The sequence below is a fragment of the Cimex lectularius genome, unplaced genomic scaffold (assembly GCF_000648675.2).
Source record: "Cimex lectularius strain Harlan isolate CLEC.00 unplaced genomic scaffold, Clec_2.1 scaffold321, whole genome shotgun sequence".
Lineage (NCBI taxonomy): Eukaryota > Metazoa > Arthropoda > Insecta > Hemiptera > Cimicidae > Cimex > Cimex lectularius.
Genome location: NW_019392921.1, coordinates 126,451 through 270,629, shown reverse-complemented (window position 1 = coordinate 270,629; position 144,179 = coordinate 126,451). Strand labels below are relative to the sequence as shown.

The following is a 144,179-nucleotide window of genomic DNA, read 5'->3' as shown; positions in this document are numbered from 1 at the left end:
GGCACGATAAAGAAAATGTTTTTCTGAAACCTACATCACACCAGACCGCATACCCTGTATATAAAGAAGAAATAAGATATAATAAATAAGAATTGCCTTCCGGTCTACAAGTTGAGCGGAAGAGATACAACGGTTGTTACTGGATCAAGTCACACAAAAAAAAATTATTAACCGTACATTCTAAATAAATGTCAGATGAATCGATACGACAGTTTTTTTTTACAGGAGAAACGCAGTCAGCACACTTTTCAAATTTCTAACAATAATTCTCTGTCAAAATAAATAAAGTATTTCCTCTATGTACATCTCCATATATAATAACTTGAATATTATATAAGTCAAGTGTATCTATGAAATTAAAGTAAGGGATTATGGTAATTAAGTTCAAACGAAAACATACCGTCGACAAGGCGTCGTGCAATACGTATTAGGATTAGCATAATAACATTTCCTTATTTCCACTACTTACACCATTCAGAATATCTTTTATCATTTTATGAACGTTAATTAATTATTGTTTAAGATTTATTTAATTATTATGCCTTTAAATCTTATGGATTTTACCATAAAAAAAGATATATCAATCAATATATTATATTGTATTATTTTCTCTCGTCGTATATTTTTTTTCTTGTAGATCCAGTAATACAACTATCTATTGAATAAATAAGTATGCCAAAGGAAAATAGTTTGCTCGTAAATTCCGAAAATGTGGACGCACAACTCAAGGACTTTAGAAGAATTTTTCTTTAAACTCAAATAAACACCATGTAATATTTAATATATCATTATATTTCATTTTGACAGGACCTTGGGAAGTTCCTTATCAATCGTTTTTATCCAGAGGGACGGACGGTGGTGAAGGAGTTGATGATGATAAAAAAAGCCGAGATTTGGTTTTTTATTGTACTTTTCCTAGGTCCAACTGACTCGGTTCTTCTTTCAAAAGAAGAAGTTATTGCTGAAATTCTTTTATCTGTGTCACATCAGTGCTGTAGGTTCTATTCGAAGATAATATGCGTTGCAGTTGATTCCTCCTCATGAGTTCATCGTGGAATATATCCATGTTGTGTAGGTGTTTGAGTTTGTAAACCCTGAGTTTATTCATTTAGGTTACATTAAACATGAGGGGACCGTGGTAGGATAGCATGAATGACTCTCGGCTCGTAGACCCCGCGGTCGTGGGTTCGATTCCCACCGTCGCCTTGGAATTTTCTAGCTAATATATAAATGCCTAAGGCATGTTAGGAATAATGGATGGAAGATACTGTCAATTTCCTTTGTCACCACTCTGACCTGGATCGTCCTTTTGGCTAGGATCAAGTCTTTTGTTGAGCCTTTACTCGGCACAAGAAGCTCCAATTAAACTGTTATGTCCAGCGTGATTATGAACTAATTGTGACATTTGTCTTTGTGTCTGAGTTCAATCATTGTGAATATATTGTGTAAATGAAGAATTTATTTTGTGAAAATGTGTGCATTTATTTATTTATTTATTTTTTTTTTTGGCCTTATGATTTATGCATATTAACCATGGTGACGAATGTGTGTTCATATTGGGGGGGGGGGGTTTCGTATCGTGAAAAAAGGGCCAGAGGCGACGATGGGAATCGAACCCACGACCACGGCGTCTATGAGCCGAGAGTCTCTCACGCTAACCACCCGGCTGCCGCGGTCCCCATTTATTGGTTTACAACCAACAAATATTAACAAAGCAATTAATTATGATAAAAATTGTCTGGGACTGGAACATATAGTTCGTCGTTCATTTCTCCTTTCGATTTGTACACCAATTTTGAGATAGAGATTATATGTTATCTTTTCAGCTCAAATCGTCACTTCTTTACTGAATTTTGCATCAGGGATAGAAAATCCTTGATAATAGTTATAAATATTTGGCTGTAAGGGCGACAAGTAGTTTTCGTCGCTTTACTATCTGTTTATTTCATTGATAGTTGACATAAGAGGATACCAAACAATTTACTACGGCAAGTAATCCTTTGAAAATTTCACATGCAAGATACGGAAAATTGGGCGATATTTCACGGCCGGTTTAAAATGTCCTCCCACTTGAATTTTCACCCTTCGGGGATGCGCTCAAATCCGCCTGTATCTACGGCATCGATCGGAAGGGCTCTCTCTCTTTTCCACTAAATCTGCTAAACAAATCCGCGATAAAACCCTTGATTCCCAGACATCGGCGTGTGTCTGTTTTACATGGAAATATCATTTATAGGGGAGGAAACGTCCTTCGGCTGGGGAAACGACGACGTTTGACTAATGGCCTAACAATGATTGTCGAGATCTCGGCTATCTTTCTCTTTCATACACGTTCGAATTTAGCATGGGATTTATAAGAATACCCATGCAGTTTGATTATTATGGACAGTCCACACATTCTAAGTATTTATGTGTTGAAACGTATTTTTTATTGTTATATTTACTGAAAGTACATATCGCTTGGTAGATTGGTCCCTAAGATAGTCGTCAACTGCGCCTACTTATCCATATAATAATGTGTAATATTCAATATCAAGGCGCAAGATCCTTTTTAATCATCAGGTTAGAGACTATCTTCCCATGAGGGTGGGCTTCTCGGTTAGGATGTTCTTTCAATTTTAGCTTTCCGCTGACACTGGGGATTGCCAATGAATATTGTGAAAGTCTCACGGCTAGTTAACCTTATTTCTTAGAACTATTTTGAAATTTGGAACTTTATAATGTTTTTGGTACTCTCATCTAGTTGTGTAACGTACAACCAGGCAGGTATATATATATTAGGTAGGTTAGTATTTTGTTTTGTATTGGCATTTTGTGCTCTTTGTTTAATTGTGACATTTTCTCCTTGCTAGGTAACTTTGTGGCTTTCTCGATTTTACTGCTAGGAAATTTTACATAAATAGTTTTTTTGTGTGTGTTAATAATGCCATTTTTTATCCTCGTAGTTTCTAACTGTACTAATGATATTCCATGTCATACCAAGAGAGTCGCAAAGGTTGACATTCTGCATGAGTAAATCATTTGTTTATAACGGATAGAAGATGGGACCCAGAATACACCCTTGAGGTACGCCTGATTTTACTTCTTTTAACGTTTAGTAATTAACCCCTTGCACTCTGTATATTATAGATAATCTTTTTGATGACGTTAGCAGTGCTACTTTGATGATACAATGCTAGAGTATTGGCGGGAGTTGTATATTAGCCCATGTCTGGACAAATTGATGGTATTAGGGATAAAAGAGGCGGCTTGCTACAAGGCCTTCTGCCCCTCGACCTGAGAAGATCTATTGTGCTTCCTGTTTTTTATAACTCACTGGTGTCACTGGCCAGCTTCAGGTTGTTAATCAGCTTCCATAGTTTTGCCAGCGGCTCCTTAGTGTAGGATCTTGTTTGTGGTTTTTCTGCGGTCTCCTCCTGACACTATGCAAGCTTGTCTTTTGGTGCCACTTAATAACCTGATTGCTTTGGCCTGCCAAATCTTGGTACATCATCGGCCCATTTGTTAACATTGTTCTTAAGACGAAGGTGTCATTTTGGGGTTTAACCCAGTTTTTGGCGCAGTCTTCTGCACCTCCCCAGGCAATTTTGGTTTTCTGGGTGGTTTTAGTTAAATGTGGATTCCATCTGAGCCAGGTGGCCTAGTGTGGTCCCTGGATATTTCGCCGCTTTGGAAAATATGGTCGAGGTCTTGGTTAGACTTAGATTTTTTATGCTTCTTATTGTCCCTTTCATTAACATACGTAACACGTTTAAGGAAACATTATGGTTTTGTGGGGGAATGAAGATGGTTTACAATTTTTTTATCAATCAGTTTTTATTTTTATTATCGTATAATTTTGATTTAATTAGTTTCAGCTGTTAAACTTCAATTTTTACGAAAAAATTTATTTGTATTTCAGATGTGAAGTTTACTTTAAATTAAAGTTAAAATTTCTTGATATCGGGAATGTTCTGGTGTATCCCAAAGTCCAGTGGAGAATTAGTGCGTAACGGCGGACGTTAACAAAACCGACTATTTATTCTCTATTAACCGCCATTGTGTACAAATAGACACCCGGATGCACAAAGGGGCGTCAAAAATATCGTGAAATAATCGGCAAAATAAGCCTCGTGCTTTAGAGGGTGGCCGCATTTAGCCCAGGCCCTGAAAGACAAAATTAAAGGTTATTGAGCTTTCCGTCCTCACACAATGGACGGTTTCCGATTGTAAACCTATTAACAGACAAACGGAATTCCTCACCCCTCGTAATTTACAACAGACGACTTCCAACGTTATGGAAGGGGGAGGAGCTGGCAGATCGTGCCTCCCTTCATGAACAGACCCGGGGGATAGCCCCGAAGCCGATCCACAACTAATCGTTACAGCCGAATCTAATGCCACTTTTGTTATATGAAGTACGTCATGTATTAATACGTATTAACGTCAAATCTATGGGACAAATTCGCGTGTTGATATATTTTTGACAGCTCTTAACTTTTATAACTGAAATCGAGCTGTAGGGGTGGTTAGGGGAGCCCACCAGTAATATCCGATTTAAAAAACGAAAGATTCCAATTTTTACACTTGTATTATACTAAACTCTGTGACCTTTCTTTTAACGTGTAATTAAGTTGAAGAGAGGAAAAACTTCCTCATTTTTTAATTTTTTTAATCTTTCAGGTCCACAAATTGTACTAATATCCATAGAGATATATAACAATCAGTACATATTTGTAATTGTAAGAAGTTGTAATAATCGTGCTAAATATTTTTTATAAATAGACAACTCCTTAAAATAGTAGTTTTGGAACCCCAAAATTACACAAAATATTAAGGTTTTTAGTTGAGATGAAAAAAAGCTAATGGCACGAGAGGGATTCGAACCCACGACCTTCGGCTAGTTACGCCGCTGCTCTACCACCTGAGCTATCGTGACCTCGATCCACTCAGACATCAACTCCCCATCTCAACCCCACCTTATGAGTTTTCCCTCCTTTTGCCATTTTTCAAATGTCGTGCAAACGGTTTGGGTTCTCGACGACAATTGAAATGGCGACGGAGAGCTTTAGTGAAGTGTACTTCATTTTTAAGTCATCAGATCGAGGCCACGATAGCTCAGGTGGTAGAGCAGCGGCGTATCTAGCCGAAGGTCGTGGGTTCGAATCCCTCTCGTGCCATTAGCTTTTTTCATCTTAACTAAAAACCTTAATTAATTGTCATGTATTAATTGGTCAAGCGGTCCACGAAAATAGTGATCCACAAAATAACCAACTCCGACGCATACGTATCCTTTTATTCTTCCATTTTTTTTCCAACATGATATTTCTTTTGAAATAGCTTAAGGCACGATTAAATCGTATATTTGTCGTGTCATCTAAGCAGTTCTAGCAACGGATCGTTGGACTTGGTCTTAATAACTGGGCCCTTAGGTTATAACAAAATCTATCAAACTTAAGTTAAGGAGATTAAGTTCTCTTTCGCACAGATTATTTTAAAAACTTATTGTTGATTAGATTGATCAATGTCGAATTTCACTTCAGGTAGTTTGCACTTATAGAGCTTTCCTCCTAGGTCTGACACAAGAGAAAACTTTTCCCACTTTTTCCAACCAAGAGAAATACCAAATCCACACGTTCATCTCAACGGTTGAACGTTCCCATTCGTTTCCCACCTGTCAATGAACTATAATTATGATGAAATTTGATATTTGGCTTCTGTTTTTTTTCTTACCTCGTCCAGGACGAAGTTGCTGGAGTGCTCCGCCAAGACTGGGCTCAACATCCAGGAGGTATTCAAAATATTCGTTACCCTGGCTAAACTGCTGACGAGCACAACTGACGATTCGACAACGCTTAAAAGAAGGTAAAGAAAGCCTTCATTAAAAATAAAATAAAACAAACAAATAAAGTTTAATTAAGATGATAATTACGACGGGCGAAGTTACTGACCTAGGCTCATTTTCACATGAAAAATTCAGATTTTCTTTAAAAAGACGCCTCATTTTGAACTCAAATCAATTAATTTATGTCATTTATTGTACTTTTTTATACATAAAATCTACAGAAAAAGTTTAAAAAATCCTTAGATTGCCTAGAAAATCTCCTTTTTTCTTCAAATCAATTGGTTTATATTATTTATCGAACGTTTTAACAATCTTAATATTTAACATTCTTTTTTCAAACATTTTTTTAATATTGTTTCGCTCATTTTCTTGCCAATAAAATCAGATTTGTATTAAAAAAATACCTTTTTTTGGATCAAATATATTGATTTACATTGTTTGTTGTACCAGGTTATCGACGTCCAATCTTATAACTTTCATCCTTTGTCCAACCGAATACGTCATATTCTACCTTGAGCCAGATCTGAAATCAATACGGACGGCATAGAACTTAGGTTTCAACCGAACCACAATCCCAAATTTTTAGATTTTACATCCATAACGACGTATATGTTTTAATGGTCGCTTCATAAATGATCTTCACGTACAACAACCCTCCCAATCCCTTAATAATTCTCCTCGACTTTGAAAAAGACAGTGGCTTAATGACCTGCTCTCAGATAGTACAATTGATGACGATGATGAGGATGCTAGGTGGTTTGCTATTGTCCTAGTTCTGCATCTTTGTGGCTTATTGCAATTTTCCCTCGCTAATTAATCTGTAGCAGCTGATTAATGCTCTGATCTTAACCTCAATGTGAAGTGGTATGGTATTGGTTATGATTTCAAATGCTAGGGTGGGTGTAGTTGAAAATGCTCCTGTCATCATCAAACAACCTAGTCTTGACCTTAATTTAATACTATTCCCTTTTCTCTAGATTCCCCTATTTCTAGACCTTTCCACCACACTAAAGCTGCGAAAAAGAATCTAGGTAGAATAATTGCAGTATATAGCCATTTGGCTACCCATGGTTTGATACCCCATGTTTAACCGACAATTCTCCTACATTGTACCATTGATATGGTGCCTTTCCTGTATATGTTATTGATATGACCTTTCCAATCAAGTTTCCTGTCAAGTGTCACACCAAGGAATTTGATTGAATCCACTAACTTTAATTCTATGCCCTGACATTTAGGGTTTTTAAAATTACCTAATGTTCTTCTCCTGCTAAACATTATCAATTCTAGTTTAGCAGGATTAATTGATAAACCTTTGTCACAACACCACCAATAAATTAATCCCATGGCGTTTTCCATCAGTAGTGAAAGAGTCAGAGGATCCCTACCTATAAGCATTATGGTACCATCATCTGAAAATAATTGACTGTAGAAGCCTGAATTATTCAGAAGTTCTATTAAGCTGTTTACTGTAATTAGCCATAAAAGAGGTGACAAACAGCCTCCCTGTGGACAGCCTCCTTTTACATTAATTCCAAGAGTGCTACCACCTAAGCACATATTGACCATCCTCCCCTCCAAGTAGGTCTTCACCCATCTAGTAAGGTGATGGTTGACATTGTAATTATCTAATGCTGATATAATGCAAGAAGTATCAGCATTATCAAACGCCCCTTGGATATCGAAGAAGCAACCTAGTTTATTCATAATTAAATAATGATTTCTCGATCCTGCCTATTAGTGAGTACAAGGCAGTTTCCACTGATTTTCCTGGTAAGTAGGCATGCTGATTGGGATGTATCATTGTATTAATTCCACAATCATGCCTAATATATCTATCTAAAATTTTCTGTATAATTTTTATGAAAATAGAAGATATACTTATAGGTCTATACGATTTAGGTAATTGATACGAGACCTTACCTGGTTTGGGTAAGAAAATTTTCCTAGTTCCTTTTTTAGTCCAACGGACTTGATTCTCCTTTCAATAATTCACGAAGGTCATTACTGTTCTGTTGTTGCTAAAATTCTCTTCCCTGAATCATGTTTGTACCAGTTCCTTATGTCTCTAAGTTATGTCCCATTGAGCGGTTGCTTCGCATTCGAAGACAATATGATTGGCAGTTTCTTCCTTCGTCAAATTTTTATGTGTTTCTTTCTTTTCAGTGCTTAACTTAACTGCTTAACATTTGATGTCATCGTTCAAAAATACCCATGTTGTGCAAATGTTTTATCAGATGCCAGTGACCTGCATAGAGCCCTATCACCTTCTTAGTTCTTCTTCTTTAAGGCAACAACAACAATCAGGTGCCTTCTGTCCTGAGTGAGGCCTGCGGGGGAAGCAGACGCCCGACCGAGGAGCCAGGCAGCACGGGGGGACACAGGGGGCATATGGGAAGCATTCTCTTGCATTGTCGCCCAGAAGTCCCCACACACACACACACACACACACACACCCCGCCACCACCGCCACCGGCACCACACCCGAGCGCCCGCCACCAGCCACAGGTCCCATCTCTTTATTTCACCTCACAAATCAGATTTTACCGAACAATTCTGTTTCCCTTAAAAATTTAAATAATCTTGTTACTGTTGTTTCTCTGTCATTTAGCAATTCGGGTAGAGAGGCGGGCAACTCACTGTTCATGCGTGCCCTTCTGTACATCTTACATTCTAACAGTATGTGCTTGACTGTGGTTAAAACTCCACATGTCACGCACATAGGTGGAGGTTCGCGTGCCATTAAATACCCGTGTGTTATTCGTGTATGCCCTATCCTGAGTCTCGCAAGTACACATTCTTCTTTTCTAGACAGTCTAGCTGAGTCTTATATCCGTTTTAACGGCTCTAAGTTTGTTTTCCCTAGTATTGAACCATTCTAGTTGCCATTTTTCTTTGGTTTTGGCTTTCACATGTGTAACGAAGTCTTCTTGCGGCACCTCACTTATTTTATGACCTTCTCTCTGGGCACTTCTTGCCGCTTTGGCTGCCTCAACATTCCCGGTTATCCCGCAGTGTCCTGGTATCCACATGACAGTGACTTGTAAATTTTTGCGGTAAAAGTCCTTTATGGCAGAGTGAATTTCATGTACGAGGGGGTTCAGGCTGAAAATATCTTTTGCTACTGCTGAAAGGGAATCAGTACAAAGGATCAGATGATTTCTTGTCAAAGCTATTATGTTTAGACATTTGTTGATCGCTAGGAGTTCTGCACTATAGTTGCTACATAGTGGTGGGAGTGCGTAAGAATGTCTCCTACCGCCTGACACGAATGCGGCACCAACCCCTTCTGTGCTCTTGGATCCGTCCGTGTAAGCGAATGTAGCATTTTTGAAATCGTTTTTGATTTTGAGGAACTCTTGCTTATAAGTGTAAGGACGGGAGTTCGCCTTTAGGGATTTCGAGAGCTTGAGATAAAAGTTTGGGTTCTGTAACGTCCAGGGAGGGAGTGGCGAGACGCATGTGTGTTGTATTTTTGGGACCTGTATGTCCAAAGGTTGCAGAGCTAGTGATACTCGCACAAAATAGTGTTTTCGCTTCTGAGTATGTAGAACATCATTTGACAATATATTATCCAAGGGAAGTAGATCCCTGAGAGGGTGCGATTTATCAGATATGATTTTTGCAAAGAACTTTAGATCCAGGAATGTGCGCCGATGTTTGAGAGGAGGTTCTCCTGCTTCCACGCTTAAGCTATCACCTGGACTGGATCGAAAGGCACCGGTAGCTATGCGAATACAAGTATTCTGTATGCTATTTAAGGAAATTATTTTGTTGTCTGTAGCGGAGCCGTATGCATTGCTGCCATAGTCAATTTTGGATCTAATTAAGCTTCTATACAGCCTCAAAAGGCTGGTCCTGTCGGAGTCCCATTGTGTGGAGCTTATCATTCTAAGCAGGTTAAGGGACTGCAGGCATTTAGTTTTCATTGATTCTTTAAACCATGGCTCTGCTATGCCCGGCACCTCTACAGTTCTTCAATTTCTCCTTTTCCTTTGTGTGTACCCATTCTGAGACGGAAGAATTTAAGTTTGATCTTGTTATCACGATTATAGGTTCTATTGTAGATCTTGGTCTTGCACATTCTCTTGTTTCCAGATTGTCTGCTTCCTTTTTCCTTTTTTCTCATAACACTCAAGATATTGTTAGGTTGAAATTTTGCCGATACTGATGACAGAGACACACTGAAGATGGCGAAATACCGAAACAAGTCGAACAGACCAACCCAGGGGGCATAGGCAGACCAAAATTATCGGCAACGACTAAATCTCAGGTTGAATACTCTGCAGACCACAGTATAATATTGTTAGGTTGTTATTTTTTTCCAGTCTTGGAGATTTTTAGTATATTCGTCGACAATTTTAATGTGACCTGTTTACATCCTAATGCTTTTAAGTGCATTGTATTCTCAACAATTCTAGCTTATATGCCTGCCGGCAATTACTTTAGAATTTATAAATATTATAATTCGACATCTTATAAATCAGGCAAGTGATACGAATCCTGCAGAACAAGGCGATGAAGCCACGGCGATAGAGCAAAATATATTTTTGTATATAAATAAAATTGTCTTTACTCTTCTTAAAATCTTATTTCCAAGTGACCAAAGTAAATTTGCATGAAGCAATAATTTCTACCAAAATAAGTAAGATTGTTTAAATATTCAAAGACGTTGTAAACCTTGCTATTTTTTGGACCGAATGATCGCATTAAAAAATGAATGCATTCTCTGAAGATCCCGGCTTAACAATTACAGACAGTAAAGAAAAGCCCTCAATTTACCTCACCGAGATAATTGGAACCGATCTTACTGTTATAAGGTTTTGTGGCAGGGAAACCTATTAGTCCTAAATATATTTGGAGGGGCGATAAGGAAGATGGCCATTGAAGAGGGCGATAGCAAAACGATAAGAGGATCCTTTGTTAACCTATCAGCTCGATGGTTTCAACCCTCACCCCATGGCTACGAAATTGACTGAAATTTCCTCAAAAGGGATGTTTAAATCTTTGATTATTTGAATTTTTTAAAATTAAATTTTTTACGTCTGACGATCTTGAGGAAACGCGATATGACGTTAGGTTGTGTCTTTTATGCCGATAAGCAACAGCTTAAACTTCTCCCACCGTGGAACGAAACATCCACACATTATAGAAATCAGCAGAGTGTTAGGGGACGTCCGACTCGTATTTACCATGTTAGCGGGTCTGGGTTCGAATCCCGGCATAGTCCGCACAGTTTTAATAGATAATAATGTGAAAATCGTATTGTAAAGGGAACCACTTTTTCTGACCCCTCGTCCGAGACATCTAATGATTAATTAACGGTTAAGTCCTTCTGCATAACAGGAATTACTTCACTTCTATGGAAGGCATATGTGAACAAATTAGTCAATTACTTAATTTCTTAAAATGTTATCCAAACTCCAAAAAATATGAGTTGTACATTGGTTCTTGACGATAAACGTAGACAACTCAATTTCCAGTTTTCTTCAACTTTGGACGACCAATCTTGAAAATTAGGTAGGAGCGTCGTTAACTCGAAGATAATAATAATAATACTTTACAATTAATTAAGGTTTTTAGTTGAGATGAAAAAAAGCTAATGGCACGAGAGGGATTCGAACCCACGACCTTCGGCTAGATACGCCGCTGCTCTACCACCGGAGCTATCGTGACCTCGATCCACTCGGACATCAACTCCCCATCCCAACCCCACCTTATGAGTTTTCCCTCCTTTTGCCATTTTTCAAATGTCGTGTAATCGGTTTGGATTCTCGACGACGATTGAAATGGCGACGGAGAGCCGTAGTGAAGTGTACTTCATTTTAATTCATTAAATTCACTAATTTCGTGGTCCGCTTGACCAATTGACCGCTCTCGTGCCATTAGCTTTTTTTCATCTCAACAAAAAACCTTAATTAATTGTAAAGTATTAATTGGTCAAGCGGACCACGAAATTAGTGAAAATAATAATAATAATAACAAAAATATACCTAAGCAGAATAATTTTATGAATTTTGGAATTGGACAATTCTTTTGTCAAAATGTAGAGTGAACTAACCATACTCTGCCAAACTGTATATATATCTACCTGTGAGCATTATGGTACCATTATCTGAAAATAATTGCCTGTCAGAGACCTGAATTGTTCAGAAGTTCTATTAAGCAGTTTACTGTAATTAACCATAAAAGAGGTGACAAACAGCCTCCTTTGACATTGATTCTAAGAGTGCTACCACCTAAGCATCTGTATTTATCACTTTTTATAAGATGTACGTTTGGGTTTGGCGTTTGCTGATGTCCTAATCCATACCAAACCACGGCCCAGACTCGACTCAGTTATTATATGCTACACAAAAAAAGGTTCTGTTGACCAACACCTATGAATAGTATGTTTCGAATCAATTTATAAGAATTTATGTGTAGTAAGATGTAAGGCAAGTGGATATCGCAGAGGCAGTTGGCGTTTGTCAGAATATTGTCTCCCGGTCCATTTCTAGAGCCTGGAAGTGCCAATAGGAGGCCTGGTAGTGGATCTCAGCGCAATACGACGCTAAGGGTAGACAGGAATATTGTCATCGCTGTAAGACGGAACCCTTACCATAATTATTCAGAAATCGTGAGATGCGGTCTGGTGTGATGTAGGTTTCAGAAAAACATTTTCTTTATCGTGCCAACGTTTCGATCTTTATTGAGATAATCTTCAGGGCCTGGGATTTACAAACATTATTTACATTTAACAAATACATTTAGGATGAGGAAAAGTGAATTTATACAATCCAAAATATATTTTTTATATTCAATCAAAGTATTTCTACTCACCCAAAGTGTTTGTCTTCTGTGTAATTGTGCCATTCTTGCATGTCGTGTTGAGAGTGCCAGTGAAATTTTGCTGTTTTATGTTTATATACGTTGGATTTTGAAGGGGTGGGAAAGGTGATCTCAATAAAGATCGAAACGTTGGCACGATAAAGAAAATGTTTTTCTGAAACCTACATCACACCAGACCGCATCTCACAATTTCTGAATAATTATCGATTAACGGTCACTAATCACCACACACATCTTACCATAGTGACCGCCAGATCCTAAATAAAGTACAAGATGTTTTGGCAAGACCTTTATCAAGTAGTATTTACTACTTGGAAGTTGGCCTCAATCGTATGCTTCTTTGAGACGACTTGCAGCAACAGCCCGTTATCAGCAACTCAGGAGACTATGGTGCATTGCTTTCCCGTATTCTCGGTCGTCCTTAAAAGAACAATAAGGATCTTTAACGTCCGCACCTAGCCTATTCGGCCTTATCGGACGTTTTGATTCTCAAGGTGAGAGCTGACGCACCTCCGCATACGACAGAAGTATGTTACTGACGCAGCGTTGGTGTGGAGGCAGCTCAGCCCCGAGGGGCCAAGACATCCTCGCTCCCCGCTTGCCCAATCCGAGTGGTCGGAATATGGTGAAGAATATGGTGCAGCGAGCACCTAGAAGAGAACACCAATTGGAACGCTATTATGTTTACTGATGACTCCTCTTTCTGTCTGTATCTACAGGCGCCAAAGAGTCTGCCGAGCACAGGGGATGCGTACAATGCCCCAGATCGTGCTCGTTTCAGTGGAGTTTGGAGGAGGCGGTGTAACGGTCTGTATTGGGATTTACACTGGAGGAAAAACTGACTCCATATTGTTGAAGGCAATCTCATCACAGTCCGTTATGTCCAAGAAATTATCGAGAAATACATCCCTCAAACCAGGGATCTCATTGGCAGGGATTTTCGATTTCTGGATGACAATGCCAGACCTCATAGAGGCAGGTTTGTTCATCAAGGTTTAGAAAAAAATGGAAATTTCCCATCAGCCCATTCCTCCACTTTCACCAGACCTCAATCCCATTGAGCACTTGTGCGTTACAGAGAAATATTTTTGATCAACATCCGCAGCCAGTTGACCTACAACAACTGAGTTGTTGTAACATTTATAGAGTGAAATTCCTTATGAAATTCGTGATAACCTTGATAAAGTATGACTAACAGGTGCAAATAGATTTTAGTTAACGGACGACATTGTACACGGTATTAATTGTTTTAAAAAATTATTGTGTCCAATAAACAAAAGTATAGAATTAAAATCGCTTAACTAAATGTTCCTTCAGTAAAATCATAATTTCTAATAAATTTTAATGCAATTTATAATAAAAGCCAAATAAAAATACTAGACAAAATAAATACTTCAAAATTGGCTATATCGCTATGCATTTTTGAGCGGTTTATATTAATCTATTGAGGAACCTCTGTAATCATATCTTGAAAAGTACATTTTTTCCAACAAGACTTTTAGCGCAGGTCTTTAGCTGTGAGAATTGCCTTGCCGTACTGGCTACTGTAACCGGGCTAATGATTTACATTCACAAAGGCTATGTGCCGATGTTTCTGATACCTCCTGACAGAAACGGCATGTTTCTGCTTTGTCAATCTTCTTCAGGTGATAGGTTAGAAGGCCAGTGGAGAGGCTTACAATTTTTCTGACATTAACGTCAATTAAATATACGGCTTTACACTTAATTTTATTTTATTTCCACATTGCTATTGTTATATTATTGATGGTGATTGTAATACACTGTAAAAAACATAAAACAGCCAATTATTTAGCTTGAGAGCGTATTATAGTTTCAACCCTAGATCACGCTTAACGCAGCAACACCCAAATATAAATATATAGTCTAAGAGAAAATAATAGCACGCAAAACATTACGTATTATTATTGTAAAAGTGAGTTTTTCACAGAAACATAATGTAGCGGGCATTTCACCTGTTCCCTTCCATCTCAGCTCCCATCCTCTTATCAAAATCACCAGGTGTCCGCTCTCTCTTTCTCTATCTCTCTTTCTACTCTCTTTTCATACTTCTGACACTGTCGCATTAAGTAATTAGCGTGACGTCAAAGTGAAACATGCGGGCGCTTCTTTATATCTAACGTCAACAGCGAGAGTAGAATATCCCGAAATCTTTTTTATTTCGGCCGTTGTCGGCTCGCAAAAGAATCGGGATAAAACCTGTGTTTGTTTTGTTCAACGTTTTTCACCCTGTTCATCAGCCGGTGACGTGCCCAGTGCAGAGCCGCTACTCCGTTTAAACGTAAATTGTGTATAACGAAATATTATTTGGCAAACGAATTTTCTCTATATGGCTAAAAGCACATTTTGTTCAAGTTATGTTGTTCCCTTTTCTCCCGCACAACCGCTCTGCGAGGCGGGATAGTTTCGACTTTTTTTTTAATATGTAAAACATACTTTATCATTGTAAGTACTACTTGACTATACCTTATTTTATCGGTATTAACTTGTGGTTGGACAGAATGTATCCTCCTACTGATCGGCCTCCAAAATTTGGGGTGTTTAAACTTTTTTAACAAACAAATAATATTCCACTTGTTGATGCCAATCAATCTCGAAATAATTATTAACAGGTACATTATAAAAATCTTGTGGCCACGTTTTACTCTGCCATTAACAGCTAGAACCATCAATGGATTTTTCCTTCCTCCATTACGTATTAGAAAAAATACAACTTTGCTCTTTATGTCCCTTAAAAATTAAAATATGCGTGTAACAAGTTTATAATAACCATTATTAACGTGTGGTGTTGAATGACCGTTACTTGTTGATTATTTGGAGGTCGTGAGATGCGGTCTGATGTCATCTAGGTTTTAGAAAAACATTTTCTATATCGTGCCAACGTTTCGGTCTTTATTGAGATCATCTTCAGGGCTCAAAGTGTTTGTTTTCTGTGTAGTTGTGTCATTATTAAGTGTCGTGTTGTGTGTGCCTCCATAATGACACATCTATACTGGAAACAAACACTTTGACACTACTTCACACCAAACCGCATCTCACGACGTCCAAATAATAATTATTATTAATCTGGAAATAATTATTAACAGGTACGTTATAAAAAAATCATTCATGTAACGAGCTTATTAATAATTATTATCAATTAAATATATTGTTGAATAATTTGTTGATAGCTCAACATGCACTACTATTTAGACATTAAGCCCTCCAGTATATACGGTTTAAACAAATGAACAAAATGCTAACGTGCTCTCCGAGATCCTCCTCGACCCTCTCGGTGTGCCCTTGGTGGAAAGGTACCATGAACTGGAGGGTCTCGGTAAAGTGTTTGGTTAGCCAGACACCGCGCTCCGAACCTCGATAGATATAATAAAAAAAACATGATTAAAAGAAAGTGGCAGTTTCAGTGGTCCAGATCGGTAGAAAAGCTTTCACGTAGGTGGCCTTCGGAAGATCTGAGTCGTAGAAGAGGGATCATCCTCACCCAATTAAGAATAGGCCATGCTAGGTTGACACACGGGCACTTATTTTTGGTCCAAAGCCCGCGTTTGTGCCCGGCATGTAGAGAAAGGTTGCTTCTTATGTTCCATTTAATTGAAGGGTGCCTTTCCTTAGTTCAATATAGAGAGCTTGTAGGAATGACCTACGTAGTGACGAAGAAAATCAAAAAAGTGGTCATTATTTATTTCATCTAAGGAGGCTCACTAGTGGGTTCGCGTTTTTCATGTTCATTTTATTCTTATAGCATTTTTACCAATGTAATTGTTTTACAGATGTATAATTTTATAAAGGAAAAATTTGTAATTAATTGATTAAAAAGCATGGCTTATTTACACTTTCCTTTCTGTTCTACTCGATTTCCTCGATCACTTAAGAGATATCTAAGGCCGTGTAAGAAGGTACGCTTGAGTTGGCTATACACGTGCGCACGCAGGTGCCGGATTCAGGTGCTCCCTTAAAACAACTCATCCCATTATTCTGCCAGCGATGCTCACGTGACAAAACTTCCAAAAATTGGCTAAAAACTATGGAACTCGATGAATGAAGATAAAAGGCCAAGATTGGTAATTTAAAGCAATGAGAGACTACCATCGACCATTTTAGAAGGAGTAGAAGTTTCATGAACGAACTAATTGCTATAATTATTAAGGGGGTTTAAAATTTTCCATATATTAAAATTTGGTATGAATTCCCTTTCATTATTTTTGAACTTAGAAAGCGTTTTGAATGAATCGAGGAAGAAATTATTGAATTCTTGATCTTTTTAATAAAGGTTGATCTTAAGATATAGAGGTGTCTCACAGAAGATGTCCCCTTGTAACTTTCTTAATATTGGTCCCATGTCGATAATTTTTTTAAATTTTTATTATGTCTAGTTTCGAGATGTTTCATGGGTTCCTGAAAACTTTTTTGTTCATTGTTTTTTTACATAAAATGTGCCCTACGTAACTTTTTAAAATGAGATCCCAATTTTTCATTTCGGATTTCAAAACTACATAGATCATTTTTAAGATTTTTTCGGTCCTGGTACGATATCTTAATTTTTATAGAAGTTAACGAAATGAGTGTTTTACTAGGTATTAAAAATTTCACGTCGACCAGTTAAAATAAATATGAGTTACCTATTTAGTGAGAGGGACAATTTTCTGGATGTGGGTAAAAGAGAGCGTAGAAAAAACAGACTGCCAATGTTAAGAAATATTCGAATTGTTTTTCTAATTTTCAACACTTTTTCCTATCTTTTTTAATTTCAATGTTACAGTTATGTTAGAACGGTACTGTCTTAACTAAATATATCAGAATAATGTGAATTTTAGGGATAATTCTCTCAAAGATCATTGTTAAAAGATGATAGGAAAAATGAGTTAAAAGTTATGAAAAACTTCAAATATTTACTTTAACACTGACAGTCTGTTTTTTCTTGTTTTCTTTTATGCACCTCCATGATTTTTTTTTTGTGCAGAAAATTGTCATTTTTCACCAAATAGGTAACTCACTTTTCCTAGAGTGATGTTTATTGTAACTGTCGTAAAAGTTAATACCTAGTAAAACTCTCATTTCGGTAACTTCTATAAAAATTAAGATATCGAACCAGGACCGAAAAATTCTTAAAAATGATCTAATTTGCAAATCCTTTAACAAAAAATAGTAGGAGGTTCTCATTTCAAAAAAGTTACGCAGAGCAAATTTTATGTCTAAAAACAATGAACCAAAAGTTATTTCAGAAATCGAAATCCCAAAATAATACTTCCTAACGAAAAAGATTGATCAAAATCGGGTTAAAATTAAGGAAGTTAGAGGGGAGAACATCTTTCGTGGGACATCCTTTATTTTATTACTACAGTCTGTAGCCTATTTTTGGAACCACTATTAATATCCATTAATATTACTTTGTTTTGTATTTCGAAGTACCAATTCTAATATTTGTTAATCAAGTTTCTAAAATGTGAGGCAATTGATTGTGATTTTTCATCGAAAATATCTTCCCTTGGGCGTACCGCTTACTTTCGATTATTTTTTAATCTTGGCTATGCTTTGGAAATGATTTATAGCTCATGTTTATATAATAAAGATTAACACGTCTACTTTTTTGGAAGCGTTTCTCTTTCGATTATACAAATTTAATCTCCCTTTTACATTAACCCTAATTTTGCAATGGCTTTATGGGTAATTTATTTGATGCGGCGGTTATTGATGAAAGACAACTCAATCTCATGAATTATTTTTCAACACATAAATCAATATATTTATATATATTATATTATAACCAGAGCAGTGAAACATTCGTGAGTTTACAGTAATTAGAAAAGCATTATAGCTTCAAATAAGCTAATGGTATTTTTCTACTTTTTGCAAATATCTCAGAAAACATAAACTTTTTTTAAAGTAAAAGCTTTAGATAAACTTAATTCCCCCATGAAATGAAGGAGGTAAGATTTTGCTGTGGCGTTTGATGTCAGGAGTGGTCATCGCGGCAAGAATCCTTTGGAAGAAAAGAAGAAGAGGCTTAAAAAATAATAATTTATTCATGCTTGTTTCGCACATTTATTTTAAGGTGCTACTCGTCTTCCTTCTTTGTTAGTTGATAGTTTCTCATTCGGGTTTTAAAGAAATAATTAACTGCTTCAACCTTTTAATTTATTAAAAAATAAATGATAACTTAATTAATCTTAAAACAATATATAAAATAAACAAAAGCAGAATAAATAATAATTAAGGCGATACACACCTTCTAGTAGTTATAAATAAAGCCAATGATTTATATATAATAATTGCATATTCATTTTCGTAAGACTTATGATCATGGTATTCAGANAAATACGCGAGAAAGACAGGAAAGAGAAGGAATACATGCGGAGGGCCGGCGATGACCTCAGCTGTTTGTCGGCCCATAAACCTTCCACTTTATATATATAGTTGAGATAAAAAAGACAATGGCACGAGCGGGATTCGAACCAACGACCTTCGGCTAGATACGCCGCTGCTCTACCACTTGAGATATCGTGACCTCGACCCACTCGGACATTAGCTTCCCATCTCAACCACACCTTTTTTGAATTTTCCCTCCTTTTTGCCATTTTTCAAATGTCGTGTAATCGGATTGGATTCTCGGCGACAAATCAAATGGCAACGGGGAGCTTTAGTGAAGGTATACTTCATTTTAAACTTATTAAATTCACTCGAGAGTGCCCTCAACACGACACGCAAGAATGGCACAATTACACAGAAGACAAACACTTTGAGCCCTGAAGATGATCTCAATAAAGATCGAAACGTTGGCACTATAAAGAAAATGTTTTTCTGAAACCTACATCACACCAGACCGCATCTCACGATTTCTGAATAATTATCGATTAACGTCACTAATCACTACACATTGCATACAATCATTATTTTTCAATACAACAAAACACACATCATCGTTACATTTACTTAAAGCCACTCATGTAAAAATAGAAATTGAAGTGATAATATAATAAACAATAAAATTAAAGAAATCTATTAAATAAATTCACTTAAGATTTGAAATTATAGAGGAAAGAAAAGAAAAATTAATGATGACAATATATTTCTAATTTACAATTAGAAAGTAAATAATAATATTATACTTTAGTTATTTTTCAACTTAATAGTTGAACTCTTAAACCAGCATAAGTCTGCATCTCCAAGCATGTTTGCAAAAATTATTTATAGTAAATCCATCTTTTCCGTTTTGGCAATCCAGAATGTGTTAAGGTTTATTTTTTAAACATAAATAGTTCTATCATTCTCCCACAATGATATGGCAATTAAATGAAAAATATTCTCATCTTTTGATTTGCGGCAGATAGACAAAAAGTATTTTTTAATACTTTTTGCAAAATTATATGTGTTAAGATGTGTGAGTTCTCCTCAAGATTGTGATGTCAAGGTGAACTAAATAAAATTTAGTACGTTAAAATAAGCATAACTTAAATCTTCATTTCGTCGTTTTTTAATATAAACGACAAGTGCTATTAGAAGACATAGATACACTTTTTTCACATAAATTTATTTTGATATTATTTATTAAATATTGTATGTCCAGTTCCCTCCTAATTAGACCAGGTAATTTATGAAAATTACAACGATTCACCTAATCTGGTTATCTAAATAGTATCTTATATATCAGCTCATTAATTACCATAAAAGGATGATATGATAATTTTATGCATTTATAAATATGATTTTTTTAGGCTGCGTCATGTACAAATCAGCGGTACAACTTGGTCCCGTCAGAGCGAAGGCCCCGCCAAACCCGCCGCCTCAGAGGTTGGGAAAGGACGAAACCCCACGGATCTCGAACTAAAACGTTTAAGCTTAAAAAAAATTGAAGTTTGTAAAAAAACCTAAATTTGCAGCCTCGTTGGAAAAGTTCATAGTAGAGTTTGGCAAATTTCACTTCTTCACCAAAATGCTGAAATTATATATTAAATGGGGAAAAAGTTGTGACGGTGAGAAAAGAGGGAGTGGGGTTAATCGTTTTGACTTAGGCAAAATTTATTTCCCTGCTTTAACTTAATAAAAAAGCACAAAAAAGCACAAAAAGAAAGAAAAATGAAACAAGATACATAAAAAATAGGCAATGAACATAGCGGACAAGCAGCAGAAAAATTTGACAGAGATCAAATGACCGGGAGAAAAACGTTGTAAAACCATTGCTTCATGTGCCGTGCCAGCCTTTTCACTGTTAGTTAAGCTTTGGGGTCGAATCACCGTCCATGTCCGTAACTGCTTATCAAGCAGAACTTTTGACGAAGTTTAGTACACTGTTAGTAACTTTGTTTAGATTTAGCCATTTAGGAGGGAATGCGATAAACCTCTCCGGATAAATTAAGACGAAGGAAGCTATGGATGACGGGATTTCTCTTTAAACGACTTCATTGCCCACATGGAGTGGAAAACTAGTCACTCGGAGAAATTTACACGAGTAACTGGATCCGGTGGTTGAACAGTTAAGAGGAAGTGATAAAACTCCAGGCCGTTTGATTCAAACGTGAAAAAGCCCGTTAATGAATAGAATTGGAAAGGAGGCTCTCTCACTCACTCACTCTCTCACTCTCTCTCTTTCTCTCTCTCTCTCTATCTTTCTGTCTGTCTGTTTCTCTCTCTTTCTCTCTCTCTCCCTCTCTCGCTCACTCCCTCTCTCTTTCTCACTCTCTCTTTCTCTCCCTTTCTCACTTTCTCACTCTCTCTCTCTCACTCTCTCTTTCTCTCTCTCTCACTCTCTCTGTCTCTCTGTTTCTCTCTCTCCCTCTCTCTTACATAATTTTTTAGCTTAATAATTGAAACGCCTAACAATAAAACGACAAAAAAAATGATATTGCACAAAGTGAAAGTGTATTTGTCCTTCTTTATGCCCGTTTAATTTTTTAAAAATCATTTAGCTTTTGAAACTCGGGTGACAAATTTTAAATCGAAATTGGAATTCATTTGTTATAATTAGTAAACAAATTTTTCCTTTCACTAACTATATGTGATCTACAGAAGTTCAATTTTGATTATTTTTCCTTCTATTAGTTAGGTTGGCTTTTTAAAGTAAGGTGTGAAGTTTTATAGCAAATTCAGCATTTCGGGAGTTCCGCGGTATGGCTACCACATTAATTTTCTCGACAGAGAGCAGAACATAATTTCCAATTTACTTTAAAGAAAATAAAAGGGGAAAATAAAATTGGCAACCAGCAATGAAAAATATAAAAGTTTCCAACAAAATAAAATTATAATAAATAATTTCTTTTCAAACTAAAGCAGTTACTAGCCACTCCTTGCTACAAAATCCTAAAATCCTATCTAACCGACCTCTCTTTCAGAGGGATATGCGGCAACGAGGTTTCCGAATTCAGACCAATCCAGGCCGGCATCCCACAAGGGAACATTCTAGGTCCCATGCTATATCATAATTTATACTGATTTACTGATACATCCCAACACCATTCTTACAACCTATGAGAACGGTACATTATTTTCTTCCCAAAATTTATTTGATATTTTTGACAAATAATAATTGAGATATGCAGTAAAGTACTCGAGTGATAGATGCCATCAGAAAGACAGATGTTTACTGTCCGAAATTTGATAGAAAACAGGCTTCTAATTAAATTTATATGTCTTCAACGTCTAAAACCTTTTCTCTTAAAAATAATAAGGAAATAGTCGAGGTCTGGAGAAGAAATGTGCTAATGTACTCTCCCCCTCTCACACTACACATTCACGCTAATAAACATATTCATTCTCAACACACATTAGGAGACATGAAAATACTATATGCAGAACACTCTCCTTTAAGAATCGGAAAAGGAGACCAGATATTCTAGACACTCGCTGCCATGCTCAAGCATATTCTCATATCGCTCTCTACATGGAGCCAAGGAATTGCACCCTTTAATTGGAATTAATTGTCGGAAACATAGAACAACATCTCTCTTCATGCCGGACACGTATGCGAACTAAGGCTAAAATGTAAGGGGACATATGTCAACCTCACATGGTCTATACTTAATCGGGTGAGGATGACCTTTCTCCTACGAGTTACATCCTCCGAGGACGAGAGGACGACCTATCGACAGTATATGTGAGAGCTTCTCTGCCAATCCGGCGCTTTTATTTTCTGACTCTACCTCTGACCTACCGCAGATATAAATTCTTGCAACACCTTTTTGCTGATGGCCGAAAAGTAAGTATCTTTGTATCAACCTGACATGGCCTATTCTCAATCGGGTGGAAATTAATAAACAATAAATAGAAAAATATTAACTAATGCACACATGATGATCTCCAAATTAGAATGAGTTTTTTTTAAAGATTTATATTTTTCAACTTTTTGTCTGAGTCTTTATAAGTCGATGAAATGTGCTCACAGGTTTCAGATTTCCAATTCTGGAGCAGCTCGGTTTCTACAATGGGAGCCCCCCCCCCTTTTCCCTAAAACGCGAAGTTCCTCCAGTTAGTGCAAACACAAGTTTCGAACTTTGTCCCTTTTCCCTTTTGTAAATATTTTGTACCTAATTAAGCCGAGCGCCTGGCCGGAGTTCCCATCGTTCGGTTCAAAGGGAGCCTAATCAACTTCACAACAACTCTCCCACTATTTTCCCTTTAACAAATCTTGATCAATTCCACAAACATCAGCAGCAAGGCCCCCAACCCACACGTCTATCGGGACAATGCCACCCTCCCGCCTACCGGCTTTGTCATATGTCGCAACAGTCAAATTCCAAAAACAAAAATTTCTGATAGCCACTAGTGCAGGGAATAAAGATAAAATGGTCCGTTATCTAGTAGTTTTTCAAATCAAAACAAATGGTGAAAAACAATCTAATATGGCGGAAAACGGTGGTTTTCATTTATACAAAAAATATTGAAAGTCAATTCAAGAGCCATTACGTTCTCTTTAAAAGCCAATATTAGGGAGATTTTGCATAACGTTAGCGAGAACGGTAACGCTAAATTCATTGAAACGAGCTTACGCAGATTTAACAGGACGCTATCTGAAATAGCGTTCTACGTTATTTCTCTTAAAATAGCGTTCTTCTAATGGGTGACGGCAAGTCAACAAGGTAGATTTTTGTTGGATACATTGTCCAATATATACATATATACAGGGTGAATTGCTACTCGTGCTACAAACTTCTCCAGTAGATTCTTCACCCTAAAATGAACAAAAAACTTCATATTGTCCATGGTCCGATTCTCAACCATTTCAGAGTAATTTCGCTTTTTATCGATTTTGAAAGATATCACGTCCTGGCGTCGGAAAATCGTGATATNTGACTCCTTTTCATTTCGTCTCACATCCGGCTCGTGTCGTATACTACCGTTCGTTCCGAAACTAGCAACACACTTCTCGGGGTATATTTTCGCAATAAAGCGGCCGACGCAGAGGAGTAGAGATCGTCTGTGCTAAAAAAAAAAAACAATACAAAGTTCAATTCGTTAGCTCTTGGTATTAAATTTTGAGAGCAGTGACTAAAAATGAGCTGGCAGGATTGCATGGACAAGCAATTGCTCGCATCGAGGTGTGTAACGAAAGCCGCGATCGCTGGCCATGATGAAAATGTTTGTGCCCGATCAGAAGGATTCGAATTATCTAAAGATGAACTGCAGAAGCTTGTCGAAGGCTTTGAGAAGCAAGACCTCCTGACCTCAGCGGGTGTTACGCTGGCCGGCAACCGATATATTTACCTTTCCGGTACGGATAAAGTTGATAAAGAGCTAAATTAGGCAAAGTTGGTGTCCATTGTATGAAGACCCAACAAGCCGTCGTTGTTTCTCTTTATGAAGATCCTATTCAACCTCAACAGGCGGCGTCTGTAGTCGAAAAGTTAGGAGATTACTTAGTCTCGTGTGGATTGAATATATATATATATACTTCTTATATTTCTACATACTATGTATATATATATATATATATATATATTGGACAATGTACCCAACAAAAATCTACCTTCTTGACTTGCCATCACCGTTAAGAAGAACGCTATTTTAAGATATATATATATAGTATGTAGAAGTATAAGAAATATAATAAATTGTTTATTTTATAGTTAACCTTTCACAATTCGTACTTTTCACGAATCCCGATTCCTAGGAATGTATGTATTTTCAGGGTTTCATTAAAATATTTAGCTGATTTATTTACATACAAGCAGAAATGACAGTTGGCTAGAAATACAGCAACCTTATGCATTTTTCTTTCAATAAAGCCACATCTCTTAGCTGTAAAAGGAGTGTAAAACGGACCCTATGGCTGAACCAACAAAATAAAATTTAAAAAGTAATGTTGTAAAAGACAGGTACATAAAGTGGTTATGTATATATTTAGGTTTACTGTATGTTTAACTAACCAAGGTAATTTTTTTTAACGCTAAGCTAAGCTAAAAGATTTCTTTTCTTAAGTGTTTTGTCACTTTTCGTCCTAAATTTCATTTAAACTGAACTTGCGCCGAATCGCCCGGTAATTAATGTCTGCTTTATACGGTAGTGCTTATGTATGTTAAAGCGTGAACGTTATTTGAAAGACGTTAAATATAACGGTGACCTTGAAATAGCGGAAACCTTTACAAAATCTCTCTAATAAGAAGAATGAGATCTTAAGGTGAGAACCCCTTTGAAATCATAAGTTATGTTTCAGTGTTAGCAATTTTTTTGTACTTTAATTAATTGTTTAAATTTCTGTGAGGAATTCGTGGATGATATAGATTTATCCAATAAAACTTAAAGAATCAAATTTAGGTAATTTGTATGTAAAAACAAAATTGCGCATTATAAGTCAAATTAGCTTTATTATTTTCTATCACTTTCCACATTTTTGCAAAATAGGACTGCAAATAAATAATAATTTTAAATAGAAAGGAAGAAGATGGGATTTGGAGAGAAAGATAGAACTACACTTGACTTAAGTCATAATTTTTCATTCTTTATTTCCTCGATCCACCCTGCAGGTCTGTTCATTCATCTCTTCTTCCCATTCGGTCGAAGGGCGTTCTCAGCATCTCCACTTTATCGGTGTCCAGTCAATAATTCTCTCCGGCCATCTATTTTGCCCTCATCATGTGCCCTGGACCGTTCTATCTCGGTTCTTCTATCATTGTAATAACATAGTTAAATCCCGTTTCTATCTTGATTCAGCCGTTGAAAAATTTAATGATCAGCCGTTTTTTTTTTAGTGAAGGCTTTGTTTGACTAAAGATTTTCATCTAATTAAATTTTCTTGTATGCAGGTAATCGAATTAATTTTCATACTGCCACTCCTAAGTGATTTAATCTGCAGTTCAATTGTCGGGTTGCTAGTATTTATTTTATTTGCAAGGCAAAGATTGCAATATGATTGATTAACATGAGAGTTCAGTTAATCAATGAGTAAGATTGATCAGATTAAAACAAAAACTTTTTTCGAAATAATAAAAGTTCTTACACGTATACACTAACGCACTGACACTTCCTGCTCTCTGAGTTGGTCCTCACGAATCTTCTTACTGACCTTGCATTACCAGACATTTCGTCGGTAGTAACTCTCAGCAAATTGGGCTCCAGCTTATTCAGTGTATTTATTTCCAGGTACTGATGGATAGTATTGTTAAACACAAGCCATCGCATTCACAATGTTCCGCAATATTTGATTGGCACAGCTCTTAGTTTGATGCCATTATACAGGCCCAAGTATTTAGTTAATTAGTGTTTAATTATTATTCTTGTAAAAAAACCCTAGTAATAGCATTACAATTAATTAAGGATTTTAATTGAGGTGAAAAAAAGTTAATGGCACGAGCGGGATTCGAACCCACGATCTTCGGCAAGATACGCCGAATTTTTTGAAAAATGGCAAAAAGGAGGGAAAATTCAAAAGGTGGGGTTGAGATGGGAAGTTGATGTCCGAGTGGATCGAGGTTACGATAGCTCAAGTGGTAGAGCAGCGGCGTTTCTAGCCGAAGATCGTGGGTTCGAATCCCGCTCGCGCCAATGACTTTTTTTCATATAAACTAAAAACCTTAATTAATTGTAATGTATTAATTGGTCAAGTGGACCACGAAATTAGTGAATTGAACCTAGTAATAACGATCTTTAGTGTTGGGTGTGACAAAATGACAGACAAATCGGCGAAGTTAGGCAAACCAATAGTGTCGGTAACGACCAAATTTCAGGTTCAACCCTCCGCAGTCCATAAAGAAAGATCTCTGAGGAAAAGGAGAAATGGTTCTGTATTAGATTTCAAGTTATTCTCTTCAGTTTTTGATATGGGATTTCTAGCGGAGATTAGCTTCAAATATAATACCAAGGTATTTTTAAGAAGGAATTTTGGAACTCCACGTGATGTCATCTGGCTATTAAATATTGAGGGATATTAAAAGAGATACATTGTAATAAGTATACTCAAAGCGAAGATTGTAAAACGAACCTGGGACAATCAAAAAACATATATGTACATTTGCGATGTTTTTAGTTGACCCATTTCCGTTCTATTATCTTCGCTGGTGTTTTTTTTATTAAAGATAGCAACTTTAGCTAGCAGCTATAAGCAACTACATATTTAAATAAATTATTGTAATAAGATTGCGGGGCAGTAAAGTTTCAGCGAATACAATCTTTTAATGAAGGGGGTTTTGGCTTAGAGTAAAGATGAAGCGGACACAAATGTAGAGCAAGCTGAATGCGGGACTTAGGAATAAATTTGATATTAACAGAAAAAGCAGTATTCTAAATTTGAGAATGCTAGAATACTATAGTTTTATAAGAAATATTGATAGAAATGCTTATGGAGTTTGAGTGGAATAGAACCAGGTTAATTATTTTTATTAATATTACTTATTAATATTAATCCATTTATGTTTAGTGTTCCTATTGACCGTATTAATTATTTGAATTAATTATTCTTTTTATGTAAGGTCTTGGTTGAGATGAAAAAGTTAGTATCAGGATTCGAACCCACGACCTTCGGGCTCAATATGCCGCCGCTCTAACCACTTGAGCTATCGTGACTTAGTGGTTGGAACAGCGGCGTATTGAGCCTGGGATCGAATCCCGCTCGTGTCACTAACTTTTTTCATTTCAATCAAAACCTTACATAAAAAGAATAATTAATTGAGATTACTTATTAATTTCACTAACCTCGTGTTCCGCTTGACCAATTAATATATTACGATTAATTAAGGTTTTTTGGTTGAGATAAAAAGTGGATCGAGGTCACGATAGCTCAAGTGGTAGAGCAGCAGCGTATCTAGCCGAAGATCGTGGGTTCGAATCCCGCTCGTGCCATTGATTTTTTTATCTCAACCAAAAAACCTTAATTAATTGTAATTACTTATTAATATTCATTCCATTTATGTATTACTTCCAAGATTTTGAAAATGAAATTTTTGCAGAATTTACTTTTATTTTATTGATCTGCGTAAGATAAATATTATTGAGCTGGTTTTTACTTCCAAGTATGATGGATTTAGTTTTCCTACACAGCGTTTATGCTGCTTGTGATGGAATTTTGTGTTTAAACGGGATGTTGTGCAAAAATATAAGTAGACAACAGGTACCCTTTATTTTGTTTATTACAACAACCCCAATGAATATCCTTATTAATTAATCTATTGTGTTTTCCAATATCGGATTTAGACATTGCAAGATGTTATCAGCAGAGAGGTGTGGTTGCATGAACTTTTGTATGCAGTAGGTTATATTATTGAGTTTGTAAGTAGTTGATTGAGTATTAAGTTGTAAAAGAGCCGGATCGGGAGAGAAGCTCTCAAGTATCAAGAGTACTGTCGATAGGTCGTCCTCGGAGGATCTGACTCGTAGGAGAAAGGTCGTCCTCACCCGATTAAGGTTAGGCCATGTGAGGTTGACTTACGGCCACTTACATTTTGGCCATAGTTCGCATACGTGTCCGTCAAGGAGAGAAAGGTTGCTTACGTTAATTGCAGGGTGCCCTTCCTTGGCTCAATATAGAGAGCATGTAGGAATACTACCCGATATGAGAATGGTGCTTGAGCACTGCAGTAAGTATTTGAGTAGCCCGTTCCGACTTTTGGAGCCACAGGATTGTTTATCGTACATAGGTTCAACTACCATGGGAATAAATCATTAGACAATCAGGTACAAAAATTCTTATACTATTGATTAGCTGTTTGAAGTTAATGAATGAAAATCAAAATATGTGCAAATGCCGCTGTTACTATCGGGTTGTCCGGAAAATAATGCAGGATTTTAAGTTTTCATTAAAAAAAATCTATATAAAATATTCTGTTTACGTTTACAGGATTACTCATTTGTATGAATGTCAACACTTATTAATCCTCTTCCAAATGATATTGTTTGTTTACCTCTGTAGCATTCCGCTACTTGGAAATAATTCAGTCATCCTTATAATGTCAAAGCGAGAATTTCGTACGATTTTCTTTTACGAGTTTAAACTCGGCCGAAGCGGAGCCCAAACGGCTAGAAACATTAACCAAGTCTGGGGCGAGGGTTGTGTTAATGAGTGCACTGTGCAAAGGTGGTTTAAAAAATTTCGGGAGGGAGATTTCAGCCTTGAAGATGAAGAAGGTCGTGGAAGGCCTTCCTCTCTTAATGATGATGTTCTGCGATCAGTGGTGGAAGAAAACCCCAAAACAACTGTTCGAGAACTTGCAGAGCAACTCAAAGTCAGTAAAACGACCGTCGCTGACCACCTCAAGGCGATTGGAAAAGTGAAAAAACTCGAAAATTGGGTTCCACACTCATTAAACGATCGCCAAAAAAATCAGCGCTTTGATGTTTGTGCATCACTTCTTTGTCGAGACAAAAATGACCCATTTCTGGCCAGAATTGTTACATGTGACGAAAAGTGGATTCTCTACGATAACACTAGACGTTCTGGACAGTGGCTCGACAAAGGAGAAGCTCCAATACATTTTCCAAAGCCCCCAACTCATCAAAAAAAGGTAATGGTTACGGTATGGTGGGCTTCATTTGGTTTAATACACTACAGCTTCTTAAATCCTGGCGAAACCATCAATGCTGAATCATACTGTAACCAAATTAATACCATGCATCAGAAATTGGCAGTAATGAAGCCCTCTTTGGTCAATCGGAAAGGGCCCATTTTGTTGCATGACAACGCTCGACCACATGTGTCACGTGTAACGTCACAAAAATTATTGGAGCTTGGCTATGAAACTTTGCCTCACCCACCCTACTCTCCGGACCTCTCGCCTACTGACTACCATTTTTTTAGACACCTGGACCACTACTTACAACACATAATATTCAAAAATCAAACGGAACTGGAAAATGCATTTATTGACTTTATCAATTCTAAAAATTCTGAATTCTACTCAGACGGAATTAATAAGTTACCAACACGTTGGGAGAAATGTATTGAGAGTATGGAAATTATTTTGATTAAAGAACATTGCTTTAAAGTAACTAGTTTCTTTTTTTTTGTTTAATACCAAAATCCTGCATTATTTTCCGGACAACCCAATATCATAATCAAAGTTGAAGGAACCGTTTACAAAAATGCACTAAAAATTGACGTGATGACTACATAGTGACGAAAAAAAGTGGTCGTTATCTATTTATTCTAAGGAGGCCGAAAGATTGCTTGATGTGTTCCACTTTCAATTCCAAGAAGGGTTTAATTTTTTGGCTCCATATAGGGAGCGTGTAGGAATGCCTTGCGATATGACAAATGTGCTTGAGCACTGCAGCGAGTATTTAGGTCCCTGTTCCAATTTTTGGATGAAACAGGGTTGTTTAATATATAAAAGTGATGGTTTTGTGTCCCTTTATGTGTATGTATTTATTTGTGTGAATGTGTGGTGTGTGAGGGCCGATGATGGAATATCTCAACTTCCATCGAGCCTCAATTAGGTTAGTTATGTAATGGATTTAAAGGAAATTAAATATTCCACCACCCTAACTGAATGAACAGTATGTAAACAAGAAAGAATGCATTTAAGATGGTTAGGGATGAGTGTATGTTTGTTCATACATGTACAGATTTGATGTTATACAAATCAGAAATCGGTTGATTTCTATGTTTTGTTGCCCAATACTGATGTCAGTACCTTTTCTACCACTGCTTCGTTATAATTACCAACAGCTAAAATATTAGTTTCATCGGGAAATGTGAAAGATGTATTTTAGATTTGGAATATCACTCGTATAGAGAAGCACCTAATTGAACCAAATAGACTTTGGAATGAGACTGTTTATAGGTCGTGGACTAATTGCTAAACTTGTGGTTTAACAGAAACGATGTTGAGCATGGAAGTCGTTCGGTAGATAATCGACACGGCCACATAATGTCTCTGTTGACAGCCAGCATATTTAAAGGCCTGTTGCCTCTTTAATCCCTTGAACAAATGTCGTCCACATGCCGCGCCCGTGACACACACGATTCGAGCCGGCCCAAGTATTAATTTGATGATTTGCATCGAGACACGGTACATATGACTCCGTGGCGGCAGCTCGTGGCGACATGTGTTTATCTAAATTGTACCAACCGTACCGTGTCGGTTTAAAAGCCACTTCGGGTTCGAGGATGGCTTGGCGTTTGATTGACCGAATACCGTCATATGGCACAGGCGTCGGAGATACAAATCTAAAAACATACGTGAATAATTAAAACCAACAGAATTACCTTCGGCGAGGCGCTAAATTACTATTTGTATTTATCAATGTCTTAAGGCTCCTGGTCTTCAGATACATTTCAGCCGTCGATAACAAACAATGACTGGATCATCGACAAATCAAGGCAAGTTGCTGGCTGGACCGACTGAAAATTCTGCTTTGGACAAATTCAAGTTTTATTCTTGAAAAAGGATAAATTGCATACTATTTTATTAATAAACACAGCACATTATGAGGAGTGGCCTTCATAATTTTGTATATTTAAATAATAAAAAAGTGCCTATTTCTGTTCTAAAGTAAAAAATGTTCATATAGGCATGGTATGGTAATAAACGGGGTTTGAGCTCCACAGGGCTTTTGGCTTATTGTACCTTCCTAGTTCCTTAGTTCAGTTCAATAGACTCAATCCTTCTCCTTAGAAGTATCAGGTCAATGACTGACGCTGCTTCAATTTGAATCCCTAAGTTTTTTCCATCTGTTAGGATAAATATCCATTGAGCTGTTGCTTCACATTCGGAGATGATATGGGTGGCTGTTTCCTCCTCCTCACTACATAAACTGCAGAGGGGTCATTGTATATGATGTTGTGTAGATGTTCCACTCCTCTGCGATTAGCCCTCTCCAATTGCAGCAGTGATTTTGTCAGTCTTGGTTAGGGTTGTTTCCTCATAAGTTTACTGTGTCTAGCACCTCTAAAGTTTACCCACTTCTCCTTTTGTTTTGTTTTATTTGGATCCATTCTGCGATGGAGGATTCTATATTTGTTTTTGTTATCCCAAGTAAAAGTTCGTGCCAAGCTATGTCCCCAGATTTTGGAGATTTTGGATGCGTTCACTGATTAATTTTGATGTGATTCTTTTACATTGTAATGCTTTAATGGCTGCTTGGCTCTCAGATCATATGAGGATTTTTCCTCTTTTAAGATTTTCCAGGGCACAAGTATTGTTGGCGCGTATTTCTGCTTGAAAGACCGAAGTGTACTTCCTTAATGAGTTTGATTGCTCATGTTTTGGGCTTGTACAGAAAACGCCCGATCCGGTTGCTTCGTTTGTTTTGGAGCCGTCTGTATACCATATCATTGTATCTGATGCTCTCCTGTGTTCTTCCTCTCCTTTATATTCCGTTCAGACTTTATAGGATGTTGTAAAGAATGTTTTCGGGATGATATAGTCAGTCCCCATTTCTAAAAGTGGGTGTCTGATTTTGTTAATTATAATTATCTGATTATTGTATGCCCGAATTATTTAGTTCCTATCCAATTTGATTGTTTCTGGAGCGTCAATGAGCTTTTCCTAGGCTTATATAAATATTTCTAATGGATGTAGGTTTAGCACAGTTGCTAATGCATTTGTAGCGGTCGTTCTCATTGTCCCTGTGATACATAGGTTTGCTAGTCTTTGTATGCTGCCTAATTTTTAGGTAGCTACTTTTTGTTGGGCTCCACCAAAGATCCACAGGTTGTTCATATAGGTGGTTAGACTTAAAAGATAATGAAATCATTTTAATTTTATTAACTATTTATAAACTCCGAACAAATTGGTATTCCTAAAGCTGGACGTCAGGAGAATAAGTGGAATTTGCTAGGTTCTCATAGCAAAATACTTTTATCATGTAGTCTGGTGGAGTCCGATCATCATTGAGCATTTAAGACCGAATATCGAGTAACTACAATTTATCAGGAAGAAACATCAACCAACGTGTAAAATTGAAGAGCAAATTGCAATTCGCAAGAGTTAAAAGGGGCGAACTGCAAAGTATTATCATCTTTTATTGTTCCGGAACAAAAACGAGGGTGGCGTTTGTATTTGAATTGCAGGGGGAGGGAGATCTGATAAAGCGGTGTCATCTGCAAGTGGCCACTTAAAACAATGATTCAACAATTAACAGAATGGGGTGGTTATACAGAAATTAAAGAGGGTGGGAGAGTTAATTGGCTCAACATATGGCTCTCTCTTCACGCTCTTACTCACTCAGGGATATGTTGAAAAGGAAAAGTACTCTTATCAAATCCCTAGGGGTAAGTTACAATTTTGTACAACAAAACAAACAAAAAGAACAATTGTTTTACTAATAATTCCGTTAGAGAAATAGCGTCCTTTGATGAAAATAACTAATACCATCCTTCTGACTACCAAGATTAAAACTAAATATTCAATTTTTTATATACAGGGTGTTTGGCTACTCGCGTCACAAACTTTGCCAGTTTATTCTACATTCAAAGTGGAACTAAAACGTCCTAATTAGCTATGGTTCGAATCTCAACAGTTTAGGAATTATTTTACTTTTTCTGATTTTTTAAAATTTCATGGACTTGCTTCAAATAAACAATGATAACTCCAAAATTAAAAGGTTTTGGACAAATCCGCTAAGACCATTGAAAACTACGTTACATTTTCAATAAGATATGAACAGTACTAAACTTGCAAACGTTGGTGAAATAGGCGTTTTAGTAGCCAGAATTTTTTTTTTAAGTTGAAAAATTTATTATGGTGAACTAAACTACTATTTCCAAACCTAGAGACCAGCAAATTTCATAAAACGTACTCATTTAATATCCTTTTTAGCGTTGCAATTGCTTTTTTAAATACTTTTTTCAAAGATGAAGAAATTGATTAAGGAAAAGAAAAACCGTGGGTGAAGGATTGGTAAGATAGAAAGATTAATAATGATAAAAAAATTTTAAAAAACTTAAGGAAAGTTTGAATGAATTTATTAAACTTTTTTTAAAATTTGGGTTCGAAATTTTTCAAGTTCTTGCTACTAAAACTCCTATTTCACGAACGTTTACAAGTTTACTATTGATCACATATTATTAGATATTTAATGTAGTTTTCAATGGTATCAACGGATTTGTCCTAAACCTTTCACTTTCGGAGTTATCACTGTTTATTTGAAGCAAGGTTATGAAATCTTAAAATATCAGAAAAAGTGAAATAACTCCGAAACTGCTGAGATTCGGACCATAGTTAATTAGGACTTTTTGGTTCCATTTGAATACACAATCTACTGGCAAAATTTATAACCATAAATTTATAGCAGAACACCCTATATATACAAGTTTCAAATATTTTTAGACATTGTTAGTTATTTAATAGTTAGTTAATAAACGTATGATCCCCTAAATCATCTTACTGCTTTTTCATACACAGCTACTATCCGGACCCTCGAACTCCACCACAAACGGCTAAATTTGGCTAAAAATTTCCCTTAAAGTTGTTTCCTATGACTGTATTTTCATACAATAGCTTTGTTTCAAACTAAACAACCAACTTCTAGTATCTAGTTCAAACTTGGTAACAGTAAAGAAGCCTTGACGAACATCTCGTCGACGGTTTCGGTTCAGACAGTAAGCCTCTCAAATTCAGCCATTTTCCATGGTAAATTATGGTTTATTTTTACTTTTTTCCCTATTTTAATTTGTTTAAAAGTAAACATTGCGAACCACGTCAGGGTTTATGTTAATGTTTAGTGATTGTTAGTTGATGATTATTTGGAGATTGTGAGATGCAATCTGGTGTGCCGTAGGTTTAGAAAAACATTTTCTTTATCGTGCCAACGTTGTTTTCTGTGTAGATGTGTCATTATTGTGTGTCGTGTTGAGACTGCCTCAATAATGACACATCTACAAAGGAAGCAAAGACTTTGAGCCCTGAAGATGATCTCAAAAAAGATCGAAACGTTGGCCCGATAAAGAAAAAGGTTTTCTAAAACCTATGGCATACCAGACCGCATCTGACGATCTCCAAATAATCGTTTATCTTAATATATATTATACTATTATAGAATTATATCTTGTTTCCGACTCAGAAGTGTTTAATCATCGATCAACTTAAATGGTTTTACTTACTTCTTCCTGTTTGGTCTTGAGAGGAGAGTCGCTTTTTATTGTGTTCTTTGACGATTAATTTATTATATGAACGGTAGTCTTCACTTCATTTTTGATTATTTTGGTTCAAATTTTTTAGTTCACTTTAGATCTAATTTTTATTCTACTAAATTTTATTTAATTAAAACTTAATGATCTTACCGTCTGTTTATTATGCTTTTTCGTAATTTTATCTCTATTATATGGAGATAAAATTATGAGAAAGCGTAATAAAAATACAGCAAGATCTTTAATTTTTAATTAAATAATTTAGTGAAATGATGTGTGAGTAATGTGCAGAGAGGGCCCAAGCAGTAGGGTTAGGGTGGATTGAGAGGTTGTGAAATCGGGAACGATGAGTTCGTTGACAAAATGAATGTTGAGATCTTTTAGCTATTGAGATTAGTGACGTAGTAAGGAGCTTTGACGATTTGTCTGAAGACTGTTGGTTGGGAAGGATTGGATGTTGGATGACATGTTAGAACCCACTCCGTATACCAATGCTCGCAGTAAAGTCTTGTATAAGGTTAGGTTAGTGTTGACGGTCAAGACAGATTTCAGTCCTAGAAGTGTTGTAGTTGTCCGGGTCTTCTGTTAAGTCTATGTCGTTGAACCTTAAGCCTTGTGAGGGTGTTTCACGTCAGTCTGCTAAGTATTTGACTTGAATGGAAGTCGGTATCTCTTTGTAGTTGATATACAGTGGAGGGCAATACTGTATCTGCTGCTGGCAAATACACTGAGTCAGAAAGCAACGAAAAAGCGGACGGCCTTGCAAGAAAAGGGGTGTTATATCGCTGATAGGACCGGTGCCCTTCTGTAGCATAGGAATCCATACCATCAACGAGCACCTCAGACAGAAGTATAAAAAGAAAATAATGGAACAACTCGTTTGACACAAACGATTCAAGAACCTCCTAACAAACTTTGGAAGGATGTTTTCTTATATTTCGACCTCAACAGTTAATCTTATGATTCTTCCTTCTTGAAGGTGGGATAATAGGTCATCTCAAAAAACCACAACCAGTTTTTATCCACAACGTTTCGGATTTATTTTAATCCTTCCTCAGGTGAGTTAACGCAATGGTTAAAAAAGTGGTCGTCAGTCATTAATATTTTATAACAATTTATTTTAAAAAAGAGCCAGTGTGGTACTTATTCAGACTGGCTCTTTTTTAAAATAAATTGTTATAAAATATTAATGACTGACTACCACTTTTTTAACCATTGCGTTAACTCACCTGAGGAAGGATTAAAATAAATCCGAAACGTGTGGATAGAAACTGGTTGTGTTTTTTTGAGATGACCTATTATCCAACCTTCAAGAAGGAAGAATCATAAGATAAACTTTGGAAGAAAATGGGTAACAGACTGGATTAAGGGAAGCAGGAAAAAATGTTAATCCGAAGAGGATTCTTAACAGAACACTTCGAACTAAATGGACATCTGAAGCAGATTGGCATAACCGAACACGGCAAATGCAAATTCTGAAAAAATAGGAAACCAAATTACCTACTAACAAACTTATACTCCCGCAGGAGAAAGTGTAGTGGGACAATGAAACCGAACAAGTGATTCAACCACTGAAACTGGGCTTACTAATCAAGTCCTTTGTTGAACTTGGACTCAACGGTGTGCTATAAGCACAGAACGGGGAATACAACAGCTCTTAAATGGCGCAGTATAGTACATTTACAATGAGTACATTTTTTCTTCATTTTGCAGGCTTCGATAATCTCAAGGTGTTCTTGGATGTTCGATGTAATTTGGTTATATGAAAATATTTTTATATCAGTTGGTCCTTTATGGTTGTAACAGTAGTTTTAAACTCAAAAAACTTGACGAGAGTTAGAAACAAATTAACTTCGAATAGTTATTTGTGTTTAAGTTGGATACCCACTGTGAGGATTGTACCCTGGCAATCTTCTCTCGAAATTATTACATTTCATACTTTCACTTTGAATATATTTTACTGGAGGTAAATGTTATATAGATAATACAGGAACCCGCGGGATATTCATCGAGGCGGTTTTAAAATGTCAACCGGCGCATGACCATCAGAAGCGAATTCAACCCTCGTTTATTAGCATAAAAGAAGTTTTTTTCCTGCGATTTGAGAGGGCGGAAGGGTAGACCGACGGGGTGATCAACGGCCCACAACCCGCGCATTCAAGTCGTCCGAGATTGACCCCATTAATTTCGAGAACAAAGTCAGCATCGCTCCGGGAGGTCTTCTGTCTCCGTCCCACGGTCAGGGATGGGTCCCGGGGTGGCCACGATTCCGGTCAAAGGGTTCTCACTCGTTTATTTTATTAATGGGACGGCGATGTCCTTTAAACATCATCACCTCAAACAAAACTCTTCCTGACCATGTGATATTGGACCAAAACAATTCACACGGGTTGCTAAAAAAAAAGACAAAAGTCAGAAATCGATATGTTAGGAAAATAGGTTAACCATCCTCTTAATTACTGTAGAAGTAAAATGTACACTTGTACCAAGTTGATAATAAATGATGAAAAAGAAAATTCAGGTGCTACCGACAAACTTTGGACCAATTTTAAGATCATCTGATCAAAATAATCAAAAATTATGCCGATTCGAAGACATATCTAGTGATCGAGAGTATTGGGGAGTAGAAAAACGGAAGATATATCTAACACTTAAAACAATAAATTTGATAAATTTCTATCAAAATATTAATTCTTAGTTATGCTATTGCAATCCTTTTACAATCTGCTTTGGTTTTACTTCTGAATTGCGATAATTCGTTTCTTTCACAAACAATAAAATAAGCTGTCAAAAGGTAACTTGATTGAACCTTCTGAGTAGGCAGGCGTTCTTTGGGAAAGCGAGCGGAACCGTCAAATTGCTCGATTTTATAAAAGGAAACTTTGACAATTGCGGACAAAGGAAAAAGGGAGGAAAATCTTTCAGAAGTTTGAAACGTCCCGAGTTTGTCGTTATAGTAAAGAGATGTATAAAGAGATAGTAGGGTTTGAGTGGGTTTGAGATGCGTTTGCCCCTCAAAGGACAATCGTTAGGAAGGCTAATTATCAAAGTACAAAGTGAGAGATGAGATCTGTCCTGGTAATTGATCAAAGTGCTCTGCCTGAGGCAGTTGATGTTCTTATCCGGACCGAATCTACACCAACACCCACGCCCGATTCACGTCCCGTGAAAAAAGTACAATTATCCAGTTAAACGTCGACGGGAGGGTGGCCATTAAGTAAATAAAGTGAATCTGAAATCTAAAGGAGCCTTGTAAAGCTGTATTTGCCCAAGGCCCATTTGCATTCCCTCCGCTGGTTAACAGTCAGTTGTACAAACGTTAGCTCAGGATTAGGGCACATTAGTTATCCAAACTCTATGCTTTTTTTCTTCTACTTCAAATGACAAGGATCAATCGAATAAATAAAAAATATATTATTAACTTTAAAAAACATTAGTACGATCGTGCGTGTGGTGATTAGTGACCGTTAATCGATAATTATTAAGAAATCGTGAGATGCGGTCTGGTGTGATGTAGGTTTCAGTAAAACATTTTCTTTATCGTGCCAACGTTTCGATCTTTATTGAGATCATCTTCAGGGCCTGGGATTTACAAACATTATTTACATTTAACAAATACATTTACGATGAGGAAAAGTGAATTTATACAATCCAAAATATATTTTTTATATTCAATATTATATTCAAAGAAAATGTTTTTCTGAAACCTACATCACACCAGACCGCATCTCACGATTTCTGAATAATTATTAGAACGATCCGTGATGTTACGTATTAGTAGTTCAAGAAATCTATGGGGTTATCTATGGTGGTTATCTTTAATAACATCCAATACCAAAATCAAACAATTTCCTCTTTGCCCCATCCTCTCATAACTAATAGGCCTCTTTTTTTCTTTTATCCAAAAATCTTTGAGCGCCTCTTCCTTAAAAGACTAATTCCAATATTCGACTCTGAAAACTTAATTCGTAATCAATTTGGATTCCGATCTCTCCATTCTACTGTCCAGCAGTGCTCAGAGTAGTCGACACGATCCTCGGCTCTAGAAAACAATATTGCTCAGCCGATTTTCTGGACTTTCTGGATTCGAACGAGTGTCGCACCTCGGCCTCCTTTATTCCCTCACACCAACTATCTCATCTTGAAGCCCTCCTTTCGGATCGATGGTTTAAACCGTAATATTTATACGCCTAGGGAAGGGCATTTGTTTTTACTACTGTTGGGGCGGCTCCGCCGAGCAGGCAATATCGCTTTACGCTGGTAGAAGGCGACACGGAAGTCTAACAAGGGGACGGATTTGGAGCAAACTTTTTTGGGGTGGTTCTATAAACGAAAATATTGGACACATATCCGCCACTTCTTTTTCCTTGTTTCGCCAAAAAATTTTGAAACGTGAAATTTTCCTTGTTTTGAATATTTTAATTTCGCCCTTCTACTACCTCAAATCAACTATGTGAATATATCATTTTATAGGATTTTTTATGTAAATAGCAATCAAAATATAGAAAAAGCTATGAAAGTTTATCAATATGATGTAGCTTTCTAGATATATCAAAATGATTATATTTTGCGGAATTATAAGTAACAAAAATATAATGAAATCAACAAAAACTTCTCATGTCTTTTTGTTATCTCCGGTATAATTTATGTACAATTACTGTGAGTCGGTTAAGACAACAAAATTTGAGGTGTTCCCAAAAATTTGTATTCAGTAGTATTTCAGAGGCAAAATGTTGCCAATGAGCGCTAAGAGCCTAGAAAAAAATGGATAATTAATGACATTTTTTAAAATATGGCCTTTGTTGTGCATGTATAAATATCAATAAGCTTGTGTTTTTATGTAGAATAAGAAAAAAAATTGACATTTATGTAAAAATATATAAAAACGAAAAAAAAGAAACGTTAAACTAAAAAATGAAAAAAAAATTGTGTTTGGAAACACCAATTCAGGTTCTTTTTAAGCACCCCGTAAAACCATTAAATATAAACTTTCATTGCAATAAAAATGTCAGGTATTACACAGAAAAATCCAGAAAAATCGTGGATTTTATTCACATTCGACGTTGTTACAACCTTCAATTAATTAAGGTTTTAAGTTGAGATAAAAAAGTCAGTATCACGAGCGGGATTCGAACCCACGACCTTCGGCTCTTGTTACAACCGTAAAACAACATTAATGCTTTCAGGATATGTCAAAATGTTTATATTTTATGGCATCATAAGTAAGAAAAATATAATGAAATCAACAAAGAATTCATAAGTTTTATTTTTGTTAACTCCGGTTCTAATTTCTGTACAATTCTGTGAATCGGTTAAGACAAAAAAGAATTGAAGTTTTCAAAATCAATGTCCGGGTTCAAATCAGGGTTGATTGCCTCTGTAGTTAGATGGTTCAGGACTTCGAACCAGTTTCGCGCATGAATTATAAAATTTTCTTCCTCCTCTCTTTTTCTTTGGGGATTTCGTCCTATTGATCGAAAGCTGTCGCTGAAGATGCCTTCCAGAGACTTAGCAGAACCTCTCCCATATATATGTTCCTTTTCTTCAGTTCAAACCAAATAGTCAATAGAATGGTCGGCTTAAATCAGATTGAGCACAATCACATCGTCCGTACACGTTGACCGTTCAGGACTGACATGTTACTAAAATTAAGAACTTCATCAAAACTGGCAAACACGTCGCTACTGGACAGGGAGTTATGACGGACCACAACGAGCATAAAGAAGGGACTCATCACTGTAACGATCCCAGGTTCTAATCTCAGCGGCAAACCCAGAATATATACAAATACGTTTTTCTTTTCAAAGACATCGGGGTTGATATGACCTCTACTGATGAGAAGCCTGACCAAAATTAACAAACACATTGATACAGCAACAAGATGACAAAATAGATCCAATATAAACTCTTCCATCACAGAATGCGTCCGCACAAAGCAAAAGGAAAAATGCCTACTTTAGACGTACCAGATGTAGTAAACCAATGATTAAAGAACACTCACCAAAACTTGCAAACACATTGCTAAAGTTAGAGAGGATAAAACACAGGGGTCACTGGAATCTCAGCCTTAAACAACATATACTCAATGATGCCACCGATATTATCTTCGAATGATCGGTCAAGGTAGATGAACCAAGAAGGAGGACCTTCTGCGTCTTAAAAGAAGAATAAAATCAATTGAAAGTATGTACTAAGGAACTAGAAAAACTACAAGTACAATGACAAGCTCAAAGCAAAGTAAAGATCTAAGGGAGCAGAGGTCGAGCGAGAATTCTACCTCATTCACTGGCTAGCCTCAGTGGCGATAAGAACTGCTTTTCTCGGCTAATTCCAAAAGGACAAAAATACGCATCGGATCTGGCGGGTTCCTTTTCCTGTATCCTTAGGCTAGGTATTCTTTAGAGACACCCATTCCCAGCATCGACCTACTCTTTTTTGAACAATTTACAGGCATGGTATTTAATTGCAGTTTTTCCCCAAAAATCTTTCTTAAAGAGAACCCTGACAATACCAAACTGATCTTTCTGGCTGAAATTGGAGAGTACCCCGGCTTCTTACTATTCTCAACATCGTCATCATAGATTCATGATGTACCCATGTAACTGTACCAGTGCAGCATTACCTATAATTAACTTCACTTGAATATAAACGCATTACACTTGAATCCCTGTTTTTTTTCAAATTTTTCAACCGCTTCACTCATCAACTTCTCACTTAACCTCGACTTACTTCCAACTTCCCACCAAACGGACTCTTTCGGACTCTTATTCGCCACTTTCAAAAATTATCTTTATCACTCACCCATCGATAGACTTCATAGATAAGGAAATTATGTTGTAAAAAATTTGGAACAAAGTTTTTTCTCTCCTGGATAGTTTAAACAATATATAGAAAAAAACGTGATATTATCTAATTATCATTTTTCCCTGTATAATTTTACACATTGTATATCATATATAAGTGGGAAGTTCATGGGCCGACAAACAGCCGAGGTCATCGCCAGCCCTCTGCGTGTTTTCCATCTTTTTCTTTTCTTTCGCGCATATTTTGTTTTAAACTGCAGCCATTTGAGCGTCTCGATCTGGTTACTGACACTGATTTCAGACATATACTACGTTGATATTCTAGAATGCTAGTCTCTCGTTTGTACCTCAGGTTGTCAAATACAGAATAAAAACAAGACATATAATACATATATATAAACATCACCATAAACATAGATGTCTGGTCACATTCATTCCCCCAGAGTACTCGATATTCCTCGGGGCGGGGTTATAAGCAACCCCTTCCTTTCACGCTAATAAATTACATTCATTCCGATAAATTAACACAAAACATAACACTCGATAGAAATATAGATATCTTTGAGAGAGGGTTTTACGTTAGTAAATAAATAAAATAAGATTCCAGTTCAATTTTCCCCTTCGAAGAAATTATGGCATTTAATTGCCTGGAGGTCCAGTTTTTAAATAGCTGTTTTAAATTAGTAATAAAATTATTTATTTAAACTTGTTTTTTAAAAATGTATTTAAATAATATTAACTGCAAATAAAGGTATTTTATTCTATACGCGTTTTTGAGGGTGTATTCGAAACATTTGCATATTGGTATATGTAATTGTCTATAAAATCAAACACAATTATGTTATTAAAATTCTAATAATTTTTTAATTATATACACCATTATAATTATAAACTTTCATAATAAGCATGTATGAAAAATGTAGAAGGATGTAAATGTATCGGATTGAAGAGAGGTTTTCAAGCATGCAGGCCCAGACCGCAGTTGCCGGAAATCGTTGTAGAACAGAAGCGGCGAGCGGCCGATTGGAAATTGTGTTAGAAAATATGTTGTAGGCGTACCAGTGCGATGTTGAGAATGACGGATCGTACATCTGAAGAGATTCATACATACCTGAAATGACGCGTGGCATCTGCTCCACTCTGACAGATGACTGATCACATACTGATGAATACATTGTCGAGTTGCGTCACTGGCGTCATGGGAAACGGCTCCCGTACAGTAAACAAATTTAAATACCAGCTACAAATAAACTTTCGCCTGGAGTTATCCAATCTTTAATATTCAGAAATCTTTTGTTTTTCTGAATTATGAAGACAACTGGCTGTTAAAGTCAGACGGCAATTGTTCACGGTTCGTGGCTTACCAAATGTCAGTATCCGAACCAGACAGGAGTCATTTTTCAATTAACCAATTGAGGGTTGAAATGGACAAACTGCTCGTTTGCGGGGTGAATAAAAAATATCTTTACTTCACGGCATAGACGTCTTTTTTAATAGGCAATTAACTCATCGGTGGCCGTATGTGCCGTTAATATTCATAATTGTAGTACTGAGTACATGTTAAGTAAACTTTTATTGGGCTTGCTGCCTCTTCATAATGCGTTATAATCAATTGAGAAGCAACTAAAATATCTATAATAAAAAAATATTAATTAACGATAGATTCATGTATTAAAACTTGTCCATCCATTAATTTCACATTGATTATGTGAACTTAAACTAGATTAATTAAATTCACCCACTGGTGTCCTTATTAGTCTAAAGTTAAGAAACAGGTGGGTTCTCTCGGTCATCTCGTCTGAGTGCTGGAAGTTGTGTTTGATGAAGGCGTGATTTCCGTAAAGATGTCTGATATTCATAGGTCTTGATTAACAAACCAATTCTGTACCAAGGGGCATCAACCATATTCCTTACTTTGTCGAAGTTGTGAGCAGTGGCCAAGAATGAGGTAGTTTTAAAAACCAATATGACACAAGAAAACCACCACACTTTATGCCCTGAAGAAGACTCCAATAAAGGTCGAAACATCGGTCAAAAAATGAAAACAGGGTTTTTTCTAAACTAACTCATTCTTGGCCGTTCCTCACGACTTCAATAAATTATGAAACAACAGGTCACTAAGAAACACACTTATTCCTTACGTTCCAATTACGACATTAATTATTTTATTATCATTTTATTTTATTTTTGAATTATTGTTTTACTATGAGGCAATAATCCAGCTTGTTCTACCGGTTGGAGAACGAGGCTAATATGACAAGACGACAATTGAGAAATCTAATATGACAGAAAGACTTATGGAATTTTGAAAGCGGTTTTCCTGAATGTCATTATCAGAAGGACCTTTCCGTTTAAAAAAGGATATTGAGCTCAAACAAGGGGTATGCGTTTTATTCTTCAAGTCTGCGAAGAAAATTGGTAATTGTTGATTATTTCATCCTGCTGATAACTGCTGGTCTGATCTGCAAGACACGTTTCGGCTTGTTACCATCTTCGGTAGATGGTCAGGGTTGTAAACAGGGTGATGAAACCATCTCTGGCGAAACGCGTCTGACAGGTCAAAGCAGATGCAATGAATAGGTCCACCAACTTACAGGCTCATGTGAATTCTTAATATCGGAACTTTTTAAATTATTTTTTATTATTATAGTATATTCTGTATTGTAACAAAATTACGTTCTAGTTTTGCTGAATTTACAGTAAGTAGGGTGCTTATGTTAAGGCACTAATTCATGTGTGATACGATGTGGCATTATGTCCCGTGACAGGCCCACCTTTCTTTTACACTGTATAGGAGCATGTACATATTAATTTACAAATAATAAATATAATGGAGAAACGAATGTTTACCGTTTAACAAATATTTGGGACTAAAGCCAAAGAAGTGCATACATTATTTACAGCTTTTACATTTTTACGTAATAGCCAGTAGACACCAAGCCCTTTTCAGATGTCGGTTGTTTCGTGGTGGTGGTGAATGAGGAGTAATTTCTTAGCAAAGTGCTCATACTTCTTTTCAATCTTGTGTAGGCAACGTCGGCCATCTGTATTTTAGGTAAGTATGAAGTGTTTTGTTCCTCACATAACATGGGCACCTGTTATTAACCTCATAGCCCGATTTTGAAATGTCTGAACTCGTTTCACTTGAGACTTGCTCGCTGATGCCCATATCTCGCAGCCATACATCTATATTGGTCTTATCACCGACAAGTATATAAAAAGTTTCATGTCGAGAGGTAGTTTAGACTTTTTGTTGAGAAGAAAGTACAACTGCCTGATTCGGTTTCTGAGTTGTACTATCTGGCCAATGCTTGTCAAATATAAGTGTTTAGTCAAGGTTCCCGAGGTATTTGACTGAGGTTTGCAGTTGCATGGCTTACCCTTGGAGATTTATCGATGCAGTTTCTACGCTTCTTTTGTAAGTAAAACATGCAAATTGCGATTTTTTCGGGTTAAGCTTCACTCTCCATTTGTCACACCAATCACTTATTTGTTGAGGGAAGGACTGTAGTCTCTGGAAGGCTCAATCTGAATCATCAGCAGCCAAAAGCATCAGCAAAATGCGTCAACTTTAGCACAGGAGAGTGAGGGGGTAATCTGCAGTATACACAATGTAGAGTAATGGACCCTATCCTGTTCCTTGTCCTGGCTTTTTTTTGGAGAGATCGAATCTTTGTATTTTACAGAAAACAAATGATTGGTAAGATATGAGAGGATCAGTCGTTAGTACGTATCCGGAATATAATTTTTTGTCTTTTAGAGCAAGCCATGATGCACAACGCTGTCGAAAGTCTTTTCAACATCTAGGAACAATCCGAGACATGCTGAGCCTTCCTCATACGTGTCCAGGTTGATGTCGACTCGGTGTAGTTGCTGAATGCTAGAAAACCAAATTGGGTATTTGGGATGCTGTCTTCCAATTTGGAAAGCAGTTCAGGCAACAGTAGTAGTTCCAGCACTTTAGAAATTAACGGTAACAAACTTACTGGACGATAACTGCTAGGATTGACTTTTTACCGTTCAACAATAAGTGGGTCTGTGTTCATTTGTCTTTTTATACGGTTGTAAAATTTGAAAGGAGCAAATTGGCACAGTTTGCTCCATGATACACAAAATGTAAAAACAGAGACAACACATTTGAAACGAACAAACCTTACAAACATAATAATAGGCCTTAGGTAGTTTTTCGTCTCCAGACACAATGAACAAAATATCTGTGAATAAATTCAACTCTTATTTATTCTTGAGTGTTTTCCATAAGATAAAACCTCAAGACGCAGGTACTTCTGATGATCTCTTAAGTGCTGAACTCTTTTTCTTCAGTTTAATTGCATTTGTCCATCAAGATACTCTTACATGGACTTTTGACAATTAGCGCCTTAAAGGACCTATTTTTCCGAATATATATTGAAGCGGAGAAATCAAATTGTCTTATCTGGTCCTCCGGGCCGGATCGTCAATTATTTATACTTTTGCTTATGAGTAATATCGTATGCACTTTCAGAACTTGAAAATTAAAAATTATCAATTTTTTGTAGGAAGGTTCGCAACAGCAGAGGTCATATCAACCCTCGGAGTGTCGGAATTTTTGAAAAAGAAAACCATATGTAAATATGTCGGGTTCGAATGCAAGGTCGCTGGATTCGAACCCGGGATCTTTACCTTACACTGATGAACGCATGTCAACGCCTTACCGTTGCGGCTACCGAGCAATTACAGGTTGTTTCTAATCCCTGCTGGCCTCGGTCAAACGTGTGATGTTTTACTTAGTCGGTTCCTTTTAGTGAGAATTGGTTGAAAAAAACGATAACAACCGACCAAAATATAAGTTCATCACCCAGCATGCCATAAGAAGAAATCTCACAATATTCCTTGTGCTGCAGGATACTATATAACTTAGATAATGACACCTCACTTGCCAAACAATAGTCGATAGTTTGAAAAAAGTACTTGATTACATCATCACCATGCGATTAATCATCTCATGTATGTTTTATGGTAGCTTAATATGTATTTTATCCTGCAATCGGACATGACAGTTAACAAAAAAGGCGTTACGCTCGCAGAAATTTCATGAAATCCAAGACCCGACCCGAGTGACGCAGCCGTTACTCGTATGCACATTATGAAGAACGATCGGGCGGCTGCCTTATCTGAGGAAGACAATTGAGGTAACCGTCAAAATCGTTAAACGCAATCACAACAGCAACTTGTGTCGGTTCGGTTATCGGGAGGGCGGATCACCCCCGGGCAATTCCGCATCGGGAGATGGGCCGAGATAGGCCGCCCTTCCTTTCCCACAGCAGACCCAACAGGGATGATGAATCTGGCAAGTGTGCCGGACGTTTCAGTTTATTATCGTCAACCGCCGGATCGCTATTATAACCCGAACCTCTGGGAAAGGAGTCAATTATGAGCGGAATTGCCGATTGGTGGTTTTCATCTTTAAATTCAATCCCGCATATTTGAGAAATAAAACCCCTTTGTCACATTCAACTACGCTAACTAACCTATTGCATAAATCAGGCCAATTTTAATAAATAGTTTAACAACCGATTGTCATCAATAACCCATATGATTATATATATTATTAATTTGTTCTCTGGTTCTACCTTCTTCAGAAGCATGAAGCACGTAAAGTACCAAGTGTCAAGCATTTTTTAATCATAGATAAAAGGAAGAACAAATGCATTTCTAATAACCAAGTTCAAAATTATGTACATATATTGATTTACATTAAACATGCTTGGATTAATTTTTACAACCGTCCTTCACAACTTAAATCAATTATATCAATAAATATCAATAAATTCAATGCTAACTAATTTCATTTAAGTGAATGTTTAGTTTTAGGATTAGGCTACCAGGACCGGGGTCATTATGATCTTGTGTTCCGTGGCCAATAATGTTCTATCGTGCTTCTCTACCATTGTGTAACACTCTTCTTGAAGTTTCAGGCTTTTAAGCAGATCCCAAGTTTTTCTTAATGGCTCCCGTATGTATCGTTCGGGCCTTGGCTTATCTCCCTGGAGTACGAATCTTGTATAGGCTGCTATTTTTTCTTCTTAGCAATATCTTCACAGGAATGGTCCTGCTGCTTCGTGTATATATGCCACGTAGTTTGCTGTGTTTATAAGGCTACTATACTAGTCCTATATTTAGTAGTTCTGCTGTTCTGAGAATGTTATGTACTTTGCAATGAACCAAGGACTCCTTCCTTGTCTGAAGGATTTGAGTTTTTGGCAAGTAGGTATACCTCAAAATGGTCCTGACTAATGGCCTTGGCTTATTTCTCGGCCTCCTCGATACCCCTTCACCCGGTTTACTCTGGTACCAAGACAAGGGTGATTTTGTTATTTTCCCAATGTCTGACAGGGATTTAATGAAGTCCCAAAAGGACTTGACTACCGATGAGGTCTGCTGTACTTAGAGCAGACAGGTATACTTTTGTTGGCAATTCACAGCATTTTGATCTCCCTACCTGATTGTTCAATAGCTACAGTTTCCTCTGGAATACTTGGCATATTGGCCCAAGGCTTACTCGAATTTTAATCTTGGAACCATCTGTATACCAGTGCCGCATTACTGGGATCCCCTTCTCCCAGTCTGCTGTATTTTCATTTACAATTTCGAGTGAAATCTGAACTTTGGGATCATGACGACGACGGCACCCCCAGAACTCAATCGGCCTGAAGTTCCTCCCGAAGCTTTAGGGCTTTGTTTTGTACGGATAGGTTATTGGAGTTTGTACTTGCAGTATTCTATCACTTGTGGCTATAGATTTTCTTTTCCCACGTTGATGGGATTCGGTGGGACCTTCGGGGAATCAGTTTAGAGTCATTATCTGTACTCTTGAATTTTTAATTTTTATCACCTATGTATTCAATTAAGTTTTAAACTGAATGGTGTTGAGGTTTGATGCTATGTTCCCCCATTGCGTGACGAATAAGCGAAAGTTAGTCGATAGTCGAATTAATTATTTATTTAACAATTATTCAGAAATCGTGAGATGCGGTCTGGTGTGATGTAGGTTTCAGAAAAACATTTTCTTTATCGTGCCAACGTTTCGATCTTTACTGAGATCATCTNACGATAAAGAAAATGTTTTTCTGAAACCTACATCACACCAGACCGCATCTCACGATTTCTGAATAATTATCGATTAACGGTCACTAATCACCACACATATTTATTTAACTTTTAGATAGCCAAAACTTTATAACAAACATTTATACAATGGTCAGAAACGTTGGCCCACTTAAATTTGCAAAGTATGATATTTTAACATGAAGACTGGGGAATACGCGATCAAACATTGATGAAGCTATGAGTATGCCGCCAAAATAAAAGATTAATACTCTCCGAATTTACAATAAAGGGAGTAAATTTTAAATTAAAAGTAGTGAATCATTTAATTTATTATTAATTATTGCAGTCATTGAGCAAAAATGGCTGACTAATACTACTATAATTTGGCAATAAATAATATTAACAGTATAAGTCGGTGTATTTTAAACGTCTATTGTTTTACAATTAAACGGGATCGGTCAAAAGAAGCATCCTTTCTCACATCGATCTTATAATTATCAAACATCAGGCCAAATTAAAAGATTTATACCCTCCAAAGGTACATTAGAGGGAGGGGACTTTAAATTGAACTTAAGTGATATTGAATTAGTATTGTGTTAGGGTGTGCGTCTGAGTCATATCTCAACACTGACAATGTTGGGCTTTACGCCAGTTAATCAGACGACCAGTTGAATCGATCATTGCTTATTGCCAGGCGGAATTTAACCAATTTCCTCCCCGATTAGTCTATTTACAATAATAATCGTCTTTCATTTCAATGATCATCGTTTCTATATGTGCAAAGCTAGGTAGTAAAAACAATTAAACAATATAACTGGGTTTTAAAATTTAAAAACAATTTTCCAGCTAATTTATAAAGATTCATTTACATTACTAATAATAAGCAAACCTCCTCTCACGATATACTACAACGTTCCTATCCCCAAATCCGACTGCGTTCGCTACCTTGGGTTTCACCTAGACTCACGACTAATGTGGAATCAACATACACGACTGACACGACAAAACCTAAACAGACGGTATGGTCTACTGCACAGACTTATAGGAGGACAGTCTAAACTATCGACAAAAAACAAACTTACAATTACTACAACCGATTTGGACGTACAGAATAGAACTGTGGGGAACCGCTAAACATTCCAATATCCAACGTCTCCAATCCTTTCAATCTAAAGTCCTCAGATACATTGTAAATGCTCCTTATTATGTCTCAAATGCTACTCTCCACAACCTTCAAATTCCTTATATCCAAAAATTTATTCCCCAAAAATCTACCAAGTTTCACAGAAAACTCTCCCACCATCCAAATAGTCTTGCCCAAGCCCTGTCCGACAGAACCCATCCCTACAACCCCATAAGGCGTCTTAAGAGGAAATGGCCCCGCGACCTCCTTTCCAAGTAAACTGTAAAAAAAAAAACATAAAGTGAAGAGGGAGGATAACATTGATTATTTTCTCCCCTCAATGTAAATAGTTGTATATAAGTTCATGTATCCGCAAATTACATATTGTAAATAATAATTACAGATTGTAATAAAAATAAATAATAATAATAATAATTTCAACTGCTTATTTATAATAAAGTAAGACTAGTGATGGAAATTTAGTAATGCGCGATGTAATTATTTAAATTACTCTAGTTCCTAATTAAATTTATATAATTGATAAAAAAGTTGATTTATTTTGTTCTTCATAATTCTTCATGACTGATTACTGACTACTGGTTTATATAAGCTCAAATGTGTACATGCGTGTACAGATATAAGCGTATCACTTCTCATAGTCCACTGGCAAGTCGAGCAACTTTAAAATAAATTACCGGGGATATCAACAGCTAGGGCATTTCAGCCCCCAATGTAATCAAGTCAATAACACAATTAAATACGTTAAATGTGTATTTAAATACCATTCACTCACAATCATGTTAGTGGAGAACTCGTCCATCACCCTTTACATTTAATATAAACTGCTCCAAAATGAAGAGGGATATTTGTAATTTATTCTTTTTCTATTAACTTTAATTATTAACCCGTTTATTCTTGTTAGTTGGATAAAACAAAATAGACAATACAAACCAAAAACAATCAAATGTTAATCCTTATTTTAATAAAGGATTTACTTAAGAATAGAAAACATGAAGATTAGTCATTTTGTGTTTTCACAATTGCAATTCAGTTCGACTCGTTGTCTCTAGTTGCTGCTAAGATATTTGATATGATTATTTTTGTACCAAGCCAATTTATTTTTTTGGTCATCGTGCCATGTATAAACAGACCTTCGTTTGAGAGAATTTTCATCCAATCCCTCTCTCTTTTGTTACTCAAGTCCTGTGGAAATATCTAATAATCGCAATAAAAAAATAATAATTTGATCCCATTATAGTGGATCGGGAGGATTAATGCGGCGTGACCTTTTGTCGGGTCTGTTCAGGGGCTGTTGGAGAGAATACGTCGCCTTGTAAAGAGGGGTGAAGAGGGTTGTGATTGGGAGATTGTCGTACCATGTTTACCTACAACCCCTATCCGCAGCCGCCCATCCCCTCTTCATTCTCGCCTTTCTGTCTGTTAATTGAGGGTAGGGTGGCCTTCCAAATAAAAGAAAACCGTTATCGATAATACCACTGCCATGCAGTTATCTCTTATCGTCACCAAAGAGTTGGTTTATATTACTACCGACTTATTCCGTTTCAGGCAGATCTCCTTTTCACTATAGTGGTTGGTTTTTAAACGTTAAACGACTCCTCTGGACTCAATCGGGTATGGTCGTATTACAATATCTTTAAACATATTATTTTGCATCTAAACAAGACCTAAAATGCAGAATCCTGGTTGGTAAAAAATCTGTCAGGCTGCAAATACAGCACTATGCACGGCTTAACCGTGTACGACGAGAGCAATTAGAACATGCCGATTCATGCCATGGAGATCTCCGATGATTTCTCATACAAGGATAGGCTCCTTAATCTATGACGTCACGCAACGAAAACTGATAATAGAAATAAAAGGATGCAATGTTGGGCAAGCACGTAGACCGTTAGGTTTACTTCAGGAAGATAAACATGCTAGAAAAAGTAACATGGGGAAAGCGCAACCGTCAACGCTGACTATTTCGTAAACATCCTGAAGTGGGTCTTTCTGGGAGAAAATTAAAGTTTAAACCGTCCTTTTCTCTGGGAAAATGTACAATTGAACTTTATAATTTAAGTAGGGGTGTACTAAATACAGTAGACGCTCGTTATCCGCTTTTGCTCATCCGCTATTGCCCCATAATTGAGTTTTAGAGGAAGTGGGAATGAGGAATGAGTGGGAACATGGTGAATCACAAACTACAAACATGCAAACTATCTCTACATGTACATAAGTTCATACATAACATTGAAAATAGGCACTCACGGTGCAGAAATGACTGATTGGTACACATATAGAAGAAAGTGCTTCGAAGCCTAAAATTCTAGATGTTTAGTATTATCCGCGCTGATGCTTGGTACATATGCCCCGCGGATAAGGAGAGTCTACTGTAATACTTGAATGAAATTACTTGAGTAAATACAACATTTGACGTGCATCTGTCGAACCTCGACTGTTACCAACATTCATCCCCATTTGGCCGGCCACTAGACGCTAGTCCATGCCAAAACATTCTTTACAGCTCTAAAACGATCAAAAACTGGGCATAGAAAGCAAAAAGATGGTCATCTACTACGACAGCCAATCCCTCAAAGAAGTTCACGAACAGAATGAAGCTGCGTGCACTACAAGCATTGGGAATAGCAAAAATATTGCATCTACAGAAAACCAAGTAGCCAGGACGCGTTGGCAATATCAATCGGAATCCTTCTGCATGATGTAGCTACCATAAAAGAATAGACATTTTGAAATGTATCATATTAAACAAACGAACCAACCACAGGGCTGAAGCAAACAAAGCACTTCATCAAGAAAATCTCGTCTAACCTTGCAACACTTGCTATAGTTAAAGTCAGAACAAAACGAAGATTATTGAAAGATGGTACTGAATTTTATCAAAATGTTACTGATGGTAATTACATATGGTAAAAAATTTAATTAAGTAAATATAATTGAAGAATTACTATCAAGCAAATGGAGGCTACTAAAAAGACTAAAGCTAGATGACCACCCATACGGGGAAAAGCATGACATTTCTACCTGATGGACCAAATGTAAAAGGATCTTTAGCCACCTCGACAAAAACCTCTACAATCTCCAGCACGAGCCGGTTTAGGGAGGCCAAGGTGTAAAAAGGCACAGGTAAAGATGAGCGCGTGCTACAAAATGTTTCCCCATCAAACCGACACCCCTGGCAGATAAACGTTAGAGGGGATGACTCCCTATTAAACATATTTGATTTACTGTCTTTTTCGGGCCCCCTTCCCCACAATATGTTCCATACAAATCCTCTCACGATTGTCAGCGTATGTTCCCCATAAGAGACGGGGTTAATCGGATACTCGAAATGACTCGTCAATTTTCCACATTTGTGTTCAATACCGACTTGCCACCCCCTGCCGGTTATCATTTTATAATTGGGACGCAGGGGTGCATGCTACATCAAAAAATTAACGTTTTTTTCCGTACGGACTGATAAATTTACTATTTTCTCCTGGATTTTAGGACCTAGAAGCCCAAAATAAATAAAGTTATATCTTGCATATCGAATTTATATTTATTTAAAAAATATATGAACCACACGTGAAATTCTTCCTCCATCACCACCAAAATTATTCTACAAACCAATGGAAATACTTAGAAATGATATTCTCAAGTTTTAGTCCATTGTTAAGTACACGGTAAAGGCCATGTGTTGGGGAAAATCAGGGACATTTAAGGCGTTGAAAGAATATGAACTTTTAAATAAACTTCAAGTGGCATTTAATAGTCGGGGGACTGGAATCACGGTCCAAGTGGCACATTGATGTCTGGAACCCCCGGTGGCGGACCCCCGCCGCCTAGAATTCGCCACCCGAGGTGAACCCCAGAACACCAACACCAGATTATATCTAGAGTCTGCCCGGGCCGGCGAAAAACGTTTGTTGTCCTGTTTGCCTCCGTTCTCACGACACTTGACCGGCTAAAGGAGACTCTTATCTGCTCACCCACGCGACAACGACCAAAAAGTCCTGTGGGAATCCAAATCCAGAATTATATTTCATGTTAATAACGGATCGATCGGTTATTCTTTTCACCCGATCCCTCGAATAGAGGGGTTTAGAAAAATCATTTTTCCTTTTTGTTTTTTAAATCCGAAATCATGATCCTTACTATCGCATCGATATAATGCATCCGTTGTATTAAGCAAAAAAAAAAATCATCCCGGACCATAAATTTGGATTCCGAACAAGACATTCAACATTAGACCAAGTTCAGAAAAATCACTCGAGAAAAACAAATTTGTCCTGCTATTTTCCTTGATGTCTCACAAACTATTGCAAGTGATTATTATTATTTTTATGTTATTATTTTTATAGTAATATTAAGTATTTATTATTCTAATATTTATTTGTGTTATAATTTCTGCGTTTCGCACGTTCAAATTGAGCGTCATTAAAAAAAATCAGCTGATAATTGGAACGTCGCGTTGGCGGGGGTATCAGCGGTTCACTTTGGCAATTAATGTCGAGAGACGTGGTTGTAGAAATCTTTCAACCTGATGATGAGCTAAAAGGCTCGAAATCCGGATCGCTGCAAAACAACTTACTGTGAGTAGGAACTATCCTTTTAAAAAGTATTGAACACCACACTCACTCCATCATTTATCATTTCTAACTATTGCAAGGTCTGGCATGATGGATGCATCAGCAAACTAAAAGGGTTGCTACGAAAACAGTGTGTAGATATTATCAGTTCCTACCTAAGGACAGAAATTTTAGAGTCAAACAAGAAGATCAATATTCAAAACAAAGTTTTGACAACAATTTTTTTTACAAACTATCACAACAATCGAATTGTAGAGAAAAACGAAATTTCTTCGATTTGGTTTAACTTTTTGATAGATCGAAACAACATTTCTACACCAGAATTTAAAGCACAAAATTAAATTTTCTCGAGGAATGTGTTTGTAAACAATTATCCAAACTATTGAACAAAAAAAAAGTAGTGTAAATAATTATTCACAGCAGAGTAGAAGCTGAATATCTATTTAAAACATTTTAAGAAGTTAAAAAATACACACGATTTATTGTATGGTTACACTTGAAAATAATTAATTATTAGATATTAATTACATTTTATTTTTTATGAATAATGTTAATTGCTTATTGGGTGACTCATTTTTGGAATGATTTAGCTAAAAGCTTCCTAATGTAGCAACGAGTACCAAAATGGCATCGATTTGGATTATCAATGAGAATGATCAAATCATTTTTTGGTTTAAAATGCGAGAATTGGAAGTGACGTTCATAAACATAAATCCTACAGAATCAAAGAAATCAGGGTTTGAGCTCCAAAGTTCGACAGTTGGAGCCGTTTTTTTATGGAAAAATTAGTCGAAATTTTTGTCTTAATCCAAAAAGACACCAAATCCACGTAGCTGAATTTTTGTCTAATTGTCTGGGGTAAGAATGTGAGTTTGAACAAAATGTGTGGTGTTTAGTGACCGTTAGTTAATGATTATTTGTGGAGATCGTGATTGCGGTCTGGTGTGACGTAGGTTTTAGAAAAACATTTTCTTTATCGCGCCAACGTTTCGATCTTTATTTAGATCATCTTCAGGGCCTGGGATTTATAAACATTGTTCAAATTATACAAATCCATCCTACATGCATTTCTATAATTGAAACAATGTTAATAAATCTCAGGTCTGAAGATGATCTCAATAAAGATCGAAACGTTGGCGCGATAAAGAAGATGTTTTTCTAAAACCTACGACACACCAGACCGCATCTCACGATCTCCAAATTTGATCAAAACGTTATTTGGAATCAAAAAATTTAGTAATTTGTCTAAAGTTTGGTAGAAGCGCTGATTTTTAAAAAAGGAAATTTCCATCAACTCACAATTTCAAGTTCAAGACATAAATGTAGGCCTTTTGTCTTTTTGACTTTAAAATTATCAATTGCTTGTTAAAACATGCGAATGGTATATAAATCACGAATTTGATAAGATGTCATGCAATGCTTAGTTTCTAAACATTATTTAATTAAATCTCGATATATTTTCACTTAAACCATTCGAAATATGAGCATGATGTTAACAGTTACATTTTTAGATATTAGTTTTTAAATTCTGGCACCCAGGTCGTTACACACCCCAAATTGAACATATTATCTATATGTTCAGGATCTTTTTTATTTATTTATTTAATTTGTTTATTCTGTCATGATATTTGGTCCTTTTGTATTTGAAATTCTGATTCTCATTTGAACTTGAAAATCGGTTCTCTTTTTTTTTCTCTGTTCGTACTGCATTCCTGTATTGCATTTGAAGTTTTCCTTCTTCTGAGCAAAACTTCTCTTTTTTTTAATCACCATTAAATATTGCAAAACCTGTCTATTTCAAATTATCTTTCAACAATGTCAAGAATCATCATAGGATCGATAGAAAAAGTAGATATTTCTGCAATTCCAATCAACAAAATCGTACCTGGGACGAACCTATCGTGACTCTTTCTATTATTATATTATTTGCGATCCTAGTGCAATAACAAGACAATTTGTTAACATCGATTGTAAGCGTTTACGCCGTATTTTGCTCCATCCGACTCGACGGCGCCGGAAATGACACGAGTGACACCGGAAGACCCGCATACGACACCAATTAACCTTCCAGCTTTACCAGATAAACCGGATTAGGCTTCCATACACCTGTGCAGTACGGCCAATCATGAAGAATTCAGTGGTTTCACGCAAAATTTTATATCGAAAGAAACTTTACAGTCGACTAAGAAATAGGATATTACTTATAAAATAATAAAACATAGTGATTATTGTCAGTTTTTAAAATGGTGTCATCAAAAATAATAAAAATGCCCAATTTCAAATCCCTTGGCGTGGCCTCAACTGAAGATTATTAAAATCTACATGTGGGCATTTTTGTTTAAATACATGTTGCAGTTTTGATTAAGCTCACCAAATTTCTATGTTAAGTCTGGCGTTAAACAGGGATGCGTACTAGGCCCTTTGTTTTCTTACTCTTCATAAACGCCCTTCCTGATGTCCAAGACTTTTTGGTATTCGCTGCTCTAATTTCTTATTTAAATGTTTTATCTTTGCTAACGATGCTAACGATGTAGTCATCTTGGCTAGTTATCCTGTTCTTTTACAAAGAAAGTTGTCGCATTGGAAAATTATTTCTCTGAATGGAACCTTTCTGCCGATTCAATCAATCAAAAATCATGGTTTTTCGTAAGGGAAGAAGTCTGGTTCTTCCAGGGTAAACGTGTCGAAGTTTTGAGAATTATCTGTGGATCATCTTCACGCCAAAACTTTCTCTGACTTTTCATCTTACAAAAAAAGTTTACACGTCCTAATTCGCGGTTAGTTCGGTTTGATCCAGCCTGCTTTCATAAGCCTCTATCCCACCCGATCCAAATTTCCATGAATTTAAGTTGATCGAAGGTGTGCTGCGCTTCTGAGGTTTGGTGATACCAACGTTTTAATTAGTCGAATCCTTTCAACGTTTCTACATTAGAAAATTATTTCACCCTCCCGACCTTACTACGAACTACATACACGCGATACTTGAAAACATCAAACAGACCCTGTCTTCTTGTATACCCTAAAGTTCACCTCTCCTATTTAGGCAGGTGCCTCTCGTTATCCTGAACACAGATTACTTAAAGTTACTACGGTCGACGTGATTAATGCCAACTTGTGCTGGTTCAAAACGCTCAATTTCAGGACTGTTTTTACTGTTTTTTTTTCTTTAGTATTCGCTGCTCTAATTAGTTAATTAACGTTTTCTCTAGGTTCCCTGGTTAGCTCTCATGTTTCTTTACAGAGGAATATTATTGTTCTCAATGGAACCTTTCTGTCCATTTAATAAATCAAAAATCATGGTTTTTCGTATTGGAAGAATGCTTGTTCTTTCATGGGCAAACGAATCGAAGTTGTGAGAAGTATCTGGGGATCATCTTCACGCCAAAACTTTCTCTGTCTCCTCATCTTATAAAGAAAATGTACACGTTTTTACAGTTAGTAACCATGAAGAATGGTTTTTCAATATTTTTATATTTTTCAATATTCTTTATATATTTCCATATTTTCTTTCTTTCTTTATTATTTTATTATTATTATAATTTTTTTTTAATCTGTTGCTCTTTCTTTCTGACCCCTAAGTTCTTACAGCTTCCGTCTATAATAAAAAAGGAAGATAAAAACAAGAGCCAAAGAAACTGTAAATAGCCGGCGACGGCTTAGGAACAGTACAAGAAGGCCAAGACGGTTTTTCAATATTCTCGGTTTTTGAAACTTTCATTGGTTCCAGACATGCCAAAGGTTGGCTAGATTTCTGACTAGATTTCTGCGATACAAGCAATTTGACTATTCAAAAGCTTTTTTCCATTTAAACTATAAAAATCTAATGATTTATCCTCATTAAGAGATGTTTCTGATCGCTGTTCACTGTGCAACTCCTGCAAGGGAAGACATTTTTCATTTTCTGGCAGACTGTTACATCCTTACTCCTTATTCCCTTTCTGTGTACTAACTCCCTAAACTGTACAGACGTGGTCGGTTTCACTAAGAGTGCACTTGGATACCGCAGAGAGCTCGTGGAACAATTATTAATTTATTTTCATTTTAGTTTTATACTGAGGAGCCCTAAGAGTATTCGGTCTATCGCAGACATCCAAATTTTATTTTCTCTTGCGTTTATTTTTGTTTGATTTTGATTTTTTGTATGTATAAATCATGGTTTTCAAATGAATACCACAGTAACCACTTCCAGTAAACAGTTTTACAATCAATGCTGAATTACATTCTTATATATATATACACACACACACATATATATATAAAGAGAAAAAAAAATTTTTTTACGAGGGTTCGCAACAGCAGAGGTTATATCAACCCTCAGGGTGCCGTGTTTTTGAAAAAAAAAAACATTTGTAAGTATGTCGGGTTCGAACGCAGAGCCGCTGGATTCGAACCCGGGACCTTTACCTTACAGTGATGAGCGCCGTGTCAACGCCTAAACCGTTGCAGCCACCGACGCCCCCTACATTCTTATATTATATATTATTATGTTGTATTTTCTTTAATTGAAGTTCTTTCTTCGTTCTTTCATTCATGTTGAGTAAACGTTTTATAGATTTTATAAAGAAATCAGTGCTATTTAATTTTGCTAAATTTTTTATTCTTGAACAGATTGTTAACAAAAAGTTTTCTTCTTCGCGTTCGAGGCTGGAAAACTAGGTATACCTGAAAAAAGCTACTAGCGATCAGAAACGTTTAAGGCTATTAAAGAAATAAACAGGCAAATTGATTACAATAAATGCAAAATTTATATTGGAATTTGTAGTTTGCAAATTGTCTGACCTTGTAGAGAGATCAGTGGGAAAACCGAGTAGCCACCCGCATCCTATATACAAAAAATAAAATAAAAATAGGGTGGGGCTTAAATGCGAATTAAATGAACGTACGTCTAGAAGATTAAACAGGGGGATCATGAAAGGAAACCAATTGGCTCAATTGACAAACTTTTCCTCATTGTACCAGGGGTCTGTTTGATTTTTCGGTCCCACAGTGACCGTTTTAAATTAGTATTTTTATATCGTACTATTAACCTTGGTCAACTTTTCCAACTTTTAACTTTTTTTATAGACGTTCTTTTTAATGAAAACTTCGTGTTGGAAATGGTGGACGGTGAAAATTTACATAATGAAAATAAGAAAAAATAATTATTTGTTTATTACGGAAAATTTCTCGCTTATTCATTTGTTTTATTATTTGCGGCGGAAAAAATCCACTTTTCAAATGTGACCAATCATAAATGTATTTTCTGTTCGACTTCATTTTAAATTTATTTTATAAAATTCCACAACACGCAAAGCTCCTCAATTAATATTGTATTATTAAAATAATCAACAAGTTATTGACGATGCTTGACGTCGAAAAAATTTGACGACTGTTTTGTTATCTGCACAAAAATGTAAGGGGTTGACATTGGTCACTTTTTGTGCCTGTTCAAAAAATAGATAAAACCTGCTGGCACACGTGAAAAAAGACACCCTGTTTACAACATGCTAATCATTGTTATCTAGTGTTTTTCATCTCAACCAAAAGCTTAGGTAAAAACAATAATTAATTGTAATAATTAATATGGTCAAATATGACTACTAAGCAAATCTAGGTAAAATTTGAAATATTTTTCTAACCTTTTAGAAAAATATTTGTCAATTAGGACTTTTCTAAGAAAAAGATGTTACTTTTGACTAGAAAAATGAAGGACAAAGTGTAATTTATTGGTACCTATGTATAAAAACACGCTTCATGCAAATGATCAATACTGCCCATAAAAAACCGACCACCTGGATTTTGCAGGAAAACTGGTCAACTTTAGAAACGGATATTTTCTCAGCCTTTTAAGTCGCAGACCTTCACTAGGCCTCATTTTTTAGAAAATTTTGCGCTGAACAAGATGGCTTTTTAAACGTTTTCATAGCCTTCAGTCGTTCCGCAGTAAATTCAAAAATTCGGGAGCATGTTAATTTTTGCAATTTTTACGAAAACTTCAAATTGAGCTATGAAGCCAGGAAATCGTCCTGGACCAGCGGCCTATAGCAGTCGATAGGAAATTTTAATAAGCTTTCAATTGGCCACCTTGTACTATCCGATTTCTCAACCGTTTTCAAGTTATTAGCGATTTTTCGGCAAAAAAGTGGTTTTTTTACGTGCTCATGGAAAAACCGATCACTCTCCCGATGTTCATGAATGTATAAATTTTGAACCGGCAGGTTTTCGAAAATTTTACGCTCTACAATGTTTGTTCTGAGGACTTTTTTAAAAAAGTTAACAGGGAAGCGACAATCTTACTTTTTCTTAATTTGACCTTTTGGGATGCGGAATGCTTCTGCTGTCGATAACCAATTATTTACCTCATCACGGAAATTCAATTTTTCCTTTCCATTTCATAAGTGTTGTGGCAGTTTGCTTCGAATAACTTAATAATAGGTATGTTAAAATAGGGAGAGAGGAAGAGAGTGATCAGTTGTTCTTTTGTTTTTTTTATGAGCACATAAAAAACCACGTTTTTTGCACAAAAATCACGACTAACTCGAAAACAGTTGAGAAATCCGGCAAAGTGAAAGATGCCCAATTGGAAGCTTATTAAAATTTCATATCGATTGCAATAGGTCGCCGCTCAAGGACGATTTCCTGGCTCCACAGCTCAATTTGAAGTTTTCGTAAAAAGTGCAAAAGTTAACATGTTCCCAAATTCCCAAATTTTTGAATTTACTGCTGAACGACTGAAAGCTAAAAAAAAGCCATCTTGTTCAGCGCAAAATTTTCTGAAGAATTTTCTGCGATGTCAACCCCTTACATTTTTGTGCAGGTTCCAAAACAGTCGTTAATTTTTTTTCGACGTCAAACATCACCAATATCTATGAAAAACACACAAAAAAACCACGAGAAAAAAATTACTGCTTTTATGGGATGTAAAAGGCTCGTAGGCACGTTTTTGTTCGTATTTTTCGTGAAAAACGAGAAAAAAAATGTATTCTTTTTTGGATGTAAAAGGCTCGTAGGCACGTTTTTGTTCGTATTTTTCGTGAAAAACGAGAAAAAAAATGTATTCTTTTTTGGATGTAAAAGGCTCGTAGACACGTTTTTTAAGGTATTTTTCATTAAAAACGAAAAAAAATCGAAAAAATGTTATTGACTTTTTTGGATATATTGTAAAAGGCTCGTAGGAACGTTTTTTTACGTATTTTTCATGAAAAACGCAACAAAAAAAAAAGAAGAAAATTCGAGAAAAAATTGTATTTTTTTGATATTTATCTTGTTGGTTATTTTACAATAATAACTGATATCTCTACGTATTGTGAAATTTTATAATTTAAATTTAAAATGAAGTGGAACAGAAAATACACTTTTGATTAATCACATTTGAAAAGCGGATTTTTTTCGCGAATTATAAAACAAATGAGTAAGCGGGAAATTTTCTGTAATAAACAAAACAATTATTTTTTCTTATTTTCAGTATGTAAATTTTCACCGTCCACAATTTCCAACACGGGGTTTGGAACGACTGAAGCTAGGAAAACATTGAAAAAAAGCCATCTTATTCTGCGTAAAATTTTCTAAAAAATGACACCTAGCGCAGGTCTGTGTCTTAAAAGTCTGAGAAAATATGCATTTCCAAAGTTGGCCATTTTTCCTGCAAAAACGAGAATTTTTTTTCTTTGTGGATAGTGTATTTGGGTAAAATAAGTTCACATAATTGACAAAATAACACATAAACACACCACTGATGATGGCGTAATGCCTAAAAGTGTCTTACAGACCAAAACAACGATGACAGGCAAACCAAAATGACCGAAAAAACCAGATTGTAGATTCCTCATCCCACAGGCAACAATAGGAAAATAATTCTTACAAAAGAATTAGAGGTACATACAACAAATTAAAGGCTAAATATTTATTCAAATTTTTATGAGGATTAAAGTTTCGTCTAAACTTTCGAGAACGCTGTCAAAAAAAATACATGCTTTAATGGGTAGATCTTTTTCAAATGTGCCGCTCCAGTGATTTTTTTGCTTAGTCAATCAGTTTGGTGAAATGCTGCTTGGTAAAAGTAAAAATTCTTCAGTGTAGTTTTTGGGTTTATCTTTAAGTATGTTGCTGAATGTTGTTAATGTTTAGATGTGCATTCCATTTGAAAACTGCTTTTTCGATATGCGTTTCTGTGGCAGAATAGAGCAAAGACCCCTAGTTACTAATGATCATAATGATCGTGACGATTGAATAACGCCGTCCGGTTTCGCCAGAGTTCACTAGTAGGCGGGGCTTTGCAGTCGAGGGCGAAGTTGGAAGGGGTTGGATTGCGGAAGGGATGCGGCCTGCTAGGTGGAAGGGATCAACCCAGGAAGAGTGAGGGTTGGGTTGGCTCTTCTACACAAATAATCACCCGCCTCCCGACACACCCAATCCAACGGGAGTGGGGAAAAAAGAAGGACCAAATTTGTCCTTGGTCAACCCCTAAAACTTGGCTCAGTCCCTCCTCGGACGTCGAGTGAGACTGGTCTCAGCTTGAGTGTGTGGTTGTTTTTCGAGTCAACGTCGACAAAGTGAGCCTTCACGACGATCCCCTGGAACTGGATATGGTCGTAATACTGTAAGTATCTTCTTTTTACTTTCTTTCCACGTTGAAATCACCGCTCTTCCCCATCGCCAGGACATTTCCCAAAAGCAATTATTTCAAGAAAATCAAAATTTTCAAATTATTATTACAGTCTCAGCGTTCATCACAGCTATTATATAACTCTTTATTCATTATATTTTCAAAGAAAGACAGTGAAAAAAAAGCAAGCATTGTTACTTGATAGAGTTAGGTAAAAACCTTGTGGTCATTAGACATAGTTTCTATCTGAAAATCAGCTTTTTAAAGGAAAAACCTTTTGCCTTAACATAGAGCAGATTGTACGACTTTAAGAGGAATAAATTTGGCTCACAAATATAAATACACTTTTTTTTTAATTGTTGGTAATTTCATACAATTTTTTTTGGGGGGGGGGAGCTTTTACTGCACAAAAATCCGGTCATTAGTGATAGGTAATTACTTTCCATTTGAAAAAAAACTGTTGGTGGTGCTTTTTTATTTTATTATTATCCTACAACTACATTCTTTTATATCTCGTTGTTTTTTGTTGTTTATTTTATGGGCTGGATCTCGTGTGCGAAAGGTTTTTCAAGAAATTTTTATTTTTATTTGAAATGGATTTCGCCAATTTCCCTTCCCCTCATCAGTCTTATAACGTTATATTATTACAGAAATCCTTGAAATCAGAAAACGAACTATATTATAATTTTAAAAAAAACACGGTTATGATTGAGTGTATCAATTCGGTAGTTGGAAAAAAGTCCTACTTACAAACTGTTTGTAGCAGTTACCCGGATTTTAAGCAGTCAAATGTAGAACTCTTTTTTGACGATGAGGATTTAAATATTTAAAATTTCGATAACTGTCAAACACCGCTTGTTTTTATATCTTAAGTTATCAATGTTGAAAATTTGAACATACTTTTATTGGTTGAAAAGTGTAATGAACATCGCAGCATTATTCTTAACATGAAGCCTGTATAAGTAATAAAAAAATCCATTTTGCAACAATTAATACTATCGTTCCTTTATTTAATTAACAATTTTTCGAACCATGATTTAATTGTATTATAAAAACAATGATTACCTGTTAAAATATTACGAATCGGTCCTTAACGCGAAGAAAATTGAAATCAACAAAGTTAATCGAGATGTTAATTATGAAGCTCTATTGTACCAAAATACAGGAGGGAAAGGTTTTATATCAAAATTCACTTTTAGAAAATTCTCGTCATTTTTTTCATTCAGTTGTAAAGGTTCGGGTTCAATTACTTTATGTCTGACTAATCTGGTGGACAAAGTTAAGAAAAAACAAACTACCCAAACTTTAGGAAGGATGCAAAGAATAGTAAACCTATGTTTCACAGTAGCAATGAAATAACCTGTCAATTGCATTAAAAACACTGCTAAACCTACCTCCATTAGAAATATTTATACAAGAAAAAGCGAGGAAAATCTTATTTAGGCTCCAGAAACCACAAATTGAGAGGAAAATCAACATTTCGGACACACAACAATAATTAATAAAACCTGACACCCGTTCATTGAGTTGGGGACTGACTGCATGATACCAAAACCACTCTTTACAAAATCCTATAAAGAAGAATTCAGAAGTAAATTAGACGCAGTGGTATGGTATACAGATGGCTCCAAAACAAAATAGAGTTACCGGGTGAGGCGTTTTCTATACAAGCCGAAAACATGACCAATCAAACCTATTAGGGAAGTACACCTCGGTCTTTCAGCTGTGCCTTAGAAAATCTTGAAAGAGGTTACACTGGCAAAAGGATCCTCATGGGATCGGATCGCCAAGCAGCTATTAAAACAGCATGTAAAAAAATCACAATCAAATTAGACAGTGAATATATTCAAAACTTGGAAAAACAATCTTGGAAGTCAGGACACAAAGGAATTTTAGGTAATCATCATCAATGGGTCCGGTTGAAAACTTCTCTCTTACATGGTAGTCCACCTTAACAGTTTCCAATTCTTTGATTTCTTTCATGCATACATAACGTTATAATAAACTCCATACTTGTTTAGGTCGAAAGTGGCCATCATATCCACTACAATGTTGTAATGACTTTCCCTGCTTCTTCCAGATTGGAATTGACGGATTTGGTCAAGACGAAATCAGAATCCTGTTTCAACCTGTAGACGTTAGGAAAATAATAAATTAATTTCTCTTTGAGCATGGTTGAGAGAATAAGAATGGTTATTGGCTTTTAATAATTGGTCTCGTGGCGCAAACCGTTATCAGATCGGGCGTTAAAGTCTCCAGAATAGGACGTTTCCTTTCTCTTGACGGGTGGTTGTGTGGAATATTGGCTTTATTTTGGGTTCTCTTTTAAAACAAAAAAATTCCATCCGCAGGCCAAGATATGTTGCAATAATCTTATGGAGATTTCCCCTCAACGGAAAATTCTGTCCACGTGTGTTTTTTTTAATGGTGACAGCCCGTGTAGGAAGAGAAATTATAAAGAAGATAGCATTCAAATGTTAAATCGTGGATAGACGCGAATCGTTTATCGACTGTGTTTTGCCAACAATTTTTCCGGAAATTTGCAGTGCATCGCTCCCTGATTTTTCTTAATCGCCGCGTCTATTAGTAAAAACAAAAACAGATCGGTCAATTCCATCCTAGGAGTCCGATATGATAACGAAATTTAAAAAAAAAGCCGATAAAACAAGACTCCTGTCTTTTAATAATAATACTAAACAAAGAAAACAATTTTTTTATTACATTTGTCATATTTATTTCATCCGATGAGTAAAGTCCGATTAGTATTATGGCTTGTAATTTTTGTAATGTCTCAAGAGGTGGTCCTAATACTTACCTAACGTCCTAATGCTTAAGTATAAAAATTAAATAATAAATAAGGACGTCAATAAAAATTAATATACCAAACAGAAGATTAATATTTTTGGGGATGGTTAGATGGATTTAGGGATGGTTACCATCCCCAAATATTTTTAAACCATTTTTCGAATTGTTTTTCACATTCTAATTAAACTAAAGTAATAATTACGTATAACTATATGCCGAATTAATGCCTTTTTTTAAGGTTTGTAACACAAATACAGTTTTCCCAAAAATTGCCAAAAAGACCCGTCTTTTTTCAATTCTTCATTTTTTTTTTAATCGATTTCAGTGGTTTCCACCTCTCTTTTTCTCTCTTATTTTCTAAAATTACAAAATGGTGTACGTTCCGTTGTTACAATGTTCATTTATAATTCTGACTGAAAAGAGATCTAGATTTAAATGCTTAAAATATGAATAACCAAAAAGAGTTTGTGAGTTGAACTAATCTTTTTCGATTAATAATACCTATACTCACCCCATCAAAACCATTTTTAATATTGTTTTTTTTTCTAATTTTATATACAATATATTATTAATATATGCATTCTTTCGAGCACTCACCTTGGTTTATTTGTGGAATATTATAACTTTATAAGGCCGACGAGGGGAGGCGGAATTCACCGAAATCAGATTACAAATAAAAAATAATTTTTTGAAAAAGAAAGATCTAGAATTGATAGAAAATATATATAAAGAATGCGGTTGTAGGCTAATAAAAGAAAAATCGATGGAGCGTCGGTGACCGCAACGGTTTAGGCGTTGACACGGCGCTCATCACTGTAAGGTAAAGGTCCCGAGTTCGAATCCAGCGGCCCTGCATTCTAACCAGACAAATGGGCTTTTTTTCAAAAACACCGAAACCTCGAGGATTGATCTCTGCTGTTGCGAACCCTCGTAAAAAAATTTAAAAAATTAATTAATTAATTTAAAAAAGTGATAGTTTGACGGAAAAAACCAATTTTTTTCTTTTTATAAAAATGCATTTAATATTCTTATGAAAAGAAATGGCCTATTACTAGTGGTCGAATTTTTGTGCATTTCAAAGCTCCTCAAAACTTTATAGCAAATTAGTAACAATTTAAAAAAATATATATTTTACGCAAGTGTGAAATTAAAATTTAAATAAAAAGGGTCCTAAAATCCGTAAAAATTGTACTTACTCGACTTTATTTAAATTTTGTTTTACACATAAAAAATGAATTATATTACAAAATAAGTAATAAATTATATCTAGCGATTACAGGAGGCTCTTGAAAGCGCCATAAAGAAATTTGAAATAGAGTGAAATTGCTTCAATTAAGGCAAATTCCAGCAATTAAGCTCAAAAAAGTGCAATGATGTTCAAAGGCCAATTTGAGAATAAGTATCATTCCTTAGAACGCGAATCGGATGTTGGTTTTGGAAAGCGGATAATTCAAGCAAAGCGAAATGTGCATTAACATTTTTTTTTAAAATCCTATGACCTATAACAATCCAATGTTAAAGGTGCGGCTTTGCTTTTACGCACTTCTCGTGAATTAATTGTTTTATCAACGACCTTCGTAGGTAACCGGGGTACGAGGCACGCGCCCGTCGCTTATCTCCTAGTTGGATCCCAACAACAATAAAAAAAAAAAACCGAGAAGAAACAATAACAGTAAATCATTATCCTCGGGTTGTAAACGTGACCCACTCGGCCAACAAAAGACAGCACGCCTCGTAAAAGCAAACAAAAGTCCGAAATGGAGCTCTCAATTTGACTGCCGTTTTATCGCCTGCCGATATTTCAATATTAAGGCAGATTTTAACATAAATTTTAAATTTTATTGCAAAGCGAATGGGAATTGAGAAGGAGAAAACATTGAAAATTTGAAGATAATCAAAAATATTTCGTCTGTATATATACATATATATATTTTTTTATTTTTTAAGAAATTGTCGACAATATTCCAGTATAATTTCATCATTTTGAACAATCGATCCAACAACTTTTGATGACTAGCGTTAAAAAAATTTGAAATATCTTATCCTAGATCGAGGAAGTAAATTTATGTAATAGGCGTACACGCTGGACGGTAAACACGGGATAAGAAAGGATTGATTGCCGGCTCCAGGATTTTCTAATCGTGAGTTTAGCCGTGATCAGCCGGTGGGTTAGAACATCCGGAATAGATCCGGCCCATCCTTATTTCACAAATGTACAATAAACGTGACGATTGCTGAAAACTCTCATAGTTCAGATATCGGGGGAATCCTTAATATTGTTTTAGCATTTTACCGGGTGATTATTTTTATCGAGAGTCGTACTGACAATTTTTTTTTTCGAAAGAGTCAAACTTCCTTCTATGGGACGAACCTGGAATGTGGTCGTTTCTGATCATTTTGGTCTGTCTACTCTAGCACTTTTGATCGTCATGACATGGTCTACAATACAAGTAACCCAACACTGAATATAGCGAGAAGCCAAAATGCGTCTGCCAGACCAAAAACAGACAGAAAAGCCCACACTCCCAAAATGAGGTATAATTAACTAATTTCCAAACAATGTTGGTATTTACATCGCTCTTTCGATTCATTGACAAAGAAATTGACTCGTTGAATATTTAAACTTTTATATTGTTAATCCCATTGATTGAAATATATCTTAAATTAATTTATTATCATTAATGCAAACACTTTTTAAACAATAATATTCATTAAACTACGTATATTAGAACAAAAAGCAACATACCAATAAAAAACAGTAATACCAAAACCATTTTTTATAAAAGTTAAAATAGTTTTTACAAAAAACATTTAACATGAAATGTTTAATACTATTTCCAATTTAATTTTTTTGTTTATTATTCCTTTTTTCCACATCCTACATGTATTTGTTAAATGTAATCAATGTTTGTAAATCCCAGGCCCTGAAGATGATCTCAATAAAGATCGAAACGTTGGCACGATAAAGAAAATGCTTTTCTGAAACCTACATCACACCAGACCGCATCTCACGATATAAGAATAATTTTTGTTTATTGTTTGAAAACATTTTGATTTTTTTTATGAAAAAGGAAATTGTAAATTAAACGTTACTTATTAATATTATTGGATGTTTCTGGAAATTACACCCACCAACGGTATCTATCTTATTCGTATTAAATTTATAATTTAATTATCTATATTTTATTTTAAAAGATATGACCATCTTGCATTAACAAGCATATTTAACAAATTTAATAGAAATAAGATGCGGATGATGGGTGTAAATTCCTGAAACATCCAATAAATGTTATAAGTAAGACTAAAAAACAAATAATAATATAAAAGTAATAAGTTACTTCCTTTTTATTAAAAAAAAAACACACGTGGAAATGTTTTCAGACAAAAATAAAATATTTTTGGTTTCTAAGGTTAAACTAACTTGTAAATGGTCAAAGCTGCTCATACTGCCAGGAATTAACAATAATTTTGCGTTAAATAAACATTTGTTCAGAGTACTTATTCGTCCGTTTAATACTTTGAAAAACCACGATTTTACGTTATGTACCTGGAGTTTGAACAATTTTTGTTTTAGCTTATGCGGTTAGTTTCTGTATTTACCCGAGGAAAGAAATCCACCCTTGGTCATATGGTTACTGACGTTTATGTAAACTTGTATCAATCAAACTGTTAGCAAATTTGCAAGCTAACCTATCTATTGTGTAGTCTGCATTCGTGAGTTTGTACCATTCTTCAAGTCCAAAGTTTGTCTGTCCTAAAACGTACATAGAACAATATAAACATTATTTGGAGATCTTGAGATGCGATCTGGTGTGACGCAGATTTTAGAAAAACATTTTCTTTATCGTGTCAACGTTTCGGTCTTTATTGAGATCATCTTCAGCAAATAAACACTTTCAGCCCTGAAGATGATCTCAATAAAGATCTAAACTCATTAAATTCACTAGTTTCGTGGTCCGCTTGACCAATTAATATCTTACAATTAATTAAGATTTTCAGTTGAGATAAAAAAGACAATGGCAAGAGCGGGATTCGAACCCACCATGTTCGGCACGATCAGCCGAAAATCGTGGATTCGAATCCCGCTCGTGCCATTGACTTTTTTATCTCAACTGAAAACCTTAAATAATTGTAAAATATCTAAACGTTGACACGATAAAGAAAATATTTTTCTAAAATCTACGTCACACCAGATCGCATCTCACGATCTCCAAATAATCATTGCTAACGGCCAATAAACACTACACAAATATAAATATGGTTATTTCAGACCTATTCATTAAGATTTTTAAAAAATAGTTAAATATGAAGCTTTACATATCAGCCTTTAATAAAACTATGTTCAAACATACCGGACATAGCTATTTAGGCATGTCATTTTATCCTTTGCTGCCGTTTCAATATCCAAGATGCCATTAATATGATAGCGTCCATCAATCCTGAAGGCGCCGGGTTTCCTGCTCTTCGGTTTATTCAATACAAGAGGGAGCAATTGGATCAATTCTATTCACGCCTGAGGGACACACACTTTTAATTCATTCTGGAGGAAATAAGAAATACCCCAAAAGAGAAAACTATCAAATTATTGACAATCTTTACAACTTAGCAAGAAAAAAATCTGATTAACGTAAAATATTAAACACATATTGATTTCAAACTATTTTTCCCATTTTAAACATTGGATTAGAAGGATAATTTATAGGGGGACTAAAATGAAAGACAAATCTCTTCAGATTCCGATTTCGGCCCCATCCTCATGTCGGCGATACGTGTCCATGTTGTATGTGCCGTCTCATGTGAGGTCTATACTCCTGAGAAGTTAATACACACTCGGCTGTAATAACAGGAGTGGTAGCGGACAAGGGAGCCGAAATAACAGTTGTCAAAGAAGACGATGAACGAGCTTATCTTCGGCCACAATATTAATTACCATCTCCCCAGGCACGCCCTGCCCTAACGGTAGCTCACGTCGATTCACAACTCATTCTCATTTACCTTTATTCATCTCTCGGGCTTTCGATACCGGTCTTCGGCAACATACCGATTCTCGCGATTATAGTAATTTTCAATCAGTACTTGCGGAGCCCCAAAAAAAACTGTGATGAAAAACTATGGTGAATAAAGTATAGAAGAAAAACAGGAGTTTGAAGAAATTAAGTATTTTTATTTACCTCGAAAAACATCGAAAATATTCAATTATAATGCATGATAGTTAAATAATAATAAAATTTATAAGTAAATAATGGAAATCTGAATCTGGAAGTCATAAGGTTCATTTTCTTTATTTTTATTTATTTATTTATTTTTTTTTGGTCTTACGATCTATGCATATTAATCATGTTGTCGAATTCTTGTATGTGTGTTCATATTTGGGGGGGGGGGTTATCGTGAAAAAAGGGCCAGAGGCGACGGTGGGAATCGAACCCACGACCGCGGCATCTATGAGCCAAGAGTCTCTCACGCTAACCACTCGGCAAAAAAACATAATCATTGTACTGGTGAGTATTATAAAGTTGTATTTTATTGTATTGTGTAAAAAACAACTCACCCAAAATACTGCAAGAAATGAAAGAACACAGAATATTGTGAAATTTCGTCTTGAGGTGCGTTAGCTCTTCCTTCTTTCGCTAATCTTGGCTGTCAATCTTCAGCGGTTGGTCAGCAGGTTGAAGCGAGAAAACCTAACCATTTCTGACAGACGTATTAATAATAATAATACGTAATAAAAACGTAAATAATGTCATAAGTTCAATGAAGTAAACGTAACTACAGCTTGGCTCTCTATCTTCAGCGGTTGGTCAGCAGGGCGTAGCGAGAAAACCTAAACATTTCTGACAGACGTATTAATAACAATTACAATTAATTAAGGTTTTTAGTTGAGATGAAAAAAAGTTAATGGAACGAGCGGGATTCGAACCCACGATCTTCGGCTTGATACGCCGCTGCTCTACCACTTGAGCTATCGTGACCTCGATCCACTCGGACATCAACTTCCTATCTCAACCCCACCTTATGAGTTTTCCCTCCTTTTTGCCATTTTCAAGGATCATCGAGGTCACGATAGCTCAAGTGGTAGAGCAGCGGCGTATCAAGCCGAAGATCGTGGGTTCGTATCCCGCTCGTGCCATTAACTTTTTTTCATCTCAACTAAAAACCTTAATTAATTCTAATGATTTAATTGGTCAAGCGGGCCACGAAATTAGTGAATTTAATTAATAACAATAATACGCAATAAAAATGTAAAAAACACCAAAACTTCAATGAAGTAAAATTTAAATTAATTTTTAGCTGTTCGTTCCACTAAGCTTAACGCCTGGCAGAAGTGAAAATTGGCAGATTAAAAAGACCGGAACAATCCAAACTATGAGCTTTTTTGGTCTAATACGACGCATCACTGAAGATGACGAGATGACAAAAGGCGACAGTCAAGCTCAGCGATAGACAGTCAAAGATGGTGGAAAACCAGCCGACTCCAAAAATGCACGCTTATATAAATTGTAACGTCCTGCTTTAGTTTATAAAACGAACGAACTCGTCAATTAACCCGTCGGTAAATAAATAGAGATCGATAAGTCTCAAACGGCCCGAGAAGCATAAACCAGAGTTGTATCCATCTGACTGGACGATTAATGTTTAAAATAGCGGAGTGTCGAAGGAAGCCGTATAACGTCGGGTGAAAAATTCGAATTCTAAAAGAATCAGAAGTAAGATTGTAAAGAAAACTTTTACCGGATAATAACAGGCCAGATTTGTTTCACCGGTTATAAATGAACCGGTTTTTATACATCCAATATCCCACAAGGTAACAATTAGTTATTCGGGGCCGGTAACAAACGATTTGTTATTCGATCCTGCACTTGTCTGTTGGTACGCACCTGTTAGCCCGGCAGTATTCGCCTTAGGAACTGCGAAGAGACGAAAGAGGTGCGTCTAGGAGACAGTCGACCGACAGCTGATAGACAGAGGATGGTAATGAGAGAAGAGGACAGGTGACAAGAGCTGAAAAAAGGACCGTGGGTTGAACGAAGCCAGGTGGAGTGAGATATGAAAACAATCGCATTTGGAGAAATGACATCTTTCACCTTTCTCCTCTAAGAGGGTTCTACAGTTGCAATTTTCGTTTATTAACAATAAACTGAGGTCATCGTATAAAAAATATTCCTACTGAGCAAGGATCATATTCAAAGGTTACAAAATTTCAAATATTGTTATAAACAAATACATTGTACTAATAATACATCCCAAAAGGAAAATAAAATCCCTTTGGCATAAACAAGTATCAACATGGTATGGAAGTAGGTTGACGAAGAAAGCAAAAAAAATTCTGAAATTTACATTTTAAAAAGCATTCTACAATCGTCTAATCCGTAGTCTAAATCTTTTTCTTCAGTTCTTTTAGTGTACAAACTGATAAAATTTGTTTATAGTAATTTTACTTTTCCAGAAACGAATCGGATACGTCAGGCATGACAGGATACCCGAGGATTTCCAGACACCAGGAATGGGATATCAATGATTCAAACGTACCGAGGGTAAGTGGAGCCTAAAAACAAAAATTTCAAAAATTAAAATTCTTGGATTCTCGGATTATTTTAAAGCTGTCTCACACCTGAGGCACATCTCGAGGATCCAGGTCTTTCTGCGTCTATTCGGATGAGTATTCAATCGTTAATTATCATCCCTGTTTGTTCAAAAACGAAAATGATTTTAAAGTATCGTAGATGAAGAAAGTAGAAAGAAGTTTCTTTCGTTAAAAAAACTACATAAAATTTTTCATAAATATACAAACTAAAGAAGTTTCAGTAGAGAGTTGAAATGCAGATAAAATATCTTTTCAAACTAAGAAAACTTAGATTGTTATAAATATAAGATTAATAGAAATCCATGAAGACAAGCAAACCTGCTGGAACAATACCACAGGCATGAGGCACGCCAAGAGATTCATAGAAGGGCCATCCGCAAAACCTACAAAGAAATTACTGGAAGGCAATCGCAACCAAGATTCTGGTAGGCCTCCTGACAGGGAACTGCCATTTAAGAAAGCACATGCACCGGATAGAAGTATAGACAGAAGAAACACTGTGCAGATATTGCCAGGAAGAGGAGGAGAATACATTTTATGTTTTTGGGAAGGTCTGTGTAGGTCCAGGTTCTTCCAACTGGGGCAGGAAAAACCACAAGCAATATCCTACACTATGGAGGTTGATTTACAACCTGAAGCTAGCCAGTTTGTTATAAAAAAACAGGGGAGGACAATCTACTCAGGCCGAGGTGCAGAAGGCCTTGTGGCCTCCTCTTTTATCCCTGTCCCTATGTAGACAAGCATCATCAGTTCCATCTCAAGCTACGAGCTCACTACTTATAAGTCTTCCTAAAATTGAAAAAGAAAAGAATGTGATTAGTCTGTAAATATATGTAATTTACAATTGCATAACCAAGATACTGTTTACTTCCACCTGCTTTGTTAAAATATTTGTCACTTAGTAGTTTATTTGGTTTTATGGTGCGTTTAAATCATGCACAAGCCGAAAGAACATTTCAACTCAAGAAGATCTTCACGTCCAGTTTACTGTTTAGAACATCTATTCATTTCGAACTATTAGCTGAGCATTCGAAAAATAGTCATTGCTAAAGTTTAATAAATTCTAATCCAGCTTTTGTGAAATTTGCAATAAATTACGGTCAGGCCTCAAGAATCGTTCATTCTGGATGTCAAACCTCACTCTTATCCGTCGAGCCTCTGAGGATGGGCTCGAGGGGTTATCAACAGCTATTTCATGTTGATGATTGCATTATTTTCATCAGTCCCAATTTCATGCCAATCATTAAGGGTGGTGGTTACTTGATATTTCTCCATCACCCTCGACACATATATAACTAATCATATTGAAGATCGATGAAGGTATTCGATATTCAGCCGTCGGCCCTCCCACACTACACATTACGCTAATAAATACATTCAGACTCAATAAGTAAGTATAATAAGTAGTATATGCTTACAAAGGTTGTCCCTTTTAGATGGTCTGGCCCAGCTGAATTTCTCTTGAACCAATGACGCTACCAAAAAAATTACAAATACGTGTTTAATCTTTTTTTAATCTAGTTTCAAATTTTTACCTTTTTTGGAGAAAAATAATACAAGGTACCTCTCAGGCCGTGTTTAACTTCAAAATTTCAAATACGACCCTATACACCCGGACAAATCATTTTAGAGGATTTTTTTACTCTGAAAACAATGGTGCAAATGGATATTAAATTGGTCAAAAAATGACAAATTTATGGCAACAAGTTTACCAAAACACATTTCCTTTGTTTCGTTGTTAATTCCAACAATTTGCTTCTTCACTAAAGTAAAAATTAATTGCCTTAATTAAATTATATCATATCAAACTTGCATTGTATGAGGGCAAATCTTAATTCCTGGAAGAAAATTTTAGAATATCATTACATTCAGTATTCCATCCAAAATTAACCGAATTTTTTTCGATCAACAGTGAGTTGATATGTTCGACTGCTTTATACGTAAAGTGATGGTATTGTGCGTCGTGCAGTCGAGTCGTACTCCCAGAAATTTCCTTCCTCCCAGGAAAGATACGGATCAGTTGCTGTTCCATCACCAAGAAACCGGCAGCATAATTTCAACGAGGAGCTGAATATTTTACTCCGTGTTCGCGAAATTCCGAATTCCTCTCTCCGAAATGTTGGGAGGTATTTCGGTTTTTCAAAAAATAAAGTTAGAGATGTACCCCGGACTTACAATTTTAAGCCGTATCGCCCTCATCTTGATTCCGATTATGACAGACGCCAAACGTTCCTTGCATAAATGTCGATTTGGGAGGCTGAAGAAAACGTTCTTCCATAGGTCCTATGGACTGATGAATCAGGTTCACCTCTAATGGCATTTGTGGTGTTCTCTGGGGTAATTAGAAAATTTCTGGGAGTACACCTCGACTGCACGACGCAATACCACCACTATCAATACAGCAGTCGTACAGATCAACTCGCTGTTGATCGAAAAAAATTCGTTTCATTTTGAATGGAATACCGAAACAAACGAATAAGTTGTGCCATAACTTTGTCATTTTTTGACCAAATTAAAATCCGACTGCACCATTGTTTTCAGAGTAATAAATCCTTTGAAATGATATGTCAGGATGTTTAGGGTTGTATTTGAAATTTTGAAGTTGAACTGGGCCTGAGATGCCCTGTATAATTTTTTTCCAAAAAAAGGTAATAATTTGAAACTAGATTAAAAAATATTAAACACTTTTTTTTTATTGGTCATTGGTCCAAGAAAAATTCAGCTGGGCCATCTAAAAAGGACCCTGTATAGTATGTGTATTATACACCGTGGAATACAGTTCCACGGTTGGAATTCANGTAATGCAATCTGTTTTTTGTTTTTTTATTTTTGTTTTTTTACGAGGGTTCGCAACAGCAGAGGTCATATCAACCCTCAGGGTGCCGGTGTTTTTGAAAAAAAGCCCATTTGTAAGTATGTCGGGTTCGAAAGCATGGGCGATGGATTCGAACCCGGGTCCTTTTTACCTTACAGTGATGAGCGCCGTGTCAACGCTTAAACCGTTGCGGCCACCGACGCCCCCGACTACAATTTTTAACAATTACTTAATGTTTTATTTAAACGTAATTAATTCCAAGTAGCCAAAGTAGCACCCCCATTATTTAAGTATTATTGACTTTCGTCTCCTAGAAGACAATAGATAGACCAGTGGTCATTAATAAGCGCCTGTAATTGCAATGCACCCAAAATATAAGAGGAAATTAATTATTTGGCGTCTCTGGATGGATGTAGATAGAAAAGACGATAGTGGCCGTTGAGGATGAGAGACGCCAATGTGGGTGTGGATTTAGATCCCCTTCTCTGGAAAAGGCCGTTACATTTGCAAATCAAATACCAAACCCATTGTTATCTTTCACCCAATTAATGAAATTATAATTTCTAGATATCGAAACGCATATTGAAGAATGATCTGCCTTTACAAATCCCCGGGACTTAATTTATAACTTTATTGTTTATTTCCATAGAATTGATGTTTCATTAATAACAACATGGGTGGTTCAGGCCTCGGGGTGATTACAAATCAATTTATTATTCATAATAATTACAGGTGAATAAATCCCGGTATATCGGTTGTCAGAAAGTCTAAACTATTTCAAAAAACTTCCGATTGGTCAGTTTCAAAAGGTAAATCAATGAGTTGAAATTTCTACAATACTTCTACAAAAACACAAGGATTAAAGAACAACACCGTTACTGTACATCTGAACATAATAAATATAAAATCTTGGTAAATCGGAAATATATCAAGTAATATTGTAATCAATATCATGAAAATATTACAATTAATTAAGGTTTTTAGTTGAGATGAAAAAAAGTTAATGGCACGAGCGGGATTCGAACCCACGATCTTCGGCTAGATACGCTAATGCTCTACCACTTGAGCTATCGTGACCTCGATCCACTCGGACACCAACTTCCTATCTCAACCCCACCTTATGACCCACCTTGAAAAATGTCAAAAAGGAGGGAAAACTCATAAGGTGGGGTTGAGATAGGAAGTTGGTGTCCGAGTGGATCGAGGTCACGATAGCTCAAGTGGTAGAGCAGCGGCGTATCTAGCCGGATCGTGGGTTCGATCCCGCTTGTGCCATTAACTTTTTTTTCATCTCAACTAAAAACCTTAATTAATTGTAATTATTTAATTGGTCAAGCGGACCACGAAATTAGTGAACTTAAAGAAATCATGAAAATATATGAACAACTCTAAAGTTCTTTTGGGGTATTCAAAGTATACATTTTGAGATAAGAATGATTTGAAAAAATAATCCATTATATTTCGTGATCCGATTGACTAAATAACATCTTTCAATTAATTAATCATTATGTAAGGTATTGTTTGAAATGAAAAAGCTAGTGTCACGAGCAGGATTCGAACGCAAGACCTTCGGCTAAATACGCCACTGCTCTACCACTTGAGCTAGCTCTACCATTTCAAATTTTCCCTCCTTTTTGCCATTTTTCAAATGCGGCGATAAATGAAATGGCCACAGAGAGCTTTAGTGAAGATATACTTAATTTAACATTACATTTATTAGATTTTGTGGTCCAATTGGCCAATAACTTCTTTCAATTAATTAATCTTTATGTAAGGTATTGGTTGAAATGAAAAAGCTAGTGTCACGAGCGGGATTCGAACCCACGACCATCGGCTAAANTATATATGAATTTATAGGTGTGTGTGTGTGTGTGTGTGCTAATGTCAGGGGGGATTCACAAGCTTTCTGTCAAAAGATGTTCTTTTCCCGGCTAGACTGTGCCAATTGCCCCGCATTCCTGGCTATCTGTTGAACTGAAAACACCTCATGAAAAATCATGATTATGGCCGTATGAATAAGTCTAAACACCAGATGGGGACTTCGTTAAGCTCTCAATTGCCTTCTGAAAGAACCACCCTCACCAATAAGAATGCGCCACCAATTGAAACCAATTGACGCTGTTGGTAGGGGCGGCCGGCTTTGATCCCTCGTTTTCCTTCGTAATTGATGACCGTGGAATAAAGAAAGAAAAAAAAATCTTTAACAAAAAAAAGTCTTTTATTAGTTAATTATGACTGATCTCGGAAATTGATCTCGTCTCGTCTGAATTAAAAGATAAGGAGGGGAAACCTGAAGAATAAGAATCGCTACTGCACAATTTTGGAAATGTTATATCCAGATGGGTTTGCTCATTGAATGCTTTTGAAAATTGGTTGTAAGTAATTGTTTTTAAGTTAACATTCTGAATAGGCTGTTCTGAAATGTCTCTAATTTCAGTCGTTTATAACATACTAAACGGTTGACAGATACATACAGGTTAACAATGATCAGTTAACAAAGTGAACAGTTAATCGTATATGCAGGTTCAAAAGTAGAAAGTGCTAGTGCGCTGTAAACAGTCTTTCATCGTATATAGCCAAACCTGAAGTCACCCCAATCTTTTCAAAACTTGCACCCATTGGTTGACTCCGCAAAACCATATTTTTTCAAACTTTGATGAGAAACTGCCACCACACTTTATTATACTGTGTTTACTTCTAAAGACAATGGACTGTATATTGTTAATACGTAATTATAAAAGCTGTATAATACTCATAGTAATAATGATTTTTTTTTTTATATATACCGTCGGAAATTTACAAATCATCCATGTTGGTTACAGGTGGTGGAATATAACAGGTTCGAAGAATGGGCAGACGGTCATTGCAGACTGGTTTATCCACCGGAGTCTGAAGAAGGAAAGCGGCATTCATCGGGTTGGGCGATGAGGAACACCAACAATCACAACGTCCACATACTTAAAAAGTCTTGCCTCGGCGTGCTCGTCTGTTCCAGGCGGTGCATCCTCCCTAACGGCGAATCAGTCCACCTACGACCTGCCATATGTGATAAAGCCCGAAAAAAGCAACAAGGTAAAAACATCGATTTATCCCGGTTGCGTTTCGTTCGGAGTACGAATATCGCTCTTTTTTTAGGTAAACCTTGCCCCAACCGGTTGTGCAACGGTAGGTTGGAGATTCTACCCTGCAGAGGACACTGCGGCTACCCAGTCACCCATTTCTGGAGGCACACGGAGCACGCGATTTTCTTCCAAGCGAAGGGGGTTCACGACCACCAGAGACCGGAGGCCAAATCGACGTCGGAAGCGAGGAGATCTCTAGGTGCCGGAAGAAGGGTCAGAGGTTTGGCAGTAATGCTATCCAAAGAGACTTCGTTAAGCAGTAAGGTAAGAACACACAAACCAATGTTCACAGAGCCACTTCAAAACCGACTCTGGTCATATTTCTGGCTTAAAACATCATTGACAAGTTAATGATAGGAAGTGAATGTATTACTCCAAACAAACTAGATTTTTTATCATTTTAATAAAAACTCAGGGATGCCAGTTTTACCATACACGTATTGGTAACATAGTGACGAGATCTAGATTAAGTTTAAATTACTAGTTCTTACGCACCGCGACTAATATTAGTGTTTTGTGCACCCCATCTTGTCTTGGGCTCTTCGTTAAACTTAAGATTTTTTACCAGAACCTTGTTAAGTGCTTCCATGTGTCTAGTTTAAATCTTGGCTTTTCCTCACCCAGGAGTAAACACCTCAATCTGTACAGGCCTTTTCACCAACAGAGGAGATGATTTCTGTTTCTTTTCTTCCTGGCAATGTTTGCACAGTTTCGGTCCTGGTTCTACGAGCACATATGCCTCCGGAGTAAGCAGTGCCCAGTCGCAACCTACTATCCTTCCAGCCCTAACGTCCTGAGTTTAGTTGATGCAGTTTTGATTCTGCGATTGTCCTTTTATGGGCTGTTTTTCCACTCTGTCCTGGGGTAAAATAATAGATTTATTATTGAACTGATCCTTAGCCTCTAATGGCCGATCATGCCCTGACAGGACTAGTGAAGATCCCAATCGACTTGCTTCCTTTCTTTCACTTGTACGATGTTAAGCAGAAAACAAAGGAATTACAATTGGTTTAAAACCTTGGTGTTATTTCAATCTGTAGGTCAACAAAGTCGAGTGTAAGGAGATCGGATCTATCAATTTTCAGATTTGATTCATGCTTTATTTTACACAAAGTTGGATGAGGAATGGTAGAATCTTATAAACAAACAGTTTGAAATTTGAAAACAGAAATTGCCAGTTAACACGAGGTTAGGGGCGACGGTGGCCGCAACGGTTTAGGCGTTGACGCGGCGCTCATCACTGTGAGGTAAAGGTCCTGGGTTCGAATCCAGCGGCCCTGCATTCGAACCCGACATACTTACAAATGGGCTTTTTTTTCAAAAACACCGGCACCCCGAGGGTTGATATAACCTCTGCTGTTAGGAACCCTCGTAAAAATAAATAAAAAAACACGAGGTCAAACATGAACCAATTGGACCCTTCTATGTAAGCAGTTGGATAGTGCTTTTATGTTAAATCATTAGAGAAGACAATTGGACTCCTAACCTTTAATAACTTTCGAATAGAATGCCATCTGAATAACTGAATAAAGAGCCAAAGGGGAAGAATTAACCAACTTACTCCTGATGCGACTGTTTATTTTATGATTCATGTATTCCTCCCACGCCACGGGCTTCCAACCGGCTCGTCTCAGTCAATCCGGCGGTGTTTCGGGAGCGTTACGGCCGACGAAAGGAAACGACCATGGCCAGACCATAAGTCACATCTCAAATCATACGGTCCGTAATTGATTTATACGCGACCGTCTAAAAGGAGAAAGTGGGATGTCTTTTAGCGGGGGGAGAATCTCCAATCCTCAGGTCATCTCATCTCTCCACCTAGTCAATCGAAAAACTCCTAAGTTAGTTAACATTTTGTGAGAAAAAAACAAACAAAAAATTGCATATTTAAATATTACAACAGCGATAAGTAACCAGAAAATAAATCGTTTCTACTTTTTTTTTCATTGTTTGTAAATTTTTCATTGAAAAATTCTGATTTTTTGGCTTATTTATAACAATGTTTAGCCAGAATTTAAGGCACAGATTTTTTTTCTGTTTACTTAGATCAGTATTTTAGCTATTTTTTAGATGAAAAATATCTTTCCTGTCAAACAAATTTTTATATTTGTATAAACTAGTAGCAGAAACTTGCAAGTATTCAAAAACGCGGCAAGCTGTCCAATAAATCAAAATGTAATAATCAATAATAACGCAAATCCCTAATATTTATGGCAGTCGAAGATAAAGCTATTAAATTTCTAACGTTTCCTCACCGATTCGAGAAAGAGGAAAGCCCATTTAAATCAATGTTCACCCTAAGGGGCCTTATGAAGGAAAGTGTATGCTAAACGATGATTTCTGATTGACCTGAAATATTAATTACGATTGCACTTGTTGAAAATTTCCTATGAATCGATTATCTAAGCTGGAATTCGAAATGCGATGCGGGTGAACCGAGAGAAACGCAAATTAGAAAGTGCGGAGGTCGGATTTTCGGGGAGGTCCTTAATCGGAGCGAAAAGTAACGATTGCCGAGAAGAGGGATGACAGGTCCTAATTTCCGATCCTATGTCCTCTTGTGTGTTTAACAACAGCTTCGTGATTTCACACGCTGGTCAAACATACAAGAAACCCAATAATTGTGGGTTTTTGGTAAGGTTAAACGGCCAAAAATTTGACGTAAAATGGTGCTAAGACATTAGATTCGAACCATCTCCTTTTTAAGTTATAAATTTCAAAAAGCATTTCATTATATAAGTTTCATTCAACTAATTTGGTAAGCTTAAGACGAAACTTTCATTGTTAAAAGTCAATCGATTTCAGTATATTTTATAACTGTTTTTATCTCATAAATAAAATTTACATGATTCACTTTTAATTCAGTGGTTAACTAATATCATACCACAGAGCTCACAATGAAATCTAGCAATTTTAATTCAGCCTGTGAAGATCAATGCAACATACTCTAATTTAAAAGATATTCACGCAAACTATGCTAATCGTGTTAAATGTGACACGCAAGTCTGCCATTATGATAGATGTACCTTCCGCAGTACCGCCACCAAGTGGCATATCAAAATAATACAAATTTATTTGCCCTCATTTCTATCCTTAATATCATTGAATGCATGCTAATTGGTTTACAAAATTGTTAATAAACAAAAATCAATAATTTTTTTTGACATTCTATATAATTTGTATAACCTGATAGACATTCGACGCTCGGTCTGGATTCTGCTAACCGTTGTGCCAGTTTAGTAAACTCTACTAAATTTAAGATTGAAGTCACGATAGATCAAGTGGTAGAGTAGCGGCGTATTGAGCCGAAGGTTGTGTGTTCGAAACCCGCTCGTGCCATTGACTTTTTAGGGGCGTCGGTGGCCGCAACGGTTTAGCGTTGACACGGCGCTCATCACAGTAACGTAAAGGTCCAGGTTCGAATCCAGCGGCCCTGCAATCGAGCCCGACATACTTACAAATGGGCTTTTTTTTCAAAAACACCGGCACCCCGAGGGTTGATATAACCTCTGCTGTTGCGAACCCTCGTAAAAAAAAAAAAATAAATAAATAATAATAAAAAGTTTAAGATTCACATTACTTATGAAGTAGTAGCTTATATTGTTTTTATTTAAAACATTTATTACAATATTATGTAACCTTATTTGGATTGGGCAACTCGAATGGGGTGAGAGGAGAATTTATCGTAGAAAATGGAAAATGTTTTCGAGATTATTTTTTTGCACGAGATTTTGAGGTCATAGTGAAAGGTAATGTTGGAAATATATAAAGAGCATTGACAATGATTCTGAGAATTTTGGATTGGAAGGGCTGTATTCTTTGGATGTTGAAAAGTTTAGAGGTGCCCCACAATTTTAACCGTACGTCCAGATTGGTTTTAGTACTGTCTTGTAGCTTGTCGGTTTGTTTTTAGTTGATCTATAATAGCAATTGATATATAATGTAATATGTAATGAGTTGAATTTACAAATGAAATCACGTGTTGTGAGAAGATTTAACAACCATTGATGTTCTAAGACTAATCCTCGTTTATCTATTCTTCTGTCGTCTGGTGGAATTATAAGAGTAGTTTCTAATGATTGGTCAATTCGAATGGGGTGAGAGGAAAATTTATCGTGGAAAATGGAAACTGTTTGGGAGATTATTTTTTTGCACGAGAATTTGAGGTCATTGTGAAAGGTGATGTTGGAGACATAGTAAAGAGCGTAGACTATGATTCTGAGAACTTGGGATTGGAAGGACTGAATTAATGGGGTGTTGAAAGTTTAGAGGTGTTCCATAGTTCTAACCCGTACGTCCAGTTTGGTTTTAGTATTGTCTTGTAGATTCACTAATTTCGTGGTCCGCTTGACCAATTAATATCTTACAATTAATTAAGGTTTTCAGTTGAGATAAAAAAGTGAATGGCACGAGCGGGATTCGAACCTAAGATCTTCGGCTTGACACGCCGCTGCTCTACCACTTGAGCTATCGTGACCTCGATCACTCGGACACCAACCTCCCATCTCAAATTCAAAAGGTGTGGACAGGTTGGTGTCCAACTGGAGCGGCGTATCAAGCCGAAGATCGTGGGTTCGAATCCCCCTCGTGCCATTGACTTTTTTATCTCAACTGAAAACCTTAATTAATTGTCTTGTAGGTTGTCAGTTTGTTTTTAGTTGAAATGTTAGATTTCGTGACTGTAGTCTGTAAAGTAATCCGAAACGTTGGTTTAACGCCTGTCGTTTTAGTCGTTTGTTGGTTTCAGGTTAGCCTTAAAGTCGTTTTAGTCGTGTGTGTTGGTTCCAGGTTAGCCTTAAGCCTAGATGGGTGTAGTCTGTATTTAGGATGGGAGTATTATTGAAGATTATTTATGAGAGGTTTATGCCTCGAAGGATGAATGATTCATGCTGCTGCAGGATACTTTTGCTCGTGGAAGCAATCGTTGGTCGGGATGGGAGGATAGCACAGCTGAGTCGTCGGCAAAGGATGCAAGGATGAAGGAGGTTGTTTATAATAGAAGCATCTACAAATGAACGGAAGTGATAGTAAAAAAAATTTAGGATCAAAAAGCGTTCACAGAAGGAGAAAATTGAATTCCACCAAGGCACATTGAAACCGCTAATCTAATAACTCTGGTTTTTTTTTCTTAGAACACAAAACTTACTGGAAAATCTATGAATAACCTACCTGAAGACTGTTTAGTTAACTGCAATTGATGAAAATTTCAAAAGGTCCTTCCCATATTCCTATTAATAGCAGAATAATACATTTAGCAAGACACAACGGTTGTCTACACATGGTTGTCTCATATCACAAAAATAATCCGAAATTTGAACAGTTTTATGTTTTCACTGGCTTTCATTGAAATAAATAAAAAACTAGAAGATGTTTGCTCATTTTGCAAGATACAAGAATATTAACAAAGAAATGTTTATACATTCATCCAAAATGTTGTACATTAAGAGACCAAGTTTAGAGCTTCCATCGATTTTAGAGCGCCAAGGCGAATGCACCAAAATTTGACTTCAATCTGAACAGTGTAATTGTCAGAATGCTCAAGTCTGTATGTTTCATTGTTTCTAACGCAAATTTATTAAGATGGGGTGAATTGACCGTTAACCGATTTCCTGCATGCAGCCGGTGAGACGTGTATGACCTTTGGGTCTGCACGGTCGCTATTCTTAAACCAATCATGCGAATAAGCCTTTCTCACTCCCCTCCTCATCAGGGAGCGCACACAGCATGAATCGGACCAGATTCTTGCCGGGGATAGAAATAAATTGATACCCGTGTAATAGTCTAGCCTACCAAGGCACAGGTTGTAACATTGACGCTTCCACTTTAATTTGTCAGGTTTCGACGTAAAGGAAAATTCTTGTCGATTTATACTATTTTGCCTTCATTTTGACTAGACGAATTTTTTAATTTTATATTGACTTCATCGATCAAAATCAATTAATATCAATTAATTTGTATATTTTCTTTCCAGCTCCTCTCTCTTCGTGATGTTAAAAGACCATCTTGTGAAATCGAATCGGCTATCCAAAGGCAAATCATGCCACCACCCATTTTGCCAGATGACAAAGGTAATTCTTTGATTTACAAAAGTATACCTGAACTTGACTTGAAACTTTAATTTTTTTTAAATCCATTAGAACTTACAACTTCCGAATTTCCAGAAACACACAATACTAAAATAGGAAAAATTCCATTCATTGTTCTTCTCCTTTCATAAAACAAGCAATTATCTTTAAAAATTAATCAAACGAAAAATTACATTGTATTAAATTATATTGTACATGATAATAATTATTATGTAATATAATCTCGGATGATGCTAATAAATGGATTACTCAGGTTACTCATGCTCCTGTCCTCCCTTCGAGTGCGTTTGTGGCGTGGAGGAGAACACCGAGCTTTACCTGCCGCCTGAGGTGGACACAAGCCATCAGCTGGAATGGTACAACCAGCAGCATCAGCACCAATACAACAACAACAACAATCACGGACATCACAACGTTCACCATTCGGAGGAGAGCGGCGTACAGCCTTTGGACCCGTACTTCCCTCCGCAGCCTCCAGCTCCGTTGTACGTGCAGGAACACGACCTCTACGGACTGCCTCCAGCTAGCAACGACTTGTTCCAGCAACCGTCGTTTCAAAACGGCCAGATGGACTGCGTAGGTGGATCGCCGCCAACACTTTTGGACCTTGGGTCTGGAACCATACACAGGCCCATTAAAGAAGAATGGTCCCTCAGCGAAAGACAGGTAAAAAGAAAATTGAAAAATACTCATTATTTATTTCTTAATCAGTAACACTATTGTTTGGATCAATATAAAAATAAATTTGGGTGTGGACAATATTTTTTTTTCCAAGATGGAAGAAGGTTGTTGCTTGGTCATGCGGCTTGTCAATGCAAATCTTTTAAAAGAAACTATACATAATGACAAATTGATTAATCTTTATGTAAGGTATTGGTTGAGTTAAAAAAGTCACTGTCACAAGTGGGATTCGAACCCACGACCTTCGGCTAAATATGCCGCTGCTCTACCACTTGAGCTATCGTGACTTCGATCCACTCGGACACCAACTCTCAACCCACCTTTTGAATTTTCCCTCCTTTTTGCCATTTCTTATTTGGTCAATCGAACCATGAAATCTAATGGATTTAATAATGACAAATTTCCATTTAAAAAAATAAATAAATAAAATGCTGATGGGTGTAAATTTTCGAAATGTCCAAAAAATTTAACGCAAAAATTAAACAAAAAATTATAAAAAACCACATTTTTTAACACAAATTATAAATATAAAAAGACAATAAGTATTTTAAAAAATCCACATTACATAATAAAACATCAAATATTACATAATTTATATAAAAATTAACTTTTTTTATTCCTAGGTCACGGGATCTTATCAGGAAGAATCCAAGTGGTTTCCAAGCGATCCTTTCGCGGATTTGGACGTGCTCACGGGCGACTCGTCGATGACGGAATCATCGTGGGCTTCGTCTCAGGAATCCAATCATCACAACACAGAGCTGATCAAAAGCTGGTACCCAGCGGAACAGCCGGTGGTTCAACAGGACCTCAAAAACTCCTGGGCAATACACCAGGACCCTTCGAGCCCCCAGGACACCCTCAAATCTCCATCGCACGACCCCTTTTTCCAATTTTCCTATTACCAGCCTATCAGTTTATAATACCATAAACGTTGTAATTTGCCACCGAAATCATTCTGTAGATAAGAGCCATTGTTCCAACTTCCTATTGTAAATACACTCGATGTATATATTGTAATTTTAAATTTAAAAATCGTTCTTTTCTTTTTCGTATTTTTCGTTTTATTTACCCCATTGTGGTCATGTCCGTCAAATTATTCTCAAAAAGACTAAAACGGTACAACCAAATAAAAATCTAGGCTGCATATTTCTCAAATTAAACAGAAATTTCAATTGTTTACTGAAGTTACGATGGTAGTGTTGCACACATTTATAAAAAAGTCGTTTTACCCACCCAGTTACACTTCTAATTGTATCAACCTACAACATAAGTTTGCTCATGAAATACATGGGAAAAATTTCTAATATGGCAGATTCACGCCTTCCTAAAATAGTGACAACACAAACCATAAAGAAGATGGATTTGTTGAGTAAAAGATTGGACATCTCTGGCTGACAAGTACGGTGATTCCAATGATTTGGATTCCTTCAAACCGAACGTATTACAAGTTGTGAAAAAGATATTGTCGGGGTTCAAAGAGGAAAAGAACGCTTCTTTCGCTCAAGAGCGGTGACTTCAGAAAACTTTACACTTTATGGAGAACCGGCTCCAGGTGTGAAGTGCGCGACGAAGGGAACCTGTAATGGATTTATACACGAAAGATGCTTATTTAGACAGCCCGACAGATTTTTTAAGCAGTAGTCAGAAGTTGTTTTGGATATTAACATAGATAGCTTTATAGCGAGTAGCCAAGTATTTTGTCATCTGATTCCAGCCATGATCATCCAGGAGTCCAATAGCCTCATCCAGCATAAGTGTTAGGCAGTTGAAAGGAAATGAAGTCGCTCGTGTAAGACAAGTACACAGAAAGTGGTACAGATCTCGCTGTAGGAGAGAACATAGCTCCGAAATAGTAGTTGTTTAACTTATGGGGTGAACTTGTCATTTTTAAAGTTAAACAACAACTATTTCGGAGCTATGTTCTCTCCTACAGCGAGAAGACCTATTCCACTTTCTGTGTACTTGTTTTACACGAGCGACTTCATTTCCTTTCAACTGCCTAACACTTATGCTGGATGAGGCTATTGGACTCCTGGATGGTCATGGCTGGAATCAGATGACAAAATACTTGGCTACTCGCTATAGAGCTATCTTTGTTAAGGTCCCAAACAACTTCTGACTACTGCTTAATAAATAGAAAAAATAAATAAATTTAAATAAAAAATGCTCAAGTCAATTGGTTTATTTGTTTACATTTTTTTAAAGTTTTGAGTAATTATTTTATTGCATATCGAGCATTCAGCAGCACCTAGTAAACACTACAGTATTATTGCAATCTTTCGTAGACTGTGAGATAACAGAGCAACAAAGTTCAACTGAAATATAAATCTAACTTTCATATTGTTTGCTAATTAATCACCACAAAGTTAATTAATACAATAATAAATTATTGAAGATGTGTAAGCAACACTTGTTCAAAAGTGGTTGAACAATTTAAAAAATCGTGTTACGCACATTGATAAGACGGTTCAGGAAGTCCATATTAGGTAGAATGAGGATACACATGAAATATAACATGCTCGATTCTGATACTATACCAAGATACACGCCAGTTTCTTCTACTTCGTTAAGAAAAACACAAGTATTGGGTTGTCCGGAAAATAATGCAGGATTTTAAGTTTTCATTAAAAAAAATCTATATAAAATATTCTGTTTACGTTTACAGGATTACTCATTTGTATGAATGTCAACACTTATTAATCCTCTTCCAAATGATATTGTTTGTTTACCTCTGTAGCATTCCGCTACTTGGAAATAATTCAGTCATCCTTATAATGTCAAAGCGAGAATTTCGTACGATTTTCTTTTACGAGTTTAAACTCGGCCGAAGCGGAGCCCAAACGGCTAGAAACATTAACCAAGTCTGGGGCGAGGGTTGTGTTAATGAGTGCACTGTGCAAAGGTGGTTTAAAAAATTTCGGGAGGGAGATTTCAGCCTTGAAGATGAAGAAGGTCGTGGAAGGCCTTCCTCTCTTAATGATGATGTTCTGCGATCAGTGGTGGAAGAAAACCCCAAAACAACTGTTCGAGAACTTGCTGACCACCTCAAGGCGATTGGAAAAGTGAAAAAACTCGAAAATTGGGTTCCACACTCATTAAACGATCGCCAAAAAAATCAGCGCTTTGATGTTTGTGCATCACTTCTTTGTCGAAACAAAAATGACCCATTTCTGGCCAGAATTGTTACATGTGACGAAAAGTGGATTCTCTACGATAACACTAGACGTTCTGGACAGTGGCTCGACAAAGGAGAAGCTCCAATACATTTTCCAAAGCCCCCAACTCATCAAAAAAAGGTAATGGTTACGGTATGGTGGGCTTCATTTGGTTTAATACACTACAGCTTCTTAAATCCTGGCGAAACCATCAATGCTGAATCATACTGTAACCAAATTAATACCATGCATCAGAAATTGGCAGTAATGAAGCCCTCTTTGGTCAATCGGAAAGGGCCCATTTTGTTGCATGACAACGCTCGACCACATGTGTCACGTGTAACGTCACAAAAATTATTGGAGCTTGGCTATGAAACTTTGCCTCACCCACCCTACTCTCCGGACCTCTCGCCTACTGACTACCATTTTTTTAGACACCTGGACCACTACTTACAACACATAATATTCAAAAATCAAACGGAACTGGAAAATGCATTTATTGACTTTATCAATTCTAAAAATTCTGAATTCTACTCAGACGGAATTAATAAGTTACCAACACGTTGGGAGAAATGTATTGAGAGTATGGGAAATTATTTTGATTAAAGAACATTGCTTTAAAGTAACTAGTTTCTTTTTTTTTGTTTAATACCAAAATCCTGCATTATTTTCCGGACAACCCAATATGTTTTTACCTGAACATCGCAATACTTACTAAATACAACAATACCAGGCTTTAAGAAAGAGACATATTGGCAATAGAAAAGAATTGAGATAGAGGAGACTTTTTTTAACAAGCGGGTTGAGTATATTAATTATATACAACTATTGAGTAAGGTTAACGGCCAATGATTAAGCGTTAGCCATAAAAAGGTTAAAACCCCTTCGAGGAAAAAGTACTTTCAGGTAGCCACTCCTTGTGAATATAACTATAGTGTGGATGATGACCATCGTAACGTAAACTGCTATACAGATGGTTCACTTATCAAAGGTAAAGGGAGCGGTGCAGGAATCTGCATACCTAAATTAGGAATCAGCATCTCCTCTTGGCGATAACACTTCCGTTTTTCAGGCGGAAATCTGGGCCATTAATGTGTGTTGTAGAACACTTATGGAAAATAAAATCAAGGGAAAAGATATTAGAATTTTTTCTGACAGTCAGGCTAGTCTTAGGTCATTACAAAAGATTTAACATCTAGACTGGTGGAGGAAACTGTAGATCTTATCGATAGAATCACTTCCAGGTTTGAGAACAGGGTAACCCTTATTTGGATACCAGCACATAAAGGACACTATGGCAATGAAGAGGCGGATAGCCTGGCCGAAGAAGGCTCTAATACTGCATTTGTCGGGCCACAACCTTCGAAGGTCTAAGGCTGCCTGTTCCTATGTCCGTTTCCGGACTTACACAGGATGGTCGTGCAACCATATACCCCTGAAGGCCCAACCAGGGGTTAGCCACGACTGGAGCCGTGCCCAGGATGAATCACGGGGAGGTGCCTGGTCGGGATATGACGTGAGGGTCGCACCTTACATATATCTTACGTGCTAATGAGAGGTGCCCAATCTCCCCGTTCACTGAACCCCGCCCAGGAGAGAAAAAGAGTGGGCACCCCTCGTACATACTAATAATATATATACAATAAACTACAATATGCTAATACTATATATACAATATACAATTAAATCTAATTTATCACTCACTGTTACTTAGATTAACACTTACACTTATTCGTCATAGTTGGGTGGTGTTGGCCATCCTTTTATTGTCATCACCTGATACACAAAGCGTTTGGTGGCCGCGAATCCTTCCTTTGACATCATTGCACTGGATATTGCTTGGACGTCACACTCGATGGAGTTTCCTTTAACCATCTGCTTCTTGCAGTAGAATAAGCTGGGTACTCCGAAAAAGTGTGGTCTGGTGTCTCTTCAGAGCCATTAGAGCACTGAGGGCACTCCGCCGTGTTCCGCATGCCGAATTTACACAAATACGTCCCAAAATCACCATGCCCCGTGAACATTTGGGTCATATAATGGTCTGTCTCGACATATTTACGTTTCAGTCTGTCACTTATAGAAGGCATAAGCTGATGGGTACGACGGCCTTTGTCGGTTTCATCCCATCGTCTCTGCCATCGCGTAATTGTGGCCAGATGAATTATGTTGATAATGTCTTTCTTTTCGGCCGGTTCCATTCCTTGCGTTTCTTCATAGATTCTACGCCGTTTTTCAACTTCTAATATAATTGGGATTACTCCGGCAATTACACAGAGAGCTTCCGTGGGAGCAGTACGGTATGCTTTACTGATTTTTAGAAGTATTTTTCGCTGCGCTGTTTCTAATGTTCTTCGTTGTGCTGATGCTACAGCACTTGCCCAGTGGCCACTTGTCGGGCCACAACCGGTATTACCTCACTCTATGAACACAGCGAAAGAGAGTATTAAAAACTGGGGTATGAAACAATTTCTTAAGGAATGAAATTTATCCCCCAGACACAGGCAATCGAAGGAGTTTGTTAAGGAGATCAAACCGGCAGAATCGAAATGGCTATTCTCTAACTCAAGGAAGGGAATTAGGAGGCTGATATGTATCCTGACAGGCCCACTGAGAAGACACCTCTCCGTAATGGGTATTCTACCAGATCCCTTTTGCCGTTTATGCGAAATAAAAGAAGAAACAGCAAGGCACTACCTCGCAGAATGTGATAGGTAGGTCTAGATTCGAAACTTTTGAAGGAGAGGACATCACCAAATCTCTCCCCGAGATTAAATGGTCCAAAATCTTGGGGTTTGTGAACAGGTCCAAGAGGTTTATGCACACGTGAGCCGACCAAGTCCCGGACCTTTTAGGGATGGGGTACGAGTCTACCCAGGCATTTAACCCCTCGGGTCTTGGTCGCCCACCCTGCATAATATTTAACCCTCTCTTACATATTTTTTCTTGTTAATATTAGACAAAAATATTGAAAGGTTAAAAACAACGTAAACATCCGGAGAAAACGGATAAGAATAACAGGATCAAACTGCACATGGGAGAAAAACTTCTTTTTTCTTTATTTTACATCTTACTCTGCAACATTTAACATTTGGCAATAGTACACAAGATGAAGGAAGCTAAATCGAAACGCACCCTCTATAAAGGATGAAGCCATGATATTTTCCATAGTACCTAGGTATACCCTAGGCCAAAGGCTCAAATGGAGAAAAGCCATAGGCAATAGTATGCATAAAGCCAAGGCTCTTGGGTGAATAAGCATTGACCAGAGATTAAGCAGTAAAAGGGACTGTTTTGTAATAGCTAGGAGAAAAAGAGTATTAACTAGGTGACCTATCTATGCAAATTAACTAGTTGAATCAGAAGATCATGAAATTACAATTGTTTGCTCGGAGAAGAAAGAAAAATTCGAATGTTACTCGTTTTCTGAATCAACAAACGTATGTTCAATGTTCTATGTTAGCGCCTTGTAAGAACCCAATTCTGGTGATATTTTTTCTTTATTAAACCGTTACAATAAAAATTATCCTTTTCCCTCTTTTTACGTGTTATATTATGTTTACTCAAAAACAATGAGGACGTGTATTTCGTTTTTGTAATCGTCAATACTGATAAATTTTTGTTACAAAGATCTTCCAAGACAGAAAATCACGAGTGGTTGATAATCGTGATAATTCTCAGCGGCCCAGGAGATAAAACATGTTATTGTTAAATTTTGCTGAAATTATCCGCGAGTTGATGAACTTTTGACAGAAGAACAAACAAAAACTGTTTTTCTCTTGTCCGTTTGCCCTTGCTGGGCTAAGCCCGAATATCGGATTGTTGAATAAATTCTCCATCTTAAGAAAAACCGAATTGGGGTGTCAGTAAAATCATACCATTTTTAAAAAGCCATTGATGTAGAAGCCTTATTCTCTCTAAACCCCTATGCAAATTCGTACCTTGTTTTACAAAATTTCCTACAAACAAATATGTAACTAATCAATTTTTTTTAAAATTTACTATTATTTCAAATCTTGATGGAAAAAGGATCTCGTAAATTTATTTTATTTTATATCGAATTACACTACATCAAATTGACGATAGTCACTGAAAAATAGTTGTTCCTCTTTCCTACATGATCTGAATTCATGCAGGTAACCATGTTCCTGGGAAAAACACGCAAAGAATGTATCAGAAGATAAACAAAACGCCTTGCCACTGTTTTGTTACAATTTTGAAAGTTACAGTGAGGAAAATGTGACAAAATGGCAGCCATGAAAAAACAAATGAATACTGATCCGATGCCCAGCAATGACAAATCGACAAACAAGGCAGGGAGATGTAATTTCGAGATTAAGAATAGGCCACATCGGGATGACTATTTCATGAATCCCACCCATATATCATACTTCCGGATAAGTAACAACAATTATTATTCCGAAATCGTGAGATGCGGTCTGGTTTGATGTAGGTTTCAGAAAAACATTTTCTTTATCGTGCCAACGTTTCGATCTTTATTGAGATCATCTTCAGGGCTCAAGGTGTTTGTCTTCTGTGTAATTGTGCCATTCTTGCATGTCGTGTTGAGAGATCTCTCACATTTTCGTTTACCATTTTCAAGTGAAAAATACCGGGATAAGTCTATGTGGAGCATTTAGATATGTTTTTATGTCCTTTTCGTTTTCACTACTGATTCATTTAGTCTAATAATTGGATGTTTATATGTTTTATTAACCTTTCAACAATTCATTGTAAGATCAGATTTGTAGAAGTCATCCTCACCTGATTAACAATAGGCCATGCAAGGTTGACACTTTTAGGCCAAAGCCGTATATGTATGCGCTGCATGCAGATAAAGGTTGATCGATGTGACCTACCTAATTGAAGGGACAATTCCACGACGGTTCCTCATAAAGAGCACGTAAAGAATGCCACCGATATGAGAATTGTGCTTCCGATTCTTGGAGGAAACAGGATTGTTTTGTTGTACATAGTATAATAGTTTTGTACCCCTTGTGTGTGTTGAAATGAATGTATTTATTAGCGTAAATGTGTAGTGTGTGAGGGCTGATGATGGAATATTGAGTACTCCACTACCTTGAGTGAATGGTATGTAAATAAGTAAGAATGTACTTAAGGGTAAGTGAGAGTGTGAATGGATTTAGGAACTGAATGCGTTGGGGGTTGAAATGACCTAGCTGTTGATAATCCCTGGTGGAAAACCTTAGCAGAGGCAAAACCTGATTCTTGCAAGTAATTTATTGTAAAATATAAAAGCTGAAATTGCCAGAAGACTGTTGGAAGTGATATGCTCAATTCCGTACTCGAATGCATACGTGATGTACATAAGTATGCAGATTTAAGCTTATATAAATCAGTAAGATTATTTTACCCATGTGTATGATCTAATGTATTCATTTTTCCTCTTTTGCACTTGCTTCTATTACATTGGCAAAGCCTTAGAAGAAAAGTACAAGCACAAGCAGTTGAATTCTGTCAGTTTTGCAAAAGAAACCCAGGGTTGAAACTTGCAGACAGCTTTGCAGTTGTTCAAGGAATCAAATATTGAATAATTGAGGCGCTCAAGTGTTTTGCATCTTTTTTGTTTTCGAAAAAGCACTTTGGATTCAAATTCAGGATTGCTAAAATTGGAAATTGTGACCTTACAATGATGAGTTTTTGTACCATACCTTAACTACCTGTGGACAAAGGTGCCTATTTTAATTTTAAAACTTTATTATAAAATTGAATTATTTACATTAAAAATATTGTAGCCAAATAAATGTAAAACATACTTTACTGATTAGAGATCTTACATTTCAACACTTGAGTTAATGGGATTCAATGTCAATCCCGTTTCTCTTGTTTCACCACCGTATTTTTATGATTATTTAATATTCGGATATTTATTAATACTGTCTACCGATTGAGGGTTGGGTTTCTTATTAAGCCAAAAATCTGAAATTATAAAAACAAATTAATTGGCATGTAACAAATAAGCTGTTTATGGCTGGGGTCATCATTGGTAATCAGGTTAAGAAATTTTCTTTTATTATTAAGTAAAACGGTAGACAAAAAAATTACCATATAAAAACAACTTTATTAACTAAACATATTTGTACATTTGTAACTCCTTTATGAAACTTAAGGAACGGAAAATGTTCCCTTAAAAAGCATTTCTCCATTCTCATTGCTCTTTTTACACACCTAGTCACATTTGACTTCTTTTTACGACTATTCATGGTAAAACTACATCACAACATTTAGAGAAGAAATTCAAAATTAAAAAAAAAAAAAAACCTTTATAAATACCTTTACTTACAAAAATTAGTCGGACTTTAAATTGTTTTATCATATTAACTATCTCTTTTTGTAACAGTTTTCAAGGTATTTAAAACAAAATTGACATTTTTTCCTTGGAGAAAATAATTATTTCAAAATTATCGTACACTTGAGCCACATGATAAATACATATCTGGCAAATAATGTAAAGAAAAAAAAACAATGTTTTTGATTTTATGCGTTGCTAACAATGTTAACTATCCCTTCTTACTAAACATTTTTATCACGAAGGTATTCCTACTGATACAATCTCTTCTTTTACATACTAGTTCTTTTCTTTAACTTTGATAATAATATATATTTTGTTTTATTTCCAAGCCTGATAAGTACACTTGTCTAGCATATAAACTATTAAACATTCAAAATCCAACTAGAATTTAGTATATACTGTAGAGACAAGTTATTTATTTTTTAAAAATGAATAATGAATATATTCCATCGTCTTATCTAAGCACCTAAAGTTAACATCAAAAAACTACAACTGTTGCAGGGCTCGGGAGGAATGGAGTTGAACAAAACAAAGAAAAAGGAGGAACAAAAACTTACATTTTCCTGGCAGTAAAAAAAGATGATCATCACTTCTTAAAAAAATCACAATTTGTTAAATAAAAATATTATCTGATACAATGTTAATCACTGTTCTATCACAGAATAAATAAACAAAACGTTTAATACATAAATAATGCTGGCCTTAGACAGAAGCAAAACCAAAAATTTCATTTAATTAATAACAAAAGCAATGATTTATCATATTGTTAATTGATAGAATAAATTTAATTAGCAAGAAAAATAACTTCGGTCTTCATAGAGGTTAAACAACGACTTTTGCATTTTCATTTAACATAAATTTTTAACTGCTTAAGGCCCATACATAAGCATAAATGCTTGTGTACCAAACATACCAAAAAACAAAAACAAAATATTACTCAAAGTAAATGTTCACCCAAGAAAAGAAATAAAATGTTTTCATCTGTAATACTCTTGACATTCATTCTTATCATTCACACCAACAAAATGACTTGGACTTTTTTTTTTATTTCCTCCAGGGAGAACTTATTCTATTTAAGAATCAGGTACGCTAAAAAGAAAACTGTGGAAAAAGGCAAAAATATATTGCTTTTGTACTGTACTTTTTCTATTTTTAGTTTTATTACCCAATATAGTGTTTTCACTCTGTCATTTATTTATTATGAAGGCACTTTTCGATATATTTATTTTAATTTATATTTCCCAAAAATCTAGTCCCCAAATTTCCGCCCTAGAGGATTATAAAAAAAATAATAATAAACTAATACATAACATGATATCACTTTTAATCATCTATTTACCTTCTTTTGATATAAAAACTGAAAATTCTCACATTCTATGTCTTATCACAATTCCACAAACTTTACAGTTAAATTAATTTCAAAAAGAAAAGTGCGGAGTTTTTGAATTTAACATCCTTTCCGATAATTTATAGCTTCAATATTGTAATATGTACATTTAGTATAATTTAACATTAATACATTATAAGAAAAATACCCTTAACCGTAATTATAAAACTATGACTTCAAAGAAAATAACTGAAACCCTAAATTTAAAGAGTTCATGAGTTGTCAAATACAAAAGTTTATATGTAAGAAAATCGTTGACTTAAAAAGTTAGCTTTTTGGTATTCGGAACGAGCAAAGTCTTAATTCTGGTAAAGATGAATTACACGCCGCTCGTTCCGCCCATTCACCAATTACACACTCCCAACTGATGAACCCATGGAAGAACTTCCTTGATGTGTCGACGCTTGGTCTGCAAGTAGATTCTTGCAGATCGGGACTACTTTCACTCTATAGAATTTGTATCCCTTAGGAACTTTGTAACGATTGGTATCCTAAGATACAAATTAACATTTTAGGCAAATTTTTACAAACTAGAGTGTATATATAAAAGGTTATTGCTTAATTCTGTTAGAATCTAAAGTAAAGCTCACCTTCTTAGCCTGACAGTAATCTTTATGTACAACCTGCCCAATGCTATAGCTTATTCTCGGATCTGTGCCTGTCAAACATTAAAGATAAATTATAATTTGCCGAGTTTCGAACGTCATAATTTAATATTAACTAGACTTACATTCGAGACCGAGGGGTTTTATGCTGTCAGTATCTAGAAAATGGGGTTTTGAAGAATTTTGCAAGATATCATACGCCTGCCTGGTGTCATTCCAAAATACCAACACAGCTTCACCTTCAGCACAACTAGACATTTATACACGAATTATAATAATCAATTGTGCGTTAAACTGAAAACAGCAGGGAAAATATGAGAAACTTACGTTCCAGTGTGTATTTTCCCTTGTTCTATTAAATTATTTATGCTCTCCGACTGGGGGGAAAAAATAAATCAATTACCAACCAAAAATTCGTAATTAATAATTCATATTTCTTACAAAAGTTTTCTTTAATCGTCTATTTCTTCTAGGAGAACATTCAGGGCTTGTAGCTGCATCTTTACTACTACAGCTAGACATGGTATCACTGAATTTAATTTAAAAAATTTTAATCAACATTTTGAACAATTTCCAGTACGTTAGCTTAGTTCTTACAGTGTGACAATTGATGTGGACGGACTTGTGCTTCTAGGAGGAAAGCCTTTGCAAGAATTCAATTCCATCCTCAGCCTGGTATTTTCAACCTCTACTTCCCGAAGCCGACTGGCTAAGTTGTCAGTTGCTGGATTTTCATTATTCCTTTAAAAAGTGAATATTAATTAACTCTGATACAGATGAAAAAATCAATAATAATGACAAATGATCAATATGCCAGTCTTGCTATAATCCACGGAAGAAATGCCATCATCTTGCACAATTAAAGTATCTTGTTAAAAATTACTATCTTCTTCAAATATTTGCAGATATTTCATAATTTATCCTCAAAATTGGGAATTTTGAATCAAAATTAAAATTGTTTTTATAAGGTCATTTCACAATGTTATATGAACCCTCAGAGTTTTTGAGAAAAAAAAAAATTTGTAAGTAGATCAGGTTCAAATTCAGAACCGCTGGATTCAAACCCAGAGGCCATTACAGTGATGAGTTGTGTCAATGACTTAATTGTTGCGACCAATGACGTCTTTAAACATTACCTTTGTGTGCTATGTTTATCCATGTTCAAAGAGTGAAAATAGTTATGTAAACATTACATAAAATTACAATTAATTAAGGTTTTTAGTTGAGATAAAAAAGTCAATGGCACGAGCGGGATTCGAACCCACGATCTTCAGCTTGATACACCGCTGCTCTACCACTTGAGCTGTTGTGACCTCGATCCACTAGGACACTAACTTCCCTTCTCAACCCCACCTTTTGAATTTTCCCTCCTTTTTGCCATTTTTCAAATGTCGTGTAATCTATTTGATTCTCAGCGACATATGAAATGGCCACGGAGAGCTTTTAGTGAAGTATACTGCATTTTAAATTTTTTAAATTCAATAATTTTCGTGGTCCGCTTGACCAATTAATCTTTCAATTAATTAAGGTTTTTAGTTGAGATAAAAAAGTCAGTGTCATGACCGGGATGTATTTATAGTATTTGAATGGAAGAATAAAAGGATAAAGCGGGCTCAAGTGGTAGAGCAGCGGAGTATCAAGCCGAAGATCGTGGGTTCGAATCCCGCTTGTGCTATTGACTTTTTATCTCAACTAAAAACCTTAATTAATTGTAATAAATTAATTGGTCAAGCGGACCACGAAATTAGTGAATTACATAAAATAATGATAATATGGTATTGCAGTTGCTGAGTGGTTTAGCATGCCAGCACTATGCTGCATCTCCACTCGGAGACCCTGCAGACATGGTTTTGATTTCCACCATCGCTCCTCTAATTTTCACTACTGTGGCCAATCCTCCAACATCGAACGAATTGAATCCTTTACATCCAAAGTTCTCTGTCATATCCTCAAACATTCCCTTCTAGGTCACCAACCAAATGATCTATAAAGATCTTAAAATCCCATTAAAAAAAGATCTGATCCGAACTCATTTCTTCAATTTTCATTCTCAACTATCCCTCCACCTTAATCCACTAACCTAAACACTTTCCCAATGTCCCATCCTTATAATCCTCTATGCTGTCTAAAATGACGATGACCTTTTGTCTTAATCCTTCCAATTAAATAAAAGATTCACTAGTTTCATGGTCCGCTTGACCAATTAATATCTTACAATTAATTAAGGTTTTCAGTTGAGATAAAAAAGTCAATGGCACGAGCGGGATTCGAACCCACGATCTTCGGCTAGATACGCCGCTGCTCTACCACTTGAGCTATCGTGACCTTGATCCACTCGGGCACTAACTTCCCAACACTAACTTGTCGCCGAGAATCAAATAGATTACACATTTGAAAAATGTTAAAAAGGAGGGAACATTCAAAAGGTGTGGTTGAGATGGGAAGTTAGTGTCCGAGTGGATCGAGGTCACGATAGCTCAAGTGGTACAGCAGCGGCGTATCAAGCCGAAGATTGTGGGTTTGAATCCCGCTCGTGCCAATGACTTTTTTTATCTCAGCTGAAAACCTTAATTAATTGTTAAATAAAAGAGTTCCAGCAGTGGCTGATTTCTCTTCTTCATGCTGCCTCCTGGCCTGATAAATCTGCCAGTTTTTACAGATTTGTATATAATTATCTATACTATTTTCTCAATGTAGATATATTTTGCACAGATAGAAAAAAAAAGATTTCACTTAATAACTCAATGTATAACAGTAGAATAAAATTAATTACAAACCTTTTAATTACTGAAAATGAGTTGTGTTATCCCCATAATGATAAAATATACCTTTAAAAGACTCATGGCAACCCCAATCCCAATGATGTATTGCAACAAAATATTGTAAAAACAAAATTGTTAAAAAAAAACACGATTCCATGCTAAAAATGTACAATTTGTTAGATGTTAACCCACTAAATACCAAGAGGGTATTTTAAGTTTGAAATCTGCTCGACAGACCGATAGGTTTGAGGTAGCCTTTTTATTGAAGGGATGAATAATTACCCTTGTCAGGGCTAATTAACTAAATATAAACTTAGTTAATTAATCAAAATAAATAAATGAATACGTTTTAAAAATAATAATATGATTTATTGTTATAAAATAGACTGTAAACCTTAAGTTACAATCTTCCTGCCCTTCACCCTAACATTTACCATCGACCACATAAATTATACAATATGCTAATACAATTTACATAAAACAAATTTAGGAATGAATCCCACAATTTTGGAAAAGCTTTTCTGTGTTGGCAAGAAGCACTTTGTTAAACAAACAAAAATTTACTTTAAAAAAATAAAACAAAAAATTACTTTTTTTAAAAACACAGCTAACAAATGCATGATGAGAAAAATCAATAGTGACAATATACACAGATAAATATATAAAGTGCTTACGACAAATTAATATCGCTCAGTCTTGTTATAGTTTCTTGTTGTTTAGCACATTCAGCAACCAATGAGATTTCCCTTACTCTCATACTGTCGAGTAGCCTGTCTTTTTCTGCTGCAACTTGCCTAACAGCTTCGTTGAAAATAACCTGAGAAAAAAAGTATCGGTTTTTTAACGCTATTAAAAGGAATACGCAGTTAATAATTTTTTTTTTTAAATTAACCTGTTTATCACTATCTACTCGAATTTTAGCCTGGGCCAACTCCCTTTGCCAGTAAGATCTCTGTTCATTCAGAGCTTTTTCATGTTCCGCCAGCATTTTTTCCTTCAATTGGGAAACTATGGACTCGTGTTGTCCTCGTTCCATAATTTCTCGCTGTCAAAAGATAACAAGATATTAGTGAGAAATTTTCATTCGATTTCAAAATGTCAATCTTACCTCCATTTTATCTTCCTCTTCAATGTCATTGAAGGACTTTTCTATGCCCTGATTGTAATAGAGCCGGTACCGGCCTCGCAAGGCTTCTAGTTCGATATGATGGTTCACCTTAAGTTGCTCAACCACCGCCTTCCCGGCTACTCTCTCGGCCTCGAGGCGTTTCTCGGCTTCTTCTCTCAAAAGTCTCTCCCTTTCCTCAGAGTCTAGGGCATGTTTCAATCTCTGTTCTAGTTCGTATTTCTGTGAAATAACATTCTCCAACTCTATTTCTTTGTCCTTTAATGCCTGAAAACATACGTAGTCAAATACTTCTTTTCTTTTTTTTAATGGTAGATTACACTTACTTGTAAAAGTTTGTCATTGTGATCCTTGCTGGCAGATATTACTCTTTGTACAAGCGAATCAAGCTCTGATCTTTCACAAAGCACCCATTGTTTTAATTGGCCCATGTTACTGCGAAGTTCATTGAGAGCTTGTTCAACTGCGCCATTTATATTTTGTAACTGAGCTTTTAAATTTGACCGGAGATCATTCTAAAAACCGATTAGAATTATTTTTACTACTAACAAAAAGCCAAATACTTTTTATCATTCAAGAGATAAACAAATACTTGAACTTTATTTAGTTCGCCTGGGCTTTGACCGACTTTTTCAAACTCCTCTGTGTCTGTTTCTGATTCGAACCCTCTGAGAAAATACAAACATATTGAAAAAATGTAAAACACAGATAAACACCAATAAATACAAACCTATCACTGCTTATGGGATGGGTCGTGTTTGCAGACTGTGCTAACGAAAGACTATTTTCCGCCGGCTGTAGAAGAGCCGGATCTAGATTGCTACTGAGCCCAGCAGCAGAAACTGCTTGAACCTGTTTTTCCATTCGATAAATTTTATCATTAAGGAACTTTAATATAAATTTTTAACAAGACTAACTTACAATTCTATCCTCAATGCTAGGGACAGGCCCATTCGAGCCTTCTGTCTTTAAGTTGGTTATAGAACGATTAAGAAAAAACTGGGTTATTGTATTGAGATCAGGTATTGAAAGCGAAAGAGCCAAGTCTGGAAGTTCAGATCGAAGCCTATCGACATCATCAATGGAAAGCTGAAAGGCAAATAGTTTTAATTAGAACCTCAAAAAAGAAAAATCTAACACAAATTACTTTTCTTTCTTATAAATTATTATGACTATGAAAGTATATTAGGGTAATAAACTAAGGTAAAGGTTTTAAAATTACTTTCTTAATTTTTGATCTGTCGTCAGTTTGAATTTTTCAATCATTTATCAATAAAATAGTTTTTTATTACATTTAGTATGGTATAATTTATTACTTTAAACTTTTTCGCTAAAATACAATTTGAAATTTTGACAAAAAGGTTTTTTTATTTATGTTATTTATGACTCAGAAGAATTAACCTCCGGAAAATGAGAGAATGTCAGAAGAAGACAAACATTACTTCAACATTTTGTGATTGGGTGTGTGCGTACGTTTTTTCGCTTTTCAGAATAACGTGAACTTTCAAAATATAAACTTTGAATAAAACTAAAAATTAAAATTTTTATTTTTAATCCAAAACAATTTCTTTCATTTTCTGTAAAATACTGCATTACAAGCAGAAATATCCTCTTTTTGTAAAAGTCTGATCACAGACGAGAAGAAATTGAAGATCAAAAGTCCAATTTTTCAGAGTTTTCATTCAAAAATTCTCTACCTCTCTACCTCTAAGGCCTAGTACGCACTGGGATTCTTTGAGTCGACTCTTTGAATCTTCGGAGAGTCTCGGCTGCGTCTAGTATGAGTCCGGGCTGCCCTGACTCATTGTTGCGATGAATCTGGTGTGTTGCGGGCTAGCATTATCGAACTCTTTTGAATCCCATCCGATGTGGGATTCTTTGACTCAATGTTGCACAACATTTGCCGACGTGAATCGGAACAAGCGCTCTTGCTTCATTTGTTTAGTTGACGTTCTAGTGGGTGTTTTCTTGAAGATTTTGATATTGTCTTGTATTAAAGGTATGTTGTGGAGTACCAAGTTGACTTTACAGTTTATTGAAGACATACATTCCCATCGGTGTTTGTGGGGATGTATCATTCACGGAATACAGAAATCGGGAATTGAAAAGCCAAACATTGAACGGTTTAACCCAAAAAGTCAGTGTTTCCGTCGCCGAAATTGAAAAAAAAAAATGCACACTTTAAAATGAAGTTTTTTAATGCACTTCCAATTGGATGTACTATGTACAATGCAAAAAATAGCAAGGGAAATTCCTGAGAGCTAGTTTCCCCGTCATTTTCGCAGGCACTGATGAATGTGAACTGAATCTTGGTCTGGACATTGTTCTTTGTCGTGGAGCAGAGTCGGGGCTGCATCGCAACAATGAATCTACGCAGCCCCGACTCTACCCCGCAACATGAATCGATTCAAAGAATCTCAGTGCGTACTAGGCTTAAGTAGTAGAGAGACCATGGAGGCCAAGTTGTTAGGGCAACCAACTCATATTTGCCAGGCTAGCGATCCTGGGTTTAATTCCTGGCACAGCCCAATTTTAATACAGAATAGTATGAAAGAAATATTGTAAAGTTGTTTGACCCCCTCGTCTGCGACATCCAACATTGGTTGAATGTCAAGTCCTCCTGTTTGACATGAATTACTTTTTTACTTTAAAAGGTTGTCTAGGGAGCGAAACAAGTAAAAATCAGAAGGGGTCAAGGTATAAGAGTTTGGAAGGCATTTGTTCCCAGCGTAACTCGTCGATTTTACTCTGAGTCAGTGAAGTGAGTGCAGCTGTGGGACCCTCGGCATTGTTATGGTGAAACGTGATGTTACATCCATTCCCCAGGGCTGGAAGTTTTTTCCTTCAATGCTAGCTCAAGATTATCCCCCTAGCTGCCTAGGACATTACAAGGTGGGGGGGTCTTATTGGTCAAAAAAGTTTGATGAGGGCACCTATTGGCCCTGAACCCTTTTTGTTGCATACCAAGCTGCCAAAAACATGGATCCATTAGGCAATGGGTTAAACATAAGTTTGTTCAATGGAATGTCACCCAGGACAGAGGCATGCAAAAAAGTTTATCAAACGGAAACTAACAGCAGAACTATTAAATCTAGGACATGCTAGGACTAGCATAATAGTTGGACTCGGACATATATAGATTCGAAGTGGCAGAAACAAGCCTGTGCAGATATTGCGAAGAAGTAAAACGCGGAACATGTCCTCTGTTGGTGCGATGGCCTATATAGGCTGAGATTCCTAATCCTGAGGACACACAGAAGCAAGGTCTGATAAAAAGCCTTAAGCTTAACAATGAACTCTGGATTGAGAAAAAAAATGAGATGCTCAATAGATTAATACTGGTCATGGTGCACAGATCATAAATAGGCTGGCTGATACAGAATCTAATCTAATCTAAGGGAGGGTCCTGCTTTTGACGTCAATGGCGGTGTTTTGTTTGATTTATTAACAGTCCTTGTGCAGGATTCCCTTCTCATCCCCAGTGACCAAATAGGAAATAAACCGTTCTGATTTATTCCTATTGAGTTGTGAAACGCAACAAGCCTCGTGGTCTTCGTCGTTCCTGAGGGTAATTCATGGGAACCAATTAATCAAATTTCACAACTTAACCCAGAGATCGTATTCTTATTTATCATTGTACTATGTGCCGAAATCTCTCTGATAGCTCTGCTACAGTTAATTCGTCCTTATCCTGCAACACCACGAATAAGTCTTTTAAACTTGTTAGTAGTTGCTCAATGAGGCTGGTCTTTGACGTAATAATATTTCAGTTTCTTCCAAAATTCCACATAAATTTTGACAGGCATCTCCTGCTCTATGCCCGAGATCAAACTTGTACAGAAAGACTGCCTCAAATGAATTTTATCTGTTTTCATGTCGTGAGCATCCTATTCTATACAGACATTACTCCTTTCTTAATAATATCTTTAAATCAGGGTTTTTTCACCCTAGAGTTAATAGGGGTAAAAGGTAATAGTCAAAATTTGAAAAAACACTCACTCGATATTGATGTACACTGTCGTTAATCAAAAATTTTCTACTTTGTAGGGACCAGCTTAAAAACACAAGTGTTATTTTTCACTGTGCCCTCTGTAAATTCCCATTTGATTTAGTCATTCCCGTAAGTAGAAAACAATAGCTCTATGAAATCCACCATAAACGGGAACGACAGTGAAAGCAAAAGAAACCAAAACTTCAATCAACTTACTTTTGGCAACTCGGAGTCAAAAAGTGGAGGAGCCTGAGTGGCAAAAGGTGGTGGGGAATCTTCAAGGCCAGGAAAGAGCGATGATAGGAAGTGACCTTCGAACTGGTTTTGAAAATTTTTCCTCCTTGCCACTTCCTCAGAGTGAACTGCGCAGAGTTGACACGCCAAATCATTTGCCCACTGAAAATGTGTTTATTGAGTTTTACTGTTCCATTTTTTCCATATCTTAAAAAATTCATATCTAATATACTTACGACTAGAAAAGCTTGAGAGAAAGCCCGCCTGCGGACAACCTCAGCAACTGCAGTCAAATAAACATTGGGGGCAAGGTGAATCTGGGATAAAACTTCTAACTGCCTGCGTAGCCTCTTTATGTTCTCATGGTACATAACTAATTTCATATCTAGCTCGCTGATTCTGCTCTCAACAAACATAACCCACCTGAAAAGATATTGTAGACTCGGAAAATTTAAAGTACTGTAATATGTTTCATCCTAGTTTAAGAGAAAATTTCATCAAAATAAAACTAATTGAAAAAATTTTCTTTCTAAGTCACTGATTGAGAAATGACTTTTAGTGCATGGGTTTTTTTTTTTAACTTACTTCAGTCTATGGTACAAATTTGTTGACAACTCCTGTTTTGCTTTAATACACCTCCTTCTGATGTCCCTGAGCTGGTGATGATTCCTAAGCATAACTACTAGTTGTCGCTTGTGGGAATTGCAAAGATCAGGAAGAATGCTAGTGTCTCCTATATTCGCCGCCCTTGCTTGGTTCAGTAAAAATGCCTACCAAAATTATAATACATGAAATTTAATAATTAAAAAACAATTAATTAAACTTTTCATACTTGTGCCAAATCAGTCTGTTCCTGAACTATCTTTTTAGTTTCCACACGAAGTTGCTCCAGCCCGTAAAGCCTGTCTCCAAGGCCTTTGATCTCCCGAAGCTCACTGGTTTGTGCAGCATCAAGGGCCGATCTCACTTCAGCCTTAAGCCCCTCGAGAATTTTTTCATCAAACTAAAAAAAAAATTTTAAAAAATAAATATAAGAAAAACTAATATTACAACAACAAATTGTAATAATGCAAATTAAATTACCTGATCTAAGCCCTTTTTGCACTGTTCTGATACTTGGTCGAGGCTAGACTGACTGTCTTTCGATGAAATCCACTGCAAGAGGGTTTGTGGCCCAGATGCAGATGTCGTTGATGACGATGATGCCTCGAGTTCGTCTTTTTCCATAAGTGCCGGAAGAACGGGAATCTTGGACAACGTACCCACATCGTTGTTGAAACTGTCTAAAATGTTCATATATTGATCCCTTGTTTCAAGATGTTGTTTGAAGCTCTGCTCAAAGTTTTCACTCCTCGCTTTGAATGCGACTGTGATGTCATCGAGGTTGGCAATCACAGCGGCCCAGCCTGAAATAATAACGTAAGTATGTACTAAAAACTTTGACATATAATAAACTTGTTGACTAGGACCTGTAAATTGAAATTTTTCTTTTATTTTAAATTTCTATTGAATTACTGGCTTGAAAAATACTTAATATTTTATGTGTACCATTTTTTAAAATGCCTTGACATTAAATTAAACATTTTTAAATCAAGACTTTAGAATAATTAATCACATTTTATCGAAGATGAAAGATTAGAAAAATTAGCAAGGAAGGATAAGAAGGATAAAAGATATCTTAATTTTAACTTAATTATTTTAACCTGTTGATATTATTGACCTAAGCACCCTGAAAAAATGTGCCATCATAATACCAAGCCCTGACCCAGAATGCAAAAAATAATTTATTTAGTGATAAGACACAGACATAATACAAACAAGCCATTTAAAAAAAATAATAATAAAAATAAAAAAAATCAGTTTATCTTTACTTGAATGATAATTTTTTTGGCATGATATCGAGGTTGGCAATCACAGTGGCCCAGCCTGAAATAATATTGTAATTATGTACTAAAAACTTTGACATTATAATAAACGTGTTGACTAGGACATATAAACTGAAATTTTCTTTTTATTTACATTTCTAGTGGCCTACTGACTTGAAAAATACTTATTATTTTTGTGTACCATTTTCTAAAATGCCCCTGACATTAAATTAAACATTTTTAAATCAAAACTTTAGAATAATTAATCACATTTTATCGAAGATGAACGATTAGAAAATTTAGCAAGGGAGGATAAGAAGGATAAAAGGTATCTTAATTTTAACTTAATATATTTAATACACTTTAATAATACCTAGTTTATATAATACCTTAATATAATACCTAGTTGATATTATTGACCCAAGCACCCTGAAAAAATGTGCCATCATAATACAAAGCCCTGACCCAGAATGCAAAAATTAATTTATTTAGTGATGTCGCAGACATAATACAAACAAGCCGTTAAAAAAAAAAGTTTATCTCTACTTGAATGATAATTTTTGGGATGGTTCTATTGACCTACCATCCACAATAATAATTTTTGATGAGTATTACCTTGCTGTTGCATATGCTGGTCATGTACAAGCTTCTCACACACTTTGGCCTGGTATCTGGCTAACTCGCAAAACTGCTGAGCTAATTGCGAGCGAACGGCGACTGTCTGCTTAGAAGGGGCTAAGTTGAGCGACTGGTCAACCTCATCCTTCAAATCCGGATCTGAAACATCGTTTAACAATGCTTTACAATCTGTCAATGAATTATTAATATAAATCTATCTGGATGCACTCTGTTGAAAGTTTCGAAATAACAACTTTCATGAGTAAATTAGAAAAGACTTATTTTAGAAAGTGGTTCACTTACTTTATTAATGATTGTTATTAATTTATTAGGCTATATTGTGCAAGGAGGATAAATTACCGAATTTTTAAAAGAAAATAATAGGGAAAGTTGAACTGTTGCTAGACCTTTATTGAAATATGGAATTAAAATGCGACTATGGCTCACTATTTCCTCAATTTCACTTTTTTTTTAATTAAATACATGCAAAGTGAACTTATGGATTTTTTTAACCAATAATGAACATTTTATATTGAATAATCACAAAAAATGCATATTTTCAAAAGAAATTCATCGTGGTGTAAAGTAAGTTATTAAAAGCCAAACTGAATAATTGTATAAAATTTAAAACTATCTTTTGTTGTTGATGAATTGACATAGAAATTTGAAAACCAACATTATCGAATCAATTCCTATATTAATTACAATGGAAACACAATAAAAGCCTATTAACTTAATTTTATTGGGCATCATAGATTTTAAAAAATCAGAGATAAAATTTTGAAAGGAAAAAATTGCTCAGGGTCAAAAAATTAGTTTATCACACTATGCTTTATCACACTTTATCACTAAATGCAATATACTCAGTACAAAAAAAATAAATTGGTTATTACATTTTACGATGAAACTTAATAAAAAGGAAAATATAGTATTTCATAGACTGCCTGATTAAAGTTTTTTTCATTATTTTTGTTAAGTTTTACGTTTGTATTGTTTCCCAAGGAACAGATTAATTTTTAACTTTGCTATTTTTGGTTAAAAACAAACAATCCTCAAACAAAATCAACTGAATGATACTGAAATGTATCAATACAAAAGTCATTTAATTTTAAAGTAAAAAATTTTCATAAAATTTACCAAGGCGATCAAATTTTACAAATGTTTTTACCAAACAAAATTGTAGTTTATCAAAACAACATTCAACACGAATGAAATAAAAATGTATAATCCTGGCAGATAGCTTTAAAATATATTATAAAATTAATTATGTATTTTTTTTAATCAAACAACTATGACAATTGGAAGGGAACACAATCAAATTACTCCGTTTTGAATTAATGTTGTATAAATTAGTGTGAACAAACGGGCTCGTTTAATCATTTAAGGTGAACCACTTGTTTTAGACAGCCTATGGTTTAATTTAATACTTGATAACAGCATGGCCTTGTGATCTACTCGTCTACTAAATGCCCGGTTGAATCACTAACAACTGGTTACATATCAAAAATGCTTAAAACAGCGAAAAATATCGTTTTAAAACTCAAAATCATAATCACCATAAAACTCAAAATAATTTTATATTTTTTCGGGCTAGTATTTCATTTACTTAAGTTAGGATGTGTTTGAACTAATAAAGACCTGTCTAAAATGTGTAAAAAGCTGATGGGTCTTATTAGTTCCAACACATACTCACTAAAGTAAACAAAACAATAATCAATTTTATTTGCCATCTTAGTTCACTATAACTAGATCAAAATAATATTTATATTTTTTCATCGGGGCTTTGTAATATTAACTAATTTTTACTTATCTTTGGCGATTACTTTTTTTTTTTTTTTCAAGAAGAAAAAAATGAAAATGATGAAATCCAATGCAGACAGGGTGTCACCACAGGATCTTATCAAAGATAAGGAAATACAACGAGTAAAAGCGTGGGGAAGAAATCAACTTAACCTTGAGACGGGCACACATTGCATAAATTTCAAACAATACATCTCGCCTTTAAGTCTAATTAATACGATTTCATCACTTACCAACACCGTAGTCTATGCTCGGGCAAGGAGGTGTTGTGCTTTCTATGCTTGACTTGCTGAAAAGGAATATCGGGTTGGTGTCGGTCCCAGCCGAATAAGAGCATACTCTCACATTTGGCTCTAGACATTCTCCACCGCTCACAAGAAGGACCTGTTTGTCGACGGCAATACCGCATGTTCTTTGAATCGCCTCTTTTAGCTGTCCGACGCTGAAAATTAAATTTTTGCAATTAAGGCTTTTTTATTATTTTCTCTCTGAGCATCCTTCAATGAGATGCAAGCAAGTTTGAATGTGAAAAACGAACTAACTTTCCTCTCCTCCTGTTAAATTTTCTTATTCTTTTATATTTTATTTGATTATTTTAAATATTAGTTGTACTTAAATAGCAATCACTCAATCAGCTTTTTTTTTAATCTAACATACAACATTATCCCATGATGAAAGATCTATTGACCTATATAGTTACAAACTATGACCATTTTACAATAATTTCACAACTTTTTATCTTTCTTTTCCTCAAGTCTCCATTTTTTCTTTAGTAAAGAATGGCAAAAGTAAAATAAAAATTCACCATAAAACATAAACATTGTTTAAAATGTAAAATCAGCTTGGGCAGAGGTTATTTTTGAATGATATAAAGTAAAAATCTTGCTAAGCATTAAAGTAATTAAGTAAAAAAACTAAGAGCCACAGGACAGCGTGTATAGGCAGACCTCTACTCTTCGTGCATCTTTTACACCAATGGCAACCATGCTTTCTTCTGATCCCAATCTTTGACCCATTTGGACATATGGACTAGAACAATGGGGCACCGCTAAACCGACCAATATCCATCGAATTCAGTTCTTCCAATCCAAAGTCCACAGTATCATAGTCAACGCTCCCTCCTACTATGGTTCTAATACCACCCTCCAGAGACCTCAAAATATCATTTGTAAATAAATTACTCCCCACCAAATTTTCCGTATTCTACGAAAAACTATCCACTCAGCCCAATATAACTCCGACATAATACCATCAAGGACTAAAGGAGAGATGACCATGGGAACTCCTTTCCAAGGACTAGCCCTTGAATTAAGTTAGGAGAGCAATAAAGGTTGCTAATTCCCATCAAGTCATTTACTGTGTCAATGCAATTTGTAAATGTATCATATCTACATATTGTATTTTAATGTTCAGATAGTAATTTATTTTAAAGAGAGGAAAAAGACAATGCATGTACATTGTTATAATTGTATGAAGTATTATAATTAATTAAGGTTTTTAGTTGAGATAAAAAAGTCAATGGCACAGGCGGGATTCGAACCCACGATCTTCGGCTTGATACGCCTCAACCGCACCTTTTGAATTTTCCCTCCTTTTTGCCATTTTTGAGATGGGAAGTTGGTGTCCGAGTGGATCAAGGTCACGATAGCTCAAGTGGTAGAGCAGCGGCATATCAAGCCGAAGATCGTGGGTTCGAATCCCGCTCGTGCCATTGACTTTTTTATCTCAACTAAAAGCCTTAATTAATTATAATATATTAATTGGTCAAGCAGACCACGAAATTAGTGAATGTATGAAGTATGTTCTTTATATACCTATAGATATATTATTAGAATTTTTTTTTTTAAATCATCAATAGCTAATAACTCCTAAAATTTAGTGTTGAAGCCTGACTGGATATTTAATATTTATTTTTAACCACAAGATAAAACTGAAAATTACTTATTAGCAAATAATTATTGTTAGTAATTAAATATAAGCAGTAAAAAGTTTTTATTTGTAATAAAATTGTGGGTTCGTGCATTGTATATTATTAAAATCATAAGTCTATAAGGTTGGGTTTTAAGTCTCAGTACTTCTTATAATATTGCTCGCATCTAACTTTTGTAAGTATTTTAAAAAAAATTGAGGCAACCATTTTGAAAATCATCAGAGTAAAAATAGTCTTATTTTAGCTGCATAGGTTTGGATATTTTAGTTGAAGCTCTACAGGTTCATCGCCTCAAAAATATTTCACAATGTTATACCTAAGTAGATATAATTATAAAAAAAATTGTTAATTCATAAATCATTGTTAACATTACTGTCATTGAATGAATGGTAGTTCATTATTTAATAAATTTTACATAAGAGAGTTTGAGGTCAGATAAAAAAATGAAATTAAAAAGACCCGAGGAAACGATTAATTTTACTTCAGCAGTATTTTTAAAGCTTGGCAAAACAAGGCTGTTTAGTTATGAAAAAGGTGATTCAACTGTAAATAAAGCCAACATGTGAACTGTGCATGTAGGATTAAGGAAGGGATAAAGAACACAAGAGGGGGTGTCTGGACTTCAAAGTGGGGAATGGCCGGAGGCTAAATCCAGAAGTGGAAGATGGAAAATTTTCGACAGTTACAATTGGAATACTGTATAAACAGTCTTAATAAACTATTTCTAACCCCCCAGTTACAATTTGGCCTTCAAATTTCATTTCATACGCTGAGATCAGCAAAAAATAAAAAATTGTTTTAACAGAGTTTGCCGAATAATGTAATTGTCTGGTATTGAAACACAAACGGAAGAAATACATTCAGATTTTACAAATAGATTACTTTTGGCTGCAAAGCTTATACAACTGTTCAGTCGGGCAGTTTATTAAGACAATTATACGATGAAAATAAGGATAGCAAAATAGTGAATAAGGAGATTACACGATTGATTTTGGCTTATTTTACATATACTCTAACAACAAAAAGAGACAATTTACTGTGAGTTTTAATAAACGGCTCTCCCTAATCTGAATTTCAGTATTCCGAACATTCCAGTAAAAAGTAAAAAAATTTAACTGAGAATTGTAAAGAAACATTATTTAGGGGGAAAGGAGTGACAGCAAGATTGAGTGAGTGAGTGAGTTAGTCAATGAGTGAGAGCGAGAGAGAGTGAGTAAGAGAGGCCAAGATATATAAAAAGAGAGTGTGAGTGAGTGAATGAGTGAATGAGTAAAAGAGAGAGAGATAGATTGATTGATAGATAGATAGATAGATAGAGTTAGTGAGAGAGTGAGTAAGAGTGTGAGTGAGTGAATGAGTAAGATACAGAAAGATAGATTGATAGATAGAGTGAGTGAGTGATCAAAGACTAAGACCAGCTTAGAATAAACAAATTTTCGCAAATATCTTTTGTTAAGTGAATCCCTCACCTCCTTTCGCTACTAACAAATGAAATATTCCATCAGCTATATTTTTTTAGGCTAAGTATAATAGTATTTAGTATATATACTTTAATAAGTATTTTTGCATTTTTGCACGCACGCATGTGCACCACACACACACTTCCTTCCACATTTTTCAGTTCATTACAGAGAGAGCACTATAGCTGTTTATCAATAGAATATTATGAAAAAGACAATAGTGTTAGTAAGTAACTAAGTTTATACTATTTTGAAATTTTTACAATTGAATATAACAAATTAGAACCAATGCGCCACATTTAAATTTCAATAAATCATTTTTATAAGTATTACCGTATGTAACGATAGATAGACAATATAATTAAAATTAAAGCGGAACCTTATTGCTTCCATATAATCATTCAAATGTTAGAAACAAAATCAAGCTGTAATAAAAGTGTACCTAATGGAAAACAATTGTGTGGCTAAATAAAAAGAAATTGAGTTGTATTTTCCTTATTCACATAAAAGGCTAATCTCATTTCGCTGGAAAAAATTAATCAATCCAACCTATTTTCAAAGCTTTAAAAGCCGATATTTAGTTAACTAAATGGATTTAATTTATTTAACCTTGGAGTGAAAAGCATTTCCTTTACTGATTATGCAGAAATTAACATAACCATTTCCTTCATTAAGAAAGCAAGGATAAAAACAATTTAATACGTATAATGGTCTATTTCTAAAATTGAAAATTCAATCAACTCACTTTTCAAGGGCGAGGTTGATGTCGAATGTCATCATCGTCCCCGTGTCTACGTGGAATATGAACAACATCTTTCCGTCTTCTTGGGCCCACTTGTACACAAACTAGACGTGCGTGATATTCTATTTACGAGCTACTCAAGCTCGTTTTTCTTGTCAATCTAACATTTTAAAACCCTGCCTCCTTTCTCCTCCTTATTCCGCTACCTAAAACAAAAATAAATACAGTGTTAGTACGGGAAATAGAAAATAATAAATGTAGACTTATTCAACAGATGAAGATTTTGCATTTAGATCCAACATGGAATCTTGAATTTTAATGAAAGGGTTTCTAGGTCATGTCACACAAAATATATTTCAATAAATCAGCCTAAGAATTTTGATGCCATTTCCTTCTTTATTAAGGTCAAGAGGTCAGGCAGTTTCTTTTTCAGCTCATTTTGGAGTAGTACGTAATATTCATTTTTGAATTTGCATTTATTGTAATGATGGGCAATAATTGGTAATAATTTTGTGTCCACTGTTTAAATATGGAAACAGCTCAAAGATATCTTAAATTCAAACCCACTTGGTCCTGTGGTCATCCCCGACTACCATATACAACTTTCATGGAGATAAAAATAATCACTACAAGGCTTCAAAAACAAAATCTTTATTTGCCTTTAGATAAAATAAAAATGATTATACTCAAAAAATATTAGCTCATTTAATCAGCCTCCAGCAAGTGCTGAAATATCAGGTTAGTCTAATATGTATTATTATTTCCAAATGACAGCAATGATTACAAAAACTAGCCTCAAGAATTTGAAAATATGAGCATAATGATTTTTGAATATCAATCGACAAAACATGTTAAAATTAAAGAATGTAACCTATTAAAATGAATCTATTTTAATGACAAATAGTGAAATTATGACAAGCATAAAATTTGCATCTTACAGCCAGCATAACCGCAAAGAAATAAATAAAAACAAAGATGACGCCGAGGAACACTTCTTGGCAATGAACCCAACAGGAAATGACTGTATAGCACATGGCCTGGCCAAGGTGAGTTTTAATAATATGAGAAAAACAAGAAAATGGAACAAAGAGTAACACTAGAATGTATTGCTTTCTTAATGTTTTATGTAAAATCGAACAATAAAAGATACTCCTGATTAAAGAGTAAGAGGATAAAATGGTATTTTTCACATTTACCAATGTAGTTACAATACAATTTTTATTTAGAAATCGTGAGATGCGGTCTGGTGTGATATAGGTTTCAGAAAAACATTTTCTTTATCGTGTCAACGTTTCGATCTTCGAGATGGTCTCAATAAAGATCAAAACGTTGGCACGATAAAGAAAATGTTTTTCTGAAACCTACATCACACCAGACCGCATCTCACGATTTCTAAATAAATATCGATTAACGGCCACTAATCACCACACATTTTTACAATACAATAAAAGTTTTAAAAAAATATTTTTAAATAATATAATCAATTAATAACTGATTTTTTTAAGTGATTTAAAATAAGTAGAAGGCAATGTATTGCAATGGGTGAAAAGGATTTCCTGCGATTACTATCAAATAAGTTACCCAAGGAGGTCACCGTTGGAAAGGATTAAGATATCAAATAATAAAAATGAATATTAGTGAACAAACAAGTTTAAAAGAATTAAAAAATTTAAAAAACCTGTGGGAACAGAAGTTCTGCGCAAAAAGGCCATTAGAAGGTAAATCAGCGATTCTGATAGTAAAAAATGTCTTCTTCACAACGCTTTAAGAAAATTGTTCATAAAAATGAGCTGATTGTATTAAAACAGTTATAAGGAAATCCTACAAGATGTTAATACCTTAGGCAATTAATTAGTATTCTTCTTGTTATTAGTATTATTCTTGCGAATCAGTGCTTTTAACTAAACTAAAAAAACAACTAATTCTTTTTAGAATATACTGGTTTTATGAAAAACATACTAAGGATTTTACTGCACTATACAGGTTATATAAAATAGATGTCAATGTAATATTAACAATCACTAGTAAAATGCTGATTCTCTAGGCATTTCTGTGGAACACATTTAAATCTTGTAGGATCTATTACTACCACTACTTCCTGGGTACTACCCTCAATCTTGTGTTTTAACCTGCACGATTGCATCTCAAGTAAATCATATTTGTTTGTCATTTTATGTACAGAAGAAATATGTATTTTTGTGGAGTTTTAGCCTGTTTTTAAAGTTTGCCAAAAATATGCCATCGACCTTTCATGTAGGATAATCAATAATAATACAAAACAAAACAATCCTGTTTCCATCCTTTTTTTTTGTGTGTGTGTGTACATTTAGTTAGTTGTGTTTAAAATAATCTGAAAAGGCTAAAACTTTCAGTGACGAAAAAATGATATTTCATCTAATATAACACATGGCATGTAGATTCATATCTTATATACAGGGTACTTATACAGGGTACTTGCAAGCCAATTCTATTAAATCATTCATGCTACTATTGCAATATTACTTTTTAACTGATTGAGAGATACAGAAAAAAAACTAGGTGTAACAAAACACTAAGTTTGGTCAAAAAAGAGTTTGTGGTAATAAAATAAAAATAAAAAAAATTTCTTGTCGGTTTCTTTTTTTTTATGAAGAACAGATACAATCAATTATTTTGTAATAAATTGTACATGTCTCGAAGCAGCCTTGCTTCCCCTTCAGCATACAAAAATCTTTATAATTAAGGCACATCTGAATTATTATGAAGGTTTTTGTAGGATGAAGCGAAAACAAGGCTGCTTCAAAATATAAACAACATATAAAAACAAAATAAAAACTGGTTGTACCTGATCTTTATAAAAAGAAACCAAGAAGATCTTTAAACAGAATCAACCTTTTTATTAAAACCAACTTAAAACAAAGTTGATTTTAAAAATTAATTGATTTTGAACACATTTAATAAATTAATTAACAATATATACTTAATTATTATTGGCTGGCAGACTGAAGCCCATGCCTATGCATTAAAAATTTGTAAATATTGTATTTGACTGAAAAAAGCTAATAAAACACTATTATTATTATTACTTAAATATTGTTTACAATAAAGGAAGTGTATTTGAAATAAGGACAGTTGAATATTTTATGTTTATTCTTCATTCCCTAAAATGAGGATGAAAAGGTTCCAGGTCAAACTTTGGGGATCTACCATTTTCCATTAGTCTTCTTTACCTGATAATGCTTACAAATCCCCCTAATACTGGAGTTTTAAGAATTTAGAGCATTCAATGTAAGGAATAGAAAATGTAACAAATCAACAAACAGCTTGAACATAATTTTATAAATAAATGTATTTTGAATGCAATGATCCAGATTTCGTTAGGACGCATTTTAGGTCAAATCACAACCTTGATTGTTAAAGTTAAAAGCAATTGTCTATATTTAACCCTGCCCTAGGCCCAAAATTGCAACAGGCATACTAAACTTTACACGCTTCCCCACCCCCAATTGAACTGCTTCTTATTAATATTAGAGGAAAACATGCTAAATCAGAAACCATAATTTTACCATTTCTTCTTATTGGCATAAAAGCTATTGGCTTACAGATTCAAACAATGAGCGATAAAAGAAATAACTTATATTCAAATAATAATTTTAAAAAATCAAAACGATTTTGCTAAATGTGATTAATCAACAATAACAAAAACTTGATTAGCAATTATCAATTTGGGTTGATAAAGCAAGTGAGAAAATTGCTATCTACAATCATAAGTATGACTAATTATTTTGGTACAGTTATTAATTTAATAATCTTGTCTTTTTTTAAAACAAAAACAAGATTCTAAGTATTTTATACGAATTTTTTGTTATATTTTTTAATCGATTTTGTGGATGTAGCAACCTCTTCTTTTCATCCTTGAGAAGTAAACTTGTTTATAAAAATAAGTTTAAAAGATAATCCATTCTCTACCGCCGACCGTGAGAGGAAAAAGGTCGAGAAACTTGCACAAGGCGAAGTTTTACTTATAATTTGATACAGGCTTTTTTTTATTATTATAATTAAAACAGAAACGGAATAAATCGTTAATACCGTCGATTATGAACGCCACGGTGTATTTTTATTTTTTTTTCCAATAAGTAAAAAAAAAAAAGAGGATGGAAATAGTTCTTTTTGTTAGCCACTTTGCCTTTGTTTCTCTCGTCGTGAATTCGATACCAGTTTGGATCAAATTAAAAAGAAGAAGGTGGGTCTTCGAAAGTAAAAAAAAAGTAAAGAAGTTTGGAGGAAAAAAGAGTAAAAAACAAACAGAGGTAGTTGAAATAATGAAAAGACGAAGGTCATCGGTGTTGAAATGAAACTGGGAGTCGGACCCCAGCTGATCCACCAAAACAAAGACGCCAATAAGCAATCCGTCCGTTCGTTCAAAATTCCCGTTTTGACATGCTCGGATGCGTCGACGATTAAAAATAAAACGTTTATCTTGTTAAAAATGAGAATATCTTACCTTTTCAATCGTCTAAATATAGATCGCATACGTTAAAGGGGCTCATGACAAAAGTCGCCGAATTGTCTGTCAAACTTCAGCTGATCCCCGAGATCGGAGCAGGCGCACAAGAAACCAAAACAATAATAAAAATCACCCCGACGGATCCGAAGGAAAAAAATTAAAATAGATTTTATATCGAATTATACTCCGTTTGGGAACGAGGTGTGACGCTGTCGAGTAGTGACGACGAAATAAAACGTTTTGCCGAGTGAGAAGGCTTTCCTTTCCAAGTGCGTCCCTACCTCGCCCAACTGCGTTTCTAGTACCAATCGCCAAAAATATTGGCAAAAGGCGAGACTGGACGGGAAGTCGGGGATGGTGGGGGCGTAGCGGGTGGGAGTCGGGTCGCTGGCCGGGTGGGGGCCGAGGTCAGGTGCGACCGCCGCCTAACTTCGAAATTTCGCCAAGCCTGCGCAAATGCCAGGACGACGACGGATAATCTTTCTTTTTCTAGAGGCGAGATTAAAAAAAAACGGCACGTGCATCCATAAAAAGAAGAAACTAGACTAATACTAATTCCCCGTTCTACTGATAGGACTAAACCTCAACAAACTACCCACAAAGATTGGCATCAAATCAATGCATCACACGGACAATAAAATCATCAACTGCCATAAAAAACATTACTTACCGTGTATTAAACCTACCTCCAACATTTATTAAAGGAAAAGACATTCAAGCTCCAAAAACAATCAAATTGGATAGGGATTAAACATTTTGCGTATACAACAATAATAGGTAAAATTGGACACCCATTCTTAGAAATAGAGATTGACTATATTCCCGGAATCCTATGCCTCAATAATCTGGTGGTCTAAAGTTCAACAACGGCATTAGAAATACTGCTAAACCTACATCCATTGGAAAAATTTATTCAGGATATTCGGGCACCAAAAACTATCAAATTGGATGGGGATTAACTTTTTGGGTATACAAAAATAATAAATAAAATTGGACACCCATTCTTAGAAACGGAGATTGACTATATTCCCGGAATCCTACGCCCAAAATATGAGCAATAGGACTCAGGAAGTGCACATTGGTCTTTCAAGCAGAAATACATACTTGTCCTTTAGAAAACCTTAAAGTGGCTATACTGACCAAACAAATGATGATAAGGCAGGTAGGTAAGCAGCTATTAAAGCATTATCATGTAAAATAGTCAATGACTGATCTAAAATCACCAAAACCTATATATATATAATCATATATTGAGTGCAAGGACAAAAAGGAATTTTAGGTTATGAAAAAGCAGACAAACTGGCCAGAGGAGGATCTACAAAACCATATATAAACCCTGAACCTATACTCTATGAAAAAAGAGATACAGATTACTCCATCACAGAATGAAGCCAAAAAAGCAAAAGGGGAAATGTACAAACTCTAGAGGTGCCAGACACAGGATGCTAATAAGAGAACTCATCAAAACTAACAAACTCATCGCTACAGTTAAAGAGGACTAAACTCAGAGAAGTGATAGGACTATAAATTGATCACTGGCATCTGAGAAAACATCTGCATACCATGGTTATATTCAATTCCCCATTTATAGGTTATGGAATGATGAGGAAGAAACAGCAACCCATATCATTTTCAAATGCGAAGCTACTGCTCAATAGAGGCATAACCTGGGATACCAAAAACCAGAGAAAGGAATCAACAACAGTAAATGACCTAATACTTCTTAAGAAAAGGATTGAATCAATTGCATTGAACTAAGGAACTAGGAAAAACAAAATAAGCCAGAAGGGTGCAGTAATTTGGGAACATAAAAAACCCCACTTCCCAGTCTCCATATTCATCTTCATCTTCATCATCATCATCATATGACCCAGAAACAAGCAATATGGTTCTATATATGCAACATTAGGCAAGGAAAAGCTCATATAAACATCAACAGGAAAAGCTCAAGAAACAAATAAATTAGAAGGATACAAAACATTTCAGGAATACAATAAAATCAAAATAAAATTCTCTACAACAGGGACTGAGTTTTATGAGGCTGGAAGCATCTTTTGCAATAACCCCCAAAGTTTTAACAGATTAAAAGTGAAAAAAGAAAGTGAAACATTATTTATTTTCCACCAATCTTGAAGAGCAATCTACAAGAGAGAGATTGGTGTGTAGTTTCAAAAATAGAAGAAAGTCTTTTTGCACATTTCATGATATTTGAAAATGGCATAACATATTATATAAACATATGTGAAAAGGTCAATGGAAGAATATTAACTGCCCCTTCAAACCTTAATTGGATTAGTAAAATAATAGCCATAGACACACTGAATATGGCGAAATGATAAAATGCATCTGACAGACTACCCCATTAATGAGGATAAGAAAACAGATTAGTAACGGCCAAATTGCATTTCATCACCCCACAGACAAGGAGAAATATCACAATTAACCCCAAAGTCATTAGGATGCCCAATTCCTATTCTGGGACCTGGAAAAACAACAAAACTTGTTACAAAAATAACAGACAATTTAATTGTTTCTGATCCTCCATGCATATTGCCTCTTTGTCGTCCTAAGTACTGAAAATTGTGAAATATTAAAACATGTCTGAAGACGAAGGTGGCGAGGAGACAATCGTACTGCAGGCACATAATCACACAAACAACTCTTCTTTATCAACTTTGTTCCTAATTCCAGTGCATTTGATTGTACTTAAGGATTAACATCCTTCCTACAACACAAAACCTAAATTGAAAATTACAGAGAGCATATTTTATTTTCTAACTTCAGAAAGAAAGGATAGTGCATTTTGCTTTTCTATTCTTTACTTCCTAGTTTTATATAACAGATCTAGTGTCTATTAGTGTTTGGATAAAAGGGCACGTGAATTCACAAACAAAAGAATATTTTTTTAGTCAATAAAAAAAGGTGATTAATCTTATCTCTAGCTTCTTTTTTCAAAGTTGCCCAGTTGCCAAGCTTTCTTCCAACAAGAATTTTCTGTTTTCTATCTTCTGACTAAATCCTAAAAAATGATGAATGTTCATATTATATTATTTGAAAATGAAGGCATGAAAGCCTATATTTGATTAGGTTTTTCTCCTTGTCTTACCCACTTGAGTTAAATTCACCCTTATCAAAACCTCCAATAAATTAAAGCTATAAAACAGCTATGTCGACTGACTTAAATTCTTAAATTTAACAACTCTTCAAGATCGTAAAGAAAGCCAAGATCTCATTGAAACCTATAAAATTCTTCCAAATGAATACGACCCTTCTCCACTTTTCTCACTGCATACATCCTCAATAATTCGTGGACATAGCATGAAACTTCAAAAACAGCGCTACCAAAAATTATTTGAAATCTTGACAGTCATTTTTAATTAAAAACACTGTTCTCTAACATTATTTTTTAAATTCATTTAGTATATTTTATTAGAATTTTATTGTGAACTTTAGTTATGATACCTAAATATTATATTACTTGTAAACTGCTATTTATCTACAAGGATTTTATTTGTAAATTTTATACACTTGTAATTAATTGTATTGTTTGTTTCATAACACGTTAAGTGTTTATTGGCATCATTGTTTACTCATTTAACAATTAATAAAATAATAAATAATAAATTCGAACACAGACAAGAAAAATTAAACTAAAACGTACGTACATACCCATTACACAAAGATTATTGAAGTAAAGTATTGCGCGCGTTTGTCAAATTTTAACTGGATTGTAAACAGTTAAACAGTTCAATGCACCTTTTGGATCTGAACACCAGTCTACATTTCAGAGTTCAGACTCACTCATTCAACAAGAACAAGCATGCCTAAATTCCGTTTTAATGAATTAATTAGGTACTGAGTTCAATCTGATTAAATCTGCGGATTTTCGCCTATTTGTAAATTGATAAAACAATCTAAGTGAAATCTGATGAAATAAATTTATTTTAAAAAAATGTTTATTTTAAAAATTATGTAAAAAAAATATGTTATCACAATTTAGTTGTATTATGTACAAATGCTACATTTTGCAATATTCAACAATAATTCTTATTACTTGTGTACAAAGTGAAAACGACATTGTTTAGAACAGTTTGACTTGTAAACATATTATTTCGATACCATAAGATAACATTGATTACTCATTTACAGTAATCATAAAGCTTATGTCAAAAGGTTTATATTAATTACTTTTTTTTGCATTCAATTTCCACCCCAGCGTATGAAAAATTGCAAAAATAAGAAATGATGCAACAGGTCAGAGGATTTTAACAAGATGTGTTTATTAACCTTGATTATTTTGCGAGACCCAAGTGAAATGAGATGCAGAGTTTAACAGCGTGATGTAATCTAATGAATTAGGTTCTTCTGGATGAGTTGCAAGATAAGGCACTAGATTATAAATTAACTGATATTAAAATGTTCTTTTAATCCAAAACTGCGGAAAAAAAGAAAACAATTTTTTTCCCCCCTAATACGTTTACTTCAAATGAGGGCAGTCTTCTTTTTTATAGGTCAAATGCTAATTGACTGTCTGCACCTGTTGTGGACCAATTTCCTCCAGCTGAAGAATTTCACAATTGTTGGTGGCTCTTTGTCTAAAGTTTAAAATAATAAATTTAATAAACACGACACCGAAAATACAAAGAACCCACAATGAGAAAAGATTTTGTTTAAAAATGCCCTATGGATTTTTAAAACTACCGTACTTATGCTACAAATTTTTTTAGAATAAGTCTAAACTTACAGTCAGTGGCAATAAATTATTGAAAGTGATAAGTTCAACATGGAAAGAATTGTAAACACACAATTACAGATTATGAAATCACCAACTAATTATGCATACAGTTGGGATAAAATTAACATATTGACAGATACCCCCTGAGGAAATTGGCAAAACAAAATTTTATATTATTATTGGGATTTGTACCCTTTCAACAATAATGACTTTGCAACAAAGATTAAAGTGAAGTAAGTTTTTTTTATGATAAATTATAATAATGATAATTTATAAATGTAGATTTTAAAAGACTTTTAACTCCATACCCCATAATAAACTGTTGGGAATAAGTGATAAATTGGCCAGTATAATTACAAATTATATGAGTCCTCTAGAATTAGTATAGAATCAGAAGGTATCAGACCCAATTAATGTCTCTAAGGGAGTTTTGCAGGGTGAAAAAACTAAGCCCGGTCTTTTTCTCATTTTTTGTAGCAGTTATAATTAAATTCTTTTGTAGCATGGTGCAGAAGGCGTGAGTGTTGAAAATATGGTATGATGCTGAACATGGTTGGTGTAGGCATAACTGCCTATGCATAGAAGTATGCCCAATTCAAACTGGATCTGCTGCAAAAATACTGTGATCTGAATAATCTAGTTGCAAGTGCACAAAAACCAATCGTAGTTCGTTTTCAGCAAATGGGATCAATTATCCTAAAAACACCTCACAATTTTATTTACAAGGGAATTCCTTTTTCATCCTCTGAAAAATTAAAAAAAGCTGGGAAATACTTTGCCCTGAAGAGTGGTGTAACAATTCCTTGAGTTTTAAATATGCTTGCTTTCTATAATTCTGAAAAATAGGATTTTAAAAATGTATTGTTCAAAAGAATCGTTTAGTTCAGTGGTATGGAGGAGCTTCTGTTATGCGGATGAAATTGGAAAGATAGCTAGAAGGTTAAGATCCTAAAAACCTTACTACATTTATGAAAAAAACTGCTGTAGTACCTAAGTTCAAACAGAGACTAGTTTCCTTCGTCTAAAAATCACATTTTTTTGACCAAATACTAAAGTTCTGGGTAACCCTCTCTTATTAATCTGCCCAGAAACATTGAGAAGAAAAAATAGTTTGGTTCAACATGTGGAAAAAATTTTTTAAACCCCGGCACAGTGGCAGCCTAGACACCATCAACACCCCCTCTAACCTCACTGGAGATTCCTTAATCTCAAAGTTCAGGGAGGCACCCCTCACTCCAGGCAAAGACCAGCACCGAGGCCCCGGGCAGGCATTACTATAACTGAGACTCACCTCACCACCACCACTACTGGGGTACCAGTAGAGAAAACAAGAGTTGAAGGGATAGGAAATTAAATTTTAACTATTAGTTGAATGTTTGTGAAGAATCATGAGATGCGGTCTGGTGTGGGCACTCTCAACACGACACGCAAGAATGGCACAATTACCCAGAAGACAAACACTTTGAGCCCTGAAGATGATCTCAATAAAGATCGAAACGTTGGCACGATAAAGAAAATGTTTTTCTGAAACCTACATCACACCAGACCGCATCTCACGATTTCTAAATAAATATCGATTAACGGTCACTAATCACCACATGTTTGTGAAGAAGTTAAAAATCTTGTTTATTGTGTTGAGTTGTTGTTTAGAATGGGTTCATATTTAATTTAATTTGGCACAAAAACTTTTAAAAATATCTCGCAAGATGATTGCTATCCAATATATCTAGGCATCATAAATAATAACTACAATGAAATTTTTTTTTTTTAATTTCAAAATAATTCATTAAGTATAGACATGGAACTTGGGCCAAGTCCAAAGAGGACAAAGCTCAACTCCTAAACCAACACCTCTCTGCAGTATTCAATCCACACCGGGATAGGAAATTAAATTTTATCTATTAGTTGGATGTTTGTCAAGAAGTTAAAAATTTTGTTTATTGGTGTTGTGTTGTTTAGTATGGATTTATATTTTATTTAATTTGGTACAAAAACTTTTTAAAAAAATTATCTCTCTGCAGTATTTAATACGCACCCAGACATCCAAGATCTCCACCATTCTGAAAAAAAAAAAAATCGTTAATGTACTTGGCTAACTATTACCTCTCTGTTGCCTATTGGGAAAATATTGGAAAAGCTCCTATTGATCCGCATATTCAAGGAATTTCCCACAAACACAATTCACTATCACCAGTTCGTTTTTCAGAGTTGCCGCACAACTATACAGCAAGCACACCCCATAATTGACATTATTTCCATATCCGTTGAACTAAAACAATATTGCCTGAGTGTGTTCTTGGACATAAACCAGGCCTTTCATGGAATATGGTACTCTGGGTTGTTGTGGAAGCTGAAGAACATGTTTTATTTATGATTTTTCATTTGTATACTTTTTTATGCACTTGTTTATTACAAAAATATCGTATACAAAAGTATGGGCTGTTGACAATGACATGAGATTAATCTAATTCTATTTAGAACAGCTACAATTCCAAAAAATATTTGTTTGGATGTAAAGAAAACTAAACTGTTTTATTATATAGACAATTATGCCAAAATGAAAAGTCATCATGGTTTCATATCAGTGGCTTGGTGTTTTGTTACTGAATGTGGCGCTAGCTCCTGGTACAATTTAGGTCTAACTATCGTCAATCCCTAACTTTTCTCTTAAAATAACATAAATGTGCAAAAGAATATAAAAATTACAAGATTTTTTGTTGATGAATCTTAGTTGGCAAACTACTTAGTCATTCCCAGCCTTCAATTATTTTCCTGTCTTTCTCAAGTTTTATTCCTTATAATTTCTTTTCATTCCAGCCTCATCCTCCAGCCAAGTTACTGATGTAATATGATCATTATAACTGTAATTGACCCTCTCTTTTGTTTGTCCTATTGCTAGCCACTCTGTACCTCAATGGTTGATAGAATGACACAATAACAAACATTTATTTCATTCTCAACACTCCAGATACTCAATTCCTCGGGGTAATTGGGATAGCCCTGCCATTCAAGCTAATAAATTACATTCGCACACTACAATTTATTCACACTGCCCCAGAGTACTCCATGTTCCTCAGGGAATTACGGATAAGTCCTATCATTCATGCTAATATATTCACTAGTTTTTGTGGTCTGCTTGATGAATTAATATCTTTCAATTAATTAAGGTTTTTAGTTGAGATAAAAAAGTTAGTGTCATGAGTGGGATTCGAACCCACGGCTTTTGGCTCAATGTGCCACTGCTCTACCTTGAGCTACCTAGACCCCCTCGGACACTAACTTCCCATCTCAACCCCACCTTTTTGAATTTTCCCTCCTTTTTGCTAATTTATTTATTTATTTTATTTTATTTTATTATTATTATTATTTTATTTTATTTTATTTTATTTTATTTTATTTTATTTTTTTTTTTTAAATAAAAGCCCATTTGTAAGTATGTCGGGTTCGAATGCAGGGCCCTGGATTCGAACCCGGGACCATTACCTTACAGTGATGAACGCCGTGTCAAAGACTAAATCCTTGCGGCCCCCTTTTAATTTTTAATTACATTCACACATTTCAATTCACACACTACTTCAGAGCACATGATATTCCTCAGGGTAATTGGTGATAAGCCCTGTCATTCACGCTAATAAATTTCATTCACACTACCCCAGAGTACTCCATGTTCCTCGGGGTAATTGGGCGATCAGACCCTCCATTCACTCAATTAAATGCATTTGTTGTAATAAATAACACACATTACATACATTAAAGTACTATATAAAATTAAAAATATTTTTGGCACTCAAATTGGATCAGCGATCTGTGTCTGACTATATTTTAGCTGATTGATATAATTCTAAATTTATAAGTTTGTTATAATTTATCGGTTTGTTCTCTGGGTTCTCTACACAGACTGAAGAGGAGTGAGTACAATAACAAAAATAATTCCAATTAATTATTCTTTTCATCTCAACCAAAAACCTTAGATTAAAAGAATAATTAATATGGTCAATTATGACCACTAAACAAATATGGATTAACAAAAACGATGTGTCCTACTGCAAGGAGAGTGTGAAACTTGCTTTTAACTAATTGAATTTAACAAAAAAAGTCTTTAATACTCTTAAATGACAGTCTTTCATCAAATTAAAGCAATTATTATGAATTTTGAAGGCATTCTAGTAAAAAGTGGGTCACGATACCGCTAAACGACAGGTACCAGAAATCATTTATGAGGGGCATTTTGGAATTGTAAAATATCCGTTCTTTTCAACCCCATTTTGACTACCTGGATCGGCTTATTGTTTCTTGTAAACCGTTTATTTTATTCTGTCAGTTTTATTTATTTCTTTTGTCCTCGGCTGTCGTTTTATAAAAGGGAGGAATTATTTTGGCTGTTTATTTAATATTAGTATGTATGAGATCTGTTTGAACTTTGAACAAAACGTCACGATTACGATCATGTTTCATCATCGAACGGTTGGAAAGCAAAGATGATGAGATGGGAGCAGGCTATCAACTGAAAAAACGGCCAAGCGATAATTTACCATAATGTTCAAATTGAAATCACTCTATTTTGAAATAATTTGGCTTTCGTTTTTAATTGAAACAATTAAGGAAATGAAAGATTTACATTTAATAAAGAAATAACTCTTTTCGGTATATTTATTGATGAAAATTGCTTTTTTCGAGATAGATATTGATGATTATAAGCTATTGTAAATTTACGAGGCTGATTTTCGTTAGTTTTTATTTGTAAATGTGGATTTTTGACACTTGCCAGAAATAAGTTCGTCCCGATGGAAAACGAGCGGCATGACGTCTCCTTTCCAACTGGATTGGCACCACTGTCCATAGTGATTCTGGGCAGCTGTTTTCCTGTTGTAAAACAGATCGTTGAAGAGTCGGTGCCCACTGCCCAGATCGAATCTTACCCGAGCCAGAACAGGAACGGTACCGCGGGTCATCTTAGTTTCGTCGTCAGTCTGGGCGTTTGTCACAGTTGTACGTTAATTGCCGACAGCCGGCGTATTCGTTGTCACAGAATCGGACCAACTCCTTTAGAAATATGGTAATTCTCCAGTCCGGTCACGGTTTCCAGCCGAAATCGCTCATGGTCCGCTCTGTTCTCTTTTCCAGTCTTTCATGGAAAAAGTCGGCTCCATCATGAGACGGCCGGGGGAGGACGCAGTTCCAAAGGACGAAGTACCCTGGTGGATGAAGTACGGTGGACGGGGACTCGGCACCGTGGGCGGTGGACGTAAGTCACCAACCTTCTCCTTTAATACTCTCTATTTAACAACTTACAATTAAAAAATAGAAAATGCCGGCTTTTTATTAATTATACGTTTATTAATTATTTTCCAATATTTAGATTAGTTAAATGTTTTTGTGTTTTCAAAAATCAGCGTTCCCAGAACGGCAAGAAATACTGACTCACATTTAATGTTTATGTTTATCTTCATGTTCACAACCATCTTTTGTTTAGTCTACTTTGAAGTTTTATCCTAGTTTAATACCATTTTCATTAATTTAGAATAAAATAATAACTTAATTAGAACATTTTGAATTAATTAAATTTTCTCAATTGTAGAATTAGAAGTGTAATTATTTATACACAATAATTAAAAACAAATCCTCTAAATTATACAATAAACTAGATCATACCATCAAAAATAATTTATTGTACATTCCCTCAAACTCAATAATTTTAATTAATTTATTTGTTTTGTTGTTTGGCCATTAAATATATTATAGAAATTGTATTGTAAACACTAATCTTCAACAAATTTGTCTCAAATTGCATGGATAAAATTCAATACACACCATTTTGATTGTTAGGACTACGGAAATCCCAGATGGCTTCACTTTCTAATTAAATGTCGGTTTGAAAGTTAATTTCTAAATATACTTATTTATTGACTTTGAACTGTTTTCCTCCTGGGAAAAAACAATTAGCTTTACTGGAATGACAAATCCTCAAGAGAACTTGAGAAGAAACTTTAACATGAATTCTGTTCAATTCTATCTGTTAAACTGTATGAAATGTCAGTAATTAAAAATGCTGGAATCGATACGATAAATACCTGTTGAAATTCTCCTAACTTACAAGCATTTTTATCCTCTCCTAGAAATTAGGAGTTTGAGTTGTAAGGAATTATTCGATTGCTCTTTTGAGAAAATCTCCAATTTAAAAATTTTATATCTTTGAATATAATAGGATAGGTCAGGTGAATATGGTGGGTGTGGAAGAACTTGAAATTTTTTAGCTCTCTCAAGTTTTTGCATTGTCAATCTTGAAATGTGAGGATGAGCATTGTTGTGGAAGAGTATAGATTCTATTGACCAAACTTGGATGTTTTTCTCGGAGTTTATTATAAAAAAAAATGTTTAACTCTTGGCAATTCGAATTTGCTGTGATTAAAAAATTATAGTGATCAAACCCATTCCAAACCAGTCAGCATAATTTTTTTGGGGTGCAGGCTTGACTTTACCATCTGCTTTGCCGATGCATCTCTATCCGACCATTGAGCTGACCTTGTTTATTTGTCGTACAGGACGCACTTTTTGTCACAATTGAAAACACGGTTCAAAACTGGTTCATTGTGATTTTGCAGCAAAAGCGAAGAATAAATTTCACAACAATTATTTAGAGATCTTGAATTGACAACCAGGAACGAGGTAGGCTAGAAACCAAACTGGATAATAACCAGCAAGAATGTTTCAAGGCATTTAAAAGCAATCGGGAAAATGAAAAATTGAATAAATGTTACCATGCAAATTTTTCATCTCAACCAAAAACCTTAGATGAAAGGAATAATTAATTTGAATAATTAATATGGTCAATTATGGCCACTAAACAAATAGGGATTATATAAAACGTTGGCACGATAAAGAAAATGTTTTTCTAAACCCACATCGCACCAGACCGCATCTCCCACATCTAAATAATCATTAACTAACAGTCACTAAACACCAAAAATTTTGTAACATTTTTGGTTGAGATGAAAAATTCGCGTGGTACCCATTTATTCAATTTTTTCATTTTCATGTTTTCTTTTAAATGCCTTGAAATATTATTGTTGGCTATTATCCAGTTTGGAATCCGAAGCCTTGAAAACCACTGTTCAACAGTCCTTTCATTCGCAGAATCCTCCCCAAAAGCAGAATTGATTTACGACACGGCTCAGCAGTGGTATAGTCAAGTTTAAATTCATAAATTCATAATTATGCTTAATTACGGTGAGGTCATTGTTGCTGATAATAATTTATTTCTCAGCCAAGTTTCAATGAAAGCAAACCAATGATTGAAAAAGTAAGAGGAATAAAAGAACTTTAATTCGGTATGAATGACAACTTTGCTAGTAAACATTGAATTAATAAAGAAGGAGTATTAAGAAAGAAAGTAAACAAAACTGACATTTCATACGGTACAACTGGATAGGTTCATCTATAAATTTCTTTTCCCCTCATAATCTTATATTATGAACATATAATGCAAAACGGTGGTTGTCTGGGTTCATGGACATACAGGTCTGGAGGGTAATGAAAAGTCAGACGAGGCGGCTAAGGCCAAGATGTCAGAATGCCAAGAAATGCATTAAAAAAACATCATGAAGCATGTGGCAGCATTGGTGGACCATGTGTGCAGAGAAACTCTCATGTACTAAGAGCATCTGATTCCTAGAAGAAGGGTTTTCCTCGCCAGATAGGCCATGCGAGGTTGACATATGGACACTTATTTTTGAGCCAAAGCCCATGTATGATCTGTAGAGAAACATTCCTTGATGTGTCCCACTTAATTGAAAGGTGCAATTCCTTGGTTCCATATAGAGAACATGTAGGAATGCCACCCGATGTGAGAATTGGGCTTGAGCTCAGCAGCAAATACAGTCCCTTCTTCTGATTCTTGGAGGAAATAAGGTTGTTTTATTGTATATGGTATTGATAGTTTTGTGATGTAATGACCTTATACGAATGATAATGAAAACTGAAAATTCACAATGAGAAAAAATGACAAGTTTAGAATATATTCTTCTTATCTCTCTGTAGCAGGCTGCCAGGATAGGACACAGTAATATTTTAAGATTTATTACTTTCACCACAAATCAGTGTTCAACAGTCAGATGTCTTAACTTCATATTTGATAGTACAGACTAAACAATGGTATCACTGATTTGACTTAGAAAGTTGAGAAACATCTACAACCAAGCCAACTTTTCTTTGTACTTGAATTTCAATGTTTTCTCATGTTTTGCCACATGATGAGGCACTTTCGAAAACAAAATAATTTTCGGTTTTATTTATCGCATTTTTTTCCCATTCAGTGGTAGAATTGCTGTCCATAAATATGATTTCTGTTATTCGTGATTTAAAATTTAATCAAAGATGTTCGGTGGAAAACGTTAAAGCATAAATATGCTGAGGTCTGGTGATGACCGTAGCAATTTTTCCATTAAAAAAAAAACTACAATCTGTTGTGATTAAATTTATGATTACTCTACAAAAATGAAAAGGCTTCTTGGATTTTCTAACTGGAAGTTTATAATCATAATGATAAATACTAAACAAATGCCAATCATTCTTTTGAAATTTTCTCTTTTGAGTTTGCTTCTGCTTAAACATATTCTATTAACTGATAGCATGAAAAAATATCTCAATAAATCATTCTTTTTCAGTAATTATGCATTGTTTCATTTAATTTGACAGTTCAATGAGTTGTTTTTTCAGCAACATCAAGCCATACTGACAAGGATATTCCTTGAATTTTTCCAAAGGAGAACCAAACACGGATTCCACTGTGTTGAGATTAAGAATAATTCCTTCAAACTGAGGGGAAAAGAATGTAGTTTCGATAGCAACCAGCAATATAAAGTGTACAACAAACATTAACCCATAAATTAACAAACATATAAAATTATAATAAATAATAAAATACTTCTTTACCAAACAAATATATGTATTTCAAATAAATTTTTTGTTTATTAAATACAAGCGAATTGTAGTGTTCAATAATTACAATAAAATGTTTCAATATAAAAGTGCCTTTGTCCAAAATCAAACAAATAAACTCATGGGGAGACCTTTTAAGAGGTAGACCGGAACCGGGCACAAAACACAAGCTAGTCCTTAAAAAGAGCTTCCAATATGGCCTTATAAGTCCTTGGTTGTTGGGAGAAACCCTCGGACAAAGTCGTGGGTTCTCAAAGGTTCTGCGACATCACCCATCCCCTAAGGACTACCCAGTAGTGGTGTTAGAAGCTTCCTGGCGGTGAGTGCAGCATCCTCGTCGTCTAGAGTCGGCAAATTAGAAGCCATCTGCAAGTGTTGGTATAAACAATGGGTGACATCCAAGAATCAGTTTTTCTGAAGAATTTCCTTTAAGGAGGATCTCGCTCTATCCTCAGCTGGTACTGCTTGCAGAGTTCGTTTCTTCTGCTATCACTATACAGACAGAAATGCGACTCATCAGTAAACAGAGTTGCCGGTGGCAGGCTGTTGCTGTATTTCATCTCAAAGGGGTGTGCAATGTGAGGCCAACTTGATAAAGACCTTGACAAAACATCTTGTACATCATTTTGAATCTGACGGGCACAAAGGGTTCAGTCAATAACAATGACAATATTTCTGTCCTCCCTTAGCATCGTAATGTGCTGAGATCCACTACCTGGCCTCCTATTGGCCCTTCCACTTTCTCGAAATTGGGCTAAAGCCCAGAAGCCTATGCCCTGAGAAACACCAACTGCCTCTGTGATATCCACTTGGCGATATCCAGTGGCCTCGATGACACATTCTCACAATAATACTGTCAACTTCTGGTTCAAGATGAATCTTTCCATGGTTAAAGGGAAGGCAGCGGGATTAAAATAGAGAAATGATGAGAAAACGTATTTGTTTACAAAATTAGTAATCTTCATGTTTACTTTTCTTAAGTAAATCTATTATTAAAAATGAGGAGTAACAAGTTTTTTTGTTTATGGTTTTGTTTTATCCAACTAACAAGGCATATAGTTGGATATATCTTGTTAAGACGACAATGACGACATTAAGACACAAATTAAAATTAATAAAATAATAATAAATTACAAATATCCCTTTCATTTTTGCGCAGTTTGTATAAAAACATAAGTTCTACAGAAAGACTGTATTATTTAAAAGTGTAACAGCAAAATATTTTACTGTACTAATTATGTCACATTTTGTTTTTAAATATTTTTTTTATTGTGTTCTAGTGGCCATATTCCTTGGAATGTTCAATTGTTTAGGAATAATAACTGCTGATATATCTTGTGTGATTAGTGGGATTTGGCAAATGTAAGTTATGAAGTGAAACCAAATTTATTCAACCCATTGACTCCTTTTTCTGTCCTTTGGTTTCAGGTGTGCAGGGTTTGCGACGTTAGTTATCGAGGCGCCTTGCTGTTGTCTCTTTCTAGACTTTGTACAGTCGTTAAGTGAATTTGTGGACCAGCGCCCTTATTGGAACAGGGCTGCACTTTATGCGGGGTAATGTTTGATGATTGATCGCTGAATAACACATTTTTATCGTTACGATGACAATGATGTCACTGAAAATTTCTATTCCTTTAAGATATAAGGTCTCAGGAAGTTTTTCGTGACATACAATAAAACGGTGGTGCCAAGGAGTATCTCAATGAGTTTGGAAATACTTGCGATTCCCAACCAACAATACTAAATACTAGATATTTTAATATAGTTTTGAAATTTAATAACATATTTAGATTGTTAATCTCTTAGCTTTATGATTCTTTTAAATATTTATTAACTGGTATGAATTGTGTTTGTAATTTAAATTTTATTTTTCAGGATTGCTTTACCTCCAATTTTCTTATGCTTCAACTTAAGTTCATTGCTCGGCAGTGGTTTAATTTTTGGAACAGGTGTTATCTATGGAATGATGGCTCTCGGCAAAAAGTATGTAAAAGTTTCTATTCCATTAGAATTACGTTTAAAAAATGTTCATCTAATGCTTCTGGTCATATTTAACAAAGTAACTTGTTCAAAAATAAAAATATTGTGTGATGGGTTCTTTATTTTAGTAATTAGTAAATCATTTTGAGTTGAAATTGGAGTTGTTTCAAAAGACTCATTGGTTTTGAAAGGTCGGGAATTTCAAAAATGTTTTGGCGCTTATGTTTTCTGTTGTGTGTTAGTTGCTTTGGCATGGACTTTTGTGTATTGTCTGAGTGATAGGGGTTCGAGAGAGGATATGGCTGCCATGGCATCACCGACAGGAGTGGCTGTCTCACACCCCGGACCTACAGCACCTCCAGAATCTACGCTGATGGAAGATCCAGATGTCTGGAGACCCACGTAGACCGTAACGAGCACGTCAGATGTTTCAGGAAGGATAGGAGAGGGAAAAATAATTTAAAGGACTAGTCGGAAACAAGGCAAAGAACTGTTCAAATTTATATTTTATAGTCTTTTGTTGTATCTGTGAGAATTCATTTGTTTATTATTTTTTCGACTGTTTCGTCCACACCTTAAAAAAAGAAACAGTTTTTCATTTTAATGTAAACATTTCAACAATTAAAAAAAAAATGTTCATTGGAACATACTTAGACCGGTTTTCTACATTCCTCCTGCTTGATTTAATGTGTTAAATTTTAAAAGTGTAGGAAATAATTGTGGACCAGGATTCGGATTTTTTGAAATAAAAATTGGCCCGTGAACAACAAATGAAGCATTAAGCGTTAACAAATTAATGATCTGTTAAACATTAATAACATTAACAAGATTTTAATTGGAATAACAATATTTTTATTCAAAGAAGTTTTTATTGATGACAATTTAATTAGAAAACATTAGCTATCAAATTTTTTACTATCAGATAATTTTAATGGCTAAATATCTCATATTATAATTAACTGTATTAATATTATGAGGATGCATAAGTTTTTTTATATTTTGATTGGATTATTTAAAAAAGTCTAATGAAATGTTAAGCTTAAGTACTACTATAAATTAATAAAAAACAACTTCCAAATTGAAAAATGTGAATGAATGAAGGCATGTGAACTGTTAGAACAATCTTTCTCGTCAAACATCTCAATATGTGGGAAATGAGAAAATATTTAACAAACAGGAAAAATTGATAAAGAAATGTTTAAATAAAAATGAAAAACCTGCATGCAATTATAATTAAAATGTGCTGTAATTGCACATCTGTGCATATTTATCGATGTTATTGTGTAATACATTTTGTAGCTTTTCTCAATTTAAACACTTGTATAAATACGCATGGTACAGCTTTGTGTACTTTGTACTTTCCATGTAGGTTGGGCATGTTTAGACATGGACTTTAAAGTGGTTTGCATGCTGTGTAATAACCAGAGGTATTTTTTTGTTTTTGTTACGAAAGTAATTCATTTTTATAGTATATACAGTCGACTCTTGATAATTCGAAGCCAAGGAACCACAAAAATAATTCGAATTATCAAGATGTTTGAAAAATATTATTAAAGAGTTGATTTGCATTTTTACACGTTATTATTTAAATTGTGCTTATATAAAACTTCGTAAAAAAAATGAAAAAGTGGGAATGAATCATCTGTAAAATTGAGTATTGTTATATATTATTAAAAAAAATCATGAAGTAGTTTTTGTTTCAATGTTGCCTGGCATCCTTTGTTTAAATGATTTTCCCAAGGGACCAGTGCTGAGAACGTATTGGCAAAACACTGACTTACACTGCAGGGAAGTAAACATTATATGGATATTTAGATAAATATTGCAAAGAAAAATTTAAATGATCAAAATGGGAAGTGGCTTTGGCTTCAATTTATAGAATCCTCTTTTTCCCCCTGTTAGAAAAAATATTTTATATTCCCGAGTATGACAAAATGCACAGAATTGTTTAGATTTACTAAGTGACATGTTGAGGAGTTTGTAATATCAAGAAATTTGAATTATAAAATTTTGAATTAACTAGAGCCGACTGTATAAATATTAAGTTTTATTGCTCATATATATGTAAAAATCCTTGATTTATGTTATTTTATTCTTCACTTTTGTCAGACTACAACTCACATTCTTAAATTTAAAAAAAAAAACTAAAAAAAACATATATATACATATGTGAAGGCAGACCAAGTTTTTTTTACTAATATGTGTTATATCCCCTCTAAATATTTTATGCTTTCTAGATGTGGCATTAGTTTTGTTTCATTATTTATTTTTTTATTTAAGGCTATTTTTAATTTTGTTATTTTAATTTTTATCAAATGGATCATTTGTCAATATTTTTCTTTGAGAATTAACAAACTTATAGATGTATTAGAGTTATAAAAAAGAGTTTAATTATTTAGGGAGAAATAGAGTGGATTTTCAAATCAAAATAATTTCCAAAATTAACCTGTTCTGATTTAAAAAAAGTGATTATTAACTATTTTAATAATTACATTTAATTAAGGTTTTTAGTTGAGATAAAAAAGTCAATGGCACGAGCGGGATTCGAACCCACGATCTTCGGCTAGATATGCCGCTGCTCTACCACTTGAGCTATCGTGACCTCGATCCACTCGGGCACCAACTTCCCATCTCAACCGCACCTTTTGAATTTTCCCTCCTTTTTGCCATTTTTCAAATGTCGTGTAATCGGATTGGATTCTCGATGACAAAAAACAAATTCGTGAATTGAAAGTACACTGGCAATTCTCCCACTTGAGGTATTGTGATTTCTGTTCTTGAGACACCAACTAATCATCTCAATCTACTACTGCATTTCTCTCTTGGGCAAATAGATAATTAAATATTATTAAATGTAAGAATTATATCTATAGATCAAGTGTTAAAAGCGCCTGGGGTACTGGTCGTGGGTGTTCAAGTCCAGCTTATGACACTAATTTTTCAACTCAACTACTCCGCATAAAAATATAAAATCAATTTTCCTTTGTACTTTAACTATTATTCGTTAATCCCAAAGTTTTAATTTTTACTAAATACTATTAGTTTTTATGACATTAAATATTTAGATGTGCCTGTTATTTTTGTCCAGTTATATACTCATTTTGTAAAAGTTGTTAATTTTCTTAAAATAATGGTAATAATAATAATAATAATAACCCATTTTTGTTTCGAATTTGAAATATAATTTTAAAAAAAGTTTCTTGGATGGGTTGGGACTGAGTCGGTCTTCAAGGAAATTTGAGATCGCCTGGGAGGGGCAAAAAAAAAATTGGGGTGTGTGATATACTGCGTCCTTATTGAGCTATTGTATCCCTTGTTCCGTACCTATAGCACACCAGGGAGTCCTAGATCATTAAGAAATTTATTAGTAGTCCCAGTGGTTGAATTTCTTCTACGGTTATGTTGTGCATCCCAAAGCACTTCCTCCTGAGGGGCAAGTTAGCATCAGTTTATTTAGTTGATGTGTTGGTGTCTCTTCTACTGCCATATCAATTTTCCTCAAATGCCCATTCAGTCTGCTGTGTATCTATACAGTAGTACTAACTCACCAGGAGTTTCTTGAATTGTGTCCAATGTGTGAATTCCCGTATTTCCTCATTTCATCCTGCCTTTTTGTCTAAGATACTCATTGATAGTGTGAATATGTTTGCCATGGAAGTGCTCAGGACTTATCAACGGTATAGCAGCCCCTTTCCTTGCAAGGGTGTCAACTCTCTCATTTCCCTCTACTCCTACATACGACAGAAAGTAAGTTTATTTTGCATACTAATTTTTATGTAATTTAGTATTGCAGTTTAGCACCATATTTAAGTTAGTAATGTTTGGGCTTGGTGCTTAGATGACTGCCTAGCTATCTGACATAATAGATGTGTTTCTGTTTTTTACCCTTTGTTAGGTTGAACCGGTAAATCTACAATCATTAACCAACAACTGGTTGGAGTCTTAAGGTGATAACTATTGTGACAAAACATCATCGATATTGTCCACGACAGCGTTTTAATTAAGTTAACTATTGAAACCTTGCAAAACTAAACTACATTCCGGATTCATAGATTGTTCTTTCTATGCATTTTATGATTTATATTGTCCCTATCAATGATATATTGAAACACATGTAATGATTTATTGTTTTAATTTCTTTGAATTAGAACTAACTCACCCAGTCTGTACAATTTGACTTTTTTTTTGATACCAGGGACTGGAGGTGTTCCCTCCTGAGCACTGCAGCTGAGCTGTACAGCTTATTGTACTTTATCCCTGGCTCCATATTTTGGGGAAGGGCTCGGAACACAAATGTGAACTTGAGCCCCCGTTGTGCCGGTGTTCTTCCATTGAAGACACTCATTTTTGAAGGGGGTTGGGACCAAATTCAGGGTCGCTGAGATCCGATCCCACCCCTTACATTGATGAGTGCCGTGTCAATTTCTTTCAATTGTGGCCACCGTTCCCCTTAGGCGGCAGAAATGTCCAGAGGCGACGGTGGGGATCAAACCCACGACCGCGGGATCTACTAGCTGAGAGTCTGACGCCTTAACCACTCGGCTACCACGGCCCCCCTTTATTGTTCTTAGTAATCCTTCCATTGTTTTTATGGTTGCTGATCTCGTATACTTATCAGTGATTTCCCTAAGAAGCTTTGTTTATGCTCTCTTTCATTTGATTTTCAAACTTGATTTGAGAGGTGTGGTGTTGTGGCCACTGGGAGTTCATTTCTATGAGTACACGATGAAATAAGAATGTGATACATTTTTCATAGTGACTTTTTTTAAAATCCTTTGCCGAGTATTCAGCTGTGGGTTAGGGTGTCAAGGAGAGGGGAAATTGAGGAAAGCCTGTCCTGACCGATCTTTTTCGAATGGGATTTTTAGATCTTTATGGATCATTTGATTGGTGTCGTAGAAGGGAGCTTGAGGATACGGCAGAGAACTTCAGAATGAAATGATTGGATTTGACCGAGCCCCATAGTGCAACTCCATAAGCTCAAATCGGTCTGCTGAGTGTTTTGTTAGAGTTAGTTTGTTATGTATGCTTATTGATGATTTTGGTCCCAATAGATGTCTTGAGTAGCACACCTTTTGTTATTATTTTTTTTCTATGTGGTTCTATTAAGTCTTCTATCTAAGCAAAACCCAAGGTAGCAGTCTTGGTTGTTGGTGGTATAACCTTGTTTTTTTTTTGCACTGGTGAGCAGGCCTGACGATAGAGCGTAAATGTTATTTGTTGGCTGTTTTGCTTGTTCAACCTGATCCATGATCGAGTACACTAGTCGGTAATATGATTCAGATAATCTTCTGGTTACTTGGTTGCTTCTTTGGCTAGGATACAATTTAAGTTAGTAGATAAGAGGGCGGAGTCATCTCCATAGGTTGTGAGTTGTGTGTTTGGTAGGTGTGTCAGTAGTGTAGATCGGTGCCGATTTTCACATTAAACCGATCTGAGAGGAAAGACTTCAGGATGAGATAGTAGACATTTATTTTAAGTACAATTAATTAAGGTTTTTAGTTGAGATAAAAAAGCCAATGGCACGAGCGGGATTCGAACCCACGATCTTTGGCTTGATACGCCACTGCCCTACCACTTGAGCTATTGTGACCTCGATCCACTCGGACACTAACCTCCCATCTCAACCACACCTTTTTAATTTCCCCTCCTTTTTTCCATTTTTCAAATATCGTGTAATCAATTTGATTCTCGGTGACAAATGAAATGGCCATGGAGAGCTTTAGTGAAGGATACTTAATTTTAAATCGATTAAATTCATTAGTTTCATGGTCCGCTTGACCAATTAATATCATACAATTAATTAGTTGAGATAAAAAAGTCAATGGATCGAGTGGGATTCGAACCCACGATCTTCGACTTATGCTGCTCTACCCCTTGAGCTATCGTGACCTTGATCCATTCGGACACCAACCTCCCACCACACCTTTTGAATTTTCCCTCCTTTTTATTTTAAGTGCATCATTTTATTTATTTTTTTTAAGGATCCATTAATTTAAATGTTCGGAGAAATTTTAATTTTTGATCATTTTTGATTATGGTATTGTTCTTAAGTTCGGATGCTTGTAAGTAGAAAAAAGTATTTATTTGAGAATGAGAAATATGTGTGTTGTAGTTTGTTCTATTGGTGTTACATGAAGTGACTTCTTTTTCGGTTGTTACTTTATAATCCTTTCAACAATACTTACACGTTGACTGCGGCTTATGCTTGGCTGTTTTGGTTACCTCGGTGGACCACAATTTATGACAAAAATAGCACTCTAGTACTTAAAAATAATATAAAATTTTTTTTTCTCATCGTTTATCTAAACTATGTCAATTATACACATCCCATGCTGAGCTAAGTAAATGAAATAAGAAATTCACAAAATGTTATTATACAATGTGTAAATAATTAAAATAACACATACACAGAACAGTAAATTATGTGGTTTTCTTAGAATAAATAAAAAAAATCACAGAGCTTGTCCTTCCACTGCACCCAAAAGGCGAGTTGGCAGAACGCACGTCACATCTTCCGCAGTCAACGTGAAACTACAATAAATTATTTGTAAAGTGCTTAAATATAATAACAAAATCCAACCTTTCTGCTTGAATCCAGTTTTGAATAAAATTGACTTGATCTCTGGTTATTTAAATGCTGTATATTATAATTTCAAATTTAAAAGTTTTTGATGGTAAAAGTAGTTCTTTTGTTTAGTGACAATGTAATTTATTTAATTTTCCTCAGGGCAAGCATGGAAGATATGAAAGCTGCAGTGCAAAACGATTCCCAACCACAGATGTCAGGTGGTATCAGATCAAACCTTGTAGATGGCGCAGCACCTATGGGCCATTCGTCGGTAATTCCTCCAGTATAAGTAGTTGTAACTGTTAAGTAATCAAAAATGTAACTTTAAAATGTCTTCCTGCGGATGTCTTTCACTAGTCAAGCCTCTGCCTTTGTTTCCTTCAAATTGCAAATTGTTTTTTTCTTCTCCCGTTCAGTCCTGCTTTGGAATAATACATTCCTGTTTGTATTAGAAATATTATCTTTTCTCTCTTCGGTGTTCTCCCTTAAATCCTCCCACTTAGTCTGATTATAGGTCCTGTAAAGATAGATTTTTTTTGTTATAATACTCGAACAAAAAAAAATTACATTACACAGTATAGTAATATTCAAAATTGAGAATGTAAAAACAAAATCACATATTAGATCAGGAAATTGTATTGTAGTTGATATATTTTGTGAGGCAAAATGTTTTTTTACATATATTCACATAAATGATACAATTATTCTTGCATTATTTTTGAATTGAAACTGCCAATTTGGAAATCAAGCTATTTTTGACTCTTTTTTCTTGTATATACTATTAAGAAAGTAACGTTGTGAATCACTTTGAATTTAAAATAATAGTAATAGGAAATTTGAAATTAAGTAAAGGCAAATAAAAGGTTTCAGTTCAACTGGCCTAGCCTTAAACTGTTTTTTTTTTTTAATTTACATTCCTCTTCTTTTTTTTAATACAAACAGTTTAAATTTTTTACTTCCTAGCTTTAAGTTTCATGTTTTGTTATCTAATTTTAAGTTTTTAGAACTAATTAAACAAGACTTATATTTATTTCTTTATTCTAAAATATTTTATAAATGAATTTGTAGTAATCGTTGAACCAATATCAATATCATTATATATATAAATATATATAAAATATATGAAATTTTAATTGTAAGAAAATGTATAAAAGAAAGTATCATAATTTAAAAAATGTATCATAAATATCAAAATACTGGTTTGTTGAATAAGTGTCTGTGTATGTGTTGTGCTATTGTATTAAATGTAAAACAGAACAATAAAGAAAATTGATAGAATTTTAATATTTTTATCGTAAATATTTGGCAGTTTGAAAGCTCAACTTTGCACACATGGAGTTGGTTGGTTGGGCACCAGAAGCTATCAACAGCTTTCAGCCCCTGATACACTTAGTCTCTAAATCCACTCTCACTCACTCTGAAATACATTCTTTCTTACTGAAATACCATTCCCCCGATTGGTGAGGTGGAGTACTCGACATTCCTCCATCACCCTTTAATCCTCTCGTATAACGAACCTAATTGAGGGTCAGTCGGGTACTCAAATTTCTACCATTGGCCTTCTCACACATCCACTTTCAACATACTTGGATCATAAAACCATCAGTACTACATGCAATAAAAAACTTCGTTTCCCCCCACAATTGGAACAGGGAACCCAGATGCTATGCTCAAGCATGATCTCATACCAGGTGGCATTCCTACTCACACTATATGAAGCCAAGGAATTGCACCCTTCAATTAGGAAGGGCATGTTGAGCAACCTTTTGGTACATCCAGGTACTTCTATGACCACCTATTGAAAATGCTCTTCATAGGTGAAAGCTTCTCTACCGACCCAGTTAGTTCGGTTAAGTCTGGAGTTTGGGCCTTAGCCATCTCATCTGCCTTTTTGTTACCCTCCAGACCTATATGTCAGGGTACCTAGATAACAGTTTTGCCAAGATACTCCAGTTCATGGTACGTTTCCAAAAAGAGTACAACGAGAGGGATGATTGGGGACCTGTCCTGGGCAGCAGTAACCGTGCTGAGAGGACGTGCTTGACAGTTTTACTGGACATGTTCCTTGCAGACAAGATAAACAGAACCTCCACCGTCAATCACCTCAAGCAGTGCCAAATTGTAAGCAATTCTGCTGTGTAATGCAGAGGGAGTGACCATGAAGGAGATGCACCTTCGCTGGTCCTAGATTTCTATCTGTGAAGACGAGGTGAAAACCAGCTTAGTGCTTACCTTAACCAAGAACTTAGGTTTGGTATGGTGGAGTAGACTCTTGGTTGTAAATAGTTTTCCTTCAATTGGTCTCAAATATATCATTAATGTTTCCATATTTTTGTTAAATAATCTTGAAATAGAAAATTATATAATGTAGTTTTCTGTAGTTGGATCAATCCATGAACTCATTGGTCAAAGATCAAGTTTAACTCAGTTTAAGTAAAAAAAAAAAAAGAATAAATGTGGAATACAATGATAGATCTAGCTATACAGAGTGCAGTGGAACTGTTGAGCATATTGTATGAAACTTTTTTTCTCGTTGCTTGAAAGGGTAAAATTAAATTTGAAATCATCATGGGATCTTCATCAAGAAAATTTATCTTGTGGTTGCCTGTTTTTACCTTTTTTAATTGCTCTGGTAGGCAAGAGGCAGAGATGAAACAAGTCCACCTTTCTACAATGATATTTTTTACATCACTTTGTCTCTCTAATTACAGTCTATATTTAGATCTTCCTTTGAGCAATTGTTTAATTAAAACTAGGAGCTTAATTTTTTTTTCAAGTCCAGAGTGCAAAAGAAAAAGTAAAAATTAAATTAGATTTGCAGAATGGTTTTTTATTTTAATTTTTTCCTATCCTTTTGTTTTCCATTATGGATTCATTATAATGTAGGTTATATAATCATCATGTTCCTTGGCTAATACGCAAAGTTCATACTTCATAAGACCTTTAAAATAAAAATTAAAAAAACAAAACAAAAAACGGCAAGTTACAGTAAGCTCCTAATACACCTAATTTCAATTTTAAAAACCTACATAATAATAAAT

General features: G+C 35.4%; 3 protein-coding genes, 1 non-coding gene and 1 pseudogene across 8 annotated transcripts; 3 read left to right on the top strand and 2 right to left on the bottom strand.

The window, feature by feature from the left end:
- Positions 1 to 4,845: 4,845 nt before the first annotated feature.
- Positions 4,846 to 4,918, bottom strand: Trnav-aac. The gene has a single exon. It is a non-coding gene; the product is annotated as a tRNA-Val (tRNA).
- A 19,224-nt stretch (positions 4,919 to 24,142) lies between these two features.
- LOC106673152 lies at positions 24,143 to 26,320 on the top strand (annotated as a pseudogene).
- A 36,910-nt stretch (positions 26,321 to 63,230) lies between these two features.
- LOC106673156 lies at positions 63,231 to 87,496 on the top strand. The gene is made up of 7 exons (XM_014405171.2): positions 63,231 to 63,344; positions 73,600 to 73,687; positions 79,375 to 79,624; positions 79,688 to 79,938; positions 85,646 to 85,742; positions 86,014 to 86,426; positions 87,065 to 87,496. Exons 1-7 carry the CDS (start codon positions 63,331 to 63,333, stop codon positions 87,362 to 87,364), a joined length of 1,413 nt encoding a protein of 470 aa, XP_014260657.1. The 5' UTR covers positions 63,231 to 63,330; the 3' UTR covers positions 87,365 to 87,496.
- Positions 87,497 to 95,449: 7,953 nt separating this feature from the next.
- On the bottom strand, positions 95,450 to 122,684 carry LOC106673155 (RB1-inducible coiled-coil protein 1). 4 transcript variants are annotated; one of them, XM_014405170.2, is made up of 22 exons: positions 118,913 to 119,241; positions 114,433 to 114,635; positions 110,531 to 110,739; positions 108,495 to 108,656; positions 107,098 to 107,420; positions 106,847 to 107,017; positions 106,600 to 106,784; positions 106,251 to 106,437; positions 105,997 to 106,176; positions 102,711 to 102,878; positions 102,520 to 102,641; positions 102,382 to 102,457; positions 102,116 to 102,304; positions 101,772 to 102,056; positions 101,556 to 101,708; positions 101,338 to 101,480; positions 98,499 to 98,642; positions 98,343 to 98,430; positions 98,229 to 98,278; positions 98,027 to 98,151; positions 97,887 to 97,954; positions 95,450 to 95,536 (listed from the first exon to the last, which is right to left on the bottom strand). In XM_014405170.2, exons 2-22 carry the CDS (start codon positions 114,498 to 114,500, stop codon positions 95,498 to 95,500), a joined length of 3,135 nt encoding a protein of 1,044 aa, XP_014260656.1. In that variant the 5' UTR covers positions 114,501 to 114,635; positions 118,913 to 119,241; the 3' UTR covers positions 95,450 to 95,497. The 4 variants fall into 4 exon arrangements, with proteins under 4 accessions (XP_014260656.1, XP_014260653.1, XP_014260655.1 ...); XM_014405167.1 differs by lacking the exons at positions 95,450 to 95,536; positions 118,913 to 119,241 and adding exons at positions 95,659 to 97,787; positions 122,585 to 122,684; XM_014405169.2 differs by lacking the exons at positions 95,450 to 95,536; positions 118,913 to 119,241 and adding exons at positions 95,659 to 97,787; positions 122,581 to 122,659.
- A 5,809-nt stretch (positions 122,685 to 128,493) lies between these two features.
- On the top strand, positions 128,494 to 141,877 carry LOC106673157 (calcium channel flower). 2 transcript variants are annotated; one of them, XR_001341376.2, is made up of 7 exons: positions 128,494 to 128,706; positions 128,775 to 128,895; positions 133,868 to 133,949; positions 134,016 to 134,141; positions 134,463 to 134,570; positions 134,850 to 135,049; positions 141,298 to 141,877. XR_001341376.2 is itself a non-coding variant. In XM_014405172.2 (6 exons), the coding sequence occupies exons 1-6, from the start codon at positions 128,704 to 128,706 to the stop codon at positions 141,425 to 141,427; spliced, it is 570 nt and encodes a 189-aa protein (XP_014260658.1). In that variant the 5' UTR covers positions 128,494 to 128,703; the 3' UTR covers positions 141,428 to 141,877. The 2 variants fall into 2 exon arrangements, 1 of the variants encoding a protein (XP_014260658.1); XM_014405172.2 differs by lacking the exon at positions 134,850 to 135,049.
- The last annotated feature ends 2,302 nt before the right edge of the window (positions 141,878 to 144,179 follow it).

Coding starts and splice junctions, on each gene's coding strand:
- LOC106673156 (XM_014405171.2), top strand. Junction 79,625..79,687: donor AGCCCGAAAAAAGCAACAAG/GTAAAAACATCG, acceptor CTCTTTTTTTAG/GTAAACCTTGCCCCAACCGG. Junction 85,743..86,013: donor CATTTTGCCAGATGACAAAG/GTAATTCTTTGA, acceptor TGGATTACTCAG/GTTACTCATGCTCCTGTCCT.
- LOC106673155 (XM_014405167.1), bottom strand. CDS start 114,500: ATGTTGTTCATATTCCACGTAGACACGGGGACGATGATGACATTCGAC. Junction 106,785..106,846: donor AACAGACTGATTTGGCACAA/GTATGAAAAGTT, acceptor TAATTTTGGTAG/GCATTTTTACTGAACCAAGC. Junction 98,431..98,498: donor TCCACATCAATTGTCACACT/GTAAGAACTAAG, acceptor AATTAAATTCAG/TGATACCATGTCTAGCTGTA.
- LOC106673157 (XM_014405172.2), top strand. Junction 133,950..134,015: donor ATTAGTGGGATTTGGCAAAT/GTAAGTTATGAA, acceptor CTTTGGTTTCAG/GTGTGCAGGGTTTGCGACGT. Junction 134,142..134,462: donor AGGGCTGCACTTTATGCGGG/GTAATGTTTGAT, acceptor TTTATTTTTCAG/GATTGCTTTACCTCCAATTT.